General features: G+C 36.6%; 1 protein-coding gene across 1 annotated transcript; it reads right to left on the reverse strand.

Annotated features, from left to right (window-relative positions):
• Window positions 1–5949: 5949 nt before the first annotated feature.
• On the reverse strand, window positions 5950–118313 carry LOC121415364 (dynein heavy chain 8, axonemal-like). Its single transcript, XM_041608547.1, has 87 exons — window positions 118032–118313; window positions 111195–111329; window positions 110348–110435; window positions 109435–109580; window positions 108489–108690; window positions 106502–106665; window positions 106105–106281; window positions 104437–104550; window positions 103829–103936; window positions 102821–103069; window positions 102266–102463; window positions 101695–101771; window positions 99974–100067; window positions 99517–99636; window positions 99257–99392; window positions 98447–98634; window positions 97687–97884; window positions 96777–96896; window positions 95814–95976; window positions 95007–95190; window positions 94374–94467; window positions 91697–91868; window positions 89716–89912; window positions 89060–89186; window positions 87014–87249; window positions 86250–86354; window positions 77770–77883; window positions 77297–77359; window positions 76328–76566; window positions 75704–75944; window positions 74930–75129; window positions 74029–74182; window positions 73498–73661; window positions 72420–72522; window positions 71714–71818; window positions 71089–71250; window positions 70456–70680; window positions 69719–69891; window positions 69019–69197; window positions 68598–68785; window positions 67935–68129; window positions 65724–65858; window positions 65072–65233; window positions 63611–63857; window positions 62945–63186; window positions 61789–61929; window positions 60164–60407; window positions 52794–52936; window positions 52203–52337; window positions 51923–52045; window positions 51095–51308; window positions 50694–50800; window positions 49434–49597; window positions 48699–48891; window positions 48158–48280; window positions 47331–47461; window positions 45748–45901; window positions 43814–43978; window positions 42922–43148; window positions 42389–42611; window positions 41630–41974; window positions 40293–40508; window positions 39821–39958; window positions 35071–35198; window positions 33842–34010; window positions 33370–33525; window positions 32739–32894; window positions 25384–25473; window positions 23783–23875; window positions 23042–23146; window positions 22419–22557; window positions 21944–22058; window positions 21368–21558; window positions 20590–20711; window positions 20078–20196; window positions 18119–18321; window positions 17235–17308; window positions 15597–15749; window positions 12882–13037; window positions 11648–11764; window positions 11069–11170; window positions 10296–10456; window positions 9872–10028; window positions 9240–9392; window positions 7902–8091; window positions 7001–7122; window positions 5950–6459 (listed from the first exon to the last, which is right to left on the reverse strand). Exons 1-87 carry the CDS (start codon window positions 118188–118190, stop codon window positions 6172–6174), a joined length of 13887 nt encoding a protein of 4628 aa, XP_041464481.1. The 5' UTR covers window positions 118191–118313; the 3' UTR covers window positions 5950–6171.
• Between the last annotated feature and the right edge of the window lie 25866 nt (window positions 118314–144179).

Genomic DNA, 144179 nt, shown 5'->3' on the forward strand with positions numbered 1-144179 from the left:
TGGATAATGACAACTTGTCAGTGCTGAAATGGTCCCCCGGTTTGTGTTCGTGACAAATCCAATCTTTATTTTTTTAATTAAAGACGCAGTGAGTAAAATATTGAAAATTTTGATAATTGTCATTTAAAATATGAGGGGACTTGATTGCAGAATGCAATTTTGTTCTTACAGACTGGAACTATTCCCTGCCTCTCTTAAGATAACCAGGGTGAAAATATTGGTACTAGTGGGAATGATGTCAGAAGATAGCAAATTAAAGTTAAAATTTGAAGTGTCATATTGGCCACATTTGATAAATCTGATTTATATTTGTGGGGTGCAGAGTATAGATTTTACTTGAAGGGGAGAACCTGAGAGAAAACAAATTGAGAGTCACTGTATGGTGGATTGGGATCACAGTCTTATATCATCCCGTGCTAGATTCTTTTAATGAGATGAACCCAAACGCATTTCACCATGGTAATAGAAACAATGTAATATATTGGCAAGAGGTCATAGGTAGCAGTATTCTAGTGTGTAGTCACTATAAAAGATAAAATGTACCCCAAAAGGTAAAGGAAAACAGAAGACAAGAAGATAATTATATGCATATCATGTAGAGGTGCTGTGGCTCAGTGGATAAGTCTCCGGACTGTGAACCACAAGATCCGGGGTTCAAATCCCATCACAGCAGTAGCGTCCTTTGGCAAGGCGTTTATCTATATTTGCCACCCTCGACCCAGGTGTAGTTAATGGGTACCCGGTAAAGGAAGGAATTCCTTGAATGCTTGATGCGCCCGATCAGGGTAGCCGTGCTAACGCCGGGGTAATAGTATGCAGCGCTTAGAAACATTTGTATTAAGCGCTATATAAACAATTGCATATTATTATCAATTTTCTGGGTATGAATTCAAGCCTTTTGGATAAATACATGTCTCTGTCACAATAGAAATAAAGCCCTGCAAAATGCCTCTCTTTCTCTCCATATGTAGAGCAATGTTTCTTCCTGAAAGGAAAACAGAATAGAAAGATGAGATAATTATATACATATCAATTTTCTGAGTATGAAGACGAGCCTTTTGGATAAATACGTGTCTCTGCCACAATAGAAATATAGCCATGCAATATGCCTCTCTTTCTCTGCATATGTAGAGCGATGTTTCTTCCTGATAACTTCCCGTGATAGATAACTGTCTTCCTTACTCAGCTCTCCCATCCTTCATTTAAATGTCATCTAATGGAAAGAGTGATGGGAGAGAGGGAGAGAGAGGGGGGAAGGAGGAAATTCAGTAGACAAGTAGGATTAGAGTGCTGGTGGTGTAAAGTGAATGAGACAAGAGGCCAAGTGATGCATTAAAGAGATATGGGAAGGATGAGAGAATATGGAAGAAGAGAGACAGATAGAGAGAAAAGGAGGGGAAGAATAGAAGAGAATAGACAGGAGGGATTGGAAGAGGGAAAGAAACAATAGGAATATGGAGGAACAGATAGATAAATGGTTGTCATACAAATCAAAATGTCATCGCAGCTAACGCCAAATTCTGATGTATTCACAAGGTAATAAAGACAAAAAATACTCAAACAATAACACAGATAATTACAAAACAAATAATACGGATAAAGTATATATGGTATTGAAACTAAAGAGAGAAAAAGGAGGGGATATGAAAAGAGGGGAATAGACAGAAGGGATTGGAAGAGGGGGGGGGGGGGGGGGGGGGGGGAGATAGGGCAGACTGAATGGTGTGGTTGACATACAGAAAAATAAATGCATCATAAATTACTTCAATATTCTAGGGGTTCGTTGAATAATGAATCCTCTAGACGTTAATTCATGTACCAGCAAAAATGTTCATATAATCAAATGAACCATGAATGAAAAAAAGATATCACAGTGGCACAAACCATGGAAAAATGGTGGATTTTGCAGTGTAGATGAAATTGAGAATGGTATCACACTTGTGAAGATGTGTGTTGATATGTAATGAAACACAATTTTCATTCTCATTCTGGAAAATATGGTTGAAAAAAATCACTACTAAAATCGGAACTGATAAAAAAAAAGTATTTGGGGTTTTCTGTTTCCTATGCAATGATGGAATGTTTCAGAAAAATCATGATGATGTATATAACTTAATAATATGATGAGCAAAATAAACAAGCAAAGAGATAGACTGTATAATTATCATGATGAAAGAGAAGAATGTAGATGGATAGGGGCAGAATCTTTCTATCTCGCCAATCTGAGAATCATGGCTTGTATGTAAGTGACTCCACTGCTAGACTTGCTCGTCCTTCATCTAAATGTCATCTAATGGAGAGAGGGATGGGAGACGGACTGCAGAGGAAATTCAATAGACGGAGGGATTATTGTCTGGTGAGGCAGAGATAGAAGAGAGTCGAGGAGAGAAATGTGTGTGTGAGAGAGCAAATAAGGGAGAAATAGATATCAAGAGAATGGATTGTATGTGTGTGTGTCTGGCTGGGAGAGGGAGGGGAAGAGAGAGGAAGAGGGAGAGGTTCAGGAAAAACATCAATATTGAATTATGTAGGTAGATGAGGAGTGATAAAGAGAGAGGGAAAGAGAGAGGGGAAGATGGAGAGAGATGAAAGGGAGAGACAAGAACAGTTGCTATGGCAACAATGGGATAGGAAGATAACGACTATACAAGAAAGGCCATTCCAGTAATATGAGTAAAAACTGGGAACATAAAGAAAGGAGATATCTTTGTACCATTATTGATTCATAATAATACACGAAGTAAACAATATAAATAATGATAGTGAATATTGATGATGCATGTTTTTTGTTAACATAATTATGATGATAACAAAACTAATTTATGATTGTGTATCAATCACAACAGACCGAGGGATAAAGAGAAGGGAAACTATAAGGACTAGAATAATGAAGAAACTAAATGTGACAGCGTTTGGATTAAAACAATCAGGAACGAGGAAAAAAAGGGGCAGTGCATGTACAAACCAAAGGGTGGAGGAAAGGAAAGAACTGAACATAGAATGAGCACAGGCAATGCACATTGCACAGAACGAGTATTAAGATGTGATGAAATATGCACTGTTTTTAACTTTATGCATAATTGTAACTCTGACGTCATAAGCGCTTGGTGACAGTTACAAGAATATTTACAAGAAAAGATACAAAAGTTTTTACAATATGGATTTTACTGTAACTCTAAAGATACAAGAACATTTTTCTTAAGACAATTTTAAGAATACGGCCCCTGATTACTAGTAGTACATGTATATTTTGTAAGTTCCCTTACATATTTTTACACATGTTCTTTCAAAAAGGTGATAGCTTCAATGGTGACATTGCTTTTTCCCTTTACCAAAATAGGGATAGTTCTCATTAGCTCGTTGGTTATGGGAACGGGTCATCACTATACAAAGTCAATTTACTTTTACAGAATGTTATTGTCAACAGGTTAACATACTTTATAGAATCGTCAGAATTGAATACCATGGTAAACAATAGATTGGCTTACTAAACATGTTCACATTCACTGAATTCTCAAGTCAACATCTTTGATCAAAGATTGAGTATGCACATATGGTAATAATAATAGGTGCCTTTGTTTTCTGTTTAGGTACATATATTTAAATGAAGTGGAATGCCTCTGGCTGTCTCACCTGCATCACGCCATTCAATATAGCAGCAGTGCTGGCTTTGACAACTACTATAACTCGCACAAGATATTCAGTGACACTTGGTTACTCTTATGTCCATGTTTTATGAACTAGACCAATACACTTACAGAGATATGATGGTAATTCAACAAATACCCCCAACATGGCCAAAGTTCATTGACCTTGCATGACCTTTGACCTTGATCATGTGACCTGAAACTCGCACAGGATGTTAAGTGATACTTGATTACTCTTATGTCCAACTTTCATGAATCAAATCCATAAACTTTCAGTTATGCTGGTAATTCAACAGATAACCCCTATTCGGCCAAAGTTCATTGACCTTTGACCTAGGTCATGTGACCTGAAATGCGCACAGGATGTTCAGTGATACTTGATTACTCTTATGTCCAAGTTTAATGAACTAGGCCTAGACCAATATACTTTCAAAGTTAGGATGGTAATTCAACAAATACCCCAATTTTGCCATAGTTCATTGACCCTAAATGACCTTTGACCTGAATCATGTGACCTGAAACTTGCACAAGATATTTAGTGATGCTTGATTACTATTATGTTCAAGTTTCATGAACTAGGTCCATATATTTTCTAAGTTATGATGACATTTCAAAAACTTAATCTTAGGTTAAGATTTTGATGTTGATTCCCTGAGCATGGTCTAAGTTCATTGACCCTGAGTGACCTTTGACCTTGGTCATGTGACATGAAACTCTGGCAGGATGTTCAGTAATACTTGATTAATCTTATGGCCGAGTTTCATGAACTAGGTCGATATACTTTCTAAGTCATGTTGTCATTTCAAAAACTTAACCTACGGTTAAGATTTGGTGTTGACGTCACCATCGGAAAAGTGACGCCTATATAGTCTCACACTGCTATGCAGGTGAGACAAAAATCTGCTACATTTTCCTTTTTAATTATTTTTTTTTCCGATGTGGAATTCAGAGAAAAAAAAAATCCATTTTGGTTATTAGACGATACAAATTAAACCTAATCCTCAACAAACCGAATGTAGAAACTCTTTGAAGCAATTAAAGCTGAGGAAAGATGACTACAATGAAATTCAGAGTGCCCTTGGAAACAACAGTTTGACTCAATACTTTTGACACAGAAGTATTTGTTTAAGATTGTTTAGTTAAGTAATTAAACAACTGGCAAACATTGCATTTTAAACCAAATAATGAATCATAAGTCATCATAGCAAATAACAGATCATAACAATGCAACCATTCACATAAACACAATAAAGCAGTTGAAAACCATTTTCTTTGCATTTTGTTTTATTTCCTTCAGAAACATTTCAATTTCAAAATTTATAAGATTTTATTAGAATCAAAATGTTTGAATTATAAACATCTAAACTTGCAAATATACAAATAAAATTGTAATATTAACTCATACAGATAAAATAAATTGAAACATTATATTTTGGAATTTAATTGAATGTTGGCAAGAGATGCATTCAGAATTATAAGAACAATGTAACTGAGTATTGAGAAAACATATTTCAGTACACTATCAAATCAGAAATGATTTAAATTTAGATTTTGGAAGAATTATTTTACTCAGTTGTAAAAACCATCATCTCTCTTACAAATTCCATTTTTAATGTCCTTTTATATTCTAAAATAATAAAGAAATGGATAAAGGCCATTTTTGAAGTGTGTAAGCTTTGAAATGTTAAATTCACAGCAAATTTTCAAATGCCAAACAAGGTAACAATATTTACATGTATTAATTTCAATTATATTACAAGGATCATATTGTCAAACTCAACATGTAGGCTGTAGAAATTAGCAAGTAGTTTTATTTCAAACATTTATAACAACAATCTTCAAGAACACAGATATGATAAAATATCATCAAATTATTGATCACCTTTGTCCATTAAATCTGTTTCATTTTAAATCGCTTATCAGCTAATTGATGATTTCAATTAGTATCAAGAAGATCAAACTTTATTTCTTCTTGCAAAATATGTTAAATACATGTAGGCTAATATCAAATAGCAAATTATTTCACGTGAAATATTTCAAGACCACAGATACAAAATATCAAATTAGTAATGACTTTTGCTCCAGAAATTCATCTTCAGTTTGAAATCGCTAATCAAATTTGTTGTGAACTCTACTTACGCAGTTCATATAATACATTTTGCTGATCGAAGTTGATGAAGCTAAACTAGTGGGATAATGTTTTGAGAAAATATATAATTTCATAACAACCTTGCTATAACTTCTCATTTCTTTTTTGAAATGATATGCCAAATATGTCATTTGTTATGTTACAAGAGAAATATATAATGGCAGTAAATATTGTGGCCACCATTTTATGGCATTAAATGCAAACACAATGAAAATTCAATCAATTCATTTTTCTTCACATCAGAAGTTGTTCTAACAAATCAATAATTTTCAGGAAAAAAAAAACAAAATCCTGAATGTAACATGTGATTATTATGCAGCAGTAGACAAACATTCCACAGCCAATACAGCGACTGTCGGCAAGATCGACCGAGATCTACTTGGTATCACAGAGCAGTGCCACACCCCTGAGAGTCCAGTGATCTGGTGAAGGAGTGGTCCGCAGTATAATGAAGGTGATGTACGTCAGATCAGTACGACAGGGTTTCTTGTAGACTGGACACTGGTAGAGGCGAGGATCTTTTGGAGCGGTGGAGTTGATAGCAAACATGTGAACCACAGGAAGGAGTGTAAAGAGGACCTTAGGGGTTGGTTCCATCAGCTTAGCACCACGTCGGTCCCAACCAGCTCCGTCTAGGTACAGACCATGAATGTAGACTCCCTCCTGTAAATCAAAGACGAGTGCTTAGTTATGTTTTTATACATATTCAATAAAGTAAACAATGCCAAATCTCTAGGGACCATTCAAATTTATGAAAAGTCTGATTTACAAGAGGTATATAATAACACTTTGTTTGAATAATATATATTCAACTTAGAATTGTTAAAGTTCAGTAAAAATTTTACTGTCTTCAGTCTTCAAGCAAGGCAATTCACAGTTAGTAGCTATTACAACAAAATGTAGACAAAAGATGTTAATTTTTTTAAAGAAGATACTTTTTTTTTATCTGACTATTTACATACAAGATGTTGATGAAAAAAAAAGAGATAAATCATTTTTAAACATGTCCACATTTTATAAAAGCATGGTAACATTGTGAGCTTGTTCAAGTTTTAGATACAAGAATAGTTTTTTTTATGAAGCAAATCATAACAATCTTCTACTATTGTACTACCAAATAATCAATTATTGAAAATATTCTGTCATCACTAATAAAATGATATCACCAAAATACAAATAGACCTATGACTGGTACTATACTTACAGTAGGAGGTGCACCAATTTCTTCTTTGAATGATTTAGTGACATCATTATGCAATGTAACAGAGTCTAAGGCCCAACCCTTGTGAGCCCTTGTTACTTCTTGTCGCATGGCTGTCAGGAAACCTTTACAATAAAAGACAAGAAAACAGGTACTGTGTATATTATACATTTCTTTTGAAGTTTTTACCAACCCAACACTTATCTAGGCCCGTATTCTGGTGAGCGTTTCATCAACATTGCTGTCCGACAAGTTGTCAAATCTGACAAATTTTCTTGATTTTGATTGGATGAGAAACACTGTAATTACTAAGGCAATTGTCGGAAAAAACAAGACTTGTCAGATAAAACGTCCGACAAGTCTTTTTAGGAAACGCTCTCCTGAAGTCCAGTTTAAATTAGACCATTGCCTAACTCTGTGGCAAAATCATAAGAAGTCAAAATTTCATTATTTGTTTTATATCATGCATTTATTTGGTTTACAATTTTGTTTCCCCTTTCTTTTATGATGAAGAAAAACAACTATTTCAGTTAACATTCTCGGAGAATTTATAATAATTTTAGAGTCAAATGAGTTGATAAATTGACCATGTACTGTTAGAGATCTGTGCCACGATTGGCTATCCGTAATTAAACAACAACGTACAACCAGACTTTGAATTACATGTAAATCATATTTCAGAATACGGGCCCTAGGGTCTGAAGCACAACAACTGATTATACAGATCTGGGGAGCGTTTCATCAATATTTTCATTCGACAAGTTGTCAGATCTGACATCTTTCCATGATTTTGATTGGCTGAGAGGCAATGTTCCTATGGTAACTGTCGGAACTGTTCCTATGGTAAGTTGTCGGACGTTTTATCCGACAAGTCCTTTCAAGCAAAGCCCCCCTGCTGACATACCTTGAGGGTTGAAGAATCCAGTCATCCAGAAGACATTAGGTCTCCCTTCAAAGCACCAGGAATAGAACTGACTATTCCTCTCAATAAGTTCAGTGAACCAAAATCCTAGTGAAGAAGACTCCCATGACACTTTTCTCCACAGCCCTGGTACACGCGCATCATACATGTTATCCAGGGCATCTCGTAAGTTCTAAATTGTGATAAAATGATGGAGAATGTATATCAATAATTAATCGTAAGCCACAACACTGCCTCTTGGCAGTTCAATAAAAAAGAAATCAAATTAGCATGAAACAGAAATTATGCATTACCTATTACAAATCATAACCGATATATAAAGCCATAATTAGTAAATAAAGGGTGGATGGGACAAAGAAATATCCGGGGGGGGGGGGGGGGCCACTTCCATTCACAAGTGGATACCATGCGCTAAACACGTAATTTCCATGTTCTGAAAAAGCACCCCTTAACAAGTATATTGGCGTGTGAAACCCTACCCTTAACAAGTATTGGAAACAAAACGATACTCTTGAAAAATATTCCCTGAAATGAACCCCTAAACAAGTACAGGAATGTTTTATCGTTACGGGTCCTTTGGTCGTCAGCTTTACCTTATTTGGTTTAGTACGACCCCACCTTCTACACGTCGCTCAAATCGGACTCTAAACACGAAGTGTTGGGGCAAAAAGTACATCCTTTATAAAACATTTTAATTTTGTATTATCATCCTCGCAAATTCGACCCTAAACACGTAATTTTCCTAGCGAAATAGATACCCTTTTTTCATTATTTTTGACACCCTTATCACGTTACGTAGGTAACGTGCCCTATCGTGAAAAAGACATCCTTTTTACGTGTTTTTTTGGTCGCGCATGGTATTCACTCGTCAATGTAAGTGGCCCCCCCGGGAGAAATATTCAAATTAAAGATTTGAAATTTGAAAAGATTTATTAAAATACAATATCAATCAACTATTTCTTGTAGTATACCTTATGACTGAACATAATTCTGAATAAAAGGCAATAATAAATAAATTGACAGAAAAATATTTTTAGACAGTAACCAAAATATTAGTTGTGACGATTTCATCAGCTCTTTTATCTTCTCACCAAGCAATTTTTTAATAAGACCTTGAAAATGATTTATCTTCTTGCCATACAGATGAAGTCTGAATTAAATTCTATTGACGAGGAGATAAATCATAATTCATGAAATACATGCTGACAAAATACAGGCACCTGAAAGTACAAAATACAAAAGAAATAGAAGGTGACAAAAAAAAACCCCGCCTTTAAAAATATCGCATGATATATTTTTTTTGGAACTGGATGTACTCACCTCACTCATGATGATAGTGCCCTCTATTGCCAGCCTGAGGTCAGTTAGTGTGGTACGTACAAGACTAATAACCCTCTGCATGCGATCTATCTCTTGACGAAGGAAGATGTTCATAGAAGACAATGCTCCCATCTTCTGCAACCGAGCTTTAACCTGGTAATTTTTTTAGGGTAAAATATTACAAAATTGCTTAAATAAATAATCGTGCACATTGAGAATCTATACTTGAGGGGGGAAGTGGATTCCAATTTAATTGAAAGCATGGTGATTATGCTGAAACTATTATGCAATCTCTACCATAATATAGAATATACACTGTAGAGATGAGTGTGTGCAGGTGAAATTTCTTGAGACCACACAAGATTTTACTTTAGAATAGTTATATAACAAACACTTTGTACTATCTGTTCTCAAATTTTGCATTGAACAATGCAATTATTAGAGATATACAGACCCAACTTTGAATAACATTGTCAGGTTACTTGAAATGTTAGGGGATATCCCATCGCAGTATACACGTAGGCACATAAAAATCTAACCATACCCTGCAGAGAGCCTCTTAAGTAAAGTATACATGTACAATACTTTTCTATTCATCCACACAAAGTTTATTACATAAATTGTATTGATACCTCATGTGGAACATATCCAGCAGGTAGTTTCTCCAGCATATCTTGAGCTAGTTTGTAGACGATGCTCTCTCTGGTCTCTCCACTACCTCCTCCGGTATCCTTGGGCTGGATGTTCAGGATGGTGTCCAATACTTCTTTAGATGTGTTACTCTGATAGCTGTAAACCAAATACATCACATTAATCACCTTTTTTTAATTGATTCACTAATTGATTAATTAATCAATTCAAGAGTCCATTCATCTGTTTGTACATTATTTTGAACAACAAATGTTGACAATAAGGGTATACTCTTACTGTAATGTATTCATGAAATCATTTCGTTACGATCTCCCAGCCTGGAAAATACCAACTCAACTTGCGTCATTTAATCAGTAGGGACTTGATATAATCTGCATTCAACTCAATCTCAAATGACAAACTTACGTGATGTCAGCATTGGGATGGAGACCAAACACCTCTGGAGAGTCAGTGAGTGGCAGGGTCTCAATAATATCAAGGTATTCCTGTACTGTCTTACACTTGGGAATGATATAGCCTGTGTAGAACTTGAAGGAGTCCTGGAACATATGATCTCCAAACCACACCTAGAGGATTATGGAAATATTTGAATAGCATAAAAGTGTAAAAGACTTGCAGAAGTTCATGAATAAAAACAATTCCAACAGAAAGGTAAAAAGACCAGGGGCCCGTTTCATAAAAGATTTGCAACTGTTGTAACTTTGCAATGGCAAATACCACGGTAACAGGGCTCAGCAGCCAATCAGAATCAAGGTTACCAAGGCAGTTGCCATAATGACATTGTTACAACAGTTGCAAGTCCTCTATGAAACAGGCCTCAGAAGAAAATAAAGAATATGCATAATGAATTGACGCCAAAACATTATTTCTTGAGGAGAAATGACTAAAAAATCAATGATACACTAAACTTTTAAGTTAAATTAATCAAACTTAAAATAAGCCTCTCTAATAGTCAGGGAGATTTGGCAGGTCTTGGAAAGGAAAAATATTACTGAATATTTCCCTTATGGGAATATGTGTCCAATGGAATCAGAAAAAAAGTGAGTTGAAGTCTTATGTGCAATAAGTAGGCAGAAACCAACTATCATCTTTAAGTAAATAACACAATTATCTATTATTAGCAGTAACCTCAGGAGATAAATAATCGCTGATAACATACCAATGATATGGTTGCTTACCTTTGCAAATGTGTTGAGAAGTCTCTTATCGTAGTCATCAGTAACCCTTCCACCATACTGTACTTCACCAAGCATGTATCTCACCGTGTTCCATGATACACCCTATAATATTACACAAGGTAACTGAATGATTAACATTTGAATTTATTTTGGGGATCTATGCAATCTGCACATCAGCAGAAAAGGACATTAATATAGAGAAAAACTCATCAAGACATACAAGATTTGTACAAATTATATTTATTTAATCATACCCGGTACACAGACAGACATATCATATAGTGTATCCATGACCTTGCAGATGATTATAATTCAAATGCAGTCTCTCTAATCTGTTCAGTCTCCAATGATATTTTGTTAGTTTTACAGCCAAGACAAATACCATGTAGCAAACCTGCAACTTCTGAATGCAGAAATAAAAGCAATAGGTCCATACAACATAGATTCCACACCAAAATATTACAATTAAAGTAACATATTTAATTGTTAAGTCTTTCCCCTACACTGACAATACCACATTTCTCTTTAATTGGTTGTATTAAGAAACTTCCCTACTATACTACAACAGAAAATTTGTACCTTCTTAGGATCAATGTCATCAAGATGATTCTGTACAAACTGTACACTAGCTGCCTGATCAGCCGAGTTGAATTCATACGGGATGTTCCAACCAAGAGGACCAAATTTACGACGTTCCTGAAAAATGAATCAATAAAAATAGGTTTGGACATAGGACGTGTCTTGGCGTTACGGCATGGATGAATTTCATCTTTCATGAATAGAGAAGTGGCAATAAAATGAAACAAATTTTATATGGATTATTGTCAAAGTTATTCATATTTAAGCATTTTACAAGATAACAATTGTTTTGTTTCCTGCATTACCAATTCCATTGTTATGTAGTAACTTACATTTTCAGTACACACAGATAAAAACATAATTACAAGAATGTATTTAAATGGATTGGTTAAAACTGATTTCTAAAATTTCAGGACTTTTCAATTCAAGATGAATTTGATTCCATTTGGATTATATGCTGACTCCAACAAAAGCAGAAAAATGGGAAAGATGCTATTGATATATCTACCTTAGATGTAGACATAGCCTATTTTCTTTTCTTTTTTAATTTTTCTTAAGATTGTGAATTTCTGTTGAAAATTATAGGCTTGTGCTGCTAATATTATCAATCACTACAGAGCTCTGCCCTCTAGAGTAAAGTATTTGTAATCTATTGCCAATAAATTCACAATTCACACCAGAGACCCTTAACCCTATCTATCTAACCCTAACGAGTTGCGCGATATTTTCGCCGAAATTACTCAACATTATGAAAGTGCAAAGTCAGACCAAAAATTGCTCAAAAGTCAATGTAAATTGTGTTTTCAACCATCATTATTTTTAGTTTTGCTGGTCTAAATGTATTTTATGCTGTTTATGATATTAGAGGAGTCCCCAACGAATGAAAAACAAAGAAATACATAAGAAATTGATCTGATAGCAAGTTTACCTGAAAAAAATTGTGATAAGAACACCACAAAGAGTTTCTAAGCCAAAAATTTGAACACTTGGAGCTTGATATATGGAGTTAGAGGAAAAAGTATGATTTTGCATACTAATTACAAATAAATTAGCATAATTACTTAATAACATTTCACATGATATAAATTACTTATTCAATTTTGTGGATTATATTGCGCGATCGACGGCTGTGATCTCAAGGGGGGGGGCCTGGGAGGACCCCCCCGCCATATGAACTCCCAAAATACCCCGGCCTAGATAGGGTTGAGGCAAGGTATATGTTAATATCAGGTACCTGCACACAAGTATGAAGGAAGGCTACACCATAAAGCATTGGTTTCCAATGAGGTAGATTGATGACATCCAGCTGATCTTGTGAGATAGATGTGAAGGTTCTCTTCAGACCAGCTTTCATTCCTTGTGGTGGCTCATTGGTGAATTTGATGGAAGACTGCAGAAATGACAATAATTCAATTCAATTCAATTCCAATAACAAGTGGAATGCCTCTGGCCGTCTCACCTGCATCACGCAGTTCAAAATAGCAGCAGTGCTGACTTTGAAAACTACTCTAACTCGCACAAGATGTTTAGTGATACATGGTTACTCTTATTTCCCTTTTTTATGAACTAGACCAATAAACTTACAGAAATATGATGGTTATTCAACAAAAAAACCCAACATGGCCAAAGTTGATTGACCTTACATGACCTTTGACCTTGATCATGTGACCTGAAACTCGCACAGGATGTTCAGTGATACTTGATTACTCTTATGTACAAGTTTCATGAATCAGATCCATAAACTTTCAAAGTTATGATGGTAATTCAACAGATAACCCAATTCGGCCAAAGTTCATTGACCTTTGACCTTGGTCATGTGACCTGAAACGTGCACAGGATGTTCAGTGATACTTGATTACTTTAATGTCCAAGTTTAATGAACTAGATCAATAAACTTTCAAAGTTATGATAGTAATTCAACAGATACCCACAATTCGGCCAAAGTTCATTGACCCTAAATGACCTTTGACCTTAATCATGAGACCTGAAACTTGCACAAAATGTTCAGTGATGCTTGGTTACTATTATGTCCAAGTTTCATGAATCAGATCCATAAACTTTCAAAGTTATGATGGGAATTCAACAGATATCCCCAATTCGGCCAAAGTTCATTGACCCTAAATGACCTTTGACCTTGGTCATGTGACGTGAAACTCATGCAGGATGTTCAGTGATACTTGATTAACCTTATGTCCAAGTTTCATGAACTAGGTCCATATATTTTCTAAGTTATGATGATATTTCAAAAACTTAACCTCAGGTTAAGATTTCGATGTTGATTCCTCCAACATGGTCTAAGTTCATTGACCCTAAATGACCTTTGACCTTGGTCATGTGACATGAAACTCTAATAGGATATTTAGTAATACTTGATTAACCTTATGGCCAAGTTTCATGAACTAGGTCCATATACTTTCTAAGTTATGATGTCATTTCAAAAACTTAACCTCAGGTTAAGATTTGATGTTGACGCCGCCGCCGTCGGAAAAGCGGCGCCTATAGTCTCACTCTGCTATGCAGGTGAGACAAAAATCAACACATTAATTCAATTGGAATCAATTAAATGTTAGTAATATCCTCAATACAAGTACAAGAAACATAACAAAGATAAACTCATGATTGTTTAATCTATATTTATAAATTTGTGCAGAAAGACCAAACATAGATCAAAATGTTAATCTTTAAAATGGAATGAATAAACGGGGGGAAAAAAGGACAGTTAGTATTGTACCAAAACTTTTTTTTATATGGCATTGTCGGCAAAAATAAAACTTATGAAGAGGTATTCATAAGATAAATATTTATAGAGTATGGGTACAACATTGTCCATTGCAGGCCAGACACCCCAAGTTAAGGACGTTCCACAGTTTAGTTTCTGCGCATATTTTATATTATGTGCTTTGATGTCACAAAGGATGAATAGGTGATTAACTCACTAAAGATATCAGTTGATTTTTCCCTTGATCTGCATTCTAATGCCATATAAAATGTGTTATTTTATGATGCTGATTAGCTGAAAATAATCCATGGAACCATTTTTAAAATTCCTCTACAATTTCAGAATAATTTAATCTGCATTACTGCAAAGTATGACGAATACGACCTCGAGTTTGAATAAATGGTTGAGTGGTTTGAGATATTTCCTCACATAGATACACAGAATTGGGGGGGGGGGGGGGGTTGGTGTCTGAAAAAGCCCATTTCATCCAACAAAACTGCTGATAGTTTAAAAACAAGCACATATACATCCCTATTTTTTTTAATGTTTACATCTCATTAGTATACCTTTCTCTACAACTTTGCAAATTTTGGTGAGAAAGACATGGCTTTTGAAAAAAGTGGAGCATTCATTGTACTACGCAAATTCTTGCAGAAATGTCAAATTTTTGAGATAGGGTTTTGTGATTTATTCACATCATTTTAAAAAATTGAAGGTGCTGATACCCTTAAAGGGCTATCAAACAACAATATGAATGGATTATCCATCTTGAGTATACAGTTCTTAAATAAACTGAAATTTACATGGATTTTGACTGAGTAATAGATCTTTAAACTCAAATCCCATGATGTCTAAAAATGTCCAAACCTTTTGAATGCGCATTTCTGTAGAACTTCAAATTGGGTGAATTTCAAAGCACAAAAAATCAAGCACATGAACCCATGTTATTTTTCCTATATAGGTGCTGAAGTACCTCTGTGCAAAATTTTGTGCAAATGAAATGGTTTTAATTTAACTGTAAAACGTCCTTAGATCAACATAATGAATTGAACTACCATATTCAATGCTTTTAATATACACATCAGCTCTGCAACATATAAAAAAAAATCAATATTTATAGTTAATTTTGATTTTTTGAACATGGTCTGCCATAGACTTACAGTTAAAATTAATTGTAGAAGGCACTGTATTTTTTATGTGTTACAGCTAGGGACTGGGTTTGAAACCTACCTGAAGTAAACTGATAGGAAACTGTGGATGAACTTCAGTAGTGATCCAGACCCTGAAGCTCTCATGGGGATTCTCACATCCAGTAACAGTATCCAGCAACTCATCCATGAACTCAAGACCAAGATGACAATTCTGAAGCAATACCCAGCCACCCTACATCCAAAGACAGTGAAAGAAAAATATAACATGAATACTGCCAAGTACAGACCATTATTGATGCCATGTTGCACACAGCTTACCATCAATGGTTACTTCCATGAAATCCTTGATTTTGATTAATTGTTAAAGGTCAAAAGTCCACCCCAGAAAATTGTTGATTTGAATCAATAGAGAAAAATCAAACAAACATAACGCTGCAAATTTCATCGAAATCGGATGTAAAATAAGAAAGTTATGACATTTGTAAGTTTCGCTTATTTTTCACAAAACAGTTAAATGCACAATTCAGCGATATGCAAATGAGTCGATGATGTCCATCACTCACTATTTCTTTTGTTTTTTATTGTTTGAATAATACAATATTTCAATTTTTACAGATTTGAAAATAAGGATCAACTTAACTTAAACTGTTAAAATAATGGTAATTCTGCATATTCAGGGAGAAATAAAAATTTGTTGCACTTGACGAGGAGAAAATTAGAATATTTCATATTTCATATAATAAAATACAAAAGAAATAGTGAGTGGGTGACGTCATCACTCTGCCAATTTCCATACCGACCAGGATGTGCATAGAACTGTTTTGTGAAATTAAGTGAAACTTTAAAATATCATAACTTTCTTATTTTACATCCGATTTTGATGAAATTCAGTGTTTTGCTTGTTGGATATTTCTCCTTTTTTTCCAAATCAACATTTTGTTGGAGTGGACTTATCCTTTAAGGAATGCAACCATAGTTCAAACCACTAATGCAAGAGTTACCATTTATTTTATTTTAGCATGTAATAGGACCAAGGTTAATTGATGTATGAGATAGAAAAGTATCCTTGTAAGTATGTGTGGCATGAATCAAAGGTATATTATACAGCTAGGTGAGCAGTTTCAATATCACATTAAATGGAAATAAAATTCTTTATAAATCAAGACCACCACTGTTTCTTGTAAAGGTTGACGCTAGCCCTTGTAAAACATGTATAAATCATCAATCCTCATACTCTTGTTATGAATGAATTATTCAATGTGTGACTTCATGAACGAAAATGACTACAATGATACAAGTGTAAAACAATCCTTCCAATTTGAAAGATTTCATCATTACTTTAAATATCAAACAAAAAAATCCTTAATTCAAGATATCATGCATTGATTGACAAGCTAATTTCATGTGAAATATAGTGAAAAGTGAGACAAATTTTAATTTCAATAATCATTTTATATACCATATAATGTTTACATCAAATAGCACACAGAAGTTAGTTTGAAGTACTAGTATATCATTGGACACAAACATAGTATACATACAATGCAAATTAAAAAGCAGAATGTTACAGTACATTATAGAATAGTAAAGAAAAGCAGAGAAGGAAATGTAGAAAAAGGGAGGGACTGCAAAGTATGTAGACTGAAGAAATAGATTGTGACCAATTAAAGTAAAAGGCATGATATCAGGAGAATGTCATTGAGGATGGATAACTTACCCCTGCTTGAGATTGGTGTATGAGTCTCCTTGCATGTACCTCTTGACCCTGTCCCATGGAAATAGCTCTACAAGCTGCAAGGGAAAAGCGTTTTGCAACGTTATACTCAACTAAACTTATTTCATGAGGCATCACATGTTCTAGCAACTATGTTCCAGTAAAACACAATCAATTTTCACAAGACAAACCATCCAACCAAAGATTTTGTTTCTTTAACCCTGATTTACAAGGCAAAAATGATATTAATGAAAACAGACAAGTAAATAGTTTTGCCATGGTTAAACTGAGAGGGAGGGAATATAATAATCATTCTTCGCATGATGGAATCACACTACATCACTCATTCCAAAATAAGCAAACCATGTATGTTATCTTCTAATTCTTATACTCAATACCCTTCAAAGGTTAAAGTAAAAACATATATTCTGATATATTGCATTCATGGCTGTTTGGAATTTCCTTACATTTCAAGGATGAAAGAAAATCAGTTTCCTGCATAAACCCAATTATGCGGCTAATAGCAGCATAATTTGGTCGTAAAATTGGAGGAGGACCAGAGTTATCCGCATTATTTTGATGCTGCTATTATCCGCATAATAGCAGCATCGGGACAAGATTTTGAGTTTATGAACGCATTTCCAAATAATGCGGATAATTGCCATGGTGCGGTCACAAGGTCACCCTTTTCCAACACAACCGCTTCGGAGGGGGTGTGTCCAGTTGTCATGACGATTATCCGCCTTTTTCAGGACGGGCGCTCGTAAAAGTAATGCGGCTTATTTTTGGAGTTTGTGAACACAATTTTTATTGAATTATCCGCATTTCTATTAGGCGGCTAATTGCAGGATAGGCTTATGAAAGGGGTATATGTCGGAGTCACTTACCGACTCTGAGCTTCTTTCCAAGTCCTTCAATCTGATTGGTAGGATCTGATCCCATGGAGAGGAAGCAGATGAGAGGAGTGTGAACGTCACTTTCTTCCCATGTCTTCTCCATATCAAGGATGACAGGGTCAGCATACCTGCTTCCCATAGAATCAGCAATGTACTTCCTAGCTTGGGGGATGGTACGATCTGTACACCAAGATCTGGTATGTTTGAAGTGTGGAAAAGGCATCAAGATTTGGGTTGATAATGCAATGCTGAACAAGTGCAATATATGTATTGTCCCTGAAGGCTTCTTTTACAATGGCATAGGGCTTATTACAAATGACTAAAATCAATGTTAACCGAGACCAATCTTAAACATCCCTTATCACAATCAATCTTCAATCACATAATCTTTCACAACCTGTAATACATGGCAAGGTCCTGGAATTATGAAAAAGCTCCACAAATTAGGAGATGTAAGACTCCAACATTAGATAAAATTGACACATTAATTACCAATGAGTTTGGCGATCATTATTCATTTGAATATCTATTCTCGAAAGTAAACTATCATTTATGACTTACAATGAACATCACCACTAATGGTCAGCTGAGATAGGCACAATGTCAGATCACATAATATTTTCAATCAGTGCAATTCAGCAAATGAATAGCCTCTGATGGGCCTTACAAATATATTGCAGTGTTTTATTAGATTTAACAAGGCAAGATTATATTTCTTTGGGAAAGTGTACTGATGTAAAAGTTGACACATTACACATGTTATATATAAGAATAATTGTAGAAGAATTGTGAAAGCAGTTACATTAATTTATTAGTTATTTCCTCTTTAAAATAGCCTAGAATGATCAAATACATTCCACAGCATGTTTGTAAGAACGTTCCAGAATGTCTTTTTATTATGCAGGCCTTGCCTATTTAAAAGGCCAAGGAGTTGTATTGTTATTTCTGAATAGAGATTAGGAACAATAGGCTTAGCTATGTTATTGACACTGCTGATTTCAATGAGGTCATTCAAGAGTCTTCTGGATTTTGACTGCTCCTGAAAGGAGAATGTTCTTTTGGAAGAAGGTGCTAGAACCTTCTATGGTGGTGAAATTTTTTAGAATGATCTAGACAGTTGAAATTTAGTATTTAAGGCTGGCAGATTTTCCAAGGATCATCACATCATATGAGAGCAGGAGATCACATCACATCATATGAGATCACTTCACCAGATCAGATCAGAGCAGTTTATGCCCACCATCAATGAACTGTTTACAGTTATTTTGAGAGAGAAATTATCAGTTCTCATCGAGATCATCAACATCATCAACCTGTTCAATGAACACGCTTCAACCCATGGATTGCTGAAATTGACTGTTAATCATCATCAACATCGTCTTCACGGACATTTCAACTCGTTACAGTGACTTTTATTATTCATCGGACTTCAACATCAGTTTCATCATCGCCATCATCAATAAGGAATCTTCCCAGCCTACCTGGAATATATATTGGACTATAACAGTGAACTATAACCCTGGATTGTACATCAGACACTTCAAGAGATTAATGTAAGATTATTTGGTTTTATTTTGTTTAAGTACATGATCAATTTCCTGTAATAAAAAAAGGGAAAATTAAATTTAAAATCTACTTGTTATTTGTTGCAGTATCGTAACACACAACATATTAAACTTTGATGGTGCAAGAAGATTGTGAATCTTATTAATCTAGCTTGCATTTACAAAGCTTGATTATACAATAATAATATAGGGTATTTATATTGTGCACAAATCAACATTGTTAGGTACTCAAGGCGCTCCTATATTACCCGGCTAAGCTAGGCGTTCAGAGCGCACACAGCTTTTAAAGGAATTACTTCCTACCGGTACCCATTTACCTCACCTGGGTTGAGTGCAGCACATTGTGGATTAGTTTCTTGCTGAAGGAAATTACGCCAACTTTTACCTGATAAGGAGAAGTCTCCTGAATGTATCCAGTGAACTGTTATAACCATCAGGTATAATTTCCTCTTCAGGGGCATCTTTGTCAAACCATACCTTCCACGTTTTCTCATTGCGTTGGATCTATGTCGATGATTGAATTGAAAGAAAAATGTTAGTGCTATGATCAATCTAATCTTGCTAGTCAGTTATACAATTTTCTTTTTAAGACATACAATGTACAAAATAACTAGCAGTCTGTGATAGAAATAGAAGAAAAACAGATGTGTTGTTTGTTCAGAAGCTGGGAACTCGATTATATTTTTCAATTCTTTTTATGTTGTTTATTTAGCAATACAGCAATGAATGTGGAATGCCACAATTAAAATATAAATAATGACAAAGCAAATTGTGTTTAGACTGGATTTAAGGTAAAGAGATTTGAAGCTCTGACAAAGTGATTGCTCTTTTTATATCACTCTAAGGTGTCAGCTGTAGCTATTTTATGAAGTTTTTTTTTAAAAGAAATACACATACTTGTGAGAGGATTTCTGAGAACTGAGGTAGCTTGCTGAGTTCTACTACATTGAGCCATGTGACATCTGTGATCCACTTTGATGGTTTAGATGGACAGGCTTTCAAGTCCAGAGCAGCACCACCTATGAGTAATATAATACATGATGTACATTCAAATTTCAGAATATCAGAATGACAATGAACCTGAAATTCAAAGACCTTCTTGTGAAAATATTCAGCTACTTCTCCAAACTGGCATGAATAATTTGAATTGAATACTACAACTCTTGGGACATTATGTGAAATAAGCTGGAAAACATTTAGCTGTCCATAAAACAATAAATTGAGCACTGAATCCTCTTGTTTCCTACTTTTTTAATGTTACCATTATAATTCATTCATTGATACAAATAGTGTCCTAAATGGTATTCTCCATCATAAATGCCAGCTATTGTAATTCTATCGCTAAATAGCAGATGCAGATTAAAATCAAGATTTGATGGAAGTTAATAGTGATGACATACTTATTATCAATGCTACATTAAAATTTAAAAGATGCTAATACCTACCATCATCTGTTCAAGCTCAAAATTACATGTAATAATGATTTCTGATCTTAACCCAAAAATAATCATGTTGGTATTGAATCCAAATGTTCTCTCATCATTTTAATATTTTCTCTTAAAATATCAACCCCTGAAAATACCCTGAAAATAAATGTACTCATCAAGCAACACCAATCACCCTACATCTCCACAATGAATTAGAGAAGCAGACAGAATGATCTTGATATACATACCTTTGATGAGAGTTTGGAATTCTTTGACTTTGACATTGCCAAGTTGAAGATCAATCTTGAGAGCGAGGAGGAGGGTGAAGAGGAACTTGTGATTTTCATAGAGACCCCTGCAGGAATACCTGAACACTTCATAGGTCAGCTGGCTAATGATGTTTGCAATGCGCTTAGCTGGAATGGGCGACTTCTCAGATCTACCAACAAACAGAAAAGTCAAAATCAGAGCATGCATGTATATTTGAAGTGGCATGGCATAATCAAGCAATGATAGTAAGAATATGAATCATAAGTATTCAAATTCGAAAGCACATCAAATAGTAAACAGCAAAAAGATATAATAGTATTTACCAAACACCTAGGGAAAAAATTAATTACACTAAATTCTTTAAGCTATAAAAAAAATAATTTGTTCCTACCTCAATAATATCAATGCAAATTAATTTCCATAACTTAGAGACAATATAACACACGGATCTGGAGCACCAACGTTAACTGTTTTAAGGACTCCACTAGACTTAGTTGTCACTGTATGGGAAATTAAAAGTGACTTGGACAAGGAGAAAGAAATAGTTAGTTTACCTTGCCATGGAGAGATCAAATAATCCAAGGAACTGTTTGAGCGATGTCTGATACATAACATTAACCATGCTCATCTCAGTGATCAAGAAATACAGGATACTACCCCGATTAGCAACTGAATAAAGCAAGAAAACAAATAGATTATCTATAAGATATAATCCTTACAAATAAAATTACAGTTAACTGTAAAATTACAGTTATCACTCCAGCATATAGCGAATCCATAGTGCATTATGGTAATTCAATAAAGTATGTATACTGTAGTCCAAATTCAATCACTGCGAAGGGAGTTTCTTAAATGGATTGTGTCAGTTTTCCATTTTATTTGAAAAGTTGTAATTTCATGAATAAAATCATAACTGATAAAGGTTGTGATCAGGTGTGAAAAAATCTGTTGATTAGTACATTGGATTGAGCCTATACAATATCCATTCATATTCATGCATATTCATTAAGTATAGCTGTTGTTCATTACCTGGTCTGAACTCTTCTCTTGCCTCGTTGATCTTAACTTCAGTATCTGCTGCTACCAAAAGTTTCTCTGTCACTTCTTCAGCTGTTACTTTAGTAGAAGCAAGCATAGTGATGAGGGACTCATCTTCAACCAGGGAACCCTGTAAAGAGTATACATATGATGATGGTATTGAAATCACTGCCCTGTTTTTTTTATTTTCAAATCTAAACATATTATTTGTATCAGTAGGATATTAAATTTTTACAAACTATGAATTTAATCCAACAAGAACAGAATTAAAACCAAAAACTGTCATATCACATTCAAATCAAGTTCATGTAAACTACAAAAGAAAATGTAGTCCCAAAATTTCTGTTCATGCATGTCTCATGTAATATTACACAAGTGGAAAATAAATTTCTTTGTAATCATGTTTGCGAAGACAAAATAAATATCTTGTATCTTGTATCTGATATAAAATTTTTTGGCAGATATATTCATAAATTTATTTACGGAAAGGATCACTATTTTCATTACAATCCATTCTACTTTCCATCCATTATATCATATTGCTTCTTTAAAGTATATTGACAAGGTTCCTGAGCAATACATCTTAAGGTATAAAGTCTTATTGATATACTAACCTGTGTACTTGTAAGTCTAAAGAGCAGGTTATCTTCAAGTTCCTTCATCTTTCTCTTGTTGGCCGTCACATCCTCCATCAGAGCAGTTCTTTCTGCTTCTAATTCCTACAATACATTCAAATAACACTAATAATAATAGTAACAACAATAATAGTAACAATAATAATAGTAACAATAATAATAATAATAATAATAATAATAATAAAAAAACCCCAAAACACTGCATTAGTATACATACATGTATATGTATAATCATGAATCTTTAAAAAAATTTAAGTTCACAACAATAAATTGATTATCAATATAAAGACAGAAATTCAACAAGTATAACGGAAATTTTCATCCAAATCGGATGTAAAATATGAGAATTATGGCATTTCTAGGTTTTTTTTCTCAAAACAAAGTATTACACTTCCTTGGTATATATAAATGAGTTGGCTGATGATGTCAAACATTCACTATTTCTTTTGTATTTATTGTATCTAATATTAACCAATTAGATTCAACTAGCTTTGTGGATAGTGGAGCTTTTTACTGATTCACAATAAATTACAATGCAGAATACTTCACATATCTATGGATTGAAATTGATATAAGATGCAAGGTATAGTTTTCTTTCCAATCTGCCACAAGGAGGATGTTCTAGAATAGGAATAAATGGCAGGCAATGTAATTTCATTCACTCAAACTATAATTTGTCTCATGGCTGTAACAAAAACATGAATTTTACTTAAAACACACCTGCTTCTCTGTGAGGATTACCCGTCCTAGCAGCTGATCTTCAAGACCTTTCATGGTAACAGTGAAGTCAATTATAGAGGCCTTTGCTGAAACCTGAATAACAACAACAAAATGATTATATCCAATTCATTACTGTTTGTGTATTATTTTTCATCACTTTTGACAGAAAGCTAACTTCAGAAGAAATGCCATCTTTGGTGGCATAGACATTGGGTGGTCTTTTCAAGACCAACATATGCCCACGCAAGAATACATGGTGTACTGTGAAACTCACTACACTCTTCTTTGCCATGGAAACTTTCACAAGTTACAGAAATGCCATCATTTTGAAGAAAAAAAATAGCTTCATGTATAATGCTTTACATTGACTATTAGCTCTAGTTAGCATCTCTGTATTTCTTACAACTACATGAATGCAACACCATCGCATTAAGAGGGATCATACCATTGCAAATGAGTCTTTTTAGTGATATCTTAATCAAATAAATCTTTCAGTACATGCAAATTTCTCATAAGAAAGCAAATTTCATCTGCAATTTATTCATTGAAAGGAGAAATAAATTGTAAGAATTGGCATTGTTACTTTGATACAATTGATATTGCCATTTAACTTTAATAGAAATAATTTGATCTTCAGTAGATATAAACCTATTGAAAATAAATAGGGGGAGGGAGGAGGGGGCTAAACAAACATTTTCTTCCTTAAGTCTTTCTAAACCAAATGAACACATTGCTTGGCACTGAAAAAATAAATAGTGAACAACATAAGAGATAACAATATAGTAATCTTGAGTAGATGTAGAACTATTATGGCAACTGATTTCATGCTTCTTTGTATGACCATCGAGGGAAGGACTCCTCCCAGAGGAAAAAACCTTCTAAAGAATGACCAAACCTTGCAAATTATTTTTAGGGTATAATTACATTCAAAACTAGATAACACATATTAATAATGTTATCTAAGGTAGATGTAAACAGATAGGTATCATAGATGTCCAATAGAGAAGCCTGTTAAGATAGAAAATGAGGCCCGTATTCTGAAGTCAGGTTTAACTTAGACCATGGTCTAACTCTGCTAAAATTATGGGAAGCCAAAAGTTTCAAAATTCTTATTAAGTTGTATGTTTTTTTCTTATGTTTACTGTGTTCTTTCCTGATTCATCGATGGTGAAGATAATCATCTGTTTATACTTCCTAGACAAATATGAATGATTTGAGAGCCAAATGAGCTGAATTATGATATTTCTGCTGTTAGTAATTTAAGTAACAATTGCCTATCCATACTTAAACCACAACTTTAAACCTGAGTTTAAACCTGACTTCAGAATACGGTCCTGAGAGTTTCAAAAAAGAGACTATGATTGTCATTTGTTATAAGCTTATGAAATCCTTGCATCTGATTGGCTAATAACAAAAATTTGAATGAGAATCGTTGAGAGGACACTTCATGAAATGCTCCCGGAAGATAACATACTCCTGGTATAAAAACTATAGAATTAACCAGGTGACTACTGATATCTACACATTTCTTAGCTTTAATATAGTGTATCACAGATTTTTGTAGCCATGATAGAAAAAAAATGTTGAAAAGAGCACTTTACCTCTGGTGTGTAGGTAGGGTTAGCAAGCTTGGTGGTCATGTAGAGTGTGAATCCACTCATCACATCACATTCTTTATCTCCTACTTTCACCTGACAAAAAAAAAGGAAAGATTTAACAAGTGTTCAGATTATTTAACATCATTTAGAACATAATCGCTGAAAATGATCACCAGCAATATAAGTTAACCATTTAAGGTTACTGCAAGACAGATACATGTATCATGAAGGCTATCAGCCAAGAGCAAATGTGCAAGGACTTGACTTAGGAGGGGTGTACGAATATTATGGTCACTCGTCATTCAGCTGATCCCTGACCGAGCCATTGTGACGTAGTTTATGTTGAGTTAATCAGTTAGACAGACAAAATACGCGTTTATATCATGTCTCCAAAATGCCTCATTCAGGTAATAATCAGGCATACGAGGTGAAAGTTTGTGTTAACCAAACAATACAAAGTTTGCATGATCTTCTGGACAACACTGAAGAAGATGATCCCTTCCAGAAAGCTGGGTACACCATTGAGGTTAATCCTACAGTCCCCAACACAACTGAGATCAGCTGCAACCTTCGAAAACCAGGTCACTTGAGACGTAACTTGGCAAATAGGGAGTACAAGATGATCACGATGAGTTTTGGTACTCCAGCTCAACCTAGACTCAGGGATGCAGGAAACATGGCTGATGGTCAAGATGCAGGTGCAGCACTTAGACAAACTGTCGTTCCGAAGCTCATTGATTGCCTTACAGATCAATTCCAAGCTTTCACAGATGATGATGGTGACCTCTTCCAGAAGATGTTTTGGATGGATCCAGCCAATTGGCATGATGTGGGGAATGAGCTTGCGGCAATACAACACATACAAGATCACTTTGCTCAGACATTGACTGCTTGTGGTCAATATGATGCCAGTAAAGTTAAGGAAGAGTGGAAGAATTTCCAAATCGTCCACAAAGCCTTCTACCAAGGGATGTCAGCAATGAAGATGTGGGAAAAAGTCCTAGAGTATAGGAAGAAAGAGTATCCCAATCTATGTTGCCTTGTGAAACTGATCATGGCAATTGGTGGGAGCAATAGCACTGTTGAGTGTGGATTTTCCATTCTCATAGCTATGCTATCTGATCGCCGACTTTCCCTCCATCACGACACAATGAAAGACCTACTAGTGATCAAGGCCAATGATTCCTTGTGGTCAAAGGCCCAGAAGAAGGATATACAGTCTGCAGCATTGGCAGTGTATATGGAGAAAAGAAGGAAACTCAAAGCACATGATGATCCCAGAGAACAAGATGCAATTGCCTTGAGCTCTGATTCTGGTGGTTCTGAACCAGAAATGTAGTTACATATCTGAAAATCTTGATCACAAGCAGATCTTCCATTGTGTCATGTTGTAGCAAGAGTCAACAATCAGATAGCATGGTTGTGATAATGGAAAGCTATCCTAAGCAACAGAGAGTGGGGTACTACTACTCTTTCATTTTGATTCTATTCCTGAGGTAGATGCTCCTTGTGACAATTTCAATGTTTTTTAATTGGGCATCTAATAAGGGTAGAAGTTGAATTACCAATGATTACGAAGAGGATTATCTGTTACGACTTACCAGTACCTTTTTTATCTATAGAACCTTTGCTGAGTCTTGAGCCTTAGCCCTTTGAAGTGTGGAAGCTGATGCATGTATTGTAATGTAACTACCAGAAAATTTCTTGGGATTGATCACTTTCTTAAGTTTTGAATTGAGCTGACATGAATTTTGAACTTTAAATAATTTACAAAATTATAGGCTGAAAATAAAATGATTTGAACAGACAAAGTAAAACCAATAATTGTGTTTTATGTTATCAGCATTTTATGAAATTTTCTGCATTTTTGTCTGTGAATTTTACTATATTCATTTAGATATAATTATTTTCATCCCAGAGTACCCCATTTAAGAGGATTATATGTTTGTATGCCCTATCCAAATCTAATGTGTGCATCACCATTGAGGTTTATTGTATCCCAAAATGCAATTATTGATACAAATACAATGCTTCAGCTTGTTGTGTCACTGAACCTCAAAGTTTGGGAGCCGATAATGCAAGTGGAAAATTATAAATATTTCCTGAGCTTCCGGACCCTCCTCCTTGTGATTTAGCTTTAGCTACCATTGCTAATTACTTGGGTTAGAAGTGAATTATTATGAGCGTTGAACTTTGATTATTTCACAATTCATGAACAAGATTATTTTCTAAGTGTTACGTCACCTCTGCCAAACTGGAGCATTGTATTCTTCATTGTTAATGTTTCCAAAATCTGGATACAAGTATTGTTTGTTGTGCCTTGATTTTTCAAAACCAAATACTGTCACTGAACTATGAGAGCTGATGCATGTTGATAAACAATTGCGGGAAATTACTTAGGCTTTGATCCTCTTAAGAGTCCTTGAGACTGTTGTTGAACTTCAGAATATCAATGAATAAGATTATCTGTTGACTAAGTACTAAAATATTGTATTGACTCACATTCACAATGTGATCTGATTCATCTGAACTGTTAATAATCCTAGAAAAATTGATTATTTATTGATTATTGAAAATGCCCAAAACGTGGTTTTACTGAATATTGAAACATTTCATGATTGAGATTCATGTGCCATGGATGCCATATTGCCAAAATAATTGTCCTGAATTGAAATTTCTTTGTTACCATCGAATTGTGAAGAAATGAGAGTAACGTGAACTCTGTTATCTAACCTTTAAATCAAGCACAGCTTGACTTGCTCCAAACTAATTTGTAAGAAGACTGTTTTAGGCCTACAATGCTTGACTTGCGTATGAGGTTTCCACAAACTCGGAAATGTCTGAAAAATTGATTCATTCATAGATTCTAATATAGAAGCATACTACGGGTACCAATGTAGAGCCCTATTAAATTTCAGAGCCTGTAAGAAAAATCACACTGAAATAAAACAAATACAATGTTGAAAAACATTTTTAATTGTTCATGGTGTTCATTTATTTGTGTTTTACCAATTAATTAATAGGTGCACAGACAACAGACAGTACTGCAATTTGAATAAAAATCTGCAATTTAGCGTGTTGTATTTAATTGAGCTCCTCGAGTGTCTCAGGACTCAGGAGAGCGATTCTGAAGAGCTCAATTGAGCTCCTCGAAAAAATAAGGAGAGCGATTTATTGAGCTCCACGAAATTATAAACGTGAAGGCCTGATATGGGCTGGCAATGTAGACGGAAGACAAGGAATTCAATGTCTGGCCATGGAACCCTCCATGACCATGAGACGGGAAAGATTACAGGGTATGGATATAGAATTACTACTTGCCGATATTGTGAAGTTGCAGGAAGGCTTGGGAAAGAGCCAACTCCGCATGACTGCAGGAAAAATTGGAGTGGGAGTTCAAAGGCCAAGGAGCCTGGCGTCTGTCTTGAACTTGCTCAGGCAATAGGAGGGACATTAAAGACCGTCATGGATGATGGTAGTTGCACCTTGGCTCACCTATGTGAACTGTATGATCCAAATATTTTATAGTGGAGTGACACTAATCATGCAAAAAAAACATTCAACTCCGCCCTGTATAATTTGGCAGCAAAGCATAAGGTTCTGTCCAACAGTAAAAACAGGGTATCAAAATATGTTTCAAGGTGCTTCTCTTTCACCCTGCACCAGCATCGGGGAAATGCAGTAGGTGTTGCTGATGGCCTGCGGAACATAGTTCCTCACATCTTTTGAGAACATGATGCCAGCATAACATGGTGCAAAGCTTCTAAGGAGAAATGTACAGGTCCCGGGGGGGCCACTTCCATTCACGAGTGGATACCATGCGCGACCATGGGGTCTCGAAAAGCACCCTAAACACGTAATTTCTATATTCCGAAAATGCACCCCTTAACACGTATTGGCGTGTAAAACCCTACCCTTAACAAGTATTGGCAAATATTTCCTGAAATGAACCCCTAAACAAGTACAGGAATGTTTTATTGTTACGGGTCCTTCGGTCGTCGGCTTTAATTACCTTATTTGGTTTAGTACGGCCCCACCTTCTACACCCCGCGCAAATCGGACTCTAAACACGAATTAAGTGTTGGGGCAAAAAGGACATCCTTTATAGAACATTTTAATTTTGTTTTATCATCCCCGCAAATTCGACCCAAAACACGTAATTTTCCTAGCGAAATAGATACCCTTTTTTCATTATTTTTGTGTTTTTGACACCCTTATCACGTTACGTACGTAACGTGCCCTATCGTGAAAAAGACATCCTTTTTACGTGTTTTTTTGGTCGCGCATGGTATCCACTCGTCAATGTTAGTGGCCCCCTTGGGGTACAGCTCTCTGCTGCAAGGAAAGCCTCTCACCGATGCTGGACTGAGGGAAGATCTCACAAACCTCCTGGAAATACATGCCTGCAATGCGGAACGACTGGCTCCATGTGGCTCAAGTAAAGTTAACGAGTCTTTCAACAATCAGGGGGGCGTTTCATGAAAGGACTCGTCGCATGTTTTATGCGACAAGTCCCATTTTATCTGACAGTTACCATAGGAACAGTGCCCCTCAGCCAATCAAAATCATGGAAAGATGTCAGATCTGACAACTTGTGGGATGAAAATATTGATGAAACGCTCCCCAGGTCGCCCAAAAAGCACCCAAAAGATGCCACTACTACAGTTAAGAGAGCCTTCCCTACCGAATTGGAGCAGCAGTATCTAAAAACAAGTGGAATGCCTCTGGCCGTCTCACCTGCATCACGCGGTTCAATATAGCAGCAGTGCTGACTTTGCATACTACTCTAACTCGCACAAGATGTTCAGTGATACATGGTTACTCTTATGTCCTCTTTTTATGAACTAGACCAATAAACTTACAGAGATATGATGGTTATTCAACAAAAAACCCCAACATGGCCAAAGTTTATTGACCATACATGACCTTTGACCTTGATCATGTGACCTGAAACTGGAACAGGATGTTCAGTGATACTTGATTACTCTTATGTACAAGTTTCATGAATCAGATCCATAAACTTTCAAAGTTATGATGGTAATTCAACAGATACACCCAATTCGGCTAAAGTTCATTGACCTTTGACCTTGGACATGTGACCTGAAACACGCACAGGATGTTCAGTGATACTTGGTTACTCTAATGTCCAAGTTTAACGAACTAGACCAATAAACTTTCAAAGTTATGATGGTAATTCAACAGAAACCCCCGATTCGGCCAAAGTTCATTGACCCTAAATGACCTTTGACCTTAATCATGAGACCTGAAACTTGCACAAAATGTTCAGTGATGCTTGATTACTATTATGTACAAGTTTCATGAATCAGATCCATAAACTTTCAAAGTTATGATGGGAATTCAACAGATATCCCCAATTCGGCCAAAGTTCATTGACCCTAAATGACCTTTGACCTTGATCATGTGACCTGAAACTTGCACAAAATGTTCAGTGATGCTTGATTACTATTATGTCCAAGTTTCATGAATCAGATCCATAAACTTTCAAAGTTATGATGGGAATTTAACAGATATCCCCAATTCGTCCAAAGTTCATTGACCCTAAATGACCTTTGACCTTGGTCATGTGACGTGAAACTCATGCAGGATGTTCATTGATACTTGATTAACCTTATGTTCAAGTTTCATGAACTAGGTCCATATATTTTCTAAGTTATGATGACATTTCAAAAACTTAACCTCAGGTTAAGATTTCGATGTTGATTCCTCCAACATGGTCTAAGTTCATTGACCCTAAATGACCTTTGACCTTGGTCATGTGACATGAAACTCTAATAGGATGTTCAGTAATACTTGATTAACCTTATGGCCAAGTTTTATTAACTAGGTCCATATACTTTCTAAGTTATGATGTCATTTCAAAAACTTAACCTCAGGTTAAGATTTGATGTTGACGCCGCCGCCGTCGCCGTCGGAAAAGCGGCGCCTATAGTCTCACTTTGCTTCGCAGGTGAGACAAAAACCTGTGGGCAGTCTTACATAAAGGATGAACGTGTATTTATTTCTCCAGGTAACACTCATCAAAATAGACTCAAGTACCTCTCTAGAAAGGCTATGAAAAGGAAAAGGAGTGAAAATACTCCTTCTTATAAAAGGAGACGGCAAGATTTGAAGGAACAACGTGGGAAACTTCTCACTACTGCATGTATCAAAGAAGATCCAAGCTATGAGACTGGAATTGACTTGGACATAGCGGATTGCTCCATTATCCCTGAAAACACCCCTCAGTCTGAGAGGGTAGATGCTGATGACACTTCTTCATGCTCATACAGGGTGCGATTAACCAACTTGCCCAGGGCAAGTGAAAATGATGGGCGGGCAAGCATTTCTCAAAGTCAATTGCCCAATCGGGCAAGTGGTTGTTTTGAAAATAAAATAATAAAATGTCAGTGATAATCATAACTATCTCTCATATATTGTCAAACCAGTAAAAAAACAGTGGAAACTGGTGTAAAATCAGCGCCAAACACAGATAATTTATTGCCAGGTAAATCGTTCGAAGAACCGTGCCTTCTCAACTTACGTTGTATGTGCGCATGTGCTACTTGCATGTGCTACTTGCGCAATCTTGCGCAATTTGCCGACGCAACCCCCTCAAAAAATACATGAAATGGCCATCTATTTTCCATATTACCTTGAGATTATTTTGATCTAGTTGGAAACAACCGAAAAAAATTAAGAATATTCAGCTCTTTCTTGACTCTGACTTTGATGTTACACTCGGTAAATGTTTTTTTCTTATTGTTGTCCCACATGTAGACTTCCATGGTGTTGACCAAGAGTAAAACGATCACAAACGATCAACCGATCAACGATCGTTTTCAATTACATGTAATGTTGCAACACCATGAAAGCCTATATGTGGGACCACAATATACCTTGGTCATGTGACATGAAACTCAGGCAGGATGTTCAGTAATACTTGATTAACCTTATGGCCAAGTTTCATGAACTAGGTCCAGTTATGCTGTCATTTCAAAAACTTAACCTTCGGTTAAGATTTGGTATTGACGCCGCTGCCGTCGGAAAAGCGGCGCCTATAGTCTCACACTGCTATGCAGGTGAGACAAAAATAAGAACATGAACCTATATTATTTTTTGCATTTTTATTATGCATAGATACCAAAGTAACTCTGCAAAATATGGTGAAATGACATGGACTTCATTTTAACTGTGGAACGTCCTTAAACTGACTCATTCATTACTGGAATTACTAAGAAAATAAAAGTAACATGTTACTATGCAAAAATAGATTAAACTAATGAAGATATTTCTTTTCCCTTACTAGTATTATTCATATAACAGGGATTAATATCTGTCTTATAAGTCATCTATATTACCTTGTACGTGCTGCCAGACTTGATAAAGTTCTTCTCAAGGACGTTATCAAGGGCAGGATCCAACTCTTCACCAACATCTTCAATGTAAAGAGGTCTCCCAAGGGACAGGGAATCTTCAAGATGAGTTCTAAAGTACTTGTGGTTCAGCGATGTCACCTAAGGTCAAGAAAGTAATTCAATGATTTTTAGAAATTATGCACAGCCATTACGGGCATTTGAGACATATTTTTAAGACATTTTTATTAGTGAGACTTAAGGTGTATTGTGTCAACATACGCGTGGTATCTAAAGCATAATCTCATTAATGATAACAGGGTAGAGTGCATCCATTGAACATGATCTGGGGAGTTACATCAGTATTTTTGACCAAAAAGTTGAAAGATCTGACAAATTCCTTGAGTTTAATTGGCTGAGAAGCACTGCTATTAAAACAGGACTTTTCAGATAAATGTCTAACAAGCACTTTCACGAGACACTCCCATGACCAATGTGGTGACGTGTTACATACCACATGCAACAGGCAATTCAAGTGTGATTGTTAGAATCTTTGTGAAAGAACCCCCTGGTGATTGGCAGAATAAATGATGCAATACAATACAGCAAAAGGGAGAGCGTGTATCCCTATATTTACCTGGAGGCCATTATCACTCTCCCTGTTCTTGATCCATGTTTTGCCTTGACCTTGTGGATCAATCAACAGAGGGTATCTAGTAGCTTTGGTCACAATGATACCGTTCTGTATGGAAAGCTCATCATTTGGAAGACCTTGAAGATTCCATTCTCCAATCTACAACATACACACACACACAAATAAAATCAGATTCCAGGAACAAGGAGAGACTGTGGATTATCATTAGTAATGAATACATTGATTTCCGATAAACAATGTAGAATGTTTTAATATTTCAAACTAGTACAAAACCCAAACATGCACATTCTGGTTGAGATGTTCTGAGACATTTTGGAATTTAAAGAAAAATCAGGCATAAAACTTATTTTAATAAATAAATAAAATTATTGACTCAAAAACATTTAATATTTTTTTTATCATGCTTTCATGCTATTTGTTGAATGAAGTCTGGGGATTAATTTGATTGACTTACAGTAGGAGCATCCACCAGCATGTTAGTGACATTGAGGTTGGGTGAGAAAGGAATGCGTCTCCTTGACAGCTCTTTAGACCATTCATCCATCATCATAAGACGGAAGACTTGGTTGAATGGACCAGAGTAAGAAAGGAAACCAGTAGCAAGCAGCACATCACCAACCAGCCTATCCAGATGATCAAAGAGGGAATGTGAGAAGATAAACAAGTGATAAATTGAAAGATGAAGAAATAATACGTAGTTGAGAACAGCTTTTATATTTTATTGCCATTTGACTATTGAATTTATTTCAACAATGATATGGGGAACATACATCATTTATTGATTTTAAATTAAATTACATTGAGGCTCATAAATGGAGGTGGGCCCCATTTCTACGCACACATGAATTTCTTTTTATTTCACAAAAAAATTTAGTTGAAAATGTTCCTTATATTCTGAAGGATAAGTGAGTAAAAAATCTCATAGAAGTCAGAAATGAATTAATGATTTTCTTGGAAAAAACCTTAGCCAGTCATTTTCATAATGAAAACGAAACTGATGCCCCTTGTCTGCGCACCCATTCACTTTACACACGATTCTCGGATTTTGATAAGAAAGGCTGCATTTTGAGGTCATCACATTAAATGCCCAAAGTTCATTATTTTTCCACCACTTTGAGTCAGATTTTTTAAAAGAATATCTTTCCATGTATCACATGGGTAAAATTGTGGTCGTTGCATACCTTCTTTTACTAGAATTGTGTAGGTATGCCTGTGCGAAGACCTGGGGGACCTTACCATACAATAGTCTGTGCTATCGTCCATGGTAATCCAAAATCAAGTGGTTTGAACATCCAACAAAAGGTACTTTACTCAATTTATTTCACTTGATACTATCAACAACTGTTGACAATTTATTTTAGATCTTGATCAAACTTTTGATTAATCTTTGATAAATCTAAACCATTATAGGTTGTATACTGTATTTGTATTTTTTATTATTTTTGTAATCATTTTGTAAGTATCTAATCTGTACCTTGACCCCTTCAGCTGGTGCTGCTTATCAATAAATTTAAATAAATTAATAAATAAATAAAAATAAATAGATATATACATAAATAAATAGATAAATATAGAGATAAATAAATATATAGATGAATAAATGAGTACTGTTGATACAGAAAGAATGGGAATTTACACTTTTTTTACATGAAAATCATTCTTTGATATTCATCCTGGCTTTACCTATTGATCTGAGATTTGAACTCCTTGCTCTGCTGAGTCCATCTAATCTTTTCTCCCCCGAGACCATTGATGAGTGCTGATGCTGCCTGCATCTTTTTTCTACAAGACTCTGCATCATCCAACAGATCCTGTACACAAAACACAATCAAATTGATTATTCATACATGCGATCCTTCAAGTCTTCTTTGCTAAAGATACCGTAATCATGCCAGTGCTCGGACAGCGGGCTGATTATGACGTCACAATGTTTTTCAATGCGCAGCAACGCGACTGTATATACGCGCTAAATACGAGCAGAAAATGGAACACGGTACTTTGTACACAGATTGAAGGGGTTCCCTTGTAGAGAAACGACAGCATTTGAAGAGAAATTTACACGTAAGTCTCATATTTCTGACCTTTTTTTCGCCTTTGAACCAGATTAGCGTAAATTAGTAAACTTTATTTTCCTAGTAAATTCCTCTTTTTTCTCAAAGTATTGTTCATTATCGTAGAATGAAGTAATTTTTCGGAGAGCCGGAATTCTGATGTTCTCTGCCTTGTGTTTTTATCACGAATGATAAAATATCACATGATTTACATCAATCTATATATCAGCAGGTCAGTTTAGAAGTTTCCTTTAAGTGTTTGGACAGTTGATCTTGAACAACTTCCTCAACGGTGTGTCCATAAATGTAAAGATGAATGGATATGGCTAACGTTTATATATTTCGAACCTACCTTATGTTAGTTATTTATGAAGGGTCTAATGTTACTTAGGGATTTTGAAACTTGGTGACTGAGATAAAAATGGGGGAGGGTAGACTCTACGACTACGATATTACGAGGACAGAGAAAGAATCAAGGGAACGGGGAAGAGAAATACAGAGAAAGATAAGAGATCAAATACCTTAATGAAAACCAGTGAAAAGGAGAAGGGAAAGGAAGGGAAGAGAAATAAAGGAAGGTATTATAGGTCGATATGAAAAGGATCAAAGCAGGTAAAGTGGCCGTAGGACAGGCCTGTTTTATACCCTCTGTAGCGATCACCAGGCAGGGGGGGGGGTGAGGTAGTGAAGGAGTTTCCGTGTCGTGGGCCCCTTCTAGTAATTTAAAGATAATTATAAGAAGAAAGATTATTACAGAAGCAGGAAGGAAAAGAAAAAGGAAAGTAAACGAGAGAAAGAAATAACAGGAAGAAGAAAAGAAAACAGAAAGAGGGAGAGAGGCAATGTATACACACATATATTGTTAGTCTATTGATCAACCGGACGCAACATGTCACACTAGCCAGGGTTCAGCTGTATGGCTAGTGATCACAATATTCATACACCACTCCGTGAGACTTTTCATTTTGCACCTCTTTACTAAATTATCAGTCAATATCAAATATCAATACATAGTTCCATATAGAGATGGTTCCCCCTAACCTTTATTTGTGGAAAAATTCTGTCAAACCATTTTTATTCACAAACATGATATTTTTTCTTGTTTTGTGTCACACAGAATGCTAGTTGGTACAGTGCCTGAAGGAATTTCTTCTGAAGCGATTCATGATTTGAGGCAGAGCTTGTAGAACCGGGAGCTCGTGTCAGAGCCAGACAGCCAGAGCAGAAGTAACCGGAACTCCATTATTGTAAGTTAAGACAACGGCTTGGTCAACAATGATGATGATATATATTACAAAATTGCCAATGATGAATGAATCCTTCGAAACAGTATCAATTTTATTTTTTTAAAGGGGAAACATGGTTTCGTGGATTCATGGCACGAAACAACAGTGTGTGCAAAGTCAATTGGGAAAGAACGAGCCATAGTGACTCCTGGTAGGGTCGAAAAGTGGTTGGAAGATTTCGAGATATATCTTGAAGACAAAGGAGCGAGGAGCATTCTCAATGAACTAAATAGATTTCTCAATTGTGACGAGAACGGCTTCGCACCCGGAGGGAAATCCGGCACAAGGGTGCTTGCTGAAACTGTCACAAGAATTGTGCACGAAGTAAAAAATGCTGACAAAGCCCAGGTCACAGTACTAGCTACTGTCAATGCAGTTGGTACATTTACCCCACCCCTAATAAATCTCCCTGGGGAAAAGGGCAGAATCCCATTTCGGTCATATGGTAGGAGCATCGAAGGGGGCTTACTTTGGCCGCACCAAAAGCAGATGGATTGATGCCAAGACATTCTTTGGCTTTATAGCTAATCTATTCTATCCATTTTTTGGTGCAGAAGAGGGTGCTCTCACTAGTGGATGGGCACTCCACCCATCAAAGCTTAGAGGTAGCAGAATTCTGTGACGAGCATGGAATTATTCTTTATCGTGTTCCAAAACATAGCACGCAAGTGAAGTCGGAATGGTACAGGGCCGAGAGGCAATACCAAATAGACCATCCAGGGGATTTGTTACCAAAAGCCCGGTTGCCTCTGTTTTTAGAAGAGGCGTGGAAGCATACAGTCTCAAGGCTGTCACATGGAGTAAATGGGTTTAAATCTGCAGGACTTTATCCCTATACCAAGAAGTATCAGACCGCTCATCTACTACCATCAAAAGTGTACAAGATGGGTTCTAACCATCTACTGTTGAATTCAAAACCAAGTCAAACAATGAACATCACCATGGAGATGATGGATCAGAAGATTTGCCTATTGTGGTCTCGCCTAATGATGAGTCCGAGTCTCACATCGATGAGCATACAGCTCACCCTTCGTCTTATCACCATAAAGATGATGGAGCAGAAGATTTGCCTATTGTGGTCTCACCAAATGATGAGTCAAGACATGAAGATAATTATGCTTCCTGTTCCTTATCTTTGCCGATCGTCTACCTTACTGAACGTCCACAGGATGAGGAATTTATATTACTTGTGCTATCCATGTATACCCCCGTCCCGAAGGTAGATGTTGTGAGAAAGGGTTAAAAAAGGGTTCAATACCCATAAGCAATTTGTGGCAAAACTTTCATCATGCACCTCAAAGATAAACAAGAAAAGGAAAAGATAGACAAAGAAAATAAAAAAAAGTGATAGAAGAAAAAAGAAAAGATAGAGCAAAAAACAATAAAAACCCCAGGTAATTAAAGAGGCAATGAAGGAAGAAAGGGAACATAAAATGAAGGCCAAAAGGGAAAGGAAAAAGAAAGCAAGGAAGAGAGAGGAAAATAAAAGAATCACTGCGGAGAAACAGAGACAAAGAAAAAGAGAAGGAATTGAAAAGGATAGAGAGGGGTGAGGCGATGAAAAAAAAAATAGTAACGAAATAAACAAGCAAAGGATAAATAAATGAGAAGGTTAGCGGAGAAAAGAAGAAGCGGAAAAATAAGGAAAAAGACAAAGAGAAGGCAAGAAGAAATCAAATAAGTTAGAGAGAGAGCAGAGAAGAGGAAGAAAGTAGAAAAAAAGATAATGAACAAGCAAAAGAATACGAAATGCAAAGGTTAGCGGAGAAAAGAAGCGGAAAAATAAGGAAAAAAGACAAAGAGAAGGCAAGAAGAAATCAAATAAGTTAGAGAGAGCAGAGAAAAAGGAAGAAAGTAGAAAGAAAAGATAATGAACAAGCAAAAGAAAACGAAATGGAAAGGTTAGAGAAAAAGAAGCGAAAAAATAAGAAGCAATGAAATGAACATTGAAATAAATGCAAGAATATTCTTTAGCACTTGGCAAGGTAAATCTATTGATCATCTACATTGAGACCATGAAGTCTTAAAAAACCTTTTACTTGTCCGAGCACTGGCATGATTATGGTACTCATTTTGCACAAGGTTGCAATCACAAACATCTCATTTTAACAAGACTAAAATATAACAAAATCTCTAGCTAGAACACAAAGGGTTGGCAATATCCTTCTTAATCATAAAGAATATTTATCTCTCATTAAAGGTCAAGTCCACCCCAGAAAATTGTTGATTTGAAATCGATATAGAAAAATCAAACAAACATAACAATGCAAAATTTCATCGAAATGAGATGTAAAATAAGAAAGTTATGACATTTCAAAGTTTCGCTTATTTTTCACAAAACAGTTGAACGCACAACTCAGCGATATGCAAATGAGAGAGTCGATGATGTCCATCACTCACTTTTTATGTTGTTATTTACTGTTTGAATAATACAAATTTTTTACAAATCTCAAATTTTACAGATTTGACAATAAGGACCAACTTAACTTAATCATAAACTGTTAAAATAATGGTAGTTGCACATGTTCAGGGAGAAATGAAACTGTGTTTCACTTGACGAGGAGAAAATTAGAATATTTCATATAACAAAATACAAAAGAAATGGTGAGTGGGTGACGTCATCAGTCTGCCAATTTGCACACCGACAATGAGGTGCATACAACTGTTTTGTGAAATGAAGAGAAACTTTAAAATGTCATAACTTTCTTATTTTACACCCGATTTTGATAAAATTTTCAGCATTTTGCTTGTTGGATTTTTTTTCCTTTTTTTCAAATCAACTTTCTGTTGGGGTGGATTTGTCCTTTAAACATTTTTTTGGCCATAAAAAAAACCCTTCATAGCCCCATAAAAGGCCCACTGCCGACTCCCAAGATATACAATGTTTGAAATTAGCAAGCACACAAAGGCTTTGCAGTTAGTGTTAAAATTTCAAATCTCTAAGGCTTTTAAAATCAATCTGATTTTCATGTGTAGAAACCCAGGGGTTTATTGAGAAGACCTCCCCCCCAAAAAAAATAAATAAATAAAATAAAATGCAAATATATGGCAGAAAGTTTCCCCTGGCCAGCCAGAGATGACCTTAGAAGTAGTTACCTGCTTTTCTTTCATAGCTGCATCAAACTTGGCCTGGACTTCATCTAGTTCTCTCTGCTTTTCATCCAGCTGACCCTGAGCTTTGGCCAATTCTCTGGAAGCAACGTTCAATTTGGCCTCTTGGACTGCAAGATTGGCCTAGGCAAAAGAGCAATATGGGATATGACATCACAATGTTTTAAAATAATGATTATTCAGATTTTGTTTTGCATTTAATTCAGTACACATATATCTGGATTTCTTTTCTCTCTAGATAACCAACCAGTGAGTAAGAGGTAAAGAAAGAAGAGAGGGCAGCTTGCTGACAATTGTTAGTTACAAGGGCAATTGGTAAAGTAAAAATATAAACAGAAGCAGCTTCACTGCAAAATCATATGTTGACAATGATGAATACAAAAAAGAAATTTGAAGGACAATACAGTCTCTTTAAAATGCTGCAAAGATCAAACCCAATCGAGAAGTAACCAATTACCTTCAAGGGCAACACTTCTCTGTTGATTCCAAAAAATGTTGCCATTGCACACGTCCATGAGCACAGACCAGCAACATCTCCACACACTTTCTTGGCATTCTCAAATGAGTAGTCTTCCATGCCTAGATAAGGTTGAAGTAGCTCCACTGTTTCTGCTGTGATGGAATCCTTAGGAAAGGATTGCAGGGCATTCAAAAATCCACTACCACTCATCAACTAAAAAAAAACAACAGAAGTACAAACAATTCATGATCATTCTTTCTCTATATCAATCTCTGTCTATCATTTTGTTTATAGAAAGTTTTTTTTTATTCTGTAATGACTGCCACCCTTGTATGATGATGCTTCTTGTTTAATGTTATTATAAAAATATTCATTGGAGGAATATTCAAGCATTGTGCTTGGATCGCATAAAGTGGGACATTTATTGATGATATAATCATGGTGTATCTTTTCAATATTTCGGTAAGAAAAAATTCCTTAGAAAGCTTGAACACTTACATGGCGGCTTGGCTGCAATTAAAGTCTGAGCAGGGCAACTTTGAAACATTGTTGCCTGCTTAAGACTGGGATCAAGTGGCCGGTCAATGAAATTCCAATTGTTTATCCACGGGCCCAATTTATTGCCCGCTCAGGAAAGTCAATGAGAAATTGTGTGGAAATGTAGCGGGCAATAAAAGGCAGCGCGAACATCCGGGTATTCTACGCGTTTTTGTACGCGTCCTTGAATCGCGCAGTGCTATACGTCATAATGGCAATCAAGTTGAGACAATGCTGGATAATGCGTCCCTAGGCCAGGGAAGCGTCATTTCAATTACGTCACAATGGTAAAGTTCAGAGGCCCAGTATGTTCAACATGAGAAACTAGATTCTCATTCTAAGAAATTAAAATATCTTAATTTTAACGATTTTTGTTCTAGATGTCTGATTTGGTTAATAATAGCAATATTGACTGGCCTGGGGGCGAAAGGACATATATCGCCCTCACTAAATTGATATCACCTTCGTCTACGACTCGGGCGATATAAATCTAGTTTGGGCGATATATGTCGTATCGCTCCGAGGCCAGTCAATATTGCTTTAATATCATTAGTAAATATACTGTATTTTTGCCAATTGTGCATATATCATCTTATTACAACAAATACGTATTTTTACAAGACAATAATGTACCTTGAACATTAAAAAATGCCAAGATGTGATAAATATATACTAATTTTAGAGATTCAATTATTCATAAAAACTAAATAAACATTAACATTATCATATATCTTACTAATGAGAATGGACTTTTTAATAAAAGAACAAAATCAAAGCACACTTATGCAATGACAAACCTTCAGTGATTCACTCCAAGATGGCTTAGGGCAAGGTCTTTCTGGGTCAGGGAATGCTGGATCAAGCCTCTTTTGAAAGAGCAAGAGTGCTGCATCCATGATACGCATGATAAGATGTGGAGGTTTGGCAAGCTTTCTCACAGTGGAGATGTGGGCAGGTTTGATGGTATTGAGAGCAGACTCTGCTTCCTCTAGAGCAGGTCTGGCTGCCTCCAGCTTGCCCTCGGCTACTGATTTGTCTGCTTCAATCTCAGTCACAATGGCTTGGGCCCTGTCTTTCACAATCTGCACTGATGCTTTTACTTTCTCTGCTGCTTGGGCCGACACTGTCACTTCTGCTAACACCTTATTCATGCAATCAAAATCAATAGAAACAATATCCATTTTAACAGTACTACGATACTGAGAAATGTATCAACCTACATGTGTCGACCTACCATGCAACTATTAAAGTAAAAAGTGTAAACATGAGCAATTTGTTAAGGTCTTTCTTACATTAAGTAGGTGATCATACACTAGCACTAACCAATGATGAATCAGAACATAAAGAGGCCTAGTCTCTCATTGACCAGTCTATATGCATTCCTAGGCTTACATACACATACCTACTAACTTTCCCTGATATAGCCTTGCTAAGCCATTAAATCAATTTTGAACTTACTTCTATTTCAAAATTTTAAAAACTAAATGGTCAACTATATATCTCTATATTTGATAAATTGTTTTCATCCATGTCTAAAACAGATATAATGATATTACCTTGTCAGCCTTCTTGGAAGCAATTTCCAGTTCTTTCTCTTTGACCACCAGCTGAACGGATAGCTCTGCAACAGACTCACTAGCCTCAATAAGCTTGTCTAAACCGGTGTTCATGCGCTGAGCTAACTCTGAGATCTCAGCATATTTCTCAAGGTATATGGACTTATAGCCATCCAAGAAGGACAAGTAAGACTTGGGAGTGACGTGGGTTTGACGGCGATACCTGGCAGGGAAGACCACAAACATGATACAACTTGTTAAAAAAAAAGGACATGGCCTAAAGAATGAACATCTATTTACCTCTTAGTAAATCAAAAATAAGAAGTTCTACAATGAATGTGTATCATGTGGCAGCAATGTGGGTCTACTGTAATTTAAGAGTTACAGAAGAATATAAAGATAATTTTCAATGGTTTTCTTGGGCTTTTTTAATTCAATCATGTAATATACAATATCTAAATCTTTCCTATTTTTGTGATTACCCCTATGTTCATATGACATTAAGACCGGTATCTGAGGACTATGTGACTTGCCTTTCAAAGTATTCTATGCAAGTAGTGGCCACTCCATCGTGCACCTCCCCCATGGTCTGTACCACTTGGAGTTTGGTTTCTGCAGGGCAGATGATCTCAAACTGAGATAAGAAGTGGTTAGATACTGCAATCAAGGCATCTTTGGGCCAGCGGGTGAACCAGTCCATTGTACAGCCCGAGATGAGCCCAGGGAACTTCAGGGAGCGGTTACGGAATTTCTCTCCAACCTGGCAAGGTTACAAATAAATGATGAAGGATATAAATGGATGATAGATAATATTAATGGAATAAGCTGAAATTGAACATGCAACAGATGCAGAGAGCAACAGAACATGCAACAGAGAACATCTAACACATGTAGAGGGCAACAGAGAGCATAGGGAAGAGAAGAAAAAATACAAGCCAAACTACTATCAACACTTTTGTGTGGTTAAAACTGAAATCACAAACATGTCAGTGCAGATAGGTCTGGGGCCCCGTTACATAACTACGTATGATAATCACAATCAAGGTTTCCATGGTATTTACAATAATGGCAAAGTTGCTATCATTGGAAATCTTTAGGAAACTGGCCGCAGGTGCTCAGTTCATGGGTCAGTATCTTTGGAGAACTTAGCACAGGTGAATTATTTCCACAATCAAAATTGCAAGATGAAAAGATGATTTTTATGAATAAATGCATTTAACAGGCCTTTTCTCTTTTTTTTACCTTAAATCAGACTTCTTTCCAACTATTACCATCAAAGTTAAGATGGAAATTTTGTTCTCTCTAGGGTACATAATAATGTCAAATATTTTTGTTTCTATCTCCATTTCACAATAATACATTATATAAATGAACTTAAGACAGCATAAAAGATTAATTTGTTATTAAGGATTGATCAATACTTACTGGAGAGAAACAAAGCACAATATGGAGGTTCTTGCAAGCTCTTGATATGAAGTAGTCATACAAGTTGTCGTTGGTTGGAGGTCGTCTGGGAAATTCTTTCTTCATGACAGAGATCAATTCCTGTGTGATCTCATCCAGCTCATCTTTAGCAAACAAGTTGGACACCTTGGTATAACAACGAGGGACAGAGATGAAATTAAGACATCACTACACGGATTCTTAACACCACACTGTCAAAATGTATGCCCCGCTTTCGCCAGACAAAAATAAATTACACACACAACCGCATCTCACTAAACTCCTGTTGCTATTGGTGCCAATTAAAATTAGTGATTAATTTGTTTCACATCTTTTCTTCACGTGTACATAATCATAGAAGAAATAGCATCAATAGGGTTTTTTTTTGCTTGTCAAATTTTTTGGCGGACGAAATATCCTCCAACAAATTTGCCCCCCTTTTGGAAAATCCTGGGTACACCACTGAATAGCATCTTTGTAATAGACAGTCAAAGCCAGATTAGACCGAAGTTGAATAAGCTGCATTTAAAAACCTTGATGTAGCCAGATGAGAAACTATTATACAGTGCGTATCAAAAAAAGTTTACACTTTGAAAAAACCCTGGGAATTAAAAAATATACAACATGTGGGTAAATTTTTCACATATAATCTTGGGTTTGGGTCTCATCTATCCAATCAAGGTAAAAGTTTTGTCAGAATGTTACACTTGAGTGAGCACTGTCCATTTCTGTAAAGCTCGCAGAAATCTGTTTGCGCAGAAATGCTTGTTTTCATGCTGTATCAAGGGGAAAGGGCAAAATCAAACTCAACCTACGAAAGATTTATCATACTTTTCCCTTGCACTTTTAGTCAATTGAAATAAAACGGATACATTCAAGCATTTTGTAACAGTTTTGCCACCCAAATTGAAATTTCAACACATAGTAAGCACAACCTTTACCCTATTTTTTGCCAGCTGGATCTGAGGACATAACTGAATCTGAACAAAAGTTTATATCAGACATCTCCAGAATATTTTAACTAAGTTTTTATCATTGAAAGTGGGTTTACATTTCATTTTTCATTTATTACTTGTTTCTCCACACTTTTCCCAAGCTTAGCAATGATTAACAAACTGAAAATCAAGCTTAAGCCATTCCATGTAAATCACAGCTCATGAGCTCAGTGAAAAGCAAATATCGTCACGATGGCCTCAGTGTGTGGGGGGAGTGGGGTGGGGCGAAATGCACTCTCCGAAGTGTTTTGGGCAAGGAAACAAGTCAAACAAGGTAGAAGGTATCTTCAAATCAGTTTTACTTGCTAAATTCCATGTGCTCTTCATGATTAAGGTCTACTTTTATTCGCATAACTATTTCAAAGTTCTGCGCAAATCATTTTTCACTAACTTTTCAAAAGTAAGTGGTGCTCACTCAAGCGGAAATATTTTTCGACAGTTATATCATCATTTGCATTAATGGATCTGTACCAATCTGTACCAATGTTAAAATGTGGAAAAATCTTCAGGATATTACAAATGTATAATTTCACAGGATATTTTCAAAGTGTAAACTTTTTTTTTTGATACGCACTGTAGATGAGGGGAAATAAATCATGCCTGGTAAATCAGTCCCTGGGGCCGTTTCATAAAGCTGTTCTTAGTTAAGAGCGACTATAAGAACGACTGGTGATCCTTTCTTACACGCTTAACCATTGCCTACGTCTATGGTGTATACCATTTACCCAAAGAAAGGATCACCAGTCGTTCTTAAAGTCACTCTTAACTTACGAACAGCCTCATGAAACACCAACTGGGCCCATATCAGTAGTTACCCCCTGGTAATGCTGGTAGTTTTCAAAATTAAATAATGAATGGATCAATTGAATTATATATGAATACATGAAGTAAACTGCGATTATTGCATCAAGAGATCCCTACCTCTCCAGATGATAGGACATTGTTGAGGTATTCTAAGAAAGCTTCATCCTTGATTTCATTGTCAGTAAAGATGAACGTGATACCATGACCCTCTGCTCCAGCTACACGGTACAGGTACTTAAGATCATCCATCAGGTTACCAGCATTGTATGACCTAAGTATCAAATCAAAAGGGTTGTATGACCAAAAATTGCAGAATATATTCCCACTGGAGTGTGTCTCAAAATTAGATTTTTTTTTTAGGACAGCTCAGAAAAAAGCTTGATTTTAGAGTTATGAAATAACAATCAATCTACTGTTGGCTAGGAAGAGTTTCTACAGGAAATGTGATACACTGCCATACTGGTAAGATTTAGGTTTTTTCTGAGATGCCCTCGAACTTTTGAAATTTTTAGATACATTCCTTCAACAACCAATTCAAAATAAGCATTAATCTATTTCCTGAACTTAGGGATTGCTGCACTAAAAAAAAAAAATCACATACTAGTGTGTTAAAACATGATTGAGAAAAGAAAATCTTCATAATTCAGGATGGAAATTTTCCATTCCTTAGAGCCTGTCTAAGCATTGGCAAAGAGTCAATAAATTTAAATCTTTCATACTTCTAACTATATCATTTGTGAACTCTTTTTTTTCATCTGTAATTCCTTACCAAATCAATTTCAGGGAAAATTGCAAACACATCCACTCCACATGTTTTAATTTCACATTATCTACAATATATCAGTTTTAGGACATGCACCACATATTATGTAGTTATACACTAGGCAATACATATACCAAATATTAACAATAATCATAGTCATTACAGAATATTCTCAGTTACTTCATAGAAGTGTTGGTAATTCTAAAACAATTCCCTGGGCTGTGTTTCCATAACACAATTCATCATAATATTGACAGTGGCACTTAATTTCCAGCACTTCATAAACTAATTCTCAACTGTAAGAGAAGATTTATGAAACAGCTCAAAGAACCAAAATATTTAACAGTATCCACATTAACTCAAAGAATCATAGTCATAACAAGAAGAATTACCTTTTCTATTTTGCTGACTGCCCAGGAAACAAACCAAAAGTGGGTCAATTCACGCAAAGAAAAGAACACTGGAAAATTTGATTAAAACTTGATGAAAATGCATGCACAAATGTATAAAAAGCAAACAAAATAGTTAAAACTATCAAACAATACATTTGATGATTAGTCTAAACATATGAACAACTTTTAAACTAGAAAATATAATAAATTTACTTCATGGCGAGTAAGATATCACCTTACAATATAATAAAGCATTGAAATTATGAAGATAAACATTCTCTCATTGATCATGTAACATCTTAATTACAATGCAATAATCAAAGCTGTTAAAATGATAAGAATAAATAAACTTGAATTAATGAACAAGTAATATTTAATACATTTAAGAAATACAATTCTGAAAATCAATGACTGATAAATGTTTTAAAAAGTTAGAATTCTACAAGATGTACTTACATACATGTATAAATAGAAGCCAGGAAACAAGCATCAACTATTTAAATAAATCAATAAGAAAATTGTAAAACAAGTAATACTAGACTAACCTTGTTAAGGTGATTTGAAATATCTTGTATCCTGCTATGAAGGTAGCCAACCTAGTGAGACTTTGCTTGCCAGAACCTCCAACTCCGACTAGTAAGGCACTGCCTCTATCAGTTCGTATGATCCGAGAGATCTGAATAACAAACCAAATAGCTAGATAAAAGTACCATCATTAAGTTTCTTTCTTTTACATGAAATACCAAATAGGCTCAATCAAGGGCTGACAGCAAAGACATTTTCATTTTTTTTACAATTATTTTTATTCAAACACTAGGTTGAAGATTTTAAATGTTACAATATATTTTGATGGCAGAAGTTCAATCTATTCTAAAAGATGGTACTATGGTTGCACATGAAGTATAGGAAATGCACACAAACACAAAAGAGTTAGATCATCAAAGAAACTTTAATTTACTTAAGCAAAGTATAGAATGTAAATGGCAGCTAACTATTGATGTCTGATAGTAGAAATGAGTTGGTACATGTAGAAGAGGTGTCGAATTTTGAAAATTATAATGCGGGTGGAGCACTCAACCTTTTAGGCCAGGAGGGGGGGGGGGGGCAAATGCCAACCTTGGCGCCTTGGAAGCACTGGGTTCCTAGACATTCTCTGGTTCAATCTAAAACAATGTTTTTGCAGTAGTTGACATATTTAATAAATAAAAGTTTCCAAGTTTTTCCTAACATTTTTTAAGGTATCAAGGTGATGATCGTAAAGGTTTTAAAGGTGGGAGTTGGGGCAATTTTTTGGAGAGCCTTATAATGAATGTGGGAGGGTTGGCATATCTGTGATAGTGAGAGGAGTTGAGAGAAGAGAGTGGTGACTTGCCTTAACAAGATGAGTCATAGCATCCTTGAAGAAGACTAGATCCATGTGAGCTCCACGTACTGAATCATTGTACATCGACATATACTGCTGGAGTTTCTCAGAGAGGAACTCCAAGTCAGGGACCTGTGGTCATCATGGATTCAAAATGAAAATCAACATTTACAATTCTATTTGATTTTCATACATCTAATTTTGTGCACATAAGACAATCTGGAAATATTAGGAGAACATGACAAGTCAGAAATCAGTCTTATGGGCAGGTATCATGATGATGCACTTCCTTTAACCTGTTGACTAATACACTCTGTAATTATTATGTTTTGTACAAGGACAACTCATTTGCCGTAAGCAATGGGTTAATGAAATTACAAATGATTACTAAGGCATTAATGATAACTATAGGCTAATAATGATCAAGGCAAAAAAAAAAAATAAATTTGGACTTATATTCACAGGGCAAAAACAATGTTCAGCATTTTTTTTCATAAACAGCAAATCAAAAAAGATAGCTGAGCTAGTTATCATATATCTGATTAATTACAAGTTCTGTGATCTTTGGAGCATCCAAGCTGGCATCATCAGGCTCTTCTCCCGTAGGTTCAGGTGGGTCTCTAAGGAAGTCAACAAAGTAGGGTTCCTTGGCTAGTTGGTCTACATAGCTCTTGCCCAACTGATCTAGTAAGACTTTGGATGTAGCATTCTCAAACCAATCTTTGTCTACTTGAGTAGTGAATCTGAGGGCGGTGAGAACATTAAAAAACAAATAAAGACATATAATACACTTCAAAAAGGGATGGTCTTTGTGGTAGAAAACTAGAAACAAAAACAGTTTTATGTGGTTCAAATTACTCATAAGGGAATATGTAATAACAGATAATCACTATAAAGATTATTATGTGATATGCTCTTCTCTTTTTACAATTTTTTTTCAGTGTTAGTATAGGGTTACCTCTTTTTCATCAAATAAAAGGTGCTGCCTAACTTTCACTGTCTGATCCTTACATTATGCTCCCTTTTAAAGTATTCACAAGCATCTTTAGGTACAGTCTGTTAATAATTCAACATATGAATGAATCAGGGTATATCTTGGGAAAACAGACAATGTAAAGCAAATATTTTTTAAAGAATGTAAATATTAGCTGATAAAGAGGATCCATAATATGAAAACCTGAAATTACCACCCTTCTTGCTAACAAAAAAAAGCATAATCTATCTCTTTTGAATATAATTGCATTCCCAAAATAAGTAATAATTCGTTGAAATAAGCACTACCTACCTGTCAGCAATGACTCTAGTACATTCATGCTTCCATAGAGCAAGCACAGTAGCCTGGTCTGAGCACTCTTCCCTTGCAATGTGTAGCATTCCTTGCCAGATACGAGACAGATCACGAAGATTGAAGATATAGTGAAACTTTGCTGGAGTAGGAAGCATCTTCACCTAAATTGAAAAAAGATGTTGATCAATGAAGCCATGTTAACAGAGATTAGGAATAGGCATGCCAAATTTTAGGCATGAAACATCATTGGGTTACCAAACCTTGTACATGTAACAAGCATGAAAGTAGGTAGATGAATATAGTGTGCGCTCATGTTAGATAAATTAAATATTAAATATTTTTTAAAATGAGGTAATGCAACAAAATACACCATTCATATAATGACACAATACTACATTCATTGACATTTAACCTTAATCATGTGACCTAAAACTGGTCAAAGATACTTGATTACTCTTATGTCCAGCATGAAACATATCCATAAACTTTCAAAGTTATGATGGTAATTCAACAGATACCCCTAATTTAGCCACAGTTCATTGACCCAAAATGACCTCTGACCTTGGTCATGTGACTTGAAACTCAAGCAGGATGATTAGTAACACTTGATTAAACTTATGTCCTAGTTTCATGAACCAGGTCCATAAACATTCAATGTTATGATGGTAATCCAACAGATACCCCCAATTTGGCCAAAGTTCATTGACCCTACATGACCTTTGACCTTGGTCATGTGACCTGAAACTCAAGCAGGATGTTAAATAATACTTGATTAACCTTCGGCCAAGTTTCATGAACTAGGTTCATATACTTCCTAAGTTATGATGTCATTTCAAATACTTAACCTTCGGTTAAGATTTGGTGTTGATGCCACCGCCATCAGAAAAGCGGCGCCAAGAGTCTCACTCTGCTATGCAGGTGAGACAATAAAAATTATAAACCATCTTATAGTCTGACCCAAATTTTTATCCATTTTACTTCACTTCAAGAATAGCTCAAGCCAAGATAATTTCCTCAAGTATTACAAATTTTTATATGAACAAGAATAAAAAAACAAGTAATTTCAACAAGGTCCCATGTAAAGGAAGTCGGACAAAGCAATTCATTAAATTGTCCAAGACATGAAGCATTTATTTTAGACTTTGTAATATTGATAAAGTCAACAAGCATATTCCTTTGAATTGCCCTCCTTTCCTCTCTAACAAGTAGAAATTGAATACTAAGTAATCCAACATTAATCCATAGAGGGCAGTATACCTTGGTTTGCTGCCAGAGAATTCGAGTGACAGGTACGAGCTGTTTGATCAGCTCAATGACTTCCTCGTCAAATCTTGTAGGACAGAAATACCCACAGCCAATGATCCCTGCAAATCAAAATCATTGTGTGAATGGAATGAATACCAAAAATGAGGATCAAAACAGAAGAAACATAGTACACCACTACACCTATGAACACAATTAATAGTTCAAAGGTATAAAGTGTTTTTAACTAAATAAGAAAATATTCAGTGTGAATGACTACAAAAATCATGTCCACACAATTAACTGTAATTCATTTTCTGAAAAAAATTTAAGTTCTAATGGTATTAATAAGAATTGATGGCAAAGTTACAATTAATATTGAATGCTATGCTAAGGAAAGGTTCTCTGTCACATACCAAAGATCTTGTCAATAGAAGCATTTGAAGGAAGAGTGCAATTGAAGATAGAGAACTGTCTCTTGAGCCTTTGAGGGATGTCATTCCGGCCACCACCGGGTTGGATCATAGCTCCGATGAATTGGACATCAACAATGTTGGTGAAGTCACCCGGCTTCTCCAAGCTGTACATCCCATGCATCTCCATCATCTGCCTTACAATCTCATTAGTCACCTTCAAGAAAACAGAGTGCACTTGGAGGCTTCTTATTTTCAAGTGTAAAATTTTTGTTGCCTTCCTTTTCTTGTTATGATATTTCTTTATACAAATGTACATTTTGATTATGTTTTTATTATTATCAAGAATAAATTGAATTTGAATATATTTGGAAATAAGTGATCCAAATTTATTTCCCAGTGATCTAAACTGTGGTTAGTCACCGATTGTGCTCATTGAAATATCATTGGCATTCCAATTTTTTTACATGCAAGATTAGACATTGCATGATTTCCCTAATGCTCACTTACTTAATCTGTACAACATTTCCACAGTGCTCTTCCAAAATGTACATTTGTTCCCCACCTCTCTCTCAATATATACCATATTATACATGACAAACCCACAAAAACTGATGTTTTGAATGTGTACCTCAAAATATCCCAATTTCACCTCACTTTCCCCATGAAGTCCTTGAGGTATAATAACTTGAGAGCTCATGCCTGTTGCATATAAACTAGTAATGATTCTTGAGGAATCATTTCATCAGTAATGTCCTGCAAAAATGTCGTTGGAAGTACTAATGAACATTTTACACAATTGCCTTACAGTAAAAAAAAATAATGAAATACCTGATCACCCCATTCATTGATAATGGGCATATTGATGTCATCAACAAAGACAGTCATCTTTCTGCCTGCTGGGGGTCCATAGGTACTTCCCATACGCTTGTCCACATAGCTTTCAATGGTACGCTGTCATTTAAATCAAAGAAAATAGTTTGACCATTAATCAGGATTTCCTCTGCAATCAACCCTTTATACGAGGTTAATTTGATTATAAAAGTATACACATTAAAAAACAAGTGGAACACCTCTGAAATGAAAGAAATATGGAGGTGGAATAAGTTACCTGGAACATCATAGGTATAGTTGCTGATGAGAAATTGAAGCTCTTACTGATGTGTTGATCAGGATTGTATTTGGACATGTAACCCTTGATCATGACAGTCTTGGCTGTTCCTTGTTCTCCTATTAAGAGCACAGCCTTCGAAAATAAGAGATGGAAACAAGATCAATAGATATAAATCATACTGGGAAATTAGTAATTTCATACCAAGACATACTGATATTTCACTCACCAAAAATTGATGTGTTTTCAGCAGTCTTGTTATGCATTACAGAATTTTAACAAATTCAATAAATATACCAAATCAGTGACTAAATCCTCTGTGTTTTCTTGAGTAATTTAGTGGTGCCCTTCACGCAATGAAAATATTCTGCTTTTTATCAGTATCACAAGCTCAAATGATGTTTTGCCTTTCACCCAACTTACTTTTATTTCAATTGGTACCTAAACTCGGTAAACTCAGCCACTTTGGTGAGTGGAGGATGAAAATGAAGATTACCAATACATTTATCAATTATAGGAAAGGAGAATAAGTAATAAGGGGTGAGGGAGAAATAATATAGATTTCTTTGATAATAAAAAAAAAATGCAGACCTTGTTCTGCTTGGCAATTGTATTCATGAGAAAGTTTGTGCAGACATTGTCAACATTGGGTACGAGGATGGAAGAATACTCAGGGACAGAGTCATCTGGGTAGAGATATTCCTGGACTCGGTTGGACCAGTGCTCCCAAGTTCCTGATATGGATTAGCCAAAAGGACATAAAGACAATGAGAACAGACAAAACAAAAGTAAGACAAATAATTGGAAACAAAAAATCTCTGACACTTGAAACACATTTTCCCCCAATTCTCATTTTCAACCATTAAAGTAATGACAGAGTTGGTCTACAAAATTATTATTCTCAGCAATAATAGTAATTATGAAAATACTTACCTGATTTTCTTATTTACGAGATAACTCATACATCTACTTGATTTGCTAGTTCAGCCCTCTGGACTGCCATACCCGAATAGAACTCCCAAGGATTTAAAAAGCGCGAGCGCGCCCTCTCCCGTTCAGGCTTACTACCCATGATCACCGCGCAATTAGCGTCCATCTTCCTCACCTTTCGCAAGCCCATACGTTGAAACATGTTGCTACGCAAGGCGGAGGGTCGGTGGGAGGGTATCAAGTAGATGTATGAGTTATCTCGTAAATAAGAAAATCAGGTAAGTATTTTCATAATTTACTTCAATAACTCCATACATCTACTTGATTTGCTAGACCAACACGGACTCAAACCGTAGGGAGGCATGTTTTCAATTGTAAGCCTAAGAAAATTTAAAAGAAAAAAACAAAAACAACGAAATTTAGGGAGGGGGAAAAAGCCGCAGCTGCTTTAAGCGCCGAAGCAGCAAATCTCGCCTCGCTGGACGGAATGTCCTTCAAGTAGAAAGAAGTGAAGGAGTTAGTTGAGCGCCAAAAGGCGGCCCTCAAAAATGTCCTCGAGAGGAATGCCCTGTATACTCAGGAATACTAAGTATCATGGGCCCTCGGCCTAGTGTCAGGAGAACAACATCACCTGCTGACTAGAGCGTAAGAATCGAAATTTGTTGAAAATTTCAACAAGAATCGTGATCGGAAACTGAAGCTTTTAAGGCTCAGTAAGTGATCAATCGACCAATCTGAGAAGGCGAGATATCTCAGAACCCCTACCGAAATTTAAGCGTGCCGCTTGCTAGTAACTAGCATGCGACTAGCAGGGCACTCGCTTAATAAGCGAGTGCATGCTAGCGAACAGTCCCTGCTCGCTAAAAGATCGCTTAACTATTACTCTGCACGCATATCACACGCTTATTAAGCTAACCGCATGCTAGTTACTAGCATGCCGCAAGCTTGCGCAAGCTAGTCGCACGCTTCCCGCAAGCTTGGAAATTTCTGTAGGGGAAGCCTCCGCGTGGGAGAAAGCGCCCAAAATATCTGTCTCAAATGCGTGAGGGCAGAAATCTGCAGAATTCTGATAGAGAGCTGTGGTAAAAAGTTACTAGCGGTCCGAAGGGGACCAGGAACGACGGAGAGTAGGGATTTAGGAAGAAAACCACTCGTAAGGCAGACAAGGGTCGAGAAAGCGACTGAGTGCCATCCTGTTAATAAGGAATGCCGCGGACATGTTGCCTATGTAGAATAGAGCAGTCTGGTCAAAACAGCTCAACCGGGCGTGTCAGGGATACAGCGCGGTACACATCACGACAAAAGTGTGTTAGACCGAGTGATCGAGAGAGAACTCAGGATCCCCTTTCTCCCATACTGATTGAAGCACCCATCTGAGGGTGCAGTGCCCGCGGTGGAAGAGGTGGCTTGGCTCAAGCCACCATCGCCGAGAGAGCCCGTGAGGCTAGGCTGCGATGGCTGTCCGCTGGGCGGGGGAATCCCTAGCAGCAGCAAGTGTACGCCAGAGGGAGCTGGCGAAAAAAAATCTGTCACGATATTACGTGTAAACGACCATCAAGAGATGCTCTAAACGAACAGACATCGCCAGATATGATACCTCAACCGTTACATTCCCAACGGAATCGAATGAGGTAGCAACGGCCCTGTCCTATCAAGTTAGGGACGGAAACTGGCTAAGAGTGTCGAAGTCCTCGCTTGAAGAAACAAGCGAAGGAGACTTGAGGAAGTAATCACAAAATTTCCATCAGTCTGCGGTGAGAACCAGTTGTTTATGAAAACAGTCACAAGGCCTGTTTCTCAGGTGATCGTAAGAGCGAGCACCGCCGGCGCCGGTTGCGGCAGCGTGGAACAGTCCGATATCGGTAAGATAAGGAGCTCCAAAAAGCTGCGGGGGGGGGCGGCAAAAATGACGCCCTAAGCAGCGGGGGATGAGAATCTAAATTTCTAAAAGAAGAACTCCAGTGAAGTAAATCACTTACATGGAGAGGCTCATCCACAGTCGGCCCGAGAGAAGGCGGGTCGTAGTGATCGTGGTTAGGAAGGCATAAGCATACATCCATCCACTGTTACATCATCCTCGGTCGTGCGGTGACCCTGGCCACATGCCTTGCATGGAAGGAGGATGAAAGCAGCATGCGGGGCGACTCGAGTGTGCCGTGAAAAAATTTCTAAGAAAGAAGCCGATTCGACTAACGGGCACGGTAAAGACATCCACCGTAGACCACTCCGCACAAGGAGGGAGCGGCGGAGACGCCCGCAAGATTGACCCACATAGAGGGCAGTCTATAAGATAGACAGTTAGAGCTCGACCGATGGTCTGGCGGTGTACAGTTTGGTGTGAACTCGCCGACCCGGTACGGTGGGTGTCCCCAGAAAGTAGGCATAGAATGCCGACAGAGAATCCTGGGGCTTTAAACAAGTTTGAACGCGCGTACATAGCCAACAATCTCATGAGATGTACGGCGGTTACTTTCCTCCGAGATGATGTTTACCCAACCGGGAAAGACTCGGGGAACAGCTGTGAATGTCAACAGGAGGGATATCTAGCATATGAAAAGCTGATTCCTTCCACGTATTCGGTGCGGGTGCTGCCGGCGGTGTCCGGGGGGACGACCGGTGATGGCAGCTCGGGCAGGGTTCGTACGAGCCGCCCGAATACGAGACAAATAGGTTAACATAACCATAATGCACCGGGTGGTGAAGGCATAGCGATTATTAAGCACAGGAGAACTTTTAATCGCCGTGACATTCAGATCCGATATACATACTCATAAGCTCGGAGAGCTATGAGATAGTGAGACATACCGCTGAGCGGTGATGGTGCTCATATCAGAGTCGCCCTCTCTTCAGCGGCGATCGCTGGAGAACGGGTGTCTGTACTAGCCCTGACTCTGGCGTTGCAAGGGTAGGAGCTAAGTAAGACAGGGCACCCTTACTTTCGAATAGAAAGTGAGGTTCAGGCCAGAAAAGCGACGGTCCCGTCGCCTGGGCGGACGGTCCGCGGACGTGATAGGTTGTCCTCTCAAAGCAGCCAAACATTCTCACGAGAGAAGTGCGGCATGCGGTATGTAAGAGATTCATACCTCCAATCTACGGGCCCGCTTAGGGGGAAGAATGGAGAGAGTTACCGCTGAAGGAGTCGTCGCCGTATGTGAGCTTGACGTAGAGGGCGAATTCGGGAGAACCTGCATAATAATCGCCCCCCCCTGCCTCTGCCTTCCCGCTAGCCTCGAGAGGCTTGAAAATTTCGAGACGGCGGCGCCGGAGCCTGGCGCTTCCGGGCAGCAGCAGAGCGGGGGTGGGTTTACACCCACGGAGCTGGCGGCTTCCTCGTCGTAGGAGCCGCCTCGTCTAGAGCGACCCCGTCACTCTCCGAGACCCCCAATTCGGCCGATTGAGCTCGGAGCGCCTGAAGAGGCGGGGCGAGAAAATATGGACTCCCTTGCTTCATCAATACCCCCACTCGGAGGGTAGATGTGAGGTAGATACTTGTCAAGCAGCGCCTGAGCGCTTACTGAAAAGTCGACCGCGGGATAGGGGTTGTCCTCGTAAAGGGAGTCTCGCTCTATGGACTGAACTGGGGGGTTGTCCAGTAAGCGCCGGGGTGGCCCCGCGTGTCGTCTGGGACACGTGCTCTGAGATCGACGAAAATGCTTGAAAGCACACGCGATCTTGGGGCACCCGGTTAGTCGGTGCACTGGCTGGCGATTTAACAGAATCGCTCGAGGATTTCCCGGGTGTCTGGTGGTTATTGCCCACTTGTCTCGCTTGATGCTCAGGGGCATCAGCGGGGTGAGTAGACGTCGAGGGTGGGGTGAACCCGCACTACTCGAAAGCAGAATGTAGCAGCATGAATAGCTGTAACATCTGACCACCGACACAAGGGTCTGAAGGAGGGACGCCCATGGCAACAGGGCTGGCCGACCTCACCTTCGACCTCTTCTTCTTCGCGGCCTCCGCCGGTGTGGCCGGGGCAGAAGGCACAAGAGGCACGGGTGATTTCTTACGATTTGCCGCCCCTGGCAGGGCGGCCGTCAACAACGAAACTTCACCCGAATCTGACGGGGTCAGATTGTGGTCACAGTCTGATGTGTGACGCCTCTCGCGGTAGCAGAATGTAGCAGCATGAATAGCTGTAACATCTGACCACCGACACAAGGGTCTGAAGGAGGAACGCCCATGGCAGCAGGGCTGGCCAACCTCTCCTTCGACCTCTTCTTCTTCTCTTTCTGCGGGCTCCGCCGGCGTGGCCGGGGCAGAAGAAGGCATGAGAGGCACGGGTGATTTCTTACGATTTGCCGCCCCTGGCAGGGCGGCCGCCGACAATGAAAATTCACCCGAATCTGACGGGGTCAGATTGTGGTCACAGCCCGATGTGTGACGCCTCTCGCGGTAGCAGAATATAGCAGCATAACATGTATGACTGTAACATCTGGCCACCGATAAGAGGGTCTGAAGGAGGAATGCCCATGGCAACAGGGCTGGCCGACCTCTCCTTCGACCTCTTCTTCTTCTTCTTATTTTGCGGGCTCCGCCGGCGTGGCCGGAGCAGAAGAAGGCACAAGAGGCACGGGTGATCTCTTACGATTTGCCGCCCCTGGCAGGGCGGCCGCCAACAACGAAACTTCACCCGAATCTGACGGGGTCAGATTGTGGTCACGATCAGATTGTGGTTACAGTCTGTGTGACGCCTCTCGCGGTCAGGGGCTGGGCGATCTCTCCCGATGCTGTCAACGGAGGACGACTTATACGGCAGAGATCCTGACCTGTGCCGGGGGGAGAGAACCGCACTCTCCCTCCGGACTTCTGGTGACCCGGTAGCCGGTGGGTCGCATAGCCCTATGGGTGCTGCGGCGGCAGGACCTAGTTTAGGCTTGGAAGCCTTGGCTACCACTTTTTCCTTTGTCCGAGACCGTGGCACCACAGTCTCGGCCTTCCTTCTCTTAGCATCCGACCGCAAATTCGGAATGCTGATCGACGCACCCTCATACTCACCACCGCTGGGCGCTCACCGCGGCGTCCTTCCTGCTCGCCTGGAGGCGGCCGACTTCTGTAACTTGCAATCGGGACGGTCCCCGTGGAGGGCACCAGGTCCTCTGGGGCTGTGTTAGTCCCATTCAAAGATACCTCTCTCTACCCTGAAAAAGGAAAAACAAGAATTTTTCTTTTTCTTTTTTTTTACAAAGATCTCGCTTAGATTAAAGGTGGAGACCGGAGTGGTCTTTCCCTCCTCCTAAAAGGAGTTTGTTTGAGCAAACAGAACAAAACAAGAGGGGAGGGGTAGGGAGGAAGAAGAAACTAAGAATAGTTTAGGTATCTGCCTGTAAGAAAATAAAAAGGAGGTCGGAGACTTTGAAAAAAGAAACTCCTACAAGGTTCCCCTACTATATTCTCTTTTTTTGTGCCCGAAGGAAAAATTCGAAACAAAAATTCAAAAATGAATGCAAGTTCAGAAGAGAACGAACTTTCCACCTGCGAAGAAACACAAAAACAAGCATTTCAGAGCAGGAAGAAAAGGGATTGAGAGACAAATAATTCCAGATAAGAGAAATTTTACGATAATTTCCAAGAGGAAAAAAAAAAGTAACCTCCTGTGGAAAGGTAAAGAAATTCAGAACAGGAGGAAGGAGGAACGTCTCTAGTAACGATTCCAAGAGGAAGAACGACACAGTAAATCCTCAAAGGGAATCGTAAAGCCCGCCTGTCGAAATAAAAAATATATAAGACTAGGAGGGAAGAGGGAATTGAACGAAGAAAACAATTCCGGGACAGGTCAAAAAAATTTCTAACAGGAAGGAGACCCCACCTGTAAAGAACAAAAAATTTTTTTTTTTTTTTTTTTAGGGGGGATTGAATAACCAAACAATCATCAGGTATAATTGCGTAAGCCGAATTAAACAATCCCCGAAGCGTCTGTGAATAAAATATTAATCAAGAATTTTATTCAGAACAGAAAGGAAAAGGAATTGAGCTTTAGGATGCGCCTGTGAATAAAATATCAATCAAGAAATTTATTCAGAACAGAAGGAAAAGGAATTGAGCTTTAAGATCCGCCTGTGAATAAAATATCAATCAAGAAATTTATTCAGAACAGAAGGAAAAACGAATTGAGCTTTAAGATCCGCATGTGAATAAAATATCAATTAAGAAATTTATTCAGAACAGAAAGGAAAGAGAATTGAAGAATTAATCAATCAATAATCAATCGAAAATCTTAATAAATCAATTCCAGAAAGCAAGGAAGGAACAGAGTTGAAGATCCCAACCTGCAAAAAGAAATAACAATAACACCCTCGACAACAAAGTGTAGAGGCTGTCTAGAATTTAATTCAAAAACGGCACCAAAAGCCACCACGCTTTGAACGTGAAGAACAATAACCATGACAGGTGGTGAAGGCTTGCTGCCACGTAGGCAGGCCAAGCCCGGTGCCTCGCGAACGCGCTAGCGATGCGGCGCGACGAGAACTCAAACGTTAGAAAAACAATTTAAGTGTCACCAAAAACACGTCTAAAAAGTCACGCCAAGTATAAATTCTGAACACAATCTTACACACAAATGGAAAGATTGAAATTAAAAGGGAGAATGCACCACAGATAAGCGAAAATAATATACCAAAGCTCAAAAAGATTTGAGCTCTTAGGAGACTTATCTGAGCACGTCTTGACAGGTGGCTTGCCGAAAGCAAAAGAGGAAGATGGACGCTAATTGCGCGGTGATCATGGGTAGTAAGCCTGAACGGGAGAGGGCGCGCTCGCGCTTTTTAAATCCTTGGGAGTTCTATTCGGGTATGGCAGTCCAGAGGGCTGAACTAGCAAATCAAGTAGATGTATGGAGTTATTGAAGTAAATATTCTGCTTTTATATATCACTTCATACATATGAACATTACAGTTTCTCTCCTTTCTGGTGAGCCTTCTACAAGAGAAATCACAGTTGAAAAAATATGAGTGATGAAAAAATAGAAAAAAAAGGTGACCAGAGAGACATACTGATTATTCCTAATGAGGAAATTCTGAAAGAACTGAACATACCATTACTCGTCACCACATACTCAAAGATGGTGTGCCCGCTTCCTTCAGGAAGGGGAGGAAGATCCAACTTGCTTTCATGTTTCATCATGAAGTCCTGCATCTTTGCTCTGTCTTCCAGCTCCAGCAGTGCACCAATACTCCACATCACAGCAAAGATGAAGAGTTTCTCCAGGTGAGCTGCAGGCATGGTGGAGTGGTCATGCTCATCTTTCACTGGGATCAGTCCTTCCAACAAGTCAACAGCCTGATTGGGGTAAAGGAATCACCTCAGTACAATGAATATCATGTATCTACAGTAGATATTAACTTAGAGTGTATTCTGAAATGTTATATGTATTCATTTTCATTGCCAATTTGGAATTGAAAGTAATTTTTGACTATAGCAAATATGGTCAGGCCTCCCAACAGGTCAACTGGGTGATAAAGGATAAATCTTTGTTTATTGCAGTATTCCATTTTGTGTATCTACAGTAGATATTAACCTATAGATATTTGGTGAAAAATGATTGTAATTAATATCAAATTTGGAAATGACATTTCATTTTCAACTAGAGCAAGTCTTTGTTTGGAGTTGGGCCTTTCAATAGGTCAACAGCCTGAATGGGACACTGGACAAACCTTTGTTCAATGCAGTATTGCATTTTGTGTATCTACAGTAGATATTAACCTATAGAGATTTTGTGAAAAATGCAATTATTATCAAATTTGGAAATTACGTTTTATTTTTAACTAGAGCAAATATTTTTTTACAGTTGGGCCTTTCAGTAGGTCAACAGCCTGAATGGGATACTAGACAAACCTTTGTTTAATGCAGTATTGCATTTTGTGTATCTACGGTAGATATTTACCTTTAGAGATTTTGTGAAAATTTTTTGCAATTATTATCAAATTTGGAAATGACATTTTATTTTTAACAAGAGCAAATATTGTTTTGAGTTGGGCCTTTCAATAGGTCAACAGTCTGAACGGAATACAGGAAAAACCTTTTTTTAATGCAGCATTGCATTTTAAGTATCTACAGTAGATGTTAACTTTAAAGTCTTATTGAAAAAACATATGCAATTGAGTGCCAATTTGGAAGGGACAGTTTAACAGGAGCAAATATCTATCTGGGATCTGTTTTTCCATCAGGTCAACAACCTGAATGGGTTACAGGGTCAATATTTGTTTATTTCAGTGCTTTGGATTTCATCTATGTCCAGTAGATATTAACTTGGACAGTGCTGTTTAAAAATATTTGCAATTGATTTGCATTTGAAAATGATTGTTTATATCAACTCTAGAAAATAAATTCATACTCTCTGTTGCAAAGGCAGACCAGTAATTAATAACAAACCTGAAATTAATTAAATAAAATAATGGGACCTTTACTGAAATGACACAGGAGTCTTCCATTAGAAAACAGAAATCCTGTATTATTGATTGAGTTTCAAATATTTTTGTAGCTTTGGGAAAGGCACAACTAATAATAGCAATAAAAACATAGGCAAAAAAAAAACAACATCAAATAAAAATCATCATAGCAACACTAACTCAAAGCCTTTATATTTTTTTAGCATGGAGATGACCAATATAGTATACTGGATTGGCACAACTTGCGATGGTACTTTTACAAAGTTTCTGACCTGTTTGATATAGTTACATTCCAAGGTCTCCATCTTGGGCAAGAGGTTGAGTGTTGCATACTTGTAGATATCATCAAAGCATTTGTGGAACAAGTCATGTAATATGGATGCCTCTCCTGCTTGGCGCTTGTTCAACCAGCTCTGAAATGTAAAAAGTGAGAAAAAGAGGGAGGGAGATGGAGAAAGAAGGGGAGGGGGGGGGGGGGGTTTGGGGACAGAAAGAGAGAGAGCAAAGAGGCAAACATTTCATTTCAATAGGAATTGTCATGTAAAGCTATGAAAGAAATGAAAAGTTTGTCATTGATGGAAGTTTTTACTTGCATCAGATAGCAAGAGCTATTTAACAATACTGCAATATGCCCATCCTACAGCTTGCCACTCATGTTTGGCAATTGTATTTTTGATGGTTTTGGGGTAGAATATCAATTAAAGTTATTAAAGATAATATACACCACAGATGTTATCCATTTAAATGTCAGATTTGATGCATATGCAATATGAGCAAGAAGAATTATCAAAACTGCAATAAGCAAGATCTTCTAAATCTAATTGATACCAATCTAAAAAAGAGTTGTGAAGATATTGAGAACCACATGTATATTGTAATTCTCAACCATCTGGTGCAAGCAAACATATATTTTGCAAGTGTAGAAGTTGATAAGTAAACAATTAAGATAAATGGAGGAAATGTTGGCAGAAAGGAAAAAAAGAAAAAGAAAGGATAACAAGGATGAAGATGGGAGAGGGAGGAATAGAGGGGCGAGAAGGAGAGAAGAGCCAATGGATATACCGCACCGAGGTCCGCAGGACTGAGTGCGGTATATCCATTTGGCGAGTCGAGCACAGAGTTCATTATTTAGGTCCTCTATGCACAAGAATGCGTGCCTTGTTGTTTTATACAACCCCCATGTTACTGAGTTGCCCCCAATGCTATATTTTATCCAAATTCTGGATAATTCTAGATAATTCCAGACCTTGCACTATCCTGCACTCTGACGTCAGAGTGCAGGATAGTACTTTTGGTATGACGTCAGAGTGCAGGATAGTGCGCTTTGGATGCAATAGTGCAATTTGCTGAATATCATATGATCCGATTTGGACCAATCACATTACACAACATTCTTGGGAGTTGTATAATATGGGATTCAGAACTAACCTGCAGGATTGGTCTCCAGTCCAGGGCGGAACTGCTCATGTATACCATCCCATTCCTCGATACAGTGGCCGGTGAAGCATTGTCTATGTTATGCACTTCAAAGACTACCTTGCAGTTGGGTGACATTGGGATACGATCGCCATTGGCCAGGGTCAGGGTCTTGTTGTCATCAAGTACACTGTTAAGATTCTCAATCCAGATAGCATCAACAGGCCCATCAAGCACAATCCAGATGTGTTCACCTAATATGTGTCACACAGACATGAGAAAAATTTATCTAGATAGAAGCACAAAATGAACAGAAACAACAATGATACAATAATGCAAATTGCTCATCTTCAAATTAGCTTACAAAACATCACTAATATTATAATCTCATATACATCAAGTTGGGAGGTACAACAATTTGATTCCTAAACAATATCAGTATAACTTTCCTTGATAGATATGGTATAGCATCATGTTTTAGTTGCTTAGTTACAGCCAGATCAACAAATTAATCTTTGACCTTTGAAAAATAGGTTTTTTTAAATTCTTCAGTCTCATCTTTTTTTTGAAGGATTTTTTTTAAAACATAAGTAGTAAGCATTTGCTATTTTTTGTATGCTTCTAATCTTATATAGCACCTTTTTGTACCATATTTCACTCAACTACCCCCTTACTCACCTTTCTTGGCTTTCAAAGTCTTCCTCCAGAGTGTAGAGAAAATACCATCTGTCCAATCATTGGTGGCTACATCCAACCTACCAAACATCTGAGGAGCTGTGATGGCTTTAGGATTCATTCTCATCTCTCTGTGAGGTGCTCCACAGTCTCCCATGGCTTTCATCAGCAGGTTGATACAGCATGTCTTGCCTGCACCGCTGGGGCCGAGAGTCATCATACCATGGCGTACCCTTTGGGTCTCAAAGAGCTATAGTTGGGAAGCATTTTTTGTGTACACAACTGAGCAATAAAAGGTATCTTTTTTGGATTTAGTATGAACGTATGGGAAGTACTTTGGAGAATGCTTTTATATCGTCATGCTGGTAAGCCAGTATAAAGGTTTCATACATCCTCACAGAGCACTTCACAAGAAACTCCACTATACAATCTCTTGATAATATATGGACCTAGATACAAATTGATTAATTTCAAGAAAATTTTAAGCTTTCCAAAATATTATTGATCAAGAAATGTGGGTCATTCCTCGTATCACATTTTTGATCACTCAATATAAAATGGTACAAATCTTATGACATGATACAGTGTAGTACAGTGCTAAAATCTTACTTATGCCCAGTTGACAGTTTCACACATTTTGGTGCCCGCATTCATTTATGGCACGACTTGCTCTTATCAATTCACGCACTTATCCTGACACATTCACAACAAAGTTACAACATGCTCCCGCATTGCTTGTGTATACTTCATGCAACAATCAAGCACTGTCCAAACATGCCTTCAGTAAATAAATCAGACCAATGAACGTAGAGGGCAGCAACATTGGAAAGTGTTGATGCCTTCTAAGGACCACTCACACCAATCACATGGTTTGCGTGAGTAACCTGTTTTACGTATCATTTGCAAACTATTTGTGTATGAGCGATCCTGTTATGAAATGCATGCCACTACCGGGGGGAGGGGGGGATGCCTATTATTTTTGCACCATGAAATCTCTGTATAGACACCAGGCAATGGCATGCACTGGCACGGCTATATTGCATATAAGTTGTGCACAGTTTATGAATTGTTCACAAATTTGTAATGCGTGCCCTAATTTTTAATACGTTGGAAATTTTTGCACGCATTTCACACACTGCCACATACCTATCCGGACTCTGGCATGAATTGGTTCATGCAAAATATGTGGGAACCACAATGCGTGCAAGTGTGAACAGGGCATCACTGATCCTGCCGGTCTTATCACAGAAATAGAAATATATTCTTATTTTTTATTATTATTCCTATTTCAAGGGGTAGAGTAAGTCAAAATTTAAAAAATCATGTGAATAAGGAGGAAAATCTGAGCATTGGTAAGCATGTCGATTTAAAAAGAACATCAAAAACATTCCAATACGATTCAGGTTTCATCACATCATTTGTCACTATGTCACAAGGTTAGATTATCCAAAACTTCATTCTTACCTGCACAACTTTCAGGTTCCAAGCAGGGTGGTTAACTAGGGTCATTGCATCAACTTGTACAGATATAGCTGCTTGTAGCTCCTCATAGGTAGCACTGTCTAGCTGGATACCAGGGAACAGATCACTGATCAAACTCAAGAACAGGGGTTCATCTTCATCAACCTAACAAAAAAAAAACCCAAACTTTTCCTTTATCTTCTATGATGGCTGATACATCTTATCAGCATGTCAAACCATTGTACCTCACTGTCTTAAAGACAGGTTTGTCATGCAATGTATTAAACTTAATTCCCATGTAAGCTCCACTCTCAATTGCACTTTTTGAGAAAAAACTCTTTAATCATTAATGGGAAAATAAATGCAGGATTCCAACAAAAAAAAATGGTTACTTATTATATCAAAATATCTACAATAAATACTGTGGCAACATTCAGTTGTCAATACTCTCAGGCAGTTCATGTTTCAAGGCTGTACCAAAGATGAAATATTTGTTTTCATGCTAATTATCTCTTATTTACTTCTTTTTCTTACTTATTGAAAGTAACATTATCGTATTCATCATCTAGATTTGTCACGTGGTAATTTGTCAAATAACATTGCACATCTTAAATGAAAAATGTACCTAAAAAGAGAAACGTAAGTTTTTACAAACCAATTTTGATAGATTCATATCTCTGAGAACCCTCATGACAATGGTAGATTCACTGTCTTCCGGTCTTGCTCTCTTGTTGGCTCCCAATGTACGCAGAACTGATAGAATGTTACGCAGCCCAAAGTCATAGTGAACCTGCAAAAGGAATCACATCACAAAAATGGGAAACATGTCATTTGGTTAAATATTGTCAGTATCAAGATCGTTGGTATTTATTGAAGATGTACTTTACAGTCAATTGATGGTCAGAACTAATGTAGGTTAGCAACAAAATTATGGGGCAGCGTTTTGTTGAGAAAGTATGTCACAAAATACAGTTGTCCTCAAAATTATTCATACCCCTTGTGGAAAAACATTCTTCGGTAGATTCTTTACTTGTAAAAGCTATTATGATGTAACTTTCTTTGTATCTTTTGTCTGCTTGTTGCTATGCATGATTTGACATATGAGCTGGCAAGTCTTCATTAGCATAATAATAGATAGGGTCGAAAGTTATTTTTTGCACTTGTTCAGAATTATTCATACCCTTGCCAATACCTCAACAAAAATGTCCTTTTATGACAATGCGCATTATTTTCACTGTCTGGGAATGTGCTATTCTTTGTTATATAGTTATTTCAAGATGTTCCAATGAATTAAATACCCTCTTTGTTAAACAAGCCATTGAACAATGATGGAAAATAGCATCTTTCTAAAAGGGTATAAATAGAGGAAAGCATTCTGGTTATTCTCAGTCTCTGATAATCATGGCCAAGTAGAAGGAGCTCAGTGAGGACCTACGGCAACGTCTTGTGAATGCCCACATTGAGGGAAAAGGTTACAAGACCATTTCAAAGCAGTATGACGTCCCTGTGGCAACAGTCCAGAGCGTAATCAAGAAGCACAAGAGGTACAGCACTGTGAAGAACCTTAGTGGGCGTGGCAGGAAGTGCAAGGTGTCCCCTAAACTTGCCAGGAAAATCTGCAGAGAGGTCAACAACAACCCCCGGACCACAACCAAGGCCCTACTTGAAACGCTTGACCGGTCAGGGACGAAGGTGTCCCGGTCCACCATCGAGCGAGTCTTGCACAAAGGAGGTCTCCATGGACGCAGGCCTCGGAAGACACCGTTGCTCAGGAAGAAACACCTGAAGGCTCGACTGGCCTTTGCTAGAGGTCATCTGAAGCAAAATCCAAGCTTTTGGTCAACCATCCTGTGGTCTGATGAGACGAAGTTGGAGTTATTTGGCCATATGGATGTTGAATACGTCTGGAGGAAGAAAGGGGAAGCATACAATCCAAAGAACACTGTGCCAACCGTCAAGCATGGTGGTGGGCACATAATGCTATGGGGATGTTTCTCTTCCAGTGGCACAGGGAACCTCGTTAGAGTCAAAGGAATCATGAAAAAGGAGGATTACATCCAGATCCTTGATGAGAACTTGAAGGAATCTGCCGAAAAACTCCAGCTTGGCCCCAACTGGAAGTACCAACAAGACAATGACCCAAAGCATACCGCCAAGCTGGTGAAGAAATGGTTCAAGGACCATGATGTCAACGTCCTAGAATGGCCAAGTCAGAGTCCTGACCTGAATCCGATCGAGAACTTGTGACGAGACCTGAAAGTCAGAGTGATGGCTAGGAACCCGACCAACCTGACCCAGCTTGAGGCCTACGCCAAGGAAGAATGGGCCAACATCCCGCAGGAGACGTGCAGGAAGCTTGTGGACACTTACAGGAATCGTCTAGAAGCAGTCGTAAAGAACAAAGGCTATGCTATTGACTATTAATGAAAGACATTGGACTCAGAAAACCTAGGGTATGAATAATTTTGAACATGACATTGTTTGAATATCTATGAATAAAATACCCCTGAAAAGAGAAATTTCTTGAATTGTGCATTGTTGTTATTCTTTCACTAGTAGGTCACACATAAATCATAGAGAAACTTGATAAAATGCTTTTATTTCATCACAAACATGAAAAATCACAAATATCAACAAGGGTATGAATAATTTTGAGGACGACTGTAAATGTAAGCCAGCATCAAATGAATTAGTACATTAACATTATCACAAATGAAAAAAAATAATGAGTTACAAATAGGAATTTAACTATAAAGGTTATCCCAATCTATGAAATACTTCATGAAGTATGTAAATTGAGGATACATATAAGGTTAAAATCTTCTACTTTCCTGAGAGATTTAAAAAAAAAGAGACCTAAACATGCCTGTTTTGTAAGTTGTTCTTCACAAAGCTTATAGAGGGTGTAAAACTTCTGGGCTAGTATGACATTCTCTTGGAAACCACAGCTGGCAAGTTTGACCCTCATAATGATCTGTCTGTCAGGTACCATCATGGCCACTGATCTGAACTGGATCTTCAAGTTCTCGGGCAGCTCCTGACGACCAGCGTAGCCAGGGTTCTGCAAATTTAGAGATATGATAATACATTTTTCTTTTAATAAATAAAAACAAAACTTTTTGAGATCCCTCCACAGGTTAAACATTTAAGCATTGACTTAAGCTTCATCAGCAGTTCAAGTACTATCAATTAGTAGTTTGGAATATCATCTTTGAAAGCACTGTAATTGTCAAGATGGGTTCATACAAACCTTATGCTTCAAGTCGCACAAACCTCATTGTGAAGATGTAATGGCTTTGCTGAGCAGCAAAATGCAAATTTAAATCATGTGTAATGTACATACCAAATGTAAGATAGATGTTATGAAACAATCACGCTGGGTAACAGAAATGTGTGGTTTGATATTATAAGATGAAAGAAAACAAAACACAAAATACAAAAAAGTGGAATACAAAACACAAAAGTGGAAATGCCATTCTACATTAATATAAACATGAAATATAATTGAAATATTCTAATAAGTGCTGACCATGGTGAGGAAGAGACCAAACTCTGGATTCAAGTCTACCACATCTCCATCCATGAAGACAAACTCCTTCTTTCTCTCTTTCTTGGCAGTGAGTACAATGGCAATCTGTTGTGCAGCTACAGACAGCACAGGAAGCTCAATACGATTGAACTCATCAAAACATCCCCAGCTGCCCGACTGAGCAAGCCCTATGGTAGATATAAAAAAAGAAAGTATAGCTTATGTAAATTAGCATTTGAGACTCATTAAGAATGTTTTATTGGTCTGAGAACACTTTCAATGTCCTTCATCAAGAACATACTATCATCTATTGACAGAATCCAATTAAATGAATATATATATTAACGTAAGAAATGACTTAAAATGCCTCTGGCAGCTTTCTTATGGAAAATAAGAAAGAAGACAATCATTATTGCTTAACCTTTGTAAATCCTTCCTAGACCTCTGTAGTCCATCTGATCAGAGCAGTTGAAGACCACTACATATTTGCCTAGAGCTTTGCCCATATCCTTGGTGGTTTCTGTTTTGCCTGTCCCTGCAGGGCCAGCAGGTGCTCCACCCATGCTCATACCCAATGCCTGGGCTAGTGTGATGTAACATCTGTATCAAAGAGATGCATAACTGAAAAAGTAATTCAATGTAACATAGATAGCAAAACAAAGGAATAACACATTAAGAGTTTCAAATAGGGTCGTGCTTCAGGAATACTTGGATATATTAAAAGACAACTAGAACAAGAGTTGTTACTATAAACACAATATTTAATGTAATCGGGGATAACCACAATTTGGCCAATGAAAGACAGAAAGGAACGTAAGATTAATTCTACATATTTGGACTTTTTTGTTTTTGTTCATGCTTTTAGCACACAACACAAAATACTTTACAAAATGGTGAACTCTCATTTTGTTTCTGAAAGAGACCCTTGGAAATTCAGTTTACAGAGTAACACATTCCAAGTGAGTACGGAAGCTTTAATAATAAAAAGTGGACAATTTCATCACTTTGCAATTTTTTTTTTTTGCATTTCAAGCCTTATGGAGAAAACGATCCTTTAAATTTTGTCCATTTAGCACCTCTTAGTTGACTGTGATAAGAAATCTGGTATAGTGAGACCATACCTATCAGTAAGTGGAGTGATGACAAGTCTGTCTGTACAGCCTAAGAATTCATTCTGATAGATGAAATCAACATCAGTGATAGACACAATACACTGATCTGTATCCTCTTTGAAGTAGAATCGAGCCTGCTTCAACCATTCAAAGTCATTCACATTGCGGATGTGCATGGCCACCTGGAAATCATAGAATCAAAACGCAGATTATAAAATACTCTTTATGCAATTAATCTACTAAATGATCCCTTCCATGAAATCACATTACAGGGAATGTAAATTTTAAACTGAAATACAAAAAAAAGGACATCCTATACTTAGTGACAATGGTAATACTCAGATTAATGACAAGATTCTATTATCTCTTAAATCGTGATGAAATACATAAATAAGTTAGATGACCTCCAAATACAGTCAGAAGATTAGATAGAGTCAAGTTCAAATACAGTCAGAAGATCAGAAAACTTAAGTCATTGTACATTAACATCGCAAGTCTGTAAAATTCTCGAGCAACAGACTAAGAAGTAACATTGAATATATAAAACAAAGCCTAAGACTTAATTTCTTTCATCTTTGATGATCTGTTTTACTAGGCAATACTTATTTCTTCAGTGTGACTCCTATAGCACAATACAATATAATAGAGTAATACTGAGAAACATTTGGCTGATATTGAAGTAACAGCAGTTCAGGCTCAAAGAACTGACTCATCAAACCATACAATTACTGACCCAGTGTACTTACCAAATCATTGAAGATATCTCTCTGATGAACATGAATGGTGACAAGAGTCTCGTACTTGATTCTTTCCACCTTGGTAAGATCATGGGTGGTTTGTTCAATAAGGCAGTTCAGAAGCTCCAAGAAGCGGACATTGGTTGCAGGCATGATCTTCTTGTCTGCTCTTGCCATGCTCAAGGCATCTTCTGCATCCCTTGTCCACAACATTTGAATGCCCAGTAGACCAACCTACAAGGTTATGAGAGGGTAGGGATAGGTTAAATGGGAACATGCATATCATATGCAAGAAACACATTATATTCATGCATTTTCATAATAAATTTGGTACTTTGTACAAGAAAACGTCTGAATAGCAATAAAAATGTATCCAAGAATTCAATGAAAGGTGAGGAATACAACCGTCATAAAAAAAGTATAATTAGCACAAAGGATTATTGATAGTTGTACCTATTGCTAATCAATATCATTGAACTGAAGTGGATGTTATGTAGTATATGACAATTTATCAAAAGATGGAGAGATTAAATGTAAATATTATGAAGTTCATTTGTTTCCTAAAGGCAAATCATAAAGCCTGTCCAAAAATGAAAGTTGAAAAAGGCCCTGAGATGAAAAGATAAATGAAATATTTCTTACCTGTGCAATGTAAGTATTGAGGAATGAGAGTAGTTCAAAACTGGAGTCGTTGATAACCCTGGAAGCATCTCTGATAATGCCATGAAGCGATCTCATCTGATTATCCAACAGTTCTCCTAGCCAGGTCTCTACATTTCCTTTTGCAATTACAGGTTTCTCAAGCTGAATTATAAAGCAGATAAATAATCATATTGTTGGTAAAGTATGATTTGATTAAACCAATACAACTGCTAATCAAATTATAGAAGAGCAAGAGCAGTTTGAAATCTGACTGATGAAAGTTTCAATAATTGAGTGAAGAAATATATATGAATGGTTTGAATTAGTTAGAAAAAAAAGCAATAATAAACATTGAATTAATGTCATTGGAAGACTTTATCATGATTTGTATGCTTCAAAATAAACCTTAAATATGTACATGAAAGCAACAGTCCTGCAACAGAAAATTTAGACAATCAGACTTATAATATATCGCCCCAAAATAGTCATATCAATCATTTCAAAGAGAAACATAAATATATTAAAACTCTCTAAGAGACAATATTCAAATATATTGTTTAGTAATAAATTCAAATTCATCAATTAATGATATACTTCTACACTTGTCAAATATCAGTGCACTTACAGGGATGACTTCTCCTTCCTTTGAGATGCAAGACATAATGCGATCATAGTCTTTCTCATGGAATTCAACCTCATTCACATTCTCAAATACTCCAAGAAGATGAGCCTAGTAAGAAAGGAAGAAAAATTAAAGGTATAAACATGTATACAAATTTCTTGAAATTATTCATGCAACTTCATGCTATATCAATGCCATTATTGCAATGTGTAATCAATCATCAAAATTTGAAAAATCATCACAAAATAGGATATACATTAGTATTTGGTATTCATTTGTTTAGTATTTATTAATGAATAACTCTTGCCATGGTAAATGTGTAAAAGTACTTCAAGATGTACAATATACTACATCAAAAATCTGAAGACATGAACTGATAAATATTTGATAATAATCAAACATCAATTCATCAAATGCAAGCAATAGATTTATAGTCACCCGATCTTTATAATTGAATTATGGCAAATTTTATTACATGTTTTAAGCATTCTAGTGAAATCAGTCTGGTTTACTTTTGTGCGCATTTTCTACGACGGCTGAAGAAAATATCATATCACTGTCATCCTTGCAAAGTGTCTAAAACTGCTTAGTATATCGGGAAGATGAGTGCCCTCTACTGCCTCACAAATTATGGTGATTAGAGTCAATAACTTGATTTCACCACAACTGCCAGTTTGGTGAAAGATTTCCTAAGAGAAAGCTAATTTACCTGGATAGTGTGTGAGTCACTAGCCTGTCCAAGGATTTCAAGCAGAGCTGGGTCAGACACAAAGAAGAACCTGGGAAACACCAATCTCTTCTTCTCTAGGTAGCTGAACACAGGTAAGATATAACAAAAGTTTAGAAATACAATTAAATTGTTAAAGTGATGCAACCACTATGCAATAATTAGATAAAAGCGATGTACGTATTGCAAACTAGAATAAGCACCACGCTCTAGAAGCACACAATTATTTCAATTTCATTTTTTTGACCAACCTCTGTAACTGGTTGCAGTCAAATGACAACCTCTAAAAATCAGACTACTAAAGTCTGGCGCACACTATGCAATTTGTTGCGATCCGATTTTCAAAGAAATTGTAATAAAAATTGATAAGAACATTCCAACTAATAAAATTTTAGTTATCAGAAATAAGAATAATAGTAGGACTGCTAAAATGAAAATTCTGTCTAGTTTGAGATTCCCTCTGGGTATAAAAGCAAATTAAATTCCAAATGGCAATGATATCTTCATTGGCTGCGACTTGAAGCCAATTTGAAATTTACTCCAGCAGCAGGGCTTGCTGCAGAGCAAAATTAAGATTTTATTACTCCCAACATTAAGCCGAACTTCAAAAAACATATTTTCTTCTTAGAACTTTCATATTTACTGCAAAATGTGATTTATCAAAAGATTGTTTCATATTGGGTCCCATAGTGTGCACTGGATTTTTGTCATAGATATTGTCATGTTTGTGTTTATATGGTATGCAACATTTCTAAACACATTCATCCATAACTGATGACAAAACTGTATAAGCCAATATTATTTAGTACAAAAATTTTCAGGAGATAACTTTGCCAGTTTAAATATGATTTCTGTAAGTAGCCTCAAGTAAAATAAAGTGCAAACTTTTGCGATGAGGAACTCGCAAAATCTATGAACACAAAACTACTTTAAAAGTACCCAATAACACAGTAATAGATCCTCAAAATACTGAGCAAACAGTGTTGATGAATACATTCACCAGTACAAGTTCAATAATATTCTGTGATACAATGTCTGATTCAGATGTAGGAACCCTCACCCTGTGAGTGACTTCTGACATATCTCCAGCTGTTCTAGAAGATGAGGAAGAAGCTGACCGAGGGTCTCATCTCCAACACAGCATTGGATCACATTGTCATTCTCATGAGCTCGTTGCATGATCTTCACCCAAGATTTGTCAATGTTGGAGAAACGTTTGGCTTCCTACAAAACAATATAACAATGATTTCTTTTTTAGTAAAAAAAGTAATTTCTAGTTACTTATATACCTAGAAATACATGAAAATTAATTCTAACAATTATTTGTGATTATTATCCAGGATAGATGTCACTTGATGATATACGTATGAGAGAAATCAAACTCTATAAAAGCTATGTTTAACACACATGTTTGATAATATGCCAAATATTTTATCAATGAGATTTATATTATAAACATATGATAGATGGTATTTGTAATACTGTTCTGAAAATAATGATAACAATATTAGTTATTCATAAAACATCACTTATATCCAAATACTATACTTCAGGGTACACAGTTATGACCATTACTGCATTAGTAACATACCTGAGGAAGTTGTTTGGCAATGTCACCACCTACAAATACAGCCTCAAGGTAAACCCATAGGTTCTGAGTTGTCATCCAGTTCTCAATGATGTCAGAGGAGTTAGAAAGCTTCTGGACCCAGTTCTGGATGTTTTTCTTGAAAGGAGCATTGTATCTGTTATGTCAAAATAGATTTAATGAATCTGAAAGTCTGAAAAGCCTACATTAAATGTTGAAATTGACATTCCTCCAGAAAACTATCAAAACAGTTGGTTGATGAATAAAGTAAGAATGGTTGTAAATGGCATTCTTAAAGGACAAGTCCACCCCAACAAAAAGTTGATTTGAAAAAAAAGAGAAAAATACAACAAGCGTAACACTGAAAATTTCATCAAAATCGGATGTAAAATAAGAAAGTTATGACATTTTTAAAGCTTCGCTTAATTTTACGAAACAGTTATATGCACATCCTGGTTGGTATGCAAATGTGGAGACTGATGACGTCATCCACTCACTATTTCTTTTATATTTTAGTATATGAAATATTCTAATTTTCTCCTCATTGTCAAGTGAAACAACGCTAAATTCCTCCCTAAACTTGTGGATTTAGCCTTGTATAACACTACGGTATATGGTTCAGTTAAATTGGTCCTTATTGTCAAATCTGTAAAAAATCAAATATTGTTACTTTAAAAAAAAAAAAAGAAAAAATAGTGAGTGATGGACATCATCGAAAGACTTATTTGCATGTCACTGAGTTGTGCACATCACTGTTTTGTGAAAAATAAGCAAAACTCTAAAATACCATAACTTTCTTATTTTACATCCGATTTTGATGAAATTTTCAGCGTTAAGCGAGTTTGATTTTTCTCTATTTATTCAAATCAGCATTGTACTTGGGTGGACTTGACCTTTAATGTACCTATTGCTGAGGAGTGAGCCAAGGACCATAAGACTGTCCTCCATCAATGCTACTATCTCAGACGTCTCAGCTCCTTTAAGCAGCAGCTCTCCTCTCGCCTTGAAGTTGGCAAAGGAAAGGGCTTGGGTGTTCCAGTCACTGACAACTTGAGCGAGTTTAGCTTCAATGTCCTTCTCTTTGACTGCTGAGATGCAGATATCCTACACAACGGAAAGAAAGCAAGTGCATCAAACTTGGACAGATTGATTGAACGGCAAAAAAGGCATGATTCTGATATGGACATGAAGTTTTTGAGGTTCAGAAATTTAACACAAATGAAATCGAATAATCAAAGTCAAAATGCTGCGAGTTCATTCATCTATCAATCATGTGAATTTAATCATAGATAAATGACATACACAGTTGAGTCTGCTAAAATTGACCTTCTCTATACCAAACATTTTTTTTAAATGGAAAGAATTTGCAGATTAAGCAAAAATGTAATTTTTATATCTTCTAAGAGTAAAGACAAATGTTGCAAAAACAGGCCTAAGAGATTTCCTTAGCTGGACTCACCAGTATATTCTTTTCAAACTTACAAATGTTTAGATTTACAATAAAATTGATTACTGGGGATATATGTTGACTGTCACTGAAACTAAAAAAAAACTTTCACTCAACTGTCACTGAAACTAAAAAAAAATCACAGAAAGTAATGTCTAATTCCAAAGATATGAAAAGAATAAATATATAAAAGAGTACACACACTCCTGTCTAATACAGTGACATTAATACCTCAATATCCTCTTTGCTACGTAGCAGTGGGGCTTCCATGATGTTACGCAGACAGAATGAATCCGAGTCAATTTCAAACTTGTGTCCAGTGACATTGGTGATACGTTCCCAGTGACGGTCTTTCATGGCTTTGTTGGCCATGAGTTCAAGCAGAGGACAGGTTTCATTGAAGTCATCGATGGTTTTCTTCAGGTCAAGGAAAGCCTGCCATTCTTTTAGACCCTTGGGAAGTTTGCGGCATCTGATTGATTCAGGGATGAAGTAACATGCTTTACCACACACAAAGTAACATGTAGCAGTGGAAACAATGATATTACATTTATTTCATTATGATTTATGACATAAGCATACTGAGTATTAAATGAAATGAACATGTAAAATAATGCTCTCAAAATTATTAAAGATAAGTACAATCTATTAATTAGCTAAATACTTATTTCTATCATTTCAGAGTCACGCCATGGGGTTTTACTCTCATAAAGGCTCTTTTAGGAGGAGTCTGTGTGAATTTGATTGTTTTTCATTGTAAATTGTAATTTCTTGAAAATATTTACATCAAAGGACAACAAATAGACTGATACAACAAGAAGGAAGAAATTTACAGATACAGAAACAGACAGATACCTGTTCTGAAAGTCGATGAGTTCTTGATTGATGGCATCAATATCCACCTCACTCCAGAGGATGTCATAGTAACCATTGACCCTTTCAATGACATCATTGTAGAGACCATAGAGCTTCTGTAGGAGATTGAGTTCTTTCTTGGTCTTCATCAGGGTTGGATAGTCAGTCACAGGGAGACCAAACAGCTGCTCTCCTGCCGAGTAGGTGTTGTATCTACGCCATAGGTCATCAAATCTTGTCTATAAAGCACAAAAGTAGAAAATTAAATAGTTCAAGTTACTGTAATTGTTAACCATTAAGAGATATGAACACTTCAAGATACCTTGCAATAAGATTCCAGGGCTGATTGGTAAAATTTGCAAATACAAAAACCTTAATACTAAGGATGCACATGTATATAGCTTCATTTATTGTCAAATTAACATCATTTTGACCTTTTTTTCGGCCGGTATGGATTTCAATACACAATCTAGCATGAATTATGAAACAAAGCATGCTGTGGCAGATAACAATAGACAATGGCCTGCTTCTATTTCAAGTTTTAGTATGTGATTTCTCACAAGTGTTATACATTGTGACAAAGTTAAGGAGAATAGCACTGATAAGAAAATCACCTCTTAACTACACCCCTAAAAGCAGTAAATATTCAACAAAAAGCTAACACTTTACTTGATATTAAGCAATCAAACAAAAATAAAAATCTTCTTTGAACTATTTAGTTTTTTAGAATGTGTTTTTTTTTGGTGGTTTAGTTCTAACATGTTCCATTCACAATTTTAAAATTCAATTTCAATATTCTAAAGATGAAACATTTTGGGTTGATCTCATATCAGAGCAACATAATAAAAACCTACATAGAATTTCTGATACTGGCAAGATGGTAGTATAGTGAAATTGATTTTTGCAGATTGGTTGGATTCTAAAAGTCACATAAATGGGTAACTAAGGGTATTACAATATCGTGCTTACCTGGAAGACTTGGAGTCGAACATTGGCTTCTTCTGGTGAGATACCTTGCTCCATCGGGCCACTCTATGTATCAAAAGAAAAAAGGAATGAAATAAAAAGAAATGATTTCGTAATCAATCTTCTGATTGCATCAGTTGATTTGGATGGAGAAACCAGTATGGATACTGTGATTTGGATTGCTATTCTTTCCCCTTGATGCCAACTGTTGCTCTATGAGGACTGCTACAGAACTTGCAGTATAATTTCATTCATTTTTATATTTAATCACTAATCAATATTTAAATTCTGTTTCATTGTTATATTCTTGATTTGGAGAATTAATAACACAAATCTATAGATTTTTTCAAAGAATTGTAGTGTAGTAAGTATTGTAGTAGTAAGAACATGCATCTCTGAGGATTCCATTAAAAACAGTTGCAACATCACTAGAAACAAGCACAACCAATTTGCAATGATTCGATTGAAAGGCTCACCTCTTCATAGTCTACATCAAATGACATACTGTCAACGTGGAAGGTTTCTACAGCAGTTAGAAGCTCTCCCTTGAATTCAGGCTGGATCTTCACCAGATTTGCTTGCACAGAAGACTAAAAAAAAAGAATTAAAGACCACATCAGTTCATTATAAATCAAAGCTGAAGAGATGCACAATAAAGAGTAGTTCTAGGGAAATGTACGATTATCAGGTTAGTTCCCTAGTAACGATGTGGCTTCGGATAAGACAAGTGCAGTAGAAACAAGGGGGTGGGCCTAATCAGAAGCTTATAAAATAAAAATCATGAATTGCCCATTGTGATGTTCTCATACAGTCTAAGCTTGCTGCTTGATAAATATTGTTACGGTCACATACCTGACCTGTGTTTGACCTGATATGTCATATAGTTAGGCAGATGTAACATTTTGACCACTTCATAATAAATAGGGTCTCTATTTCCACTGACCAGAGGAAATGGTCCGATACATAAATTTGTCTGGGAAATGACAGGCCCAAGGTACATGAATGCCTTACATTGTATGTGATGATAAACACATGTTTCCAGGGGTGGTCCAGTTTCAGACCATCACCAGTGTATATAATGGGGTAACATTCATTGGAAGGGGGAGTTTTTCCTTCGACAGTTTGATCGATTAAAATGAACCCAATGAACCTGTACATACGCCTGCAGTCTACATTTGTATGAGTTTGTAGCAGACTTAACACTGGTGGCAGCGGTAAAACTCTTTCATGATGCCGGGTTCTAAATCGAGGAGGCGACAGAAGTTGGAGGATGAGGTCGAGTTCGACTCTCTTTGTGAGGAGGAGTCGAAGCAGGCAGGTGGACGGGTATCGTTGGGAAGCGTCCCCCTCCCTCGACAGACGGCTTTCTCAGGTGACAGCTCATGGGAGACTTTTATCCGCCTGTTCATGAACTTGGCAGTCGCCTGCTCCTGGTCAGAGGAGGAGAAGAGGCTTCGTCTTCTATCATCAGTGACAGGGGAGGCAGCGGACTATCTCTTCCGGACGCAGCCAGAAGATGTTTTTAGTTCGTTTCATCTCCTTAAAGAGGCCCTGGCAACGCGGTTGCAGAAAGGACTAAGCCAAATTCTTTCTTGTCAATGCTGGAGACAAGGAAGCTCCTTCCTGGTGAATCCCTGTCTGTCTACGTGGCTGACTTGAGGCGGTTTGTTCTTCGCGGCTACCCGACTGCCAACGAAGCTACAAGGGAACAAATTGCTTTGCGGCAATTCATCCGTGGTTTGCAGGACCAGCAGTTGGCTCTGACTATTGGAATGAGGGAGCCGGCAAACCTCAGTGAGGCGCAGGACCTGGTAGAGAGGTATCGCTCTGTCACTGACGAACATCGGCCTGATCACCATGATCACAAAGTCCGCATGGTGGCCCCTTCTCCTAATTCTGCTATTGAGAATAAATTGGCAGAACTTGAAGCGAAAATGGATGCAAGTATTGAAGAGAAGATCAATGGGCTCGCAGAGAAGATTGCGGAGAGACTGAGCCTGAATGGTTTTAGCGGCCGTGGTCGGGGACGAGGACGTGCCTACCAAGACACCCGTACATGTTTTAACTGTGGTGAAAGGGGACATCTTAGGCGCTACTGCCCCCACCCCCAGGGAGCCTCTCCGAATGTGTCCTATGGAAATCAGGGAAACTAAATGAGACCGGCTCATCCGGCCAGATACCGGTCTCTCATCCAGCTAAAGAAATCATTGACATCAAAGTGACACATAGCAAGACGAATGGGTTATCAGCACATACACAAGCAGCAGTGAATGGCGTTCAGGCAAGCTTATTGATTGACACTGGAGCTGCGGTAACTATAGTTTCTGAATCAATATTTGATAAGATGTGTGGTGATAATAAACCTGTTCTTCGCAAACCGACAAATGACATTGTTCTCAAAACGGCAGATGACAGCTTACTAGATGTTAGGGGAATATCAAACGTTCATATTGAAATCGCGAACTCCATTTTGACATGGGATGTTTTTGTGGCGCCAATCCACGATGATGTGCTAATCGGATTTGATTTCTTGTATCACTTTGACTGTGTATTTGAAGCGAGGAGGGGGATCAAGATTAGTAATATTTGGATCGATTGCGCAATAACAGGTGATACAACGATAGGACATGTTACTCTCCAATCTTCAATAACTGTACCTGCAAATTGTGAAATATTGGCAGCAGGGTGTGTCGACAATTCTGTAATTTTACATCAAGACCAGGATATTCTCATTGAACCGGTGTCAACCGGGTTACGGGAGGAGGCAGTCCTGATTGGCGCTACATTATGCAATTCTGAACAGATCAAATCCGGGCTGCCGATACGCATTATGAACACCTCTGCCGAGGATGTTATTTTGCGTAAAGGACAAACCGTGGGAATAGCGACCGAGATCATTACTACGCAGCAAATTGACGAGTTCGAGAATGACTCTAAATCAATAATCAACCGAATATCTCGAGTAAATGTGAAAGACCGAAATGATGTTGAGAACATAACGCGTGATAATGTTGACAAATTACATCCCAGTCTCAATGAACTATATGAGAAAAGCAGTGAAGGAATGAGTGATAGAGAGAGAAACATACTTCATGGGTTATTACATAAACATTCGGACACATTTGCGAAATCATCAAATGATTTGGGTCGCACCTCTGTGCTGCAGCACGAAATTAAAACTGGACAAGCCAAACCTGTTCGTCAGCCAGCTCGGAGGCCCCCTCGGGCATTTGACGATGAGGAGGAACGCATTATAGGTGAACAACTAAAAGCAGGAATCATCCGTCCCTCATCATCCCCCTGGGCATCGCCTCTTGTATATGTAAAAAAGAAGGATGGGACAACTCGCCCCTGTGTTGATTATAGAAAGCTGAACGCTGTAACGGAATTCGACAGTTTCCCCTTACCCCGTATCGATGACTGTTTAGATTGTTTAAGTGGATGTAAATATTTCTCTACTTTGGATTTGCAGTCAGGATACTGGCAAGTAGAGGTTAAGGAAGGGGACAAGCACAAAACTGCTTTTCGGACGCGATCGGGACTCTACGAGTATAATGTTATGCCTTTCGGACTTTCTAACGCCCCAAGTACATTCGAGCGGTGTATGGAACTAGTACTCAAAGGACTTCAATGGAAAACGCTGCTTATCTACTTAGATGATGTGATAATTTTCAGCCCTACGTTTGAAGATCACATTTCTCGACTCGATGAAGTTTTCCAACGCTTGAGTAAGGCCGGGCTCAAGCTGAAGCCAAGCAAGTGTGCTTTATTTCAATCTGAAGTATTGTACCTCGGACACATCGTCACACCAACTGGTGTGAAAGCCAACCCAGACAAGATAGCAGCAGTGGCGGAGTGGTCGTCACCTAAAAATGTTAAAGAGGTTAGGTCCTTTTTAGGGCTGTGCTCTTACTACCGTAGGTTCATCAGGGATTTTGCTAGAATTGCACGGCCGCTTAATTACTTGCTTGAGTCTGGAGTGCCATTTGAATGGTCCGATTTATGTGAAAGTGCTTTTTCAGAGCTTAAAAAGGCACTCACAAGTGACAATGTTATGGCATACCCCTAAATGAAGGAACCTTCATACTGGATACCGATGCATCTGATTTTGGTATTGGAGCATCGCTTTCGCAGATGCAGTGGGATCCTTCGCAGAAACGTTTCCAAGAGCGGCCAATAGTCTTCGCAAGTAAATCGCTAACGAAGTCACAGCGACGCTATTGTGTAACTCGCAGGGAACTTCTCGCTGTCGTGACATTTGTAAATCAGTTTCGACATTATCTACTTGGACGTGAATTTGTGGTGAGAACCGATCATAGTGCTCTTAGATGGATAATGTCCTTTCGAGAGCCATCCAATCAAATGGCTAGATGGTTGGAAATCTTATCACAATTCAACTTTAAGATAGAGCATCGTGCAGGTCGCAGTCATGCAAATGCCGATGCTCTATCTCGTGTACCATGCAACCCAGAAATGTGTGAGTGCTATGATGGAAGGGATATGTTGACTTCTCTTCCATGTAATGGTTGTAAGCACTGTAGGAAACAACATGCAGCCTGGTCTGATTTCATGGAGCTTGATGATGTGATGCCGTTAACGATAAAGAAAGGTAGCGCTAATAGTGTAAATGAGCGAGTGCGTCGCTGCAGTGCGCGTCATTTTGGAGAAGGCGCGAAAAGAAGTGCAGGATCGGCAACGGTGCAAATTAGAGGTGCCAAAATCAAGCAGAAATCAGAGCCAGAGAGCCTGCAGTATGTTTCATTTATTGGGTGGGTATTTAGGTATGTAATGATAATGATACAGATGATTATAAGTGTAATGTATTCAGGACATAACCTTCTGCGTAATGTAATCTGTCCACCATCGTTTACAACCTATGTAAGGCCAGTATCCACTAGAAAACAAGCCAGGAAAAGAGGAGATTCTGTTAATTGTGACTCTAACAGACTTTTAAATATGCCCTGCGGACGTGAAACTTCCGCCAATGCCAGGAGTAATTCTGGGCCGCATATTTTCAATGACATTGGAGTTACTGCTAATAATGTTTCTTCTCTTCAAAGGCAAGACAAAGATATCAGTGTTATATTACACTGGTTTACAGAGTCAGCAGTAAGACCGGGTAGAGAACAAGTTCATGATAAGAGCCCTGTAGTTAGGCATCTATGGTTGCTATGGAAACAACTTGAAGTTATCGATGGTGTACTATTTAAGAAATGGGATGAAGGGTCATCTCGCGAACGGTTAACATTGGTTGTACCAAAGTCCTTAATAAACACCATACTTGAAGCTAACCATGATGCGGTTATGGCAGGGCATTTGGGTTTCAAGAAGTCTCTCAGTCGGATTAAGCAAAATTACTATTGGTACCTCATGAAAGATACAGTACGTAATTACATAAGAGCTTGTCATGTATGCGGTGCTCGTAAAAGACCCTCCAAGACACCCCATGCACCCCTCAAAAATTACCAACAAGGCGCCCCCATGGATCGTATAGCAATCGACATATTAGGGCCATTCCCTCAATCTGATCAAGGTAACAAATATGTTCTTGTGGTTGGTGATACATTCACTAAATGGTTAGAGGCTTATGCCATCCCTGACCAGTGCTCCCCGACGATAGCGAACAAAATTGTTAACGAATTCATATCCCGATTTGGCACTCCCTTTGAATTACATTCTGATCAGGGCCGCTCATTCGAAGCTTCATTGTTTCAGGAAATGTGTCGCCTTTTTGAAATTCACAAAACCAGAACCTCTAGCTATCATCCTCAATCTAATGGTTTCATCGAAAGGTTTAATCAGACGTTGGTCAATATGATTTCATCCTTTGTTAGTAAACATCAGAAAGATTGGGATGTCAATCTTAACCTCTTGACTTCTGCATACCGCAGCACAGTCCATGAAGGGACTGGATTTACACCAAATTACCTCATGTTGGGTAGGGAAGTAAAGACACCTCTTGAAATTAATCTGGGAATTAGAGCCAACCAATATTCATGTACTGAAGAGTATGTAGTAAAGTTACAACAAAACTTGGAAGAGGTTTACCAAATTGCTAGAGAGCAGATTGGCAAAACTGCAGAGAAACAGAAACGAGACCATGATGTGAGGATTGCTCAAAATACATTTGATTTGGGAGACTTAGTTTACTGTTTGGATTCTACTAAACAAAAGGGTTTGAGCCCCAAATTAAACCCTGAGAAGTGGAAGGGACCATACGTTGTAACAAGAGTTTTTAGTGATTTGTTGTTTGAAATTCGGCAAAACAAAGGAAAGCCAAAAGTAATCCACCATAACAGGTTGAAACAATATCTCAGTAACGATATACCTGGGTGGGTTACTTCGCTGCAGAAACAAGTGCGATCTGGAACTCAAAACAAATCAACGTCCCGTTCCGTCCAAACAAACAGCTAAGTTTCCGATAAAAAGAATGTATGTCATGTTTTGTTTGACATGTAGCATCTAAGTCAGTAATGTTATACACATGTGTATGTTGAGATTATTATTGTTCTATGTCATGTTTTATTTAGGATTTAATAGTACAATGTATGTGCCATTTTAGTGTTACCAATTTGCTATTCTTATTTTTCTGGCTTCTGAATATTCTTCCAACCCTATCCCTGTCCCTTTTTCACTCTTGACGAAACTTTTAATCCAACCTCTTTTTTTTCTGCCTGTCGACTTTCCTGTTGGCATGGTTACATGTGTCTGCCTCTGACCAGTGTTCTCAGCTGTTTTCCCCTTTCTGGCATCCCCCCTGACCTCTCTCTGTCTGTGTGCTGTCTCTCTCTCTCTCTCTCTCTTTCTCCCTCTTTTTTCATCCAGGCCAGCTGCATGTTGTGGTCATCTCCTCTTTGAAGTATCACTTGATACCAATGCATTTTTTTTTTATTGCTGTGATAAATACAGAGAGTTGGTGTGTAGGTTTCTGTGTCTCTAGATGAACTTATGATTTTGTTTTGTCTTCCTACATATTGGTTTATTGATAGCATGAGAAACTAGAATTTCGTAAATGTATTCTCTCATTATACATTGTTCCATATCTATATTTTATGTTATCTTTCCCTTCTCCTTCTCTCCCTTTCTCCGTCGCTTTTCTTCAGGCTCTTTCTTCTCTCTTGATTTTTTTTTCTCTTCACTCTCTCCTATTCTATTCTATTGGACTAGTATCAGTTTTTTTTGGTTTAGGTTTTAATCTTGCAAATGTTCTCATTGTGTTGGATTCTTGATAGTACATGTTTACTTGTTTGGATTGCTATGTTTTTTTTTTGTATTAACATGTATTGTTGCTGTCTTACATATGCCGACAGTATTTATTCTTGTAGAAAAATTGCCTTTTTGTTTATATCTTTCTGTTTCTGACATTTGTTTAGCCATATAGTGTAGGTGGTCTATATGCACATGTTTAGAATTGCCTCTGATGAGTGTATACATGTGGCTACTCCTTTTTTTTTTGGAAGTTTCACACTTCTCTGATTTATGGGATATGTCGTGTCATGATTCAAGTGGTTTGTCATATGTATATATGTATATATTTCTTTGCTCCTTTTCTTTTTCTATTCTTCGGGGTGTGGGAAACATCTTGGTTATAATTTGTTTTTAATTTCCTGGTGCATATATACTGCCCACTTATACTTTTGGTTGCTGTTTTACCTGCTTTCTAAAATAGGCTATATAAAGATGACTATAATTTTCATCCACCATTGTAACTTGTACTCTGAAACAGATTTCACATTGCAATTATCAACGACATTGATCTGGTTGATTATTCTGAGGATTTATGTATTTGTCTTGTTTTGCATGCTATTCGCAAGTGTTTTTTTTTTTTTTTTTCGTTCGAATATGCATAGGTTTTACTCCCTTATAGATCATATTTTTAGAAGTACATATAAATGTACATTTATATAATTCTTGAAACTTTGCGGATTTACTGTTAACGGTTTTTTTTTTTTTTTTACTTAATGGGGCTCAGACACTCCATTTTGTTGTCTCCTTGACTTCAGTTTCAATTGCTAGAACTCAATGAATTTTACAATGTTATAATTTCAATAATTTGTATTTTTTTCTTTGAGATTTTCCTAATTGATTTTCTGGTCTTATAATTATGTAGATTATCTGTCTAGCACTATGTTATTTTGACATATTGTACTCTATTCAAAACCTAACTATTAATGACATACAGGGACATTTTTACTTTATAGATATAGTAATATGAGTCTTAAGACTTTTGTCATGTATAATTTTTTTTACAATAACACCAGAATTTAACTGAAGTGAATTTATCTTCGCCTGGTTTACAGTTTGTGTTTGTATTGGGGACAATACCATCATTTTCAGAGGGGGGAATAGTGTTACGGTCACATACCTGACCTGTGTTTGACCTGATATGTCATATAGTTAGGCAGATGTAACATTTTGACCACTTCATAATAAATAGGGTCTCTATTTCCACTGACCAGAGGAAATGGTCCGATACATAAATTTGTCTGGGAAATGACAGGCCCAAGGTACATGAATGCCTTACATTGTATGTGATGATAAACACATGTTTCCAGGGGTGGTCCAGTTTCAGACCATCACCAGTGTATATAATGGGGTAACATTCATTGGAAGGGGGAGTTTTTCCTTGACAGTTTGATCGATTAAAATGAACCCAATGAACCTGTACATACGCCTGCAGTCTACATTTGTATGAGTTTGTAGCAGACTTAACAATATGTTACAAACACTGTTTGTAGATAGATTTTTTATCAATATCTTTGCACCTCTCATTTGCTCACTCTTCTTCTCTTTCCAACCCATCCGCTTCTTGTCTAATGACATACAATAGTGCTCTAAGAACTAAACCTAATATAAATGCACACTATTTTATATTCTAGTCTAATCCCTTAATATCGAATATGAAAATGAGTTTGATTTAATCATTGTCTTAATTTTGAAGCAAAATAATACTCACAGCCTGTCTGCTAAGTTTCTGGAAGGAGTATCTAAGACTGTCCACTCGGTTGGCTTCTTCTCTAGGCACTGAAACCTGGAACTTCTGAAGCATGGAATACGCTTCCTGTTAAAACAAATGAAAAGTCGAAAGAGTATTAATGTATTCCAAATGCAGTTAAATTGATACATGGTTCAATGAAGTACATAGAGATATTGTGTCATACACTGTGACATTTGCAACTCAAAAGATGCTTTTTATCTATAATATTCTTTGTTATAATTATTTTTATATTATCAATATAGGGTATGAAATCTTATAAACTATAAATCAGCTTCACCATAGAACAGATTAATATCATTTTGTAATTTGAGCTGTATTTAAAAAAATATTATAGTATTAACCTTCAAGATAAAACTTTTGAGGCCTCTGTATGAGTTTCCAAAGATCAGCGATACTTTCCCCCCAAAATTATTTAATATATAATACAAATGACTAGTTAATTTGGTAAATCATGTCTTGCTTGACGTACATCCACCCCCCCCAAAAAAAAGAGAATAACTGAGGTCATGGTTAAACAAATTCTTTTGAATCAAACATAAATACGTCAAGGAAATATTAAACAATTTAATGTAGGCCTTTAAAACTGCATTTTATGGTATAATTCAGTTTTGCTTCAAATTTGAATCTTAGAAGTACATATGCAAATTGAGAAGCTTCTCGGGCAGCTTCATTTAAAAAGGCACTCAATCCATAATAACTTGAAATGCCGAGAAGAATTATACCTCAATCGGTCCCAAGGTCATGTCAATACGGATATCCTGTTGACGTATCATTTCAAGGGCAGCCATTGCATTGCGGACATCATCTAGATCCTTGATAGGCCGACTAAGTCTCTTGGAATAATCACTCACAAAGTTGTTGATCTCGTCCATCTTGGCACAGTACTCCTTGTTGAGACTGCGACCAAGCAGCAGCTTCCATGCACGCGCTTCCACGGTGAGAGAAATGCGAATTGGTTCTGAATGTAGATGGAAATTACCAGAGGGTAATTTGAATTTAAGAAAGGAATCATATTCTAAAGGAATGCAATAGGATTGCAAAATAATGAGAAAATTGTCTTCATACTGGTAATTGTTTATAAAGAGGAGAAATTAATCTAGAATAGCTGTAAGATGAACATTACACATACTAAGAATTTATGTTAATAGGTGAACATCACTCCGACAGAACTATACAGCATAAAATTGCAATCTGTGATAAAACAATACAGCTATACTGTTGGGAATCAAAGATTATCAAATATCTAAGGTAAATATGAAGCACAAATTGCTTAAAAGGTGTTTATGAAAAGAAACAAATCAAAGTATTAAAAAAACACAATAATAATGATGGAAAAGAAAATACACATACTGATACACAATATCATTATCCAATTTTGAGCTGATATATTAGATTTTTAATTTGAAAACATCTACAGTAGATATGAACAAAGTACTAACAACCCTCATTTAGAAAATATAGTCAACCTGAACAGTGGATGTTGATCTTACAATTCAATGAAATGAGTTTATCAATGCAAATCCCTTTTGAGAATGCACACTTAAAAATAAACTAAAGGTGTAAAATCAATACAATTTTGGCAAGTCTGTTCTTTTCAAAAGTCTAGAATTTCTAATTTTCAAACAGTGTAACTTTCCCCACAGAAATATAATAATAATGATGATGATGATTACAATATCAATAATAATCATAATACTACTACTAACAATAATCATTACAATAAAATAAATGTGTTTTTTTTTATACATACCTTTCTTCATGTAAAATTATGTCAATATTCAAAGCTAATATAAAAAAAGTTGAGCGCCTCTGGCAGTCACGCCTGCATGATGCGATGCAATAGAGCAGCAGTGCCGACTTTGAAAATGACTATGAAATAATAATTCCCCTCAAAACAACATTCATATAATATGCTATAATGTTCATACACCCTGAATGATATTTGACCTTGATCAAGTGACCTACGACTTGTGCAAGATGAGCAATGATACTGGATTACCCCTTTGTCCACATTTCATTAACTATATCCATAAACTTTCAAAGTTATGATGACAATTCAAAAATTACCTACAACATGGCCAAAGTTCTTCAACCTAAAATGACCTTTAACCTTGGTCTTGTGACCTGAACTTTGCACAGGATGTTCAGTGATACTTGATTACTATTACGTCCAAACTTTATGAACTAGCTCCATAAACATTAAGTTATGATAGAAATTCAACAAATACCCTCAACATGCCCAAAGTTCATTGATGCTACAGGTCACATGACCTTGATCATGTGACCTAAAACTCAAGCAGGATATTAAGTAATACTTCATTACTTTTATGTGTATTTAAGTTTTATGAACTAGGTCTATATACTTTCTAAGCTATGACATTTCAAAAACTTAACCTTAGGTGATTTTGATTCCCCCAACATAGTCTCTAAGTTAATTGACCCTAAATGACCTTTGAACTTGATCATGTGACCTGAAACCAAGGCAGGGTGTTTAAAAATACTTGCTCATACTTATGTCAGAGTTTCATGAACTAGGTTTATATAATTATAAGCTATGAAGTCATTTCAAAAACTTAACCTAACAATAAGATTTGCTGTTGATGCTGCCGCTGTTGTAAGAAAAGCAGCGCCTATAGTCTCGCTCTGCTATGCAGGCGAGACAAAAATCACAGGCTTTAAAAAGAATACTGACATTTCTTGTCATCTTAACATGCATTATGCAAACATAATTCTCCTGAACATGAAAAAGTGTTTAAAATTGGACTCACCTGTGTAAAGTAGGATAGCACCAACTTGTATTGTTGGGTCAATCTCCTCAATTTGAGATTCCAATTCCTGATAACTCAAAATCTCTTGTTTCCATTCAGAAAGGATTGGTTCTGTCTGGATGAAATTCTGAAAAAAAAAAGGATTTATGTAAAATTACTGAAAATGTTTCCCTCTCAGGTAGTCAGTTTTCTCCTGAGATGAAATTAGAAGAGAATAAAAAAGGTGCAAGTTATAATTTTGGGTAATACCTACAAGCTTTATTTGCAAAGTGCGATTTTGTAAAAAAATGAAAGACAATTTTTTAATTAAATCAGTATTATGCACATTTTATTATATATTTATTATAACTTGTCTGATATACATGCATATATAATAAATGGATGTAAGTGAAACAATTTGACCATTAGGACTTACATTACTGCTGGCATGAATATTGATGCATGTACATAAAATTCAAAGGATTATACAATATCTGAAATATCTTTAATTTTAATATGCTTATCTACAATGTGTTTGCAATGGATCTATTCTCACTTCAGCATCGAATAATCACGTCAAAGAAATAAGACACAAACTACTAATAATTGACAACAGTTTTCCTCAACTAGAGTGTTGTTAGTCCTATGAAAAGACCTAAATTGTACACTAGAAATACCTTGACACTCTCCTCCCTGTCTCCCTCCCACAAGTACTGGTAACCAGAGAAGATAACAAGTGCTTCTTGAATCTTGGGTTTGGATTGACCAATAGCATTACTCAGCATCATCTGCAGCTTCTGGATGTCTTTATGGTCAGCAATACTTTTGTAGTAGTTTCTCAGCTTCTGGGGTGGGATCAACTCCACTTTTGGAGCTATTTTAAGGTAAAAAAAAATAAAAATAAAAAGAGCAATTATTTGCTAAAACAAGGGTATTTCATTACAGTGGGCCGTTCATATGGCTGATCGTAAGTTAAGAGCTACTTTAAGAACGAATGGTGATATTTTCTTACGTGCTTAACCATCGCCAATGAATATATCATTTACCTCAAGAAAGGATCACCAGTACGAAACAAACACCAGGTTAGTTGGCTGAACATTTCTGAGTGTAAAAAGCATTTTACATAGTATTTTTTTTAGCTTTGAAATGGCAAGAAAGTATAATGTGCATGATTTTGTTTGGTTGGATTATCTCATGACATATAATTTTGATTTAAAATCAGGAGTGATTTCTCAGCTATGATATACTAGTATTGAAAACAAAACAATTGTCTGAAAAAACATTTTCACATCTTTTTGCTAAAACTATGATTAAAATTCAAATTTGCTATGAGCATATGAACACGACTCCATTTTTTTTAAAGGACAAGTCCACCCCAACAAAAACTTGATTTGAATAAAAAGAGAAAAATTCAACAAGCATAATGCTGAAAATTTCATCAAAATCGGATGTAAATTAAGAAAGTTATGACATTTTAAAGTTATGTGTTATTTTCACAAAACAGTTATTTGCACATCTCGGTTGGTATGCAAATGAGGGAACTGATGACATCACTCACTCACTATTTCTTTCGTATTTTATTATATGAAATATGAAATATTTTAATTTTCTCGTCATTGTCATGTGAAATTAAGTTTCATTTCTCCCTTAACACATGGAATTCAATTATTTTAACATTTTGTGCTTCAGGAAAGGAGGTCCTAATCGTCAAATTTGTAAAAATTGAAATATTTTATAATTCAAACAATAAACAAGTGGAATGCCTCTGGCCGTCTCACCTGCATCATGTGGTTCAATAGAGCATCAGTGCTGACTTTGAAAACTACTCTAACTCGCACAAGATGTTCAGTGATACATGGTTACTTTTATGTCCACTTTTTATGAACTAGACCAATAAACTTACAGAGATATGATGGTTATTCAACAAAAAAACCCAACATGGCCAAAGTTCATTGACCTTACATGACCTTTGACCTTGATCATGTGACTTGAAACTCGCACAGGATGTTCAGTGATACTTGATTACTCTAATGTCCAAGTTTAACGAACTAGACCAATAAACTTTCAAAGTTATGATGGTAATTTAACAGATACCCCCGATTCGGTCAAAGTTCATTGACCCTAATGACCTTTGACCTTAATCATGAGAGCTGAAACTTGCACAAAATGTTCATTGATGCTTGATCACTATTATGTCCATGTTTCATGAATCAGATCCATAAACTGTCAGGTTAAGATTTGATGTTGACGCCGCCGCCGGCGCCGTTGGAAAAGCGGCGCCTATAGTCTCACTCTGCTTCGCAGGTGAGACAAAAATAAGCGAAACTTTGAAATGTCATAACTTTCTTATTTTACATCCGATTTTGATGAAATTTTCAGCATTGTGCTTGTCTGATTTTTCTCTATTGATTCAAATCAACATTTTTCTGAGGTGGACTTGACCTTTTAAGTATAATCAAATGTTGCAATGTCAACTTCAAATCTTAATTCACATCATATTTCAAAGAACATTGATCAAACAATCTAATGGACCTTCACTTTAATTTCTTTAAAAAATGTATGTTGAATTATCTTGAACAAATTGTAATATATTCAATAAAAACATGAGTGAAAATAAGTCAAATCGATGCTCACATCAATACTCTACGTTCCTGTTACCTGAGTGAACACCATGTCTGTGTTTGCCAGGTTCCTCAAATGTTACGGATGCCTGAACAGCAGGTCTAGTTCTCTTCTGACCCCACTGAGCTACACCACGGCTGACCTCAAGAACACAAGATGTGGCTTTATTCAGTGCACTCTGGACATCCTCCAGACTTGGTTGCTGAACCTTCAAATAGAAGGGGCAGATAAATATTCTTTAGCAGAATTTGTAGTGTGCACAATGTATCACTTTATAAACCTTCCCCTTGTCGTGTTCTTCTGCACAATATTTAATATCTTTGTTTTAAGTTCAATTAACAAAAAAAAAAAAATTGAGGGGGGGGGTGTCAATCATTATTGACTCTAATATGCAACCTAACCTTTATATCCTATACCCTCAGTGACATTTAATATTGATTAATTGTCCCTCCAATCATGAAAAAAAAATCATACAAATCAGTTCAGAAAAAAAATATTATTATTGAAATAGTAGATTACATTTTTACTGCATGCCATTTACATTTATATACCCAGAAAGCATGTTTACATTATTTTTTTTTGCAGATTTTAGCTTTGTCACCTAATGATCAAACCCAATTTTGATTGATAACCCCTTTCCCCTCACACAAATCTTAAAGAATATTTTAATATATTACATGACCTATATAGATACTTATGCGCGATTGGTCAACATACCGTCACGTGACCATCGTAACAAGGATGATTATCGGTATCTTTCCAATATGACGTAAAATACGTCATACCTCGGAATATAACGCTGTGATTACGTCATACCTCGTGTATAACGCAGTTATATTCCGAGGTATGACGTCACATGAGCATATAATCGCGCTGCATTCGCGCAGCGCAGCGTGAAATTGAAAGAAACAAAATTTTGTTTGTCAAAATGGCTGCTTCAGCGAGTCGATTCGCATCGCTTGGTGAGGAACAATTGGAGGAAATCATTGATCAAAAAGATGCCCGTTCAACTAAAAGGGTTATTACTTTGGCGGAGAATGTTCTCAAAGCTTACTGTGAACACAAAGGATTTACAATTCAGGATACAATCACATCAGCTGAGCTGAGCAATTTTCTTCGATCTTTTTATGCGGAGGTGCGTAGATCTAACGGTGAACTGTACAGTAAACGTTCGATGATAATGCTACGATATGGACTGCAGCGACATTTCAGCAAACTTGGATTCAACGTCGTGAATGACCCGGAATTCAGAGAAGCAAATGACATGTTTCATGCTGTTCTTGTAAAGCTGAAGAAGGAAGGAAAAGGATCTGTTGATCACAAGGAACCGATCACAAAAGATGATTTTTTGAAAATTAAATCATCTTCAGCAACTGATGTGAACACACCGAGAGGACTTCAAAACAAAGTTTTCATGGACATTATGATGCATCTGTGCAACCGTGGGAGAGAAAACTTGCGGAATTTTTCCAAGAAAGATTTCGTCGTCGTAAAGGATTCTACAAATGAGAAATATGTCTACCTCGCCACTGATAAATTAACAAAAAATCACCGTGGAGAATCACTGGACGACTCACGAAGTCAACAAGGAAGGATGTATCAAACTCATAAGCCGGACTGTCCTGTTGAAACTTTTGAACTGTATGTTTCTCATCTAAATCCTGCATGTGATGATTTTTTTCAGCGTCCGAAGATAGGTGTAGAAAGAAATCAACAAGTGTGGTATTATAATTCCCCCGCAGGCAAGAATACTTTGGGTGATAAAATGAAAAAAATATCACTTGAAGCCAACACATCAAAGGTGTACACAAATCATTGCTTACGTGCAACGTCAATCCACGTCCTGGATGCTGGTGGATTTGAAGCGAGACACATCATGTCCGTATCCGGACACAAGTCGGAAAGTAGTATCAAACACTACTCTTATGTTGATGAAGCTAAAAAAAGATGCATGAGCAGATGCCTGTCATCTATGGGTGATGGAACAGCTGGTCCATCGACACAGACGAGGCCTACAACACCGTCCACTTCTCGCATTCATCCTACTCCTAGACCTAGTACTGCTACTAGGCCTACTAGTCCAGGACCAGAACAAAATCCTACAGCTCTCGTGCCAGTAGCAAACACCGAAGATGCATCGTCACAAAGTTCACAGTCTCAGTCTTCACCTCAAATAAATGTTGTCTCGAACAAATTAGCCTTGGACAAGAAGCGGCAGTACAATTTCTACAATTGTACGGTCAATTTTTACAACTAACATTGACTAGGCCTAGATACTACAGCGGCATCTAGATTCTAGATAGAGACTAGACTCAACATTGTGTTTACTTTTAAAGCGTTGGAATTTTAGCATGTTCAACTTGTTGGTGTTTGGAAATATTTTATCACGTTTTTTCGGATTTCTTAACATCTAGTGCACTGGAACTACAATATTGGTGAGTCAGTACAATTTTCTACCTATCTTGTAATATGCATCTATACAGGTCATTGTAATATAACAGATATTGACTTTATCCTTCGGGAACAATATAACATTTCATTTCCCTTGGGTAGTTATATTTTTGTCTTGGGAACTATATTTTTCCTCAGCGCTACGCGCTTCGGAAAAATATAATATCCCTCGACAAAAATATAACTCCCCTCGAGGATCTCAAATGTTATATTTCCCCTCTAGGCAGTCAATATCTGTATAATATATTTATTCATAACATACCACATTTGGAATTGCTAGAGCTACATTGACTTTGAAGAATGCTTCCCTTTTCCTCATATTGGCCTTCTTTCCATATCCTCCTCTTCCCATGGGCCTAGCAGTGGAAAAAAATAATCTTGTTCAAGTTCTCATTTTCTAAATGACCTTTCTTTACTAAACATCAATTCAAATGACTGCAATGGGAATATTTCAATATTTAGCATACAATTCATTTGAAATCTAATTATGTAAAGAAATGTAAAATGTGGATATTATTCTATTATCAATAAATGATTTCATATCTTTAATATGCAAGGAAAAAAAGGTGAAGTAATGGAGATTTCAGAAAATATGCCTTATCTCCACATTATGATCACAATCTAACTCTTTCTTAACTGTTTCATCTATGATGAAAAATCTGATAAAACTTGCACCATCAGTCAAATGCTCGCCAAAAACTATGTAAATTTTCCTGATTGTGACAAAAAAACCCTTTCTCAGATCATTACAAAGATTAGACAGATCTCTTCAGCAAAACAATAATAGTGATTTTATATGCCAATATCATAACAGAAAAATGTATATTTATAAATAAACTGATAGAAAGAATTATTCAAAGATACTGAAAGTACATAGGGGGATACAAATCCTTACGTTGAGAAGAATACCCTTTTCTTGATGGAATCTAGGGCATTTCTTGTAGCTTTGAGTAATGCTTCAAGGATGCGATGATTGAAGTGAAGCACCAACTCCTGGCATTCCTCTTGTAAGAGCTGCTCTTCTTCAATGCTTTCTGAGGTAGCAAGACTCATCTCAGACTCTGTTGCTTCAGATGTGTCTGGGTTACAAATGGTGATGTAATCTAGTATGTAACTTACAAATTCTCAAAAAGGTCAAGTACTGAATCCAATGTTTTACATGTATGCCCATGGTCATGGTCATATAAAACATATCACGTTGTTGTACAAAAAAAAAACTGCACCTTCCACTATTAATTGGTTATAAAATGATCCTATGTGCAAACTAGGTGTATCCCAAGGATGCACTGAATAATTGCATGTGATTTATACTAGCCAGGCTTGCAAGGTATTTGCATGTAATTGGAATTGAATTTGATTCCTACAACATAATCAGTAATCCCTAATTAATCACAGGTTGAAATTGTTTGTGGAGTATCTAAGCCATAATTATCACATTGGATGATTTTAGTATTTGTAAAATGCATGCATTTTTTGGCACTCTGAAATGTAAAATTTCTTCTATTTTTAACAGCTCATCCAATATCTCCATCTAGTCATGTCAAGACTATCTAATACTTTATGTTTAATAAATCGTTTCAATACCCTAAATTCATGATCAGAAATTGAAAGATTTCAATAGTCTTTACGCATTTTAGAACTTTACAGAAGACATTAAAATATAAAATTCTACAAAATAGGATATTTCCTCCTGTACATGTACCTTCACTCCCCTCTGCAGTATCATCTTTGTCACTGATGCCTTGTTTGATAGAATTTGACACTCTATGTGCTTGTTCAATGAAGATCTCCACCAACTCAGTGACAGCCTCCTCAACCCGCATGCTGACTTTATCCAACAACAGTGCCTTCTGCTCACAGGCAGTCTGGATTAAGAAAAGGTTATATCACTGTCAATGAACTAAGGAACTGCATATATAGGCTATATACTTCACACGATTGGAGTCTAGACGAGGAAGTCAGTGAGGGTTAAGGTTTGTGATTTTCATTCTTACATCAATAAACAGACTTGTATATTTGATATTGAGATTTTAGTGTGGATTAATTACCAAAATACTACACTTTAACAATATATACATTCTTTGTCATTATGACAATAATAATTTGATTAATTAATAAATGTTTTTTAATGATGCTATTTTTCTTTGATACTTCGTGACTGAACTTGCACATATTTGGTCATATTACATATATATATATATATTTTTTTAAAAATCTGTTAAGACCCAAGTGCCTACCAGGGACGAAAGAAAAACAGAACAAGTGAAGCGCTTCTAGCAGTCTCGCCTGCATGTAATTCCCCCAACGTGGTCTAAGTTCATTGACCTTAAATGACCTTTGACCTTAGTCATGTGACCTGAAACTCAAAAGTATCTCCAGTCATACTTGATTAACACTACGTCCAAGTTTCATGAACTAGGTCAATATACTTTTTAAGTTATGATGTCATTTAAAAACTTAACCTTAGGTTAGGATTTGATGTTGATGCCGCTGTCGGAAAAGCGACGCCTACGGTCTCGCTCTGCTATGCACATGAGACAAAAATGAAAGAACTGCTGACTTCTTCACATTTTAATCGAAGCATTTCAAGAGGGACGTATTCATCTTAGTTTTTTTTGCTTTTTCCCTACTTACATTCAAGGATGAATGTAATGTTTGCTCTTACCTGTGTTTTAGAGACAAACTCCTCTGCTGTCCATGGTTGTTCTGTAGGCAACTCCACAAGGGAGGTATTGGCAATGGTGTTCAAACCTGAATCAATGCGAGCTTCTCGAATGTCATTCACCTAATAAGAAATAAATAAAAAAATACTTAAATAACAACAGGATATTTCCACCCAGTGCTATGTCACTGTCCATTATCACAGGCAAAGTATTTATTCCATATATACGTACATTATCATTATATTCATATTACTTACATAAGTTTTCAGAATATTGTGATTTTAGGCTGCAAATATCAATGACAACTGAAGAACACTTCTATTTCTCAACATCTGGCCCTCCTTCAAGCATTCATTCATAAAATTCAGTCCTTGGGCAATTACTTTCAATCATTATTTCAAATTTTTTAACATTTTTCGGACAAAGGAGAGGGAGGGGTCCACTAAACACCTCTTTAGATCTCAGTTGAACAAATTCTAATCAACATCAAATTCCACACTGATGTTGGGACTTGTTTTAAATGTCAATATGTATACTAGTGTTTTTTTTCATCAAATTAGAAAACTGCATTTTTAGATTTTATCATTTTTCTCAAGCTATTAGCATTAATCCCAATATTATTTTGCAAACTTTGTAGAGAGCATTTCCAACCATATATTTTAAAAATAAGTTGATGTTGCTTTGTTATCATAAATATTCTTTAGTCAATATCTGATGAAGTTTTTTTTAATTATTCTTTTTTTACTCTCATACGTTTCTCACAGAATGTGTCCACAATTTAATTCTGAATAAATTTGCAGTGTTTTGGAGCAATAGTTCACAGGTCCAATTTTTTTTAGTTGACAAGCAAATAAAAGGGGAGGGGGTTGCTTGTCGAAATGCCCCCCTATTGGTTTACAGTTAAGCACTTGCCTGTTTGATGAGCAGGGATAGGTTCCTCAGTGCTTCCTTGATGCTCATGAAGTAAGCATCAAGGTTGAGAGAAGTCCAAGTCAACATGGTCAGTCCCGGCTGGATTGCAACGTCCACTTTCCTAGTGTGGGACATCATGAGTTGCTGGAAGATGGGGCTTATTTTGGCCCTTACTGCAGCATTCTCCTCAAGAATAGCCTTTAAATTAAAATAGGTGACAGTAAAAGGATTGTGAGCACAAATTTAAAAAAAGCTGAAAAAAGAATTACAATACTTTTATTCAGATGAAAGCTCATATATGATGAAATTAAGCTGAAAATCAAAAAACAAAAAAAATTGCTGAAATCAGCAAAAAAGGCTGAACTCTCTCTCACACCCCTGCAGAAATCAATTAATCAAACAGATAAAGTCGGTTTTCATTTAGGTGACACCAATGTTGCACACATTTCTGACAATGAAAAACTGGAATGAACTCTTCAGATAAATAAATAACCTTTTATAACTGAAGCTAAAATCTTATAAGCAATAAAAGCCTCTTTCCATTTTTTTTTTGGTTGTTGGACTTTACTAATGCTGCTGCCTTCTTCTTCAGTAAGAAATCAGATCTTCCCCTCCTTGAAGGTTACATGTCACACCCAATCTAGTTCACTTTTGAAAATGTATTTTGTCTGATTAAAATAATAAAAAAATTAATCTTTAACTGACAGATACTGTTCAATGCATGCAAATGTATTACTTGTTCAATGAGAATGATATTTACCTTCAGAGAATTGACATTATCCTTCAGTTGATCCTGGCCCATGACAATGACGAGAGCTGCCTCAGGCACATCCAGTCCAAGCTTGATCATACAGACCGATTCTCGGATGATCTGGTAGAGAAGGGGATCAAAGTTCACCATCAACTGACCTGTCTCTGGGTGCCTGATCAGCAATGTTGCTCTCAATCCTGAAAGAGGTGCAATCAAAAGTTGAAAAGAGAAGTTGGGATGATAAATTATCCACAGCTGCTGCAGTTCCTGGAATTCTGTCCTACAACTCAATGCGAATGTCATATTTTCTCTTTGATTATTCCAACAAAACTAGAAAACAACAGATGTGAGAATATTTCCCTAGAGCTTACTAGTATTACTATTTCAATGATGCATTTTTTTGGCTCAGTTATAGCTTCAAGTGATAAAAAATTTGGAAAGATTCGAACAAAGTATGTATGGTTTTCCAAATACATCAACAAAAATAAACAAAGGTGAAAGAAAGTGAATTTGAATTGTAAACACCCAGTCATTGTTTTTTTAGTCAGTGGATATGGTCTTCCCAAACTGTGTCAAAGGGACATACTATGTGATATAATACTGACTCACAACTAGGTAAAACAAACAGTCCCAAAACACTAATAATTGCATCTGGCTGATATAGGACTGTAAAAACAACAACAACAAAACAAAACCAAGTATAAACATAAAACCATTTGGTTGGCTTGGTAATTAGTATCTAGGTACTCCTTATTCTTGATGAGCTCAGGTTCAAATCAGATTTGGTAATTGGCTAGGCTGTACTGATTTCAGGAGTACCTGATTTAATTGCTTCAATTTGATCAATCCAAGCCCTGTGGTAACGAATCTCAAATTCCATCAGGACAGTGGCTGTACGATTGTAGTTGCGAACAATCTTCTTTGCTTCTACTCCTTTCATTACCGATGCAACATCCTAATCAAAGACAGAAAAAGAAGAAATATATATATATCAAAGTCTGTTAGAGTATAATTCCATCAAAATGGGATACACCACTGATAAAGGACTAAGACAAGAAGCATTATAATGAACAATTTACCTTGATAATGTCCATAGGTTCCTGGATTTTTCTGAAGAGCTGTCTGGCCCAAGAAATCTTACCAGCTACAGGAGGCATGTCTCTTGGGATGGGTGGGTCATCTTTGTGTTTGTTGTACAACTAAAATGAGACACAAGAATGAGAATCGAGTGAAAAAAAATCTTATTGTAAGTTAACATATAACTTGGACAATAACAAAGCTGGAATAACTAAAATGTGAATTGAATAAAATCTTATCAATAAATTGACATATCACAAAGATAATGAAAAGCTGAAATTACATTTTAAGCTATAAAACCCACATGAGAATGAATAGTTTTTGTAAAAGTGAACTGATATCAGGTTATTTTTCCTACATTGTTGTATCCATGTATATGAAACATGAATAAAAGAAATGAGAGTGGCAATGCGGTAATACCAAAAAAAAAGTTCAAGATAACTATAAAATATTAAGTACCTTCTTAATTCCTTCAATTTCTGATCCAAAGTGATGCAGGACAACAGCATACTTCTCATCAATGTTCAGGCAAGGGAAGTTTAAACGTTGAAATCTGATAAGATATGAAGGTAGGAAATTTTAAAACAATATAAAAAGTATGAGTGTGTTTCAACCACAGGTAAGTGCATCCTAAAAGTTTTGTCAGTGATTTTCTCTTGGCTTATTAGCCCTTATTCAATCAGATGCAAGAATTTGAAGTAGCTAATAACATTTGTTGGTGAAAATCAATAAAACATTTCATGAAATATCCCCTTATAAGCAGATCTTTATATAATATTGACTGGCCTTGAGGGGAACATCAATTATATTGCCAGCAAAAGAATCATATTGGCCCGAGTCTTTAGACAAGGGCAATATAGGTCATTTAAGGGCAATATATTTGATGTTCACCGAAAGAAGAGCTAGTCAATATTTTTATTATCATCCAAATCAGATATCGAGAGCAAAAATTATGATAATGGGGATATTTCTTTTAAAAATAGAGTTCTATTTTGTCAGGTTAACATCAGGGTCTAGGCTCTGCACTTTACCATTATGACGTACTTGCAAGCGCCCTGATCCAGGGTTGTCTTTATTATGACGTATATTGTTGGTGCGCGGATCATTATGAAGCGTATCTCTTTATACGCATCCTCAAATGCCTGGATGTGAGACCAGGGAAAATACAAAGGTATATTTTGCATCGTTTTTGCATGCAAAGTAAATATGCGCATTGAGACCGAAGAAAATACAAACAATATACCTATCCCTTCCTGATATTCAGAGAATGTAGGGCAATGCGGTTTTGTAAATGACCAGCTCAGATGTCTGATACGGGTGATAATTGGTATTATTTCCTTATCTCAAATGAATATGAGCTATGGATGGTCATGAGCAATCACATTTATTACATATATTTCAAATTATTAACTGGTACTGCATTTTCACCAATACAACAAGTATAATGTAATATCTACAGCAAAGACAACGCAAAACAAGTGGAGCGACTCTGGCAGTCTCGCCTGCATTGCGTGATTCAATATAGCAGTAGTGCTGACTTTGAAAATGAATATAGAATAATCATTTAAAAAAAAACACCATTCATATGATGATAAAATACTATGTTCATGACCCTAAATGACATTTGACCTTGATCGTGTGACCAAAGACTTGTGCAAGACGATCAGTGATACTTGATTACCCTTAAGTCCACATTTTATGAACTAAATCCATGAACTTTCAAAGTTATGATGGCAATTCAACAAATAACCCCAACATGGCCAAAGTTCATTGACCTAGGTCATCAACCTGAAACTCAAGCAGGATGTTCACTGATGCTTGATTACCCTTATGTCCAAATTTTATCAACTAGGTCTATATACTTTCTAAGTTATGATGACATTTCAAAAACTTAACCTTCGATTAAGATTTTGATGTTGATCCCCTCAACATGGTCTAAGATCATTGACCCTAAATGACCTTTCACCTTAGTTTATGTGACCTAAAACTCCAGCAGGATCTTTAGTAATACTTGATTACGCTTATGTCCAAGTTTCATGAACTAGGTCTATATACTTTCTAAGTTATGACATTTCAAAAACTGAACCTTTTGTTAAGATTTGACATTGAGGACGCTGTCGCCCTTGGAAAAGCGGCGCCTATAGTCTTGCTCTGCTTTGCAGGCGAGACAGAAATGTTACCTTCCAAGAAGTGTAAGAGCTTGGGCAGCAGTTGGAATCTTCTCAAAGGATGTGTCTAGGAAGCCTTGTAACATGTACTGCAAAACACAAATGTATTTATACTGTAATATTAAAGTACAAATCTTGATTATCCTTTTTAAATGAAATACAAATGTCATCATATTCATGCAAAACCAAAAATCCAAGAGAGGGAAATCCAGAATTTTTTCTAGATCACAGGGAATACTGCTTCAAAAAGCATTCAAGGAAAGGAGGGGCGGAAGGGGCGTGGTCATTGCATCAACATCCGTTGTCTGAAAATGATGTCAGTATAGTCTCTGTTACTATGGTAACCGAGTATTAAATCTTCTCAATGCGGAAACTTTCATGGAATGGCCCCAAACTCTCTTAGCTTGAAATAATATTAATCTGGTCTTTCCATGTGGAATGTGCTTCTCTCATCAACAAGCTAGCATAGAAGTATATCAATAAAAAAAGAAATAGCCAACCAAAAAATACACTAACAAATAAAAATAAATGTACTAAATCAAAAGTAAACCTAAAAGATGATCAACATAACATGGTAACCTACCTCAAGATCATAGATAGCACTCTTGAAATCCTCGAAATCTGTATCGAAGTCTATCTTACGATGATCAAGAATATCATATGGCTTCTTCTTCACATTGGCGAAGATGGTCTGAAACTTGGCACACATGGGCTCAATGCCTTCGATACGGGAAGTGGTCAGAACAGAATATGTCTCTATGGTAGTCAGCATCTGAATAATCTATAAGAGAAAACAATTTTTCAAAGAAAATTGAACAGTCCACATATCAAATGCTTTACATACAACTTATTTAAGAATTAAGAGGAAAAAAAATGGAGGCCCCATAAAATGGCAGCCCAACATATAGCATCGATGTCTGAATATAAAGCATCTGACAAGCCTTATCAAATTAGGACAGCATATTAGAAAAAAATTTTGATTTCTTCAGTTTTCCCAAGAAAACATAGCATTGGCCAACTTCAAAATGATATAAAAGTTTTACCTATATTGTTAACATCTTTGTATCCATGGTAAAACACAGAAATAAAAATAGAAGAAAAAAAAAGCATGGGTTTCAGGCTATGTACAGTGCTGTACCTTGTCAATGCGCTTGCAGAACGCATCAAACTTCCCAAAGATGTACATCTCCGAGAAGTCAAATGGTCTCTCCTCTGGAATCTCTTCAATCTTCTTCTTAGCCTTATGGAAGCAGGTCTGGTACTCCTTGTAGAGCTTGACAGAGACTTGTAGTTTGTCTATCAGTGTCTTGTAGGACTGATCCCATATGCGTGACATACCATCATCAGTGATGTAGTTCTTGCACGCAGTCACCATTTGGTTAGTTACCTGGAAAAAGTGAAGTAAAACCCACTCAATTCATTTATTTATTTTCAGATGTTACTATCTAAAATCTACAAAGGTTTAAAAAAATGGGTAGAACCTCACAAGCTTATGCTTGTCAAAAAGGCGCTCCCTTACAGAGAACAGCAAGAACAAAATATCAACATAACATAAATTACATAATTACATTGAACAAAGACACAATACCTCTCCTGCTTCTTTCATTGAGCCCATGTGTGCCAAGGTACCTGGAAAAACTGAAGTAAAACCCACTCAATTCATTTATTTATTTTCAGATGTTACTATCTAAAATCTACAAAGGTTTAAAAAAATGGGTAGAACCTCACAAGCTTATGCTTGTCGAGCAAGGCGCTTTCTTACAGAGAACAGCAAAAACAAAATATCAACATAACATAAATTACATAATTACATTGAACATAAGACACAATACCTCTCCTGTTTCTTTCTTTACCTGCAAACATAAGGAATGGGCAAAATCTTATTGCAAATCAACAGAAAAGTCTATTTGAACCAAAAACAAATATGATAAAATCTTCAAATAGACAGCAAACATTCATAAAGTTTGATAAAAAACAATAAATAAATGCAATTACATTGTACTAAAATATACATAATGAGTTGAGCTATTCAAATGAACCAAATGGACAAGCAAAATGTTACAAAGCCAATAGCAGTGAGGACAACAACTGATTTAAACAAACCAAAGAAACGGTTTGAAGACTGAAAAAAGGGCCCCTTATTTACCTTGATGAAGAGGGAGGTCATGCGAGCAGATGTGTTGTAATATCTTGAGATGCTGTGAATCATTCTAATAGCATTGATGAGACTAGGTATGCATTCTACCATTCCAATCTGTAGTTATGCATATTGAAGAAAATAAATCAAGCAGCAGCCATGAACAACAATAACAACAAAACATAAATAGATGGAATACCATCCCCCATTCTACAAAATAAAAGTGTTGCAATGACCATGATTCCACAGCAATTATAAGTTATCATTCAGTGTAACTTTGCATTTTAGGGTAACTATCATGGTACAAGCCTTAGAGGCCAATACATAATGAGACTACAGTGGTAGACATCATTCATGTCTGATTTATAATAATTCTTAATAGTTACATTAAAAGAACCAAGTTCTGGATTGTTTTGTGAGAAGATATAGATTATATGAATCAATACAGTACATCAGTTAGCATTTTCATTGAAAAGTATTTTGGGAAAACTGATTATATAACATGACATTCTTTCAAACAGCACTGATCAAGTTTTTCCTCTTGAATACTCTGTACTGTGTTCACTACTGTTGCTGGATTCTGACATTTCACTGGAACAAGACAGAATAATGCTTACTGGATCAGAGTGATACAGGGGTTCACAAAACTTCTCCAGAGTATAGAGATATTTCACATTGTCCTTGGCTTCATTTGCTGCATCAGTAATGCGACAGTCAAGTTCTCTCCATTGCTATAATTATCAATCAGAAAGTAAATAATATGGCATCATATTGTTCTTAGATATATTTTCTTTTCTAAAAAGACCATGCATACAGGTAACCTGCCCCTAACAGAAAGATTCACTCTGTTAACCCTAATTCTCCCGCGGGGATATATCTGCTCAAAATTTTTTGACCTCACCGCTCACTGACTTTTTACTTTCAAGTCTCGCGCAAATTTTGAGACCAAATTTGTGATGCCCGGGTACGTGATTACGACATAACGCAACATTATGTAAGTGCATGTCAGATCCAAAATTGCTCATAAACGTGATTTCATCATGTACAAATCCAATGCAAATTGTGTATTTAGCCAAAATTCATAAATGTATCATTATTTCTACTTTTACTGATTAAACTTAATTAATTTTGCCATGTTTATGATCAGAATTAAGTCTGGAAAGATTTCCATTGGAAAAACAATAAAAAACAAAAAGCAAAAAACAAAGAAATACAAAAGAAATAAAAAAAACCCAATAAAATATATAAGAAATTGGTCTTGGTAGCAGAATCTTTTTAATTCACAATTGTTAGGAATGCTATAAAGAATATTTTCACCAAAAAATAGCATTCTAGGAGCTTTATTTAGTGAATCAGAGCAAAAAGTATGATTTCATGAATAAATTAGCATAATTAATTCATATGAAATAAAAATATATAAATTCAGTGAAATTTACTAACACAACTGCGTAGATTACGTCATTCTCTACCATCATGCAAGTTTTCGTTGTGATCGCGCAATCCACAGCTGAGATCTGAAGGGGGGGGGGCATAATGCCCCCCCGTCCCCCGGGAATGGCAAGAATCAAAATACCCCAGGAGATTTAGGGTTAATATCCCCCACACAGAAATATTAGACTAAAACATAAGAAAATTCTTAAAATTATGGACTTGCAGTTATCAAAAGCAAATGAATGAACAAATATGACTATTTATGCATTTATGCTACAGTGAACAATGAATGTTATAATATGTTCATATCTAATGAAGATTAAACCTCAATGTGGGCCTATACACAAGAAGTGAGTGAAGTGAAACAAAATACATTCATGAATTGTACAATTGTACAAACTAAAACAATAGCAAATTGTCACATAAAAAAAAGTTAAAATCATTGCAAATTTGACGGTATAATTTTACAGAACAGAGCAATAGTTTTGAAATAGCATGTCAATGGAAAACTTATCATATGAACAAAATTTATTATCAATTATGAGTTTTGAATGTACAATAAGTACAATATTGGGAAATGCCATATCAAAGGCAAACAATACATTCTGAATGTATACCTATATGGTACAGAGCCCAAAATGAAGTTGAAAATAGCTGGGGGTGTTTCACAAAGATTTAAGTATGACTTAAGTCGCACTTACATGCTGACGCGATATACATGATATGCAACGCGCAATATTGATCAATACAAGTAGTGCGCGTCCTCTTATCATGATCTGACCAATTCGATCATGCTTTTCATACCGATCGCAACTTCAAAATGGAATGACCGAAATAAATGAAATGATAATGACCTTAAGAGTCTTGCTCTTGGCAGCATGAAGAACCTTGATGACAGTCCTGCAATGATGGCTCTTGATTTGATCCAAGATAGAATGGAAACGAGCCATCAGGAATCGCCAGTGCTCTAACTCAGCCAACGGACCAGTATCATCAGCCTCTTTTCGCATCTGTTCACTCTCAGCTATCACCTATCATTCACAATGCAAAGGACAGTGAAAAAGTCAGACTTAAGGCAACACAAGAAAACAATCAAATAATATTGAAAGACTAGTTCAAATGCACATTCATGATATCGCATAGCAATATATAGGTTTCCATGAAATCATCTTGGAAAAGAAAAATCACTCCCCTCACCTCCCCCCCCCCAAAAAAAGGATAAAACAAATAAGATTCTGCTAAATGAAATACCTGTTCGATCTCCTTGCACCAAGCATGAACAAGATTTTCAAAGGCTTCAACAATCTCTGGATTAGTGGAAGCTCCCATGCAATCAGCAGCTGTTTGTATATTGTCAATCTCAACTTCTTCACAAGGACACAGTTTGACTGCTCCAGATACATTTATTTGGGCTCCTGAAAGAGACAATTCCAATGAGCTCCATTATTTTATGTAGAGACCCTTATCCAAACATCAGAGTAGTCAATGATTGTGAGTATCCTACAATAGATATAATTACATGGACATCTACCAATGGGTGATTTCAAGTTTAGTGTGAGTGTTGAGAGCGTTAAAAGGCCGTTAAACCAAGTTCCAACACCGAGCTGGGTTCAGAAGTACGATACCAATTGCATTATCAAAAGCTCTCATAGCACAGAATACCAACCCAATGCTTTAATCAATCCAAGAATTCGAAAGAGTGAACATTATACTTCATCTTAACCGTAAAAGTTTATTTTACTGGGATGTTTCATCGTGTTTGCCGCCTGTTTGTGATGCCAACATCAACATCAAATCACAATTTTTCCAATCACTGGGGTATGGTCTTGGTGAATGGGGAAATTACACACAGATCGTCAACACCAACCACAATGCTGGGTATAGCGAGACAACATTCAACACCAGCCAGATTTCAGGTAGGGTGTTGTGGCTGGTGTTGTCACAAAACCAACACCAGATTTCAACACTGTACTTGAAATCACCCTAGATCCACGATCTTGCGAAACAAGTGGAATGCCTCTGGGGGTCTCACCTGCATCACGCGATTCAATATAGCAGCAGTGCTAACTTTGAAAACAACTATAACTCGCACAAGATGTTCAGTGATACTTGGTTACTCTTATTTCCACGTTTTGTGAACTAAACCAATACACTTACAGAGATATGACGGTAATTCAATAAACACCCCAACGATGCCAAAGGTCATTGACCTTACATGACCTTTGACCATGATCACGTGACCTGAAAATTGCACAGGATGTTCAGTGATACTTGATCACTCTTATGTCCAAGTTTCACGAGTCAGATCCATAAACGTTCAAAGTTATGATGGTTATTCAACAGATACCCCCATTAGGCCAAAGTTCATTGACCTTTGACATTGGTCATGTGACCTAAAATGCGCAAAGATGTTCAGTGATACTTGATTACTCTTATGTCCAAGTTTCATCAATCAGATCCATAAACTTTCAAAGTTATGATGGTAATTCAACAGATACCCTCCAATTCGGCCAAAATTCATTGACCCTAACTGACCTTTGACCTTGGTCATGTGACGTGAAACTCGGGCAGGTTGTTTAGTAATACTTGATTGACCTTATGTGCAAGTTGCATGAACTAGGTCCATATACTTTTTAAGTTATGCTGTCATTTCAAAAACTTAACCTTAGGTTAAGATTTGATGTTGACGCCACCGCCGTCGGAAAAGCGGCGCCTGTAGTCTCACAATGCAATGCAGGTGAGACAAAAAAACCCCACTTATTATGCTCCAAAAAATCTTCAATTTCTCACACAAAGTGAAGACTATGTTTATGATACTCACTTTTGTAAGGAGGAGTGGTTTCAAGGGAGCGTTTCAAGAAAAGGACTTGTCAGACGTTTTATCCGACATGTCCCATTTTATCCACAGTTACCGTAGTAACACTGTTTCTTACTTAGCCAATCAACATTAAGTTGTTGTCTGAAAACTTTCCATGATTATGATTGGCTGAGAGGCACTATTACCATAGCAATTGTCCTATAAGTCAGTACTAGTCGGAATAAAAGTCCTTTCATGAAACTGGTAACACTACTACTTCACAACATTATTTTAAATCAAACAATATTCATGATACCCCAGTGAACAAATTTGTTACAAGCTTAGAAAACTATAAAGTTTATGGATTGCTCGTCTGAGCAAGTTATGGTGAAAAGCAGAGTAAAGCCATTAGATAATATCAAGAAGATATATTGAGCATACCATCCAGAAAGTGTATGAAGTTTTCATAGGAGTCACAGAAGTTCTTCTTTGTTTTCTTTCCATGAGGTGTCTCACTCAGAGCTCCCCAGCTTGTTAATGCATTCAATGCTGGTTTGAATACAGTGTTCAGGGCTTGTTTGGCAGCAGGGAGGATAGTCAGCTTCCCTGAATGATTTGTGTCCAAAGCTCCGAAGTTTACTTCCTGCATGTCATACATTAAAACAAAATAACACTAAAGGTATGCTGCTATGCAATAGTATTTCTGGTAATGTTGATACTTGCTTGATACTTATTTCAAGATAAAAGTTGTGAATGAGATTACTTGAATTAGGGCAAAGTTTTTTTTTTATTTTCAAGACGCATAGTGTAAGTACTCGAGTACAAAAAACAATTTAAACAAAAAATACAAAGAGGATATGTACATGCTAGGCTTCAAACTCCTGAATCTAAAATGTGAGGGGGGAATGTTAAATTCTACTCCAGGTTTGATAGCATTTTAAACCTCCTACAGTTGTAGTTGTGTGGACTATTGACAGCTACTAGAATCATCTTCCCCTAAATACATGTATGGCACAAAAACTACATGAATATGTAACATGGTTCACATTAATAACTTAGGTAGAGTTCTTTTATAAATCATACCCTAAAAAGTCCAAAGCAGAAAAGCCAAGACTAAAGTCCCGTAAACCATATATAAGTCGGCAAGGAAATATTTGAGTCAGTTAAAAAAAGTACCGGTATATAGTATGAGAGTGCATTTCGGGCCTGAAGCTATTCTGGAAATGTAGGCTTGAGATTGACATTTGTAACTTGTAATGACTTGGGTTTTGTTGGTCATTGATGCATAATTTTCCTCCATTAGTTTAAACATTACTTTTTTAAGATGAAACCTAAAAGTGTGCTTCCTGTTTGTAACTTTGGCATATTAAGTTTTATTATTCATTACGTCATGGACATTCTTGATCGTGAGTGCTTGTGATGTTGTGCGCAGGAAGTAGATGCATTTCCCTGTGAGACCTTCCTCTTTGCCGTTGGTGATAAACAGGCGCTGCATCTTGGATCCTTTGGGTACTGATACAATGCGCCCCGATTCTGGATTTCAATAAAAAGATTCAGACAGGTAACTAAAGAGCACAAGATATTCATGTAGCAAAGAATTGACCTCTTTGATGGCATTGATGTATCTGTAAAGCCAAAGGTCTATTGTATATGTCTCTATGTGTAATACTACTACTACTACTAATAATAATGAAAACCCTTATTTACCCCAGGGTAGCCACTGGAAGTATTAGCTGATTCTCAAGTGGACTTGAATAACATAATAATATGTTATTATTACCCTTCTCCATTCTCAAAAGTCAAGCCCCTGACAAGGCAGCAGGTCCCATTTTTTATGTCTTTGGTATGACTCAGCCCGTGATCGAACCCACGACCTTCCGTTCATGGGGCAGGCACTCTACCACAGAGCCACCATGCCCGTTTTCAATGAAATGTACATGTATATGAATTTTACAAAGAATACAAGCAAGATAAATCAAACCCATGACCAGTATACAAACACAAGAGTTCCTAATATCTAAGATATGAATTAGCCAACACTAACAAAAATCTATTTTGTATGCAAAAATTTATCTGAATACAAGAACCTGGTAGTTTTAACAAGTTATGCTTCAAAGCCAGGCTTTGAAAACAAATTGACACATTGGAATTTTAGGAGCTGTGTGCTATCCATCTATAGCAATATGTGAATTGCAGTATTTCAAGTGATTCATGACATTACAATCCACATAAAAATATGCATGTGAGATACTACTGAATAACTTTTTCTTAACTGACATTTAATGCCATATAAAACTTACCATGTCCTGGAGGATCAGAATCTTGAAGAAAGAACATTAGAGCCTTGGAACCACCTGCCTCAAGAAAATGGTCCATCAAGTCTAATTGCTGATAAAAGACAGAATATTTGAGAATCTGGATTGAAATTGCTGAACATGAATATGAATTAACTTACCAACAGAACTCCTCAAGTACCTTATAATGAACAACACAACTCTGAAATAAACTCTGCCTAAAATATTTGAAAAAGGAACTATAGTCTAGATGCTTAGAAATGGAATCCAACTCTTAAATCTAAAGAAGTCTTGGTCATTATATCTGACAAAAAAACCTCATCCCTCGCTTCATATAATTTACCGGTACATCATATATTCATTGTGCTTACATCTATATGTATATCAATTTCATTAATGTATTTACAGTATATAACTTACAAAACAATTAACATTTTTTCAATGAACATGATACAAAACAGTGACCACCTACCTCCAAAGACCAAGTAGCTAGGCAAATAAGCTGAAATAGTACTTAGGTCTTGAAATTAAAAAAAAAAATATGGAAGGAGTAATTCTTCTTCTACACACTGTAATTTGAAGTCAAAAGTTGAATAAGAACAAGATACATGAGCATGCACATCTCATACTTGATTTCAAGTCTCTTTTTGTAACTTCCAATACTTTCAAGGTCTACAAGAATTTGTCTTCATTGAATCAAACAATTTATGGAGTTAAAGTTTGATTACTATTTAAAAGCTTTTGATCTGCAGTTTAAAAGTATATAAAATACCAAAATATTTTTATGCCAATTTCAGCTGAGTGGTCACATAACTATAACTCTACTACATAAACACACGTTTGCTTGAATTACCTTGACAGAATCCAAGATGAATTCCTCAACAGAAGCTAGGTCCATATCAAGATAACTCCCTACCATGCCAAGCAAGTACTTGTGAGTGGGAGATATCCGGATTCTGCGCATTTCTCTTGCCTCTCTTGCTCGTGCCTACAGGGAAATCAGAGTCTTATTATTATTTCATTAAAGGGGAATCCAACCCAAATAAAAACTTGTTTTTATAAGGAAAAGAAAAATCAGACAAGTTGATTGGTAAAAGTTTGAACAATATTGGACAAACATCAAGAAAGTTATGAATTTTTAAAAGTTGTAAATATTGGTAATCACTATACCCATGGAGACTTCAATTGGCCGCATATGGGATGTGATAGTGATGTAAGGCAAGGACTACTCTTCCATGTACTCCAATACACATTATGGCTAAAATGTCATTTTTCCCAAAAGTTTTATTTCAAATTATATTTTTCTTTCATGAGGACATAAAACAATATACTCCCTGGGTTATATTTAGATTACTGCCCCAGGGGAATGGGTACTTAGGAGAAAACCACAAATCCCTGATAATAAAGTACATGGCCTATGGGAAAGTTGTCCTTGCCCCTTGTCATAATTTACTTACTCAATTGCCAATTTGAAATCTACATAGTATTAGTGATCTCAATTTTAAAGCAGCTATAACTTCCTTATTACTTGTCCGATTTCTTTCAAACTTTCACCATTCTGTTTAATTTATTTTTCTCCTTCCCAACACAACTTTTATGGCCAAGGCTGGATTCCCCTTTAAGTAAGATCAGAGAATATGAGTGGGCATTTATTTCATTAAAGGGGAATCCAACCCAAACAAGTGGAATGCCTCTGGCCGTCTCACCTGCATCACGCGGTTCAATATAGCAGCAGTGCTGACTTTGAATACTACTCTAACTCGCACAAGATGTTCAGTGATACATGGTTACTCTTATGTCCACTTTTTATGAACGAGACCAATAAACTTACAGAGATATGATGGTTATTCAACAAAAAACCCCAACATGGCCAAAGTTCATTGACCATACATGACCTTTGACCGTGATCATGTGACCTGAAACTCACACAGGATGTTCAGTGATACTTGATTACTCTTATGTACAAGTTTCATGAATCAAATCCATAAACTTTCAAAGTTTTGATGGTAATTCAACAGATAAACCCAATTCGGCCAAGGTTCATTGACCTTTGACCTTGGTCATGTGACCTGAAACGCGCACAGGATGTTCAGTGATATTTGATTACTCATATGTCCAAGTTTAATGAACTAGACTAATAAACTTTCAAAGTTATGATGGTAATTCAACAGATACCCCCAATTCGGCCAAAGTTCATTGACCCTAAATGACCTTTGACCTTAATCATGAGACCTGAAACTTGCACAAAATATTCAGTGATGCTTGATTACTATTATGTCCAAGTTTCATGAATCATATCCATAAACTTTCAAAGTTATGATGGGAATTCAACAGGTATCCCCAATTCGGCCAAAGTTCATTGACCCTAAATGACCTTTGACCTTGGTCATGTGACGTGAAACTCATGCAGGATATTCAGTGATACTTGATTAACCTTATGTCCAAGTTTCATGAACTAGGTCCATATATTTTCCAAGTTATGATGACATTTCAAAAACTTAACCTCAGGTTAAGATTTCGATGTTGATTCCTCCAACATGGTCTAAGTTCATTGACCCTAAATGACCTTTGACCTTGGTCATGTGACATGAAACTTTAATAGGATGTTCAGTAATACTTGATTAACCTTATGGCCAAGTTTCATGAACTAGGTCCATATACTTTCTAAGTTATGATGTCATTTCAAAAACTTAACCTCAGGTTAAGATTTGATGTTGACGCCGCCGCCGCCGTCGCCGCCGCCGTCGGAAAAGCGGCGCCTATAGTCTCACTCTGCTTCGCAGGTGAGACAATAAAAACTTGTTTTTATAAGGAAAAGAAAAATCAGACAAGTTGATAGGTGAAAGTTTGAACAATATTGGACAAACAACAAGAAAGTTATGAATTTTTAAAAGTTGTAAATATTGGTAATCACTATACCCATGGAGACTTCAAATTGGCCGCATATGGGATGTGATAGTGATGTAAGGCAAGGACTACTCTTCCATGTACTCCAATACACATTATGGCTAAAATGTCATTTTTCCCCAAAGTTTTATTTCAAATTATATTTTTCTTTCATGAGGACATAAAACAATATACTCCCTGGGTTATATTTAGATTACTGCCCCAGGGGAATGGGTACTTAGGAGAAAACCACAAATCCCTGATAATAAAGTACATGGCCTATGGGAAAGTTGTCCTTGCCCCTTGTCATAATTTACTTACTCAATTGCCAATTTGAAATCTACATAGTATTAGTGATCTCAATTTTAAAGCAGCTATAACTTCCTTATTACTTGTCCGATTTCTTTCAAACTTTCACCATTCTGTTTAATTTATTTTTCTCCTTCCCAACACAACTTTTATGGCCAAGGCTGGATTCCCCTTTAAGTAAGATCAGAGAATATGAGTGGGCATTGCTGCTAATGGTGGTTAAAAAAAATTAAACTACCACCAATCTCACTCTCTTTCCTTAGCTTATTTAACATGTGAGGATAGCACTTACCAACCTTAGTATTATCTTGTGCTTTAAGAAAACTCGGGGGAGAGGGTGGGGTTACTTTTCAAAGAGCAGAGGAGTTTAATCGCGTATCCATGCACACACACGTGACCAAAAAATATGGAGCACCTTCACATGTAGAAGGGCATCGATCATTTTTAAATACCGGTAATTTTCATCCTTAATTCTTCTGCAGTAGTGTGATGCATGACTATGATGTATCTGAGCAATAGATGCCCCTCCCCCCAAAAAATAATAATGGTACTTCTGGGGCCCGTTGCATAAAACTTTTTACCTGAGAAAACTCAGGTTGTTTTTACCGGAGTTTTTGCCCTGTGTTAAAGTCAATGGCAGAAATCAGACTAACCTTAGTTTTCAGTGTTTACCAGTTTTCTCAGGTACAAAGTTTTATGCAACAGGCCCCTGGTATTTCAGAATGGTCCCAGCAGCAAGCAAGGCTGGCAAAATGGCCCCCCAATTAAAGGCACACTGTATTCCATTGTACTTCTCAAATCCAAAATACAATAGTCTGTACAAGCAATGGAAAAAGCACATCACTGCAGCTGTACTGGAAACCAGTCCCACTGACCCAAATTTCCCAAGACTTATTTTTTGCAGTCTTCATCAAGCATTGGTACAGAGCCAACTACTTGAACTCTGTGGTGTACCATCACCTGTTTGACTAAGATCTGAAAGTGCTAAAACAGCATCTGCTCTTACAACACAAAGGAAAAATTTGTAATGAAAAAAATCATTTTTTTTAATTACTTCATTTTGAATTAGGAACACATTTCATGAAGTAAAGAAACTTTGATATACTTAAGCCAATACATATTAACCTTATTCGTTCAATTTGAACTAATATGAGTTTTTAAGAGAAATGATGCCAATGGTGACTGGTCTTTATTTTGCTGCAGAAAATATTATTTACACCACTAGAAAAAAAATTGCATTGAGGTGGCAGCTCACTGGAGCCTTTTTTTGTAGCTGGGTCCAGTGAGCAGCCTCCCTAGATGTACAAAATGCAGGTCTTTGAAGGAGATTGAAATCTCCTAAATTTTTTGACATGGCATTTAATGAAGTCATCACCATTGACAGATTTTATTGGTTTTCTACAGAATATTATTATGTCTACTTTTAATAGTATGGAGTGACATTGATTCTTAGTCAGAAATGTGCTTTTTGCTCTCTAGATAGGCGGCCGTCCACTGAGGTAGGGGCGGCCGCACGCTGGATCCCCAACACCATTATGAAAAATGGACTCTATCGACCACATAGATCCAGATATAGACTAGATTCAGTCTAGTTGGTGAATAATTAAACGTTTGCCTTGTGTTTAATTAGTTAGTATATTGACTCTGCATTGATGGTACCATACTGAACTTTGTGTGAGTCTATTATTGATAGAATATAATCAGCAAAGTCCCTTCAAGCAGCAGCACAATCATGGGCGGAAGTCTCACCCCAAAAGTAGGGGGGACCAGGGGCTGGAAAATCTCCCCCCCCCAAAAAAAAAGGTTATCACCTAAAATGTAAGGTCAATTTAACCAAAAAAAAAATTGATGAAAAGCAAGCGCAAAAAAAAAAGGGTTATCACCAAAATTATGTGTAGTATTTTGATTGTGAAAGATATGTTTCTCTCCATGCGCACACTGGACCCAGGACTCAGTATCTGCTGTTAATAACGATATCTGCCGGTAGATACTGTATCCACCAGTGGAGCTTATACTAAGGCCCGGGCTTTACTCTAGACACCTAATCTCTACTAGCCTAGGGTCTTACGTTAGGGGTTAGACTCTACTTGTTTCAGAGAATTCTCAACTTGAAAAAAATGATTTTAGAATTGTCTCTTTTTTCAAAAGTTCAATCAAGGTCATGATGTCACCAATTTATACTGTCTGATTATTCAGTTCTTCTCCTTGATACCAATAATCTAACAAAGTCCATTGGCATAAGAATCTAAGTTAGATATAGATTCTTAACAGCAAGGCTCCACACTAACTTTTTTTCTTGGTGGCCCAAACAATCTACCAAAATCATCAATTTCATATTTTTGGTGGCCCTAAAACTATAGAAAACATTACAATTTATCAAAACTTTGGTAGCCCAACCGGGCCACCAAGTGTTGGCTTTTACAAAATTTTGGTGGCCCGACTCTCATTTTTGGTTGCCCCTGGCCACCGGGCCACTGCTAATGTCGAGCCCTGCTTAACAGTAACATGGTCATTAACATTCTAGATCTAGACCTATATTCTTTTCAAGAGTAGGCTCTAGATTCTAGATCTACATGTAGACCCTCTAACCTCTATGACTACAGAGTCCAGATTCCACTTTCTAGACTAGAAACATTAGGCCTAGATCTAACAGGACTGTATATATTATAGGCCTAGATCTAGAATCTACTCCTCTACATTAACAGGTCTAATGTTGTTAGATAAGGTCTAATATCTAACGTTAGATCTAAGCCTATACAGTGCGTCCCCCAAAAAACTACACTTTTTAAATGGCCGCCAAATAAAAAATGTAGCACTCTAGGGAAAACTACTTACATATATGAAAAGCCAATAAAGTCACCTTTCGAATGACGCCAAAAAGTTGGAAAAATATTCATGCTTGAGCGAGCACTGCCCACTGAAACAAAGGGTATGAAAATTAGGGTGGGCTGGAATTAGCCTTCCAATTTATGTCACCTTTGGAGAGGCAAATCCTTTCGAACTTGCAAAGTCAAGGGCGTTGTGATAAATTAATGATCAACCGTGACCAGTTTTGGTTGCATAAGCAAATTTGATGAATTATTAAATTGAACTTTAATGCATGAATGAACACAAATTACACTTTTTGGGCAGATTTCAACTTTATTATTTGGATCTCTTTTTGGGCAGCATTTCAACTTTATCATGTGGATTTCAGCAATGTGTTCATGGAAGTCGGGAGAATAGGGGATGGTATTGGACTTCAATGGGAGAAGGAGGTTGATGGAATAAGGGTCAACAGAACATTCAGCCCCTCCCTCTTTCCCGCCCTCCCCTCCTGTTGAGAGACTGATGGCTATTGTCATGTACGCGTGAAGTCCGAGAGCAGAATGTTGATTTAATGATTAGTTCTGAATTAGGGCATCAATTTTTTCCTAATTTATCAGTCAATCAACTCATTCAATGTGCAATGTAATCAATCAAACATTCATTTTTTTTCAATAAATTATTTCATTAATCATCAAAATCATTAAATTTCTTAGTAATCATTCAATAAAAAAAAATGACCATCAGCCCCCGGTCACATGGCAGTTTTTTTTGAATAGGCATGAATAGTTTTCTAACTTTCTGACTTTATTGGCTTTTCATATCTAGATTCTATAGTATAAGTCTTCCCCCCACCCCCCAGAAAAAAAATGCTATTATTTTTATTTGGCAGCCATTTAAAAAATGTGTAGTTTTTTGTGGGATGCACTGTATAGTAGACTTCTTAGTTAGACCTCTACATTAGATCTAGATAGTTTAGACTAGATCAAGCACATGGCCTGGGGGGGGGGGCGTTGGGGGCAGTCGCCCCCCAAAAAGAAACAAAAAAGAAGGGGAAAAGGAGAAAAAGCGAAAGGAGGAAAGGAGATAAGGGAAGAAGGGTAGGCTAGGCTATAGCTTTCTTGTTTTTTCTTTCTTTCTTGTTTTTTACACTAAACATATGATGGTGGTCGCCAAGTCTGCGCACCTAACAATTTGATTTTGAGTTAATAAGATTTTAAGGACGTTAGGCCCTACACAATACACAGTTGTGTTTGTGCACATCATGATCTGCGCATATTTTACACTCTGTGCGCCGACGTCACAATGGATGAACTGGTGATTTAATCAGCTGTAACGACACTTAGAGTGATTGACTGTGTGTAGTCACCCTAATTCAAAGACTGCAATAGGCCTAGGCCCTAGATCTAGAAATAGATCCTACTAGGCCTAGTTAGATTTAATCTTCTAAGAACCTACTTTTTTCTTTAGATATAATTAATATTTCCTAACATTTTGTACTAAAAATGATGAAAATTTGCTTGTATAATTTTTCCAAATGACGTCTTTCTAAAAAAAAATTGATCGTCCGGACACACACAACCACAGGCACAACGTAAAAAAAATTGACAAACGACCCGTCCGGGCAGACAATTGAGCAAAATGGTCTGGACAAATCTGATGACATGGGAAATGACATTGACAAGCCCACCTGTTTTTCCTTTAGAGTTTCCGCCTGCAGTGCCCCAACCACACTCTTGCGTTGTATACGAAGCCTGCCTGCACCTCCCGGGAAGATGGACTGTCGCCTCTCGCTCGGGCCGGGGCCATGTCCGCCAGGGTCGAGATGATGATGATCGTGATTCGACATCTTTCAGATCAGGACTGTTGAGATAATGGCCAGCAGTATTCAGTTGAGTCGTACTAGCAATTTTAGCATTAGTTTAAACACATAAATTTCGTTTTCAAAGTCTTAATGTAGGTGGACTAAAAGTTAAAACAAACAATCAGTACCGTACCGTACATGCAGCCGAGCTCTGATGTGAAAAAGGGCAAGGAACATCTATGTTCATGATCGATATCAGCATATTGGTAAAGCGCGCAATTTTGCGCATATATACCGCGTGCGTATACGCGAATATTACTGTTGCGCGAATTAAGTTAGTTGGATAGAGGTTGCGCATATTTAGGCGGTGCGCGTACGTGCTGAATTTGCAGACGACCTCTCACATCGATATTATATCGTACCCAGCGCCCCGGCATGCGATGATCGATTATGTTATGAATCTCCTTGAAATTGAGATTTCGCTGATAAAATTCAATTTCCAATAGATGCCCCAGCTAGTAAGGCGACCGGGGGACTGGGCCAACGTGGCAGTGGTCGGGTTGGTCGCGGTCGTGATCGATATTGAGCCAACGTCGAGCCAACGTTAGCATTTTGAGTTTGCGCGACGTTGGATCGGGCGTTGGATAATGGTCAGCTGTGTAACGTTGGCCCAACGTCGGCAGTAGTCGGGTTGGTCGCGGTCGCAAAGCCAACGTCGAGCCAACATTGGGCCAACGTTGGCATTTTGAGTGCGTGCGACGTTGGGTAATGGCCATCTGTCTAACGTTGACCCAACGTCGACATTTGGTCGGGTTTGTCGGGGTCGTCGTAAAGCCACCGTCGCGAGCCAACATTGGGTAAACGTTTGCATTTTGAGTGCGCGCTACATTGTGTATAACGTTATTGACCCATTAATCCGCATACTTAAAAACATTTAAGAGGTAAGTTTTACTTGCATGACTATTCTGGTTATTTGTAAATGATGGGAAATTTTTCAATATATAATTAATCAAAATCAACTTTTAAGACTTTTGGGACAATGGGATGTAAAACCTCTTTATGCCGCCCCCTTCATTCACTAATACCAATCAAATAATGATTTATCGGATTTTTTCCCGCAATCGCTATTGCCAACGTTTGCCCAACGAAGTTGCTATCGTGGAATTCATGATCAATTGTAAACGATCATGTTTGAAATGCAATTTTTGTAAGAATATATTTTTAAAAAAAAATTTGCTATGATATTCTTGTCATTGAATAAAATGTATTTAAGTATGAATAAAAACTATATGTAATGTTATGAATATAATTTGAAGGCTATTGAATTTCAGAATCTAATTAAAATATATCTTTTTGCAAACACTAACCATGAAAAACATACTCGCTACGAAAATGTGTATATATCCCCGATTATCGTTGTTGTTTTTAGTGTCGTTGTTGTTAGTGTAGGATGATAGGATTGTAGTTGTAGGAATAGGTATTATACACTATGAAAATTAGGGTTTACTAATACTATAGTATCAAATTGATACTTAAAGTGCAAGAGGCTTTCAGTATGAGTGATACGGAGCCTTTTTTATTGGCTTAAAGTTAGTTACTGGTTGGTTGGTGGTTGGGTATAAGTTGGCTAAACGTTGGTTTAACGTTGGCCAACGTTGGACCAACATCATACCTTTGAGGTTGGGCCAACGTTGACCCGACGGCAAAAATAACGTTGGCCCAACGTTACACCTCCGACATTGGCCCGAAGTATAACTGCAAAGGTTAATTGGCCCAACGAAACATTGTTATCTGGGACAGAGTAACACCGTATAAAGGAAAGGGGGAGGAAAGGGGGGCATGTCTTTGCACCTTAGAATATAACTGGAGATTGATTGATTGGTTGGTTGATTGATTAATTGATTGATTGATTGATTGATGTATGCTGTATGTTTATAAGTTGATGCATGGCATCTCTGACTCTAGGAAAGGAGGACTAGGCCATTCACAATCGAGTTATAATGTATCTTAGAACTGTCTATACCAGAAAATGTGGTTTCAGCACCTTCTGTAAATTCTTTTGAGAATCGGCTTGATATATATAATCAGTGGAAGGATATTGCTTCTGTGTATGACTTTGCAAAATGGATTTTCTGTCTTGCGCATGAAACGTTGCTTGCCACATGCAACTGATTGAAAACATAGTGTGGAGAATACAGTTTTCCAGTTTATTCCGTTGGATCGAATAGGCATTTAGGCCTATTTCTACAAGCATCGTTGGGTAAATGTACAAGTAGTATTAAACGTGGTAATTCCACGAAAAATGTCAGTTGATAGTATATTCAATACATTCTTAGGAATAAGTAAAATTCTTAAACAAAATTGAAATATTTTTTTTGGCAAAAACCTCGGCAAGCTATTTTTAGTCTATTCAGATTGAAAAAAAAACACGGAGATTTTGATAAGACTGCATTTCGATCTGATATGCCGTCAATGCCTGACATTGATTCCACCATTTTAGTCGGACTTTGTAATGAATATATTTTCTATGTATTGCAGATGTATAAAGTTTGTGGTCGTTGATTGTCTTTTATCATAGAATATCGTGCAGATGTACGCGTTTGCGCAGACAAGGGGCACTCGAAGTTGGGGCACATTATACCTTTTTATTATTTTTAAAGTTTATTTTGTTTAAATTATGTTATCAACTTAAACCTATAATACTGCTTCTTTACTACTACCTTTTTTCTACTACTATTATACTCCTACTACTACTACTACTACTACTACTAATACTACTACTACTACAACAATATAGGTGGGATTAAGGGAGATTAAGGGTGCTTTATGAAATGGATGATCACCGGCTGCAATATAAACTTTAAAAAAGAGTGTAAGTACAGTAATGCAAATTCGAAGGAAAATATTGCAGAAAGGAAATATGTTGAATAATATTTAAGATTATATTGGAATATGAAAATGATGTAACATTTAATATTTTCAGTAAAATATATAAATGAAATGCCGTTATTATCGAGTGGGCTATAAATGGGTGATTTTAAGTTTTACAGTGGCAACATTTTGTGTATAACTATGACCTTTAATAATAATGAAAATAATAATCACATCATCTGGGTTGAGTTGGGTTGGGTTGGGCTGAAGGAAAGCACGCCATATATGAATCGAATCCGTGTCCCTCAGATTGAAAGACGAGAGTCATTACCACAAGACCACGACGCCCCACAAATTTATTTCAACATGAAATGACAATTTTTTTTTGTCTCGGGTCCAAGAAAAAAGGTGTGCTGGGCCAAAATCATATCTTTTCTTGTATAATTTCAAATTCAGTGCTCGTCGAATATGATGCTTAGTCGAAACGCAAACCACTCAGATTAAAAAGAAACAAGAACTGAAAATGAAAGCATCGATTGAATCGAAATGATTCTGAAGAGACTGTGGTTTGAGCGCCACCAACGCCGACCACAGCGTTTTAATTTGGGAAGGCTGCATGCACTGTAAGCCTGACGCCTCAAGAATAATTAACCATAGGCCTCTGCATAACTTGTGTAGTTTTGCAAGACGCAACTGTTATCTGGATTGCTATTTGCAAAAACTTTGATTTAACTTGATTGATTTCGCTGAAACTATTTCTTTGAAAATATTGTTGTAGAATATTTGACTAACAAAAAGTGGCTCGGTGTAAAAATGGCAGAGGTAAAAATGGCAGAGGTAATAATGGCAGAGGTAAAAATGGCAGAGGTAAAAATGGCAGAGATAAAAATGGCAGAGGTAAAAATGGCAGAGGTAATAATGGCAGAGGTAAAAATGGCAGAGGTAATAATGGCAGAGGTAAAAATGGCAGAGGTAAAAATGGCAGAGGTAATAATGGCAGAGGTAAAAATGGCAGAGGTAAAAATGGCAGAGGTCATAATGGTATAAGTAAAAATGGTCTTAAACCCCCATGCATAAAAAATCAAAAAGCCCCCGCATGTAAGCCCTACATATATTAACTAAGAAAGGTTCTAAGAAAAAAAAATAATGGAAAGGGTGACATTTTTTATAATCATAGATAGATCGTCTGCACTAAATTCATAATCTTTTGGTTGGAATATCTTATTTTTTTGGACTCTCATGGACGGCCTTCTCTTGTAAAATCACTGTATCAATATTCAAATTTGAAGCACACTCTTGATCGGAATTGTACTTAATTCACTAAAGGGGATGGTCAACCTCAGTTAAAAGTCATTGTAGAATAGCAGAAAAAAATAAAATGATATTGGTGATGGTTTGAGGAAATCAATCAAAGATTAAAAAAGCTATACTTTTATATTTTAATGATGACGTCATTTGCGAGCAGTTTTCCCCATATTTGGTGTATAGAAAATATTAATGAAATATAATTTTCTAGAAAAAAAATCAAAATGTTCTTTTTATATCTTCAGTATATATCAAGAGACAAATCATTTCACTTACGCTCCTGAAATATTTTATTTTTTTAAACAATTAAGCACTGTGTAGTGAATAAAATGTCACGGGGCAGCTTCCCATATATGACGTCAAACCCTTTGGGAACCTGACATCCACTTAGACTAGCTGCATTGAAGCATTGAAAAAATGAAAAAATGAAAATGATGATGAAAATCCATATTTTATTGTTCGAAATAGACATGAAATGAAATACTCCAAAAATTTGCTTTGCCCATTTAATCGTGGGCCCGGCAGCCGCTGTGCAGCGCCAGATTGACGAGGCTCTTTCCCTTTAACCGTTGAACGCCAAAACAGGGTAGCAGCAACTTCCATCTTTTAACGTCTTTTGGTCTGACGCGGCCGGGGTTTGAACCCCCGACCTCCCGGTTGTGAGACGGACGCTCTACCAACTGAGCCAACACACCGGTTATTGCTCTAAAGACTGAACAATAATTGTATCATTTACATTTAACGTATATCACATTAATCAGGGGCAGATCCAGGATTTTCCAAGGGGGGGCACATTTTCCTGAAAAATGACACGCAAAAAGTTTTCCACCTACTAACTCGTCAAAAAAAAAAATAGCAAGCAGCTTTAAAATGGGGCACACTTGAGTTAGAACCGCATATTTGCTAAGATGTTAATTGTACCTGTCAAGGGGGGGGGGGGGCACGGGCCGGCTGTGCCCCATGGATCCGCCAGTGACATCAATATATATTCATCATGATCCATCATGATGTGGAAATAAAAATTACTTTTATTACAGAAAAAAATGTTCAGTAATTTTTTTGTTATTCAGGTTAAATTATGAAAGTAGTTCGAAGTAGACCCAAACTTGTTCGTTTCAGAGGGTTAATGGCTGCACACATTGGTGTTTACATTTAAAGAAATCGTTGGGTTTGCATGTGAAGCGCTGTTCTGCTTACGAACTTAAGATCTTTTCATCATGCAGTCACTAATTGAAATAATTTGGCAAGAAAATGCTTGAGTTTAGTCATAGTATAGATCTAAAATGACGAAAAACAACATAATATTTAATCAGTTTTTATAGCCCTTTTCGTCGACAAGAGTCCGGTCAAGGATGACAATTATTATGATGTAGCCTATCTTTATCATCTTTACCTCTGCCATTATTACCTCTTCCATGTTTACCTCTGCCATTATTACCTCTACCATTTTTACCTCTGCCAATTTTACCTTTGCCATTTTTACCTCTGCCATTATTACCTCTGCCATTATTACCTCTGCCATTTTTACCTCTGCCATTTTTACCTCTGCCATTTTTACCTCTGCCATTTTTACCTCTGCCAATTTTACCTTTGCCATTTTACCTCTGCCATTATTACCTCTGCCATTTTTACCTGGCACCCAAAAAGTAGACCCTTTCGAAAGATTTTTGCTGTTGTTGGCTATGTAAATTCAAAGTATTCATTACATCTCCTTTAATGCAAAAGTAATAATACGGGATGAAACATAATTATAAAAAAAATCAGCAATACTTGGAAAATTGTCTTCAATAAGCATGACAGTAAAAGGTAATCCATCGGTATTTCACCCAGGAATGAATTGAATTTATGGATTAGTTAAAATCTTTAACAGGAAGCAGCATGAATTTGTAAATTTCACCCGTTGCAGTTTATTTGAATAAAAAAAAAACCCACCGATAAGGGGGTCGCAAAATAATATAATATATTATTGAAGGGAGATATAGTTGAATTGATTTTTTTAAAATGATTTCTTTTCTTTCTCGTTTTTATTTACCGCTCCAACCGGGAGGAGGAGGGGGGGGGGGGGCAACGCATGGCCACTCGCTGTTGCCCTCCCAAAGCTATGCCAGTGAAAGGGGATTTTGAAGGTGCGTCATTTATTTTCCAGGAAAATGCACGTAGAAAGATGTATTCTCCAACCTTATTTTTAAACTATACAGTGTGTCCCAGAAAAAACGAAACAGAGATTAAGCGATGATTTATCATAAGTTTAAAGCATTGTTTAACATTGGTTTGACTTTTAAAAAATCTGAGCTAGAAGGTCACACTTGTCACCTGTGTCTAGGATATATGTTACAAAAATGAAGCCCAGAAAAAATTGCGTTCGAAAATAATTATTTAGTGCTTCAAAAATTGAAATATAAAGTGACCGGAAACACCATCTTAATTTCATCCCAAACACTTATGTGTACTATTTAGGCGTCTATAAGACGCCTATTTACAAAATCGGGGTTTGCCTGGTAGTTTTTGGCTTTTCATTCTCAAAAATGGTTGTTTTCAGGGTTTATTAGTTCTAATACATGCACTGGTATACATGATTCATCTTGGTTTGAGAATTTTTTAAATCGGCTGCTCACAAAGTTAAACAATACCTTTAATCTCAAATACAATAGACAAATGACCTACCAATGTAAAGCTTAGAATCTCCTCTTTCATCTGAAATTACTTAGATCATTTCTCATTCACGCATGAGTGAGCAAAAACAATTTAATGAGGGGATACCAAAAAAGTCATTTGGCGGGCTGTATTTGGGTTTCCAAAAGAAAACCACATTGTTAAAAAGTTCAATATCTGCTCTTTAATTTGATAACTGAATTACAGAAAATGGTGGAGAAATAACAAAGTTCTGGTTATTTGAAATAAGGCTTGAATTTCAATAATTTAGAATGAAGAGGTTTTATAGGTTAGCGTTCAGACTCACTTGACACTCCATTTTGCTGACGATCAGCCATGCATGCATTAAGTCTTTGGTTAACCATGCATGCGATAGCTTCTGTGGGAAACCGGTGAAAACACATTTATTTCATGAAATTATGGAAATTATGGAATTATGGAACAAGCATTGTTTCGATCGAACGCAAATTTTTTTACATCTTGACCATTTTTTGTGATTAAGGTATCAAATAAAAGAGCAGATATTGAATTTTTGGGCATGTGATTTTTCTTTTGAAATTCAGATACCCCCCGCCAAATGAGTTTTTGGTATCCCCTCTTCAAATTGCTTTTGCTCACTCTTGTGTGAATGAAGAACAAAATAAGTAATTTCAGATGAAAGAGGAGATTCTAAGCTTTACAATGGTAGGTCATTTGTCTATTGTATTTCATAAATCATCGCTTAATCTCGGTTTCATTTTTTTCTGGGACGCACTGTATAGCAGACGCCTGCATGAATAAAACCGGGAATAAAAGCCAAGAATACTTCACCAAATCCGTATTCTTCTACCTGGATCACTACCAAGATACAGTCTATGCCAAGTGACCCCTGTCTATGAATGAAGATCTCATTGTGTGTCCCAGCGGAGTTTGCAGTCGAGGTGCACTTTTTTTATCAACTTTGAAAAAAAAATGGAAACAGAAAAATATATAGTCTACACCGAAAAGTTGTTTTTAATGCATAGAGAAAAACCCAACAAACATACACTAACAATTTAATCAAAATAACATGTTTATATTGACATTACGAAACCTACACAAAGCTTTCTATTACTGCGAAATCACCAAAAAATGAAATTTTCTAGATTTCATTAAACGAAATAAATAAATTCATATCATGTATACTTTTTTTTCAAAGTTTTCAATATTTTATCATCGGATTATTTTACGATTTTCCCATGCAATGTGTGTTAAGTTTTTATGTACCTTGTTTGTTCTGATGTATTTTTTTAATGATGAATGGAATAAATGCTCATCAAATCAAATTAAATCGAAGTTCCACCCCTTGACTGTATCTATATGGATATTGGTATTTCGTCAATAGTTGCAAGCTGGTAAGTTATAGTTTCCTTTGGACAGTAGCCCATACAATTTTTTTATTGCCCCCCTTTTTTGCTCCCTTGACATGACTGATGTTTATTGTTTTTAATTAAAACATGTTCAAATATAATTAGCTCATGTACTCTTAAATGAGCCCCTGTGTGATATGACTTTCGAATGACGAGGGGCAATATGGGAAGGCATATTGCTTGTTTATAGTTAATCATAAATGTTTAGCCGGTAGGAAAAAATACAAAACTTATAATAAGGTGCCATCAGTGACCCTAACACATTTTAAACCTCTTCGTATAAGCGATGAGCTCGCGGAGGTGGATGGTGTTAGCATGCTAGAGAGAGAGAGAGAGCGAGAGAGAGAGAGGGAGAGAGAGAGGGGGGTATCATCTACAAGCATGATCATAAACATAAACGGATGTCGTCGAAAGCAAAATGCTGGACAGAAGCCGCAAATTCGAATCTCTAGAGATTTACCGCCCTTTCACACGGTAACAAAATCGTGATATGATTCCAGTGAAAAATAGGGCAAATAACGAATTTTTAGCACGTGTGAAACCAAACTGGAATCACGAAGGCTAATCACAATCACGAATTCAAATTCTACTCCGGAGATGAATTCACTCAAATTACGGTACGAATTTTACGTGTGAAAGGCTTAACCCCAAAAAACATCATTCGGGGCGGAGCTTACGTGTCCTTTCAAACACTTCCGTAGAAAATACAATTGTCATGCACTCATCGTATCGATGTAGTGCTTTGATTGACAAGTCACCAGGGACACATACCGCCTTCGCTCAGGAATTCGAATTCAAATCCTAGTTCCAAGTGAACGTGTGAAAGGTCCGATGATTCTAAAGACGAATTGCAATTATCAATACAATGTTGATTCAAGATTCACGTGTGAAAAGTCCCTTATATCACCAATAAGTCATTGTACGATAAAATGAAATGAAAATCCCAAATTGTTTAAGTGTCTCTTCTCACGTGAATCTTGAATCATCACTATTGTATAATCTTGACTGCGATTAGCGTTCATAAGTCTAATCATGTTCTAGTTTGTTTTCTCAAGTGCTAGATATTCGTCATTAGCCTTATTTTTCACTGGGGAATAATCATTCAAATTACGAATTTTTTACCGTGTGAAAGGCCGTATGTCCCTTTTACACTTTTTATACAATGTATAAATTCAGTGTATAGCAAATAACGTTCGAAATGGAGAGCAGCACGCTTGGTAAGAGGTGGGTCCATTTCAGAATTATATGAAAGCTTAAAAGTGCCACCCAGACATGCCAGATATTATCATCTCGTCATGTCTACATCTCTTTAGGGAAAAGGACATGATGACAAGATCTCGGATCTCGTCATGTCTAAATGCCGTGGGAGAGATGATCAGATGACAAGATCTCGTCATATCTACATCTTTTAGAAGAGATGATCAGATGGCAAGATCTATAGGATCCAAGATCTTACCATCTGATCATCTCTTCTAAAAGATGTTGACATGACGAGATCCGAGATATTGTCACCTGAGGAGCGTTTCATGTAAGGACTTGTCAGACGTTTTATCCGACAAGTCCTATTTTATCCGACATTTACCATAGTAACAGTGCTTTTCAGCCGATCAAAATCAAGGAAAGTTGTCATATCTGACAACTTACCGGACGAAAATGTTGATGAAACTCTCCCCTGATCATCTCTCCCACAGGATGCAGATATATGATCGACGAGATCCAAGATCTTGCCATCTGATCATCTCTCACATCGGATGTAGACATGACGAGATCTTGTCATCTTATCCTTTCCGCAAGAGATTGATACATGACGAGATGATTATCTGAACATATGAGTGGCACTTTTAAGCATCCATATAATTAGCATTTTGATGTCAAATATACACTCCTCAGTTCAGGTCCTAAAATACACAGGTTTGATCTGCTCTATCGCAGACTCGAAAAGAAAAACTATTGTGATAATCATTATTGGAAGTTATCATTATTTTGTTTGGACAGGATACATAATATGAAAATCCTATCAGGGGCAAAATAATATACATTTTTGGACATAATTATTTCATCAAATTTTGCAAAGAAAAGTGAGCTCGGAAAAAGCGTGCATTTTTTAATTAGAATTTGAAAATATATTAGAACTTGCAATTTCCCTACACTACAGTGCGAGTCAGAAAAAATGCTACACTTTTTAAATTAAGTATTTTTGAAGAAAATGCGAGATTCAGAGAGAATTTCTAGCATGTATGGATAGAGTAAATATTCCTTTGTCACTTGGTAAAATTTGTTGCAGTGTTGTTGTTATGGTTGAGTGCACAATAGCAATTGTTTGAAAAGTGTCAAAACCCATTTGCGCCAAGTCAGGTGATTACCTGTACCCGCTGAAACAGAAACAAAATCATTCACACAAATAATGAGGGTGAAGTTTATGCGTATGTTTATTAATCAAGAAAAATAAACAAGAGAACCAGTAAATCAGTAAATCCTCTTCACTGAATAATTCCATTTCATCGTCATTTTGGCGACAACTTGGATAAAGCTTAATTCCCGCCTTCAATCTTCCACATGTTGCTCTGATGATGTGCTGCTGCAAGTCATCCAGATCTGCAGGTGAGGGTGCTGTACACCTTTGACTTCATTCACATAAAATGCTTCTTCTTCTTTATTTGTCAACTGATTTTAATTTAGACACTTCGTAGGGCCATGGCAGCAATGCTCCATCGAGCTCAGAAGTACATCAAGAGAAATGGACAACATGTCGAAGATTGAAGGCGGGATGCTTTGTCCAAGTTGTGGCCAAAATGACAATGAACCTTTTCAGTGAAGATGATTTATTGACTTACTGGTTCTCTTTTTTATTTTTCTTGATTAATTAACATATGCATAAACTTTACGCTCATTGTTTGTGTGAATGCTTTTGTCTCTGTTTCAGCAGGTACGTGTAATCACCCGACTTGGCGCAAATGGGTTTTGACACTTTTTCAAACAATGGCTGTTGTACACTCAACTGTGCACTCAACCATAACAACAACACTGAAACAAATTTTACCAAGTGACAAAGGAATATTTACTCCATCCATACATGCTAGAATTTCTCTATGAATCCCGCATTTTCTTTAAAAAATACTTAATTGCTTAATATGCATGGCGGCAGATTAGTAATTCAGTTTAAAGCTGAATTAAAATCTATCCTTATAGCCTACTGGCTCGTGTTTGTCGCTTATCACGCTTTATTGAACCCGTTTATACATCATTGCAGCATCTCATTTGCATTATCTATCTCCATAATCCTACACTTCTTTTTTTATTACCTTTCCCCACGCAATGGAAAATTCTTTACAAAAATGCCTGCAATAATGGACTTGACAAAAGAATGAAAGTGCAAAATTTCATTCTATTCTAAGGTGTTTAATTGATTATTCTGTTCAGATAATGCAATTTTCAATTCATGAACACATATCCAAAGAAAAGCGCTTTGCTCTGCAAGACTGCAAGTATGGAATGATACTTCACATTACACTACATAATTCTCATCCAAACCATTTCCTTTGAACAAAATCAATACCGCTAAAACAAATAATTATGGCAGGCAAATGCTTCCTTGCAAATGGCTATGAAGGTTGTTTTTGTATGCCTGCCCAAGATTTTAAGGCCATATACCGTACATTGCGATTCCACTGGTCTTTTTTAATAATTACTTCTCAATTCAGTTTCATAAGGGCGTTGCAATAATTGATGAAGTCGCAAATAATGTTTCCTGAAAAAATGAATGTGAATCATAATAATTCTTTTTATTTTCAGTCAGTGAAAATTTCTAATTATACCTGCTTTAAGACTGAAGTTCTTAGTTAATCGTAGCTTTTCTCAAAAGGCCTAAACTAAAATAATGCGAGCACGAAACGTTAGCTAAATTTTCGGGATATTTCATATATTAAGAATAGTACACACTTGGACATTTTAGGAGTCTTTTTAAGCAAGAGTATAGATGCGTATATCTAATAAAATAAAATTATTTTATTCAACAAATGATGCACGAGCGAAGCTAAAAAATAATAAACTTGATAGTCTGACTTGAATCTTGGTATTTCAAGCACAAATGGAATTATCCAAAAAATAAAGAACGAGCTGTCTATCCCCCAAAAACTAATCCGAGTTTTTTTCTTCATAGATTTAGACCTAAGTGGTCATTCTATGCACTTTCGTAATCATTAAAATGATGGGTATGCCAAAATAAATACGCGAGCTAAAAAATGTCGGATCTGAAAACTTTTTGAGCAAGTTTTCAAATGAAAAAAAAGTTGTGCATCTAAATAAGTAATGCGAGCTGAAATTTTTGATTTACAAATCCGACATGGAATCTTAATAAGCATGGTTTTATTGTTATTGTGAAGAGGATATGGATCTCAATGATGCGAGTGCACAGAGCGGCTTGATTTTTTTTTAAATTATAGATTTAAAAAAGGAAACTTATAAGCACGTTTTGCAATCATGATCAGGATGCCAAACTAAACAATTACAAATTATTATTGAAAAAACATGACATACTGACCTAAAATGGGACATTTCAATGATAAGAGTCTCACTAATCTGTAATAAAATTGCTAGCGACCATATCGCGGGATGAAACTTTTAATATTTTTTCGTAATCATGTCTCAACACCCTAAAATGGTGCCATATTTCGCTAATTGCACCTTTAAAGATGCAGTTGCCAGTTAGCATCATAATGGTGCAAAGTCGCACCCAAAATGAGTTCCCAGTGTAATTGCTTATAAAGGGAGCAAAATTGCACATCCTTAAACTGTGTACCCTATACATTTATTTTGAACTGCTCAACTTTCAACTTATATAGTGATTTAAGTCCCTGGATAACAAGGGTAAACCGACTATGGTGAACTCCAAGAGACCACGCCCTCTGAGGCTCTGAGACTAATTATATCTTTAGCCAATCACAGTGCGAGATAAGTTGAATGGATACGCGAGGTTTTCCACCAGACATGAACCACAGAAGACGTCCTGGTAACATTCAAGTTTAGTTTACTGCCGTATACCCATTACATTCGAAGAGGCAAGGGGAGCTGGCGAGCAAAAGAAAAATCAATTCTGATTTCTACTAGTTTTTGGATCAGTAGCTGCAGCTGGTTCTCTGATCGCATGAATGTTGTCGTTAAATGGTAGCCGGCGGATACGCTTCGATTCTGGAGACTTGTAATTGCATGAGGCGAAATCTTTCTCCTATCAAAGTGCGGACACTTCAGATACTTATGATCGATGAACAAATTGTATTAGAAGACTGAGTCGGAAGTTAATTCTTGGAACCAGGTGAAAGGTAATCTCCTATTAGAAATATAGAATGTTCATTTTGCTGTTCTCTTGTTATCGTTAAACTATCAATTATTAAAATTGGGAGATTTTTTCTTTCTTGACAACAGGTACGTAGATTAATCTTGTCCATGCTAGTTTTGATAGACATGGTCAACGAAAAGATCAATAATGATGTCCATTTTGATAATAAAATGTATCATTTTTCAGAGTGATCATTGACATTACAATAATTACATTACAAAGAACAAATAAGTTACATGTTTGTATGTGGTATTTAAACCATTGGCTAACAAAATTATCCATTATAGGGTAGCCTATATCTTGAACTATGTCAAGGATTACAACAAAAACAAATACTATAATAATGATATACAGTAATATCTATTATGCGCCATCTATCTAGTAAAATAATCCGAGGCGCAGTGGGATGGGGGGGGGGGGGGGGGGTTACTACTATACCACTACTACTGTGTAGGAAAAAACGGCGCCGGGGTCATGCAAGTGCTAAAATCGCACCCCTTTCAACTGCCATACATTTACCGCCACAATATGTTATTATCATGATTATTGTAAGATTGGCTATAAATGCATACTCATTCTTTGTATACTATCATACTAACTATACATAGATCAGCCAACTTGATTTATGTACACGCTAATCTGTCGTAATATTCATGATCAGAAGGGAGACATACAAAAGGCACTAAATACATGTGAGCATTAAAAAAATCATATACATGTATATGATAGGCATCTACATGCAGTTTAACTAAACAATTGATGCAAGTGTGAAACGTGAGCTGAAAATTTTAATAAATTGACATGAAAAACGACCTAATAAGGACTGTTTGCAGTCATGTGTACTATGGAAATATTTATAACTCACAAATCAAATAATACGAGCGCGATTCGCGGGATGAAAATTTGAAAATTCCGACCTGAAAACTTAACATTCTAGGCATTCTTAGTAATCATGAACAGGATAGGTTTCTCACTAAAGGAATTGGTGCGAGCGCGAAGCGCGAGCTGCAGTTCCGATCCGAAAACTGGACATTTTTAGCACTCTTTGTAATCATGAACAGAAAATGCATAGCCATAAATAAAGCAAGCGCGAAACGGGAGTAAAAATTTTGACTTATTGAGAAATTCAAACAATTAGGCACAGTAGCAGACCTGCAGAACTGAGTGGAAAAATAAACATTTAATCTCAGTTTACAAGACATTTAAGCAGATTTCATTTTTTTATCTTACTTTTTCTTATCTGCTCCTTTTCCCTTTCTATACGCCCTTTTTCCTTTGCCTTTTCTCCACTTTTTTAAACTTTTCTTTTTGCGTCCCCTTGAAAGTGGCGCCAGGGTCACGTGCCCCCTGCCCATCTAGATACGTCAAATCTACTACTATATCACTACCTAACTACTGCTACTATTACAACATCATCAACAACAACAACAACAACAACAACAACTACTACTACTACTACTACTACTACTACTACTACTACTACTACTACTATACTACCACTACTACTGCTGCTGCTTTTACTGCTAAATCAGGACATAAAAGCTTTGTTACATTCAAATAATGTCTATGTGTTAAATCCCCAAATCAAGCTTTTAAAATATATATGAAAACAGTATAAAATCTTGTCTGTTAGACTAATAAGCTAAAATAAACTCATGTGGTTTATAATGTTTGTGTGGAATAATCATCAGAATGCAAACGCCAAAATGTTATCTCTCAAAATGACCAAAATAAAGTCCTAGTCATATCTGAGTCGAATAGAGTAACTTGAGTGAAAAGGTATTATATCTCGAATTGCTTTGAAACTCTAATGCGACATGGGTCTTCTAAATGATATCAGTGAAATCGTAGCAGAAAATCATATTAAAAAAACATTTTTTTGATAAATCTTTAATTGATAAATATATATATTTCACATCAGCACATTACCAGTAGCACTACACTACCAAGACTACAACTGATACTTTGTCGACCTTAAATTATTTACCACGTTGTAAAGATGAGATTATACCTAGGAGCTCACACGTGCTTAGGCTACTTAAGTATTGCGTCATTTTGAGGAGAGCCACGTGCCGATAGAAGTACGTTAAGTTTCGATAACCTAGATTAAAAAAAGTTAGTTGGTTTCCTTTTGGGAGAATCCATACAAGAAAAGAGTACATGAAAGACGGCTTTTAAGCACATTTACTTAAACTTTTTTTTCCATCAAAATGTTCTAAGAAACGAAAAATGAAACACGCAACTACCCAAACGATGGTAATAATAATACCGAAAAATATATACAATGGGAGGGTGAAAGTATATTTAATTTAATCCACCTTCAAAATTAATCATGATTTCTTCTCCAGAATGCACTTCACCAATCGTCATTCTTTTTCTAATAATTTGTTTTGGTGTTGTAAGGCTGGTGTATACTTAACAAAACATCAATGACTCGACTTTGTACACTACCTCCGTCACGCTACAAAGATAATAAATGGGAAATGAAATCGAATCGGAACCACGTGCATGCAAAAACTCCTTGGGATGTGGAATAATATGCGAAAAAGATGATGAATATTTGTGTTTGGCGCAATGTGCAGTAACATTCGGTGATAGGTTTCATCGGGTGGGCTTGGAGAAAATGATCTTTTCCATGAAAACATGAGCTGTGAATAATAAACAGTAGCTTTATCTGGAAATGGCCGTGCATAATTAACGGTGAAACCTGATTGTTTTACGTAAACCGATGAATCCCTTTTAACCCCAATTTATGTTATGCCCTGTAGGACTCTATATTGTGGCTTGTTCTTGTAACTTAGATTTGTTATTAAATGAATTGAATCATCGCCGTCTACCGATACCCACACCCAGTTAGTCTATATCACAAATACCATGTACAGCCGAAAAATACATTTAGATCTTGAGATTACATTTGAATATTTGTGATGTAAAAAAAAATTGTTCGTCTTAAAAAAATAAAATCACACCTGGGAATTGTAGTTGACTTGTGATGGCTTTACTGTCCTCATATTCAGAAAAAATATTAATACTATAAAAAACACGAAGAAATTGATTTCATTTCTATGATGTAACAATATCCGGAATTTGGTGTAAAAAAAGAGCACGAAACCCCCCCCATAATCGCCATTTTCTTTGTGTGGACGAATGTCATAGATTAATTGAGAGAAAGTATGGGCACGTGACAACAAAAATTTCCAATACAATTCGAAATACCTTTATCATGATCAATATTTTCTGATGGTTTTGCGACCTTGAATAATTTCATTTTCTCGGATCGAGTCGATCTCCTGATGATCCTCTTACCTGATAAAACGCAATTGATTTCTTTCAAATGATTATAATGAACCACTTACTTAGATTGGTGAAGTGCTGATTTTATTTCTCGCTAATCAAAGCATTTTGAATACACAAGCGAGTGTGTGAGAAAGAGACAGCTTGTATTTACAAACATCTTTCCTGGTATAATATTCAGCTTGTATGTTATAATCAACTCGACTAATGCACGTCAGTCAAAATTTCTATACATGTATAATCTATTGCATTGCCAATCATGTATACATCTGAGAGTGAAATTTCATTCATCGTTCCAGACCACCCTCTTTACTTTCGGCGTCTTACTTTATTGCAGTTTTTTATGATGAAATATGATGTCCCAAAAAGTGCAAAGACTCTACACCCTGGGCATGTCTCAATTAATGGTTACCACAGCAACGCTATATTTAATCATCGAATGAAATCGGGGGAAAAGGGGTGCAGTTCAGCGTTAAAGTGATTGGTTAACATTGGTTTGACTTTTAAAAAATCTGAGCTAGAAGGTCAAACTTGTCACCTGTGTCTCTGATATGTTACAAAAATGAAGCCCAGAAAAAAATTGCGTTCGAAAATAATTATTTAGTGCTTCAAAAATTGAAGTATAAAGTGACCGGAAACACCTTCTTAATTTCATCCCATACACTTATGTGTACTATTTAGGCGTGTATAAGACACCTATTTACAAAATCGGGGTTTGCCTTGTAGTTTTGACTTTTCATTCTCAATAATATTTGTTTTCAGGGTTTATTAGTTCTAATGCATGCACTTGTACACAAGTTTCATCTTGGTTTGAGAATTTTTTAAATCTGCTGCTCACAAAGTTAAACAATACCTTTAATTGTCTCTCATTGTGATGCAAACTCACAATGAACTATATAAATATGTCCGAAGATATTTAAAGGAATTATGTTGTTTACATTTATAGATGTTTTTTGTTCGAAACATCATCTCTTATAAAATTCTAGATAAAAAGAAATGACTTTAAAAGAAATGACATTTTCATTGGCAAATTAATTTTACTGTTTATTTCCATAGCATTGTAATGCACATTTAGAATATATCTTAACACACTATTGTTATCATCTTGTCCCAATGCATGTGTGAAAAAAATGACGATCGATCCAATTTTTCTTAAAAGCAGGCTTATCTTGAAAAATGACGATTCATTTTCATGAAGTCGTATTTTACCCAAAGCAATGAAATGTTTTGAACATTTTCTCGACGCACAATCTTTAAGCGTAATATTATTATAGTAAACCCCACATCTTTTTTATAGGAAGATTCTGAAGATTACGTCTGCAGAATACATTTTACATGAGATGAAGTTGCCTCGGGGAAAATATATCAAACAGGGGAACCTCTAAGGAAAAACGATGTATCATCTTTTACAGCAATCTAGTCAATTGATATCTGATATTGCCATTATCCAGAGATCTTCATTCTCATTAATGTTTTTGAAGACGAGAAATATCTGCAAGGCCTGGGTTTCTATCATGTTTTGGCTAATGAAGATAATGGAATCGAGTGATTATTAGAGCAACAGGTAATTATATGGATGGAATAAGAATTGAGGGGAAAATTGTCAATCAATTTCCGTTCTTTGTCCTAACATCTAAATAATTAGTACGCTCTTTCTCTATTGGGGTTTGATGATGATGTCATGTTCACCGGCCCCATATATACCAGAGAATAGTAAACACGGTAAAACACATCCCTTCCAATCACCGAAAAGCACACACACATACACACACACCCACATCCCACACACCCAAACACATATTCCCACACGAGTATACCTACACGCATGACTCTTAACACATCCACAGCCCTCTTATGAAAACAAGAAAGGTCAATACGTGGACAAAACATCAACAAACTTTACAAAATGTATTGCATTTATCTAAAATTAATGATCACAAGACATTATTCAAGTACGGTTCCACCATATAGCAAAACGAGTTATCAAGGATTGTTTTCTAGAACGATACTTCACAAAAGTGTTTTGTAAAGACTTATTCACCTAATTTAGTTCGCACATTCAAAATAAGAGCGACAGTAATCTACTTCCATTAATTTCAAGTATGCAAGTAGAACTGGAATGTAGATACTCCCTACGAAAGTTTCGTCTTGATAAGATGTAAATCTAGCCTTTCCCAACAGACGACTACTGTTCTTATCTTTTGATCGTCAGTGTTGTGTGAGCGTGTGAGATATGTATGTCTTCGTGGAAAGATGCTATCGTGTGTGATTATACTACTACCCATATCTGATTCATTTTTTTTTGCATTTCAAACTGTAGTCCTGCGCCAATCTCTCTTTTTTTAAATGATAATGTCAGACATCAAATCGATTCTTCGTCATGGTCAAATATGCATTCAGCACTCGTCATCGGCAATCGAAGCAAGAATTCCCTCACCTTTGTGTCCAAATTAAATGTCGGGAATGGACCTTCAACAATCTTTGAAGTGCTCTTTACACAATTCTTCTTTTCCCGTGTGTTTATTTGTAGCGAACACTAATGCTCACCAAAGTGTCGTTGGGTGGAAGAGGGGTGCAAATAGATGCGCATGAAGCAGGAGGCAAAGGCGATGACGTTAAGAGCCGTTGGCGTACAACGAAGCATACGTTCATCCAGAAATCACCATCTTATTCCACAATTTTGTTCTTCACACATCACAGATGTAATATGAATGACCAAATGTTTTTTTTTATCAAGCGTGACCCCCATAAAAAATTATGAATTACAATGCAAATATCTTATCTTGCCCTTTGTGTTTTGTTTTTCTTGTTGAAATTAGAAAACATTTTACTTCAAGTGCCAGGAATGGAACAAAAAATAACAACAATCATATAATAATGAAAAGAAGTTTCCCGAGGGATAAGCTTGAAGGGGTTATCTTGTTTATTCCTCGAACAAAATCAAAAGAACGAACATAATTGTAGGGTCGCGTTGTTATGAAATCGTCCTGAAAAAGCAATCTGAAAGCTCATGTGGTTTTGTTGTGCTACAGCAATCGATGGGTCCGCAATTATCTCTGCTTTCTGTTGCATTTACTTTCTTCTCGTTTACATTCGGGCAATATAGATAACCCGTTTTTCCGGATAGCTGTTTTTAAGACAGGTTTCTATAACCTGTAACCAGGGTGACGCCTAACGAATTCCTTTTGGTTCATTCCCAGTTTCGTTGCTATAGACAGAGGCGGCAGGGTGAATTTGAATGTGGGGGACACAGGGAAAAAGGCACATTTTCTTTAAAAAGGGGCACTATCTTAAACAGGGCCGTATGAAGAAATTTTTCGCTGGAGGGTGGTAGCACTCGTAATTTTTTATTGAAAAAAAAAACTCAAAAGCGAGGTAGCGAAGCACCCAAGCTTATCATTGATGCGCTTTAAGTGAAATTGATGTATTTTGTGCATACTGTTGGTGAATTTTGTGAAAATCTGCAGTAAAACAATGTGAGTTTTCAAAATTTCGGAGGGGGGGGGGGGTAACTGCCCATGTCCCTCCCCCCGCTGCATACGGAAATGACTCACATGACTCAAGAAAATTAAGGCATTTGGGATTATTTTTACTAGTTTATTCATTCAGGCACGAAAAGAGTTAGTTTTTTTTCGGGACAACTTATTTCATATAAAGAACAGGCACCTATGAGAAGGCAAAGGGGCACTCGTTAACACATAAAACAGATACTTCCCAGGTGAAAGGGGCACAGAACATGTTCGTGAGGGGCACTTTTCTTTGGTAAAAGGGGCACTGATTCAAGATTTTGCACTTTCTAACACATAAAAAGGCACCTTCTTAGATTACAAGGGCACAGAACACGTTCGAAAGGGGCATTTTTGAGAAAAAATGGCACTTATACGAGAAAGAGCACTTGGTAACACCTAAAATGGATCTTCTTTCGATGATTGGGCACAGTACACGTTCGTGAGGGGGCATTTTCTTGCGAAAAAGGGCATTTTTTCAGTGCTTCAAAAAAAGGGGGCACTGCGCCCCCGGCCCCAGGATCGCCGCCCCCGATAATAGCTAACATTCCAAGAAAGGAGATCGATTTGGAAATAATTGTATATAAGTATAAATAAAAAAATACTGAAGATCTTAGAGTCTAAGCGTAGAGATTTTTTTGTAAATTTATTCTTATCACATTATAATCGACTACTAACATAAAACTGTACATTATCCGAAAGACATGCTTATCGAATGTCATTTTAATTCGGTTGAAAGCAAGGATGAATTACATAAACATCAAATAAGGATTGACGACGGAAGAAACAGTTAGTTTTTACTTACCGCGATATACATGAAGGAGGCGGCAAGTGTGCATATGCGTTTGTGAGTGAGTCTGTGGAAGGGCGTTAGTGCGTGTGTGTGTCGGATGAGATTTAAATAGGTCACCAGTGAGAGGGTTAATGATTGGACAGGGGGATGTTTTAGGTGCATGTGAGTGGGGAGAAAAGATTTAAGAGAATTAAAAAAAGTGTAAATAGGGAAATAATGGAAGATAGATGCGTAAGATGTGTAAGTGTATGCTTGTTTTTGTGTGTGCGAGAGAGAGAGAGAGTGTGTGTGTGTGTGAGAGAGAGAGACAGGCACAATCTTGTGTGTGTAAACAGAAAAGCGATATAAACAAATGACAATTTACAACATGATCAAATAGTCAGGAAATGACATGATCAAATCGTTTTACATAATAGTTTAAAACATGACCCAAATCATTTAGGTATAATGTAATGAACTGACTCAGTTACACGATGAGGTATGAATACAATATTTGCTCAAGATGGAGAATAGGTATGTTCTGATTTGATTACTGGTTGCCCTGACCTATAGACCATTGTAGATCGTTTCCATTATCATTATACCAACAAACACAAATTAATTTTACAATTCGTGTAGATACAATATTCTTGGGACACTACAAAATGAAAATCAAACTGATCAGAATGTTAAGGCAATGGCAAGGCCGCCCAAAGAAAAAAAGAAAGAAAAAGAAATGAGCTAGAAGGCAGACGACGACTTTGGTTTCGATGGCGGTATCGGAAAATAGTGCAATCGATTCTTTTTTTTTCTTCAGTCTGCAGGATTTTTTTATTCATTGATTTTATATTCTCAAATTCCGATTCTTATTCTTATAAAGGAAATGTAATAAGAAAAACATTTTCATGTATTCAAAATGAATAAAAAAAATTATGTCATTATGATCTACGAAGTTCATTCCAACAGAGCTGATTTCAAGTCGTGTTCCCAACAGAAAAAAAATGTGTAGCAGACATGTATTTCCTTTTTAAATGGGAATCCATTTAAAAAGGAAAGAAAAGAAAAATATTAAAAAAGCAGGTAGGTGAAATTTTGAACTAAATAGGACGAACGATAAAATGAATTTAGTAAGTTGTAGAAAGTCGCTGGATAATTATTGAGGCCACAGTCGTAAGGCCATCGTGTTGTATGGTAGGGACAACTGTTATATGTGTTCCAAATTCCAATACACACTAAAATTTCATATTTTTTATCAAAAAAGTCATACACATCATTATTTCTATCTCTTATGAGGACATATATAACAATATCTACTTATGACATATTTTGATTACAGCCCAAAATGAAAAAAATGATAAAAGTGCTGAGGGGAAAACCAAAAGTACTCGCCGTGATAGTCTCAGGATTTGAATCTCCTTTTCAAATGACCACCATGAATAGGATAAGAAACATGGGGCGGATTGACGTCTCTCTATCTAAAGAACACGGTAATGACAGGCAAAACCTTATATAACAGACACTTACCCATCAGCTTATCGAGTATCACATTAGAATAGTTGTATTTTCCATATCACCGATTTTCGAATTTAATTTTACTTGAAAAAGCACATTTGTACAAAATAAGATGCTATCTTTGGAAATTGGAGCAATGTAAAAAGGTATCCATGTAAAATAGCTCAAATTTTTGAGCTGATAGAACGTTATGTTACGAATATAATCATTCTCAACGCGTTGATAATGCCTTAATCAACTCGTAACTTTGGAAGTATAACGCTTCGTTCATTAATTATGTGAACATGGATGGATATACGTGTATTAATACACTTGAAATATAAGAGTATGCCAGGCTTCGCGATCTGACATGAGAGCGAATCATGGCGTACCATGGTTGAATCATACTCGGATGTGTCCGATTTGTAGTAGTTGTTAGTGTAAATATAGGTGAAAAAAATAAGGTTCCATGAAGAAATGACATAAAATATACCTACACAAATAATGCGTTAAAGTGCACGGCGAGTAAAAAAAGAACACTTTTGTTTTCATTGTATGCTTTTAATCTACGCTAATAAGCCAAAGTAACATGAAAAGTGGCCTACGTTTAAGAAAATTTAACCGAATTATAAAGGTATACCTAGACGAAAGCACAACATCAAAAATCTTTCTGAAAAGATTTGGCAGGAGTCGCATTTCTTTTTGACGTTGATATTTGTTCGCAAAATTTACACTTCGGTATGGATAAATTTATTGTTTTAAATAAGAAAATCCACAATAGAACCTTGCATAATCCTATTACTTAGAGTCCCACTTTCATGCTTTGATTAAACGGTAAAATCTAAAATATCAACTGTCACATATCATTACAATATCGGGGCGGATGATGATTTTAAATGAAAAAAAAACAGACCGCACCATACAAATAACTTTAAGGGTTAATCAATGTATTTGAAAAGCAAATCGAAAATGCTCACTGCATCAAAATTTCAAGTGATTAAGAGCGTTGTTCTCATTCTGAGTAACGAAGAGCTTAACATTCCCCCGGGGAAGAGTTTTATCGGATCCCATATTAGTGGACGAGCTATTCAGTACATTGGTCATTTCTCGTACGACCTCAAATTAATTGCCCATAAAATACCATCTTTCCAAAAACATCCTGTCATCTAGGCGAACTGTGTTTTCAGATTTATATCAAATGTGAAGGACCTATAGATTAGTATCTCTAGACAAACGGCGCCCGTCTGAAGAAACTGAAAATTAATAAAATAAAAATGATTTTTGACGCTGTTTGGAAAATGGTTCTGCTCTTGATTGTGATTAGTTCGTATAATTATGTGAATCGGAGAAAGTAAAGTTTAGGAAGAAGACATGGATGAAGATTAGGAATGAAAGGGGGTAGGAGAGAGGGAAACGGTGGTCGGCTTGGGGAAACTCTTATTAAAGATTTTAGGGGTATAATAAACATTCATTCATTCCACTTCCTTGATTGTTAATGCAAATCATGAGCTGAATGAGACGCTCATTATTTTACTACTGTATAGATGTGCATAACTGAAAATTATTATAACTCAGTGGCATAGCCACTGTCTGTTGACACTCTTTATGTTAATAAGTTATATCAAAGAGAAAGAAATGTATTTTATAAAGATTTGCATGCTGCCATCACTGGTAATAATGTTTCTTTACAAAATATCACAGCTAGTAATAATCAATTCTTGCGTTTCATTTTTTTTAACACGGTTATAGCTGAGCGGCCAGGTTTGCGCTTAGGAATTAAATAAAAATACCCCGCAGGGCACTTATTCCTCTCACCTGTGTAGAGTGCAGCTCAATATGGATACATTACTTTATTCTGAATGGAAACAGCTATGGCTGGGATTCGAACAAAAAGAACAACTTGTATTAAGGACTTGAGCCAAAACCAGCAGAAGACGACCTAAGGTATTTTGTTTTTATTTTGATTCTTAAATACCAATATCTCCAAGTTTGGATAACATGACCTTGATGTTGTGTTGCATTTGTGAGCTCACGTACGCAAACTGAAAAACTGCTTGAATATCCAGTCTTAAACATTTCGAAATGAGGGTTAATGCCTTTACATATGACACCAGCCCCTCGACTTCTGGTCAGGGCCTGATTCACAATGTAATGAGCCCTCTCCACTTCTTATGCAAGCATGTTTCCTCCCTTACAAGTTTCGACATTTTTCTTTAAGAGCATCCGTCATCATCCAAATATCGAATTATTTCTCAATTACACATCCTGATCATATAAACCAATAATCTCATCAAATACAAACCATACATGACCCATTCTTTTGACGGTTCTTTTGAAGCTAATTGTCAAACAGCTGGTCATGGACATTGCTTGTAAATGCGTATACCGTTTATCAATCATTACGTCTATTATTCGTTGCTCTTTGTTCGAGAGCCGTATGATCATTATTTTTCCTTGGACATGGCAAGGTTAAACACGTTTTTGATAAGCAATAAAATTTAGATGCTTGAGAGTCGTATAATTGTTTCCAAATTTCCATGGAGTGGTCGGTTCGAAATGGCTTTAGCTTCATTAGTGAAGAAAATAATTTCACAATTTGTAGTAAACGAGTCTATCAAAATGGAATAACTGGGACTTTATAAGTACAGATAATACTTTCTAAACAGGGAAGATTGGAAAAGGAAGAATGGGAAATGCATAGTCTGGAAGAATCTATAATAGGGGGAAAAACACACACACACCCACGCCCACACAGTTCATTACGATAATTACACTATTGAGTTGTGCTTATAGATGTAGAAAGCAAAGAGACAGAGAAGTAGGAATAGATAGAGAGAGGGGGGGGGGGGAGAGGGGGGGGGAAGGTAGAAAATGGGGAGTTCATCCTTAAGTAAATTTATTATGGAATTTTCTTGGTTGTAAGTTAAAAAAATGCTCATATCTCAGTTAAAGTTTAAGGGTCAGGGTCTTTCCGGCATGGATTTTGTATTCAATAATGATCGACTAATTTTGAATGGATACGTAATATCCATCTCCTATACTCCCTTCTATCTGTGGAACGGATTGGGCAAGGACTGTGCACCAACCGCTAAACGGAAACCACACCCTACGTTGTCAAACTGTCGCCAAGAAGCTGCTCCAAACAGAGTTAAGATGTATGATAGTCAACATGGTAATCCGATTAGGTTCAGGGAAATTGATAACGAGCAAATTATTACCCAAATTATAAAGGATTATTTAGAGATGGAATTTTCTGTGCTAAATATCGTGTCACCCCGCATCAACTCATCTCGTCATCAAACAAATTCATCAGAAGGTGTTAAAGACATTATCCTTCGACTTTACAGTTAAGGGGAAAATGCGTCTCTTTGACCAATAAGCGTACAGGCGACAATCTGTTTTTTTTCTTAAAGTTTATCA

The sequence above is a fragment of the Lytechinus variegatus genome, chromosome 5 (genome assembly GCF_018143015.1).
Source record: "Lytechinus variegatus isolate NC3 chromosome 5, Lvar_3.0, whole genome shotgun sequence".
In the NCBI taxonomy this organism is placed as follows: Eukaryota; Metazoa; Echinodermata; class Echinoidea; order Temnopleuroida; family Toxopneustidae; genus Lytechinus; species Lytechinus variegatus.

Excerpts from the sequence above, each read along its gene's own strand:
- LOC121415364 (XM_041608547.1), bottom strand. The coding sequence starts at position 118,190 with ATGTCGAATCACGATCATCATCATCTCGACCCTGGCGGACATGGCCCC. Across the intron at positions 13,038-15,596 it reads TTCCTATCAGTTTACTTCAG|TCTTCCATCAAATTCACCAA; the intron begins GTAGGTTTCAAA and ends TCATTTCTGCAG. Across the intron at positions 8,092-9,239 it reads GCACTATCATCATGAGTGAG|AACTTACGAGATGCCCTGGA; the intron begins GTGAGTACATCC and ends ATCACAATTTAG.